Source organism: Triturus cristatus, chromosome 7, assembly GCF_964204655.1.
Source record: "Triturus cristatus chromosome 7, aTriCri1.1, whole genome shotgun sequence".
Taxonomy (NCBI): Eukaryota; Metazoa; Chordata; class Amphibia; order Caudata; family Salamandridae; genus Triturus; species Triturus cristatus.
The window spans coordinates 1,826,730,470-1,826,874,648 of record NC_140590.1 but is presented as its reverse complement, the minus strand read 5'-3'; the positions used below and the strand labels follow the sequence as shown (position 1 = coordinate 1,826,874,648).

Sequence of the window (144,179 nt, the reverse complement as noted above, 5' to 3'; positions counted from 1 at the left end):
AGCCACGTGGCGTTGACTTGAGCTGTATAGAGTTAATGGTAGGTGTGGCGCTCAGCGTGTGCGCAGCTAGCGGTGATGCGTAGTGTGGGCGGGCCGCACTGGGAGGAATGTCTTTTGTCTAATGAATTCTGCCTTAATAAGGCCACATGGCATTGAGTTGTGCTGCACTGAGTTAGTGGTACCTATGGCGCTCAGCGTGTACACAGCCAGCGATGATGCGTGGTGTGGGTGAGCCACACTGGGAGGAATGTCTCTTGCCTACTGGACTGCATCATCTGCAATCGCCACTCCATCCGAATTGTGAGCCCTGCTGTCTGCAGTGTAGTTCGAAGGCAGTAGTCTGTACAGACATAAGTCTGCGGTGCTGTGCCGCTGTGTTCGCAGGGGGCCTGTGTCGAGTGGATGTGGCGGCAGCTATGTGGCAGGGTGACGGCTGATGCTCTGGCAGATGCGTTGGCTTTCACACAAGTGAACCACGCCCAGAGCCCCAGCCTATTTATTCACACTTCTACGCTGGTGTGGCATATGTTGGACCAGCCCACTGCGATTCCACTTACAGGGGAGAATGACACAGCTACATGACCAAGATCTTCCCCACTGCCTGAGGTAACATGGTTGTGTCCACTGTCCACAACACTACAAGCACCAGCAGTATATGTACACATGGAGAGGTTTGTGCTCTGCATAGTCAGGTCTGTCCAGCACATCACGGCTACACTTGGTATTGTAGGCATTATTATTGGTGGGTGACTTGCGTCTTTCACACATGTTTGGTTGCCACATCTCGCAATATTCAGCTATTTTGTGGCTGATGGGCCATGCCATTTTTGGAAGGTCCACTGTCCTGTTGTGCGCTGCCTCATTGGTAGTTGGGGAGGTGGTCTGGGGGCGAGGTCCTGAGGGTAGTGGCAGTGGGTTTTTCGGTCTTTCTTGGGTGTGGGAGGTGCATTATCAGTAGCTCTATGACATGTGTTGCTCTTCAGATGTGATTCTGGACTGTGCTCCCTTTCACACTGTAGGTAGTCATCCTACTTTACACCAGTAAAAGGCAGATGGTACATTCCTACTGCTAACGCAGCTTATCGCCTGTTTTTGGATCGCACCGCAGATTTGGCAGCTCTTTGAAAATATCGGGAAGTGGTGTTTTTGTGGGGTTTTTTGTACAGGAATGCCTACTCTGCATATTGTTTGTGTTAGTTTTTGCTTTCATTTGTGGCGAAAAAAAAGTTGCGGAAGATATTGCTGGAAAACTGGCAATTTCGCCTGTTTTCACCAGGTTGAAAATGGAATGATAATTTAAAATCACTGAAAAAAACATAAATTTAATGAACATTATAATCAGAAATTAGCATTTAAAAAACCTTTGAAATGAACTTAAAAAGCAATAGGTTTCAGGGACACTATAGTTACAAATTATCATTTTAAAAATCTTTGAAATTCACTGAAAAATCCATAGGTTTCAGGGACGTTATAGTTACAAATTAGAATTTAAAAACCTTTGAAACTCACTGAAAAAAACATAGGTTTCAGGGGCGTTATAGTTAGTTGCACATTTCACTCCAAAACCCTAGAAATTCAGACGTTATATTTAGTAGAGCTAACTATTACTCGTGCCCCCGCAATGCACTGCTGATGACGTCACATATTATATCACTCATGACATGGTCAGTGACATTACTAATGACATCACTGATGACATCTCAATATATATATATATATATATATATATACATAAATACACATATTATATATATATGTGTGTATATATATTTATTTTAAAAAGGTTATGTATTTTCCATTTTTTTATAATAAAGGTAGTTTGACTATATATATAAATATATCTGCCATCAGAAACCTTCCCTTTACGAAAGGAACAAGCCCACACAGGTTCGCAGGGGTTTTCTTCTCTTTTAATTCAGTATCACAGGTGCGGCATGACCGGTTTCGGCTCCATTGCCTTTATCAAATGCCTCCATCACTATTTTAACTAACACTGTCCACTTTTAAATGCAGAGTGCCCCGCTTCAATTGGTGCAGACACTCTAGCAGGCAGGAAAAGTCTCCCGAACTCGGTGCTCCGAGCTCTCGCGCTGCAGGTACACGCTCGTAAGTACTCTCCCCAGTGGGCGGTGCCTGCAGCTTCGCCTCAACTGCCTGGATGTCATCGTGGAGAAATTGAGGAAGCCCTGGATCCTTCATTCAGCCACCATTAACCCACAAGATGCCCAAACGCACTGTCCTTAAGTAAGTATATGCGTTGTTCGTGAAGTCACAAATGGATTAAAATCGGCATAATCCTTTGATGGTTGGCGGCGGTTCGGCGTTCACCAAGAACGTTGAGAATGACCAAAGCTTCGCCACTGCTGCCGCCGAACTACTTCAGAAAGGGGGCTTTGAGGTGCGCGTGGCCACACACCAACATATGCCACCAGAAACCTTCCCTTTACGAAAGGAACAAGCCCACACAGGTTTGCAGGGTTTTTTTCTCTTTTAATTCAGTATCACAGGTGCGGCATGATCGGTTTCGGCTCCATTGCCTTTATCAAATGCCTCCATCACTGTTTTAACTAACACTGTCCACTTTTAAATGCAGAGTGCCCCGCTTCAATTGGTGCAGACACTCTAGCAGGCAGGAAATTCTCCCGAACTTGGTGGTCCGAGCTCTCGCGCTGCAGGTACACTCTCGTAAGTACTCTCCCCAGTGGGCGGTGCCTGTAGCTTCGCCTCACCTGCCTAAATGTCATCGTGGAGAAATTGAGGAAGCCCTGCATGCTTCATTCAGCCGCCATTAACCCACAAGATGCCCAAACGCACTGTCCTTAAGTAAGTATATGCGTTGTTCGTGAAGTCACAAATGGATTAAAATCGGCATAATCCTTTGATGGTTGGTGGCGGTTCGGCGTTCCCCAAGAACGTTGAGAATGACCAAAGCTTCGCCACTGCTGCTGCTGAACTACTTCAGAAAGGGGGCTTTGAGGTGCGCGTGGCAACACACCAACATATGCCACCGGAAATCTTCCCTTTACGAAAGGAACAAGCCCACACAGGTTCGCAGGGGCTTTTTCTCTTTTAATTCAGTATCACAGGTGCGGCATGACCGGTTTCAGCTCCATTGCCTTTATCAAATGCCTCCATCACTGTTTTAACTAACACTGTACACTTTTAAATGCAGAGTGCCCCACTTCAATTGGTGCAGGCACTCTAGCAGGCAGGAAAAGTCTCCCGAACTAGGTGCTCCGAGCTCTCGCGCTGCAGGTACACTCTTGTAAGTACTCTCCCCAGTGCGCGGTGCCTGCAGCTTCGCCTCACCTGCCTGGATGTCATCGTGGAGAAATTGAGGAAGCCCTGGATCCTTCATTCAGCTGCCATTAACCCACAAGATGCCCAAACGCACTGTCCTTAACTAAGTATATGCGTTGTTCGTGAAGTCACAAATGGATTAAAATCGGCATAATCCTTTGATTGTTGGCGGCGGTTCAGCTTTCCCCAATAACGTTGAGAATGGCCAAAGCTTCGTCACTGTTGCCACCGAGCTACTTCAGAAAGGGGGCTTTGAAGTGCGCGTGGCCACACACCAACATATGCCACCAGAAACCTTCCCTTTACGAAAGGAACAAGCCCACACAGGTTCGCAGAGGGTTTTTCTCTTTTAATTCAGTATCACAGGTGCGGCATGACCGGTTTTGGCTCCATTGCCTTTATCAAATGCCTCCATCACTGTTTTAACTAACACTGTTCACTTTTAAATGCAGAGTGCCCAGCTTCAATTGGTGCAGACACTCTAGCAGGCAGGAAAAGTCTCCCGAACTCGGTGCTCCGAGCTCTCATATATATATATATATTTATTCACTGAAAAAACCACAGGTTTCAAGGATGTTTTAGTTACGAATTAACATTTAAGAAACCTTGAAAATTCACTGGAAAAAACACAGGTTTCAAGGACATCATAGTTAGGGGTTAGCATTTAAAAAAAACCTTAGGAATTCACTAAAAAAAACTGAGGTTTCAGGGACGTTATAGTTAGAGATTAGCATTTAAAAATCCTTAGAAATTCACTGAAAAAAACAGAGGTTTCAGGTATGTTATAGTTAGGAATCCTTAGAAATTCAATGACAAAACCATAGGTTTCAAAGACATTATAGTTAGGGATTAGCATTTAAAATACCTTAAACATTCATTGAAAAAAAACACAGTTTTCAGGGACATTATAGTTAGGCTGACATTTCACTCGTATATAAACAGAGAAATTAGGCCTTTATAGTTAGCTTTGCTAACTATAACTTGTGCCTCCACAATGCACTGCTGATGACATCAAATGTTACTTCACTGTGACATTGTGCTGAGCATTTCTTTTGTCACTTTTGAAGAAAAGGTATGTCTGTGCTTCAATGCGCATGGTTTTGAAGTGAATATTTGTAATGTGTGTATGAAGGATTAGAAGTATGACATGGTTAGATTGACATTTGTATTCACCAGATGTGCATGTTCTAGTCTTCCTACCTTGACTAAAGCATCAAGTATATTCTGTGGTTTAGAGGAAACATAAGATTCAATTCTTTACTGATTTACGGGAACAGTTCAGACCTGCAATGATTTATTGATGCAAACTCTCTGTTTAGTACTCAGTTGAGCATTACTTGTGTACAGTACATCAAATATAGTGACTTAAAGCACCAAGGCCAGCACAGGTTCCTGGCACATAATGGTGGTCAACACCAATACTACTAAAAAGGATTGTGGTCCTGGGATTGCAAAATACTCCTCCCTGACATTAAAATGGAACAGAGAGTTCACTTCACACACTGTAGAACACGAGTTGGAATTCTACATTGACATAGGATAGCTGCTTGTTCACATTGAAATATGAAAGCTGTGTATTCACATTGAAATGGGATAGCTGCTTGTTCTCATTGATATGGGACTGATGTTTGTGCACATTGATATGGGATAGCTGCTTTCTCACATTGATATGCAATGGCTGCTTGTTCATATTGATATGGGATAGCTGCTTGTTCACATTGATATGGGATAGCTGCTTGTTCACATTGATATGTGATAGCTGCTTGTTCTTATTGATATGTGATAGCTGCTTCTTCGCACTGATATGTGATTGATGCCTTTTCACATTTATATGGGAAATCTTCTTGTTCACATTGATATGCAATGGCTGCTTGTTCATATTGATATGGGATAGCTGCTTGTTCACATTGATATGGGATAGCTGCTTGTTCACATTGATATGGGATAGCTGCTTGTTCACATTGATATGTGATAGATGCTTTTTTTTCACATTGATATGGGAAATCTTCTTGTTCACATTGATATGCAATGGCTGCTTGTTCATATTGATATGGGATAGCTGCTTGTTCACAATGACATGCGATAGCTGTTTGTTTACATTGATATGAAATAGCTGCTTGTTTACATTGATATATGACATTTGCTTTTTCATGTTAATATGATATAGCTGATTGTTGACAATGATAGTTAGAATTCCTGCATAGTCATGTGTGAGAAAAATGTTCCCTTAGTAACTGCACAGTTGGCAGCACAGCCCTCCATATCGGGTGATTTTAGAGGTTTACTTGAACCCCTGAAAAGCCTGAGTTAAAACATCTGCCCATGATAGGTCCTAGATGCTTATGCTGAGTAACTGCACAATGCGGAAGTGAGCATCATCCATAAGATGGAATCAGGGACTTATGTGAGCCACAACAGGGCCAACGTTAGAATAGGACATAGTGTCATGTGATGGAACCTTTTAATCAACAACTGTACACTGTACAGAAGAATATCACTCTATAAGGTGAACGCCACACTTTACGTCAGCTCCTGAAGAGGTTGACGTAGAACTTCTACACGGTTATAAGTGATAGAGAGTTTACTCTGTAACTGGACCAGGTACAGCAGAACCTCCCCTGTAAGCAGTGTGCTCAGATTTACATGAATTGCTTGAGTTCGGAGTTAGAATGTATGTACTGTAATAAGCTGTAGAAGCATGCACCTAGTACCTCGGCTAAGCACATCAGCGCCTCCCATATTTTTGTTTAAAATCTGTTGTATTTTCAGTGAGACAATATATTAATACAATCCACAATGTTTCACAATACTTTAACCCTGACATACACAGTACATTTGAATGGAGGAGAATACAATATTTTTGTCATCGGGAAGAGAAGGGAGCCGTACATATGCGGGATACCCGTTGGCTGCTGGGATGCCATGAAGCACCTGGAGGACCAGCCTTTAAATTCAGAATTAAATAGTTAATGCTTTAAACGAATTGTGAGAACAACATTTATGACAAAAAACAAGCAGATCATTGGGGCATGTCCTCCCCGGCGCGCTTTAGCATTCAATCACTGTGTTTATCATTCTGACAGGAGCAACTCAAGCTAAGGATGTATAGGTGGTGATTGCAGCTGCTACCTAGCAGAGAGAGTTGAGTGGCTGTTCCAGCTATGTAATAATTATGTGTTATGGGCAAGGCAGAGGTGGATGTCCATCAGTGTGTGCCCTGTGCCTTACGACTGCACACCAATGAAGGGGTCACTCCTGTGGAATGCATTCTTGCTGCTTGCTTATTTCAGTGCTGCTGGGGGGTGTTGAGTGGCCGAGGTGTTGGGGTTACTACGAACAACTGGGTGGAGGGCATGCGTGGGCAGAACTCTTATAAACAGCTGGAGTGCAGGTTATATTGCTACAATGGTGTTTGAGGGGTGGGTTGCGTTTTACAGAGGAGATGGAGGTGCCGCACTCTAACTAAGGCAGTATGTGTCTGTGTAGGCGCGGCGCATAGCCATCGTGCATATTGCTAGATGTGTTGGGTTACATGTAAGGGGCTCCATTGCTATTCGCATGCTATAGGGCTGGTGCTGGGCTCTGGGGCCTCATCATAGCTCAAGAGTTCCTATAATATTGTGTCCCAGTTTTCTGCAATTGGAATCTTACAGAGACCCAATGCATCCTCCCTGCGCAGCGCTACGCTCTCCACTGCAGCCCAGATCTGCAGCATGCGCTTTCAGGCTTGCACCACCGGGGGTTCCAACTAGTGCCAACGCTTCGTGATCAGTCTCTTTGCGGTGATCAACCCTAGCGCCAGAAACCAAGAAGTAAATCACAAACATTTACTGTTTGCATACAGGTGCAAGATGCAGGTCTCCCAGGTTAGGGAAATGGTTCTGCCCATTTAGCGTCTTAGTGCCATCACTACCAACTCCCAGTACTCCCCCAGCTTCAGACAGTTCCACAGCATGTGTAGTGAGCCTGCATCAGTGGCTTGACAGCGTGGGCAGGCAGCAGCTGCTCTGATATCATATTTGTTAATTTTGGCTGCCGTGAGGTATGCCCTCTGCGTGATGAAGTACTGTATACGCTGGAACCCCTTTTTTGTGCAGGATGCCTATCGGACCCTCCAGAACCCTGTCCCATTCAGCATCCATGAAAGGGCATTGGAGATCTTCCTCCCAGTGTGCACGTTGGGAGAGTAACTGTGTTGCTGTGTGAGACCGAAGGCCCACCTTGATATGTCAGTAGATATAGCTTCCAGGTGGATACTCTGCTATGCCCTCTCACCAACCTTTCCAGTGTTTTGTAAAGGGCAGGTTGAAGATATACAGGTAAATTGGCAAAATAATATAGTAACCGTGGCAGGAGTATTATCTTCGTTAACGCTACTCAGCCCATGGTGGTTAGGGGGAGTGTTCCCCAGAATGCTATTTGTGATCGGATAGATGTTATTACCCTACCCAGGTTTCCTTCAAGCAAGTCCGCTGGGTGTTGGTACACCCGGATCCCCAGATATCTGAATGTGTGGGCCTTCCATTCAATGCATGTGCCATCAAGCACATATTGCAGGTCAGGGGAGTCTGCGTCAAATGGGTAGAGGCAGGATTTAGATGCATTAACCACCAGCACTGACACCACGGTAAATTCTCATAAGATGTGTTCTACCTCACCTGGCATAGAGTATGTGTCCCTCAAGTATAGAAGGAGGTCATCTGTGTACAACAAGATAATGTGTATGTAGTCCCCCAGGGGTTTCTCCCAGTCTCTATCCCTCACTCGAAACATTACCGCCAGCAATAACAGTAACAGAGATAAACGGCATCCCTGTATGGTACCTTTTCATACTTAGATGGGAGCTGACATATATACGGGCCTGTTTTTACCTTCACCAGCATGTTGATATACAGCAGCCTGACCATTTTGATGAAGGACTCCACCCAGCCCATAAAGTGGCACCACCACAAATAGGAAGTCCCATCCTAGGGTGTCAAATGCCTTTTCCAGATCTAAGATCAGGCATCCCGCATGGGGCCATTGCCACGTACATATTCGGCGACTCTGAAGAATCGGCGAAGGTTTAGAGTATTACTGTGTGTTGGGAGGAACCTGTTTTGGTCGTCGTGCAGGAGTGATTGAACTAGGGGGTCTAGCTGGTCCACTAACAATTTTGCTAGTATTTTATAATCATGTTTAACAGGGCTAGGGGCCTATAAGAGCCTAGACCCAGAGGGTCTCAGGCCGGCTTAAGTAGCTATACCAACCGCGCTTCATTTAGTGAGGGTGGGAGGGAGGAGTCGTCTATTGCGGCTGTATAAACCACTTGAAGATGTGGTGCCAGTATTGTTGCATATGACTCATAGAATTGAGACGGTAACCCGTCCGGGCCCAGGGTTTTGCCAGTTGCTAATGCAGATATGGCATCCCTAATTTCTTCTGGCTCATTTGGGGCACCTAGCACCTCGCACTGCTCCGGTGTGATAGTCAGTAGTTGGATCGCAGAGAGGAACGTGTTCAGTCTGGTGTGGTCGGGTGAGGCTGCGGCTTTATACAGGGCAGCGTAATGTTTGGTCATCACCTCATGGATCTCATGCTGGGTGTATACTGTGGGGCTGCTTGCGGGCGTATGGCATGTATGGGGTGTCTGGGCTGCTCCTGGTGGAGCAGCCAGGCCAACAATGTGCCAGGCCTATCTGACAGTGCATGCGTAAGTGCTGAGTGTGCTTTGTAGTTGAGGCAGTGCAGTCTTTAAATGAGGCTAATGTGTTCGCTCTGCTTCTCGCACAGTTGTTGTGAGTCCCCTGTGCCTAATGCCACTTGGGCGTCACATGGTAGGAGATCCTGCTCTAATTACTCTATCTTTTGGGTGAGTTGTTTGCACATGTTTCCGACCAACCCCATACTGTGCCTTCTGAAGACTACTTGAAATGCCTCAAAAACAACAGAGAGAGCTAGGATGTGTGGACGGCCGTCCTTGTCCCTAGAGTCAATTATAAACCAAATAAGACGGCCACCTCAGATGACTGTCTGACACGATAATGTCTGGCACGTCAATGGTTTTTTAGGAAAACCCTCACTCACCAACCTGGTTGGTGTCATGCTTCATCATCGGGTCCCAGCTGTGTAGCTGAATGCTACTCAGCTGTGCTACGACACCTGTTTACAGTGGAGTAGGTTTGAGGTGTTGGGTGAATGTGATGTAGTGAAAGTGAATCTGAAAATAGCTCCGGAATCTGCCTGTTGAATTTATTCTTGGTGATCCTGGGTATATTTACAAACTAGAGAGTGGATAAACGATACTATGTGTAGCCAATAACTCTCCGATGATGGTCGACATGTTTCAGCCCGCTCAAAAAAATAAATGGGCATTCTTCAGGACCTCTCAATTAACGTGAAAGTGTGTGGTAAAAAATCACCACATGTTAGAGCATTTTCAGTGTTCTCGCTAAGGAACACTATGTATGCCAAAAAGGACTGACTGTAATATGGGTCCTCTCAATGGTTAAAACCTGTAAGACAAAAGGACAAAATCCAATACAGTAAAAGACAAGTCTCAAACATGTAGTCAACTTCAGTCTCCATTGTGATTTCCTGAAAAGGAAAAAGGTGTAGTAACACACAGTGTCAGACATACGTGCTTTACCCATTCATACATATGTCTTGCACCAAAATGTCATGCTTGTATACAAAATGGTGGTCATGCCGTTCTATGCTGTGTAGACGATAAAGCACATCTTTTGCCTTATTATAAGCATAGGTGTTCATATGAACCTGTGGCAGTGATTGGCTGAAAAAGTGTTCGGCTATGTTGCGCTGTGAACATAAACTTATTATCGTTACCAGTGATCATAGAGCTGAATGATTAGTAAAAGTAGTTACATAAATCAGTTTGATCGCTCGCATATCTGATCCTGGGAGGCGGGGGAGGCTTTACATCACCAACTCTGGCGACAGAGAAAAACAAAAAAATGAAGGAACAGAATGACCTGGCTTGTTGATCCGCACAAAAATGGTGTTATGTTTAAGAAAAGAGCAAAAGATGTACCGGCCACGAAAGTGTAGCGCCGGTACCCTGCAGCGTGGAATAGTCTTACTTGAAGTTGTGGTCTCTCCCACCATTCACCTAATCGGTATCCTCAGGAGCAGGCTGGCTACGGAGTGGCCGGTACTCCTTGTTTTAAAATGGGAAGCGCATCGGGAGCTGGCTTCCGGGAACGTGATACTTCATCACGTGGGTGACGAATTGCGAGTAGCGCAGCATCTAAAATGCTGAAAATGTTTTGTAATGGCTCGCTAATGGTGGTGACCGGAAGTAAGAAAAAGCCCAATTTCGCAAAGGTGATAAAACACAGTGTCGATGGCAAAACCACATTGAAGGCAATAGTAGAGCCAAAATTAAAAATGAAAATGAATTCAGAACACACGTGATATGCGCTAAAAGGTACCTAGTGATGGCGATTAATGGAGAGTGTTAGACCTGACATCCTTGGCGTGGGTTTTTCCCCTATCTTTTGCCTCTGTTACCTGGATTTTTGATGCTGTGCTGGATTTCGATATGCTGGTTTAGATGCTTTGGACACTCTGTCACTGCTAATCAGTGCCAGAGTGTAAGTGCTCCCTGTGTAAAATATCGCATTGATTGATTATACCTGATTGGCGCATCTGTATCACCATGAAGTCCCTAGTAAAGTGCACTGTGTGTGCCAGGGCTGGTGATGACGGATGCTACTAGGGGGTCTGCAGCGCTGATTGCGCCACCCACCTGTGTAGCCCTAAAACAGTGTCTCAGGCCTGCCGCCGCAGGCCTGCCTGCAGTCCCCGGACTGCCATGTCCCCCTGGCCAGTGTCCACACTGGCCGGGCCTAACCCTTCCCTTTTCATACACGTCAGTCATCCCTATGGAAGGCCCAAGGTACCCCCCTGGGCAGGGTGCAGTGTATGTAGAAGGTAGAGCATGTACTAGGGCAGGTAACATGTTCTGGTAGTGAACACCGGCCATTTTGTGTGTTCACTACTGCAAGGCTAACTTGTTCCATAGGCTAACATGAGGGAGGCGGGTGCCGATGGCTATCCGCCTATCTTCTCATACGAACAAGATAAGACATGAGTGTTTGATATCCCTGAGCTCAGCATTTGATAACACATCTTTTAGGAGAGATTGTTTTTAAATCCTGAGTTGGAGAACAGTACTTTTTAGAGAGTAGCTGTTCTCTTGTCTGACCCTTCTGTGTGCCTGGGCGCGCTTGTGGATTGACTGTCTGGTTTGAGAGTGACAGGGACTGGGGATCCCCCGGGCGGTTGGCCGAGTCAGCCCTCTGCTGAATGGCGACAATCGCAGGGAGAGTGGAGGGAGGAGATAGCACCTGGGATTGAATAGGGCTGTGCCTGCCTGCCACTCCGCTGGCTCCACCTCCTGCTGGGCGGCTGACGACTCTGCCCCTCACTCTGAAAAGAATGTAGAGACCAGGAAAACAAAGTGCTCCAACAACACCCAGAACTGGATCAGACCGGGCTCAGGACCCACTGGCACAAAGACTTCAAAGACTTTTAGGGGTATAAGTACAAGACCCCTGACAACAGATTTTTAGATTCGACCATCGAGAGGAACCTCTGCTGAAAGACGGACCGCTGAAGGACTAAAGGAAGATTGCCGTGCTGTGTGCTCTAAAGGCTGACCTGTTCTGGCGTACAACTGAAGCTAAGGAGAAGAAGGGGTCCTGCTGTGTGCTGACCCTATCCACTTGACCAAACAAGACTTTGCTGTGTGCTGTGTCTTCAACTGAATCTCCAAGGGCCTGAGAAGAGCTGGCCTCCTGTTTCGCAACCCAGGGATAGAAAGGTTGCCAAGAACTCAAGACTCTGCTGTGTCCCACCTGCGCTGCTGTGTGCCGCAGGGACCGTGGACTGTTCTACCAAGCTCCTCAAACATCTGCCTGTGAGGTGGGCTGGCTGCTCTCTGTCTTGCTAGAGAGTACCACACCGAGCCGGGCCCGACACCGGTTGCCGCATCAAGAAGATCGACGTGCTCATCGGCACGTGCCTTGCCGCGACCCGGAGGCCTGAAGCAGATCGAGAGTCGTAATTCCCTGCTCTACGAAGCCGCGCTGTGAGTGGCTGACTCCGGTGACGTCGACATCGTCACTGAGGGCTCGTCGAGGGAGTTGTGGAATCCTTGCACCGAACAGTCCGAGGAGCGCTTGTATCACGAGCGCAGTGACACCGCCGGAGCAACGTAGCTGCCTAAAACATCGAGAGCCTACAAACTGATTCGTTCTCAGTGAGTATCGAATCACTCGTGAGACTAGAGACTACCGTCTGACGGTCCCGACCAACTAAGAAAGCGACTATTGTGTAAACCTGTGATGCTTGATTTCAACTGCGGAAACTAGATAAAGATATATTATTTTTTGATATAACTCACCTGTGTGGTCTAAGTTTGTGGTGTGCGGAGGAGGGGTCATTGTGGTGTCTACGTGCAAATACCTTACACTTTGCCTTGGGGATAAGCCTGTCTGCTCGAGCCAAGCTACCTAGAGGGTGAGCAGGGGTTATCTACCGTGTGTGTCCCTGTACCCTGACTAGAAGCAAGGGTCCCTATTTGGTCTAAGGTGAATACCTCTGCCAACTAGAGACCCCCAGATCTAACAGAGAGCATATTGTTTAAAGAAAAAATGCTTGATTGGGAAGTCCTTATCCATATACTAGAAAGTAATGCTTGGAGGAGTAATGCTATTGGTGATTACTATATAGCGTATAGATTTAATAAAAATTAGATTTATAAAAATGTCTCCCTCTCTGAGGAGGTGCTATGTGTGGTACCTTCAGTGTCCTCAAAGTATTGTGTGGCAGCGACTTCTAACGAAGCGTGGAATGCAGGGTCCTCCAGTGCTTTCGGCTGAAGGCGCTAGGTGGGAACTGGTGGGGGACCAGCCTCCCAACTCAGCCGCAGTATCAGGGTGTTGTAGACAGAGTGTGTGCAGCCAAGATAGTCAATAGTTTTAATGAGCAGCAGTAGGGAGGAGGAGCTGACAATTCAGTCTAGCCATGGATGCAGGGTATACGCGTGGGTGTCTGGATGCCGAGCGAGCCAAATGTCTATGAAAGACCAGTGCATAAGCCAGTCACATAGGGCCTGAGCGTTGGAAGAGGCAGTGGTATGCAACAGCGGGGGGAAGGAGTGGTCTAAAGAGGTGTTAAGCACTGAGTTAAAGTCCCCTCCCAGCAACCACGGGATCCTGGCCCAAGGCGCAAGTGCACAGGTGACTTTTTGCAGGAAGGCTGGCTGCTCTATGTTTGAAGCATAGATGACCCTATGAGAATGGACTGTTCATTTAGCCTGCCTCGCACTAGACCGTATCACCCCTCCTGATCGGTGGTCACCTCTTCTGCGATAAATGGAGTGCCAGCACTGACCTAAAATAGTGACCCCCTTGCCCGGGTGGAACAATTTGTGCTAAACACTTGTTCGCGACATCCCCTGCGAAGTCTAGTGGCCGCCTGCTGTGTGATATGCATCTCCTGCAGCAGCGCTATGTTAGCATCTCTATGTTGTAAGACAAATATATGGCATAGCACTTGGAGTTTGGATGCCCCTCACATTCCATATAATGACATTAATGTGCATCATACTTGGGTGTATAATGTCCGATGGCGGCACCCCGCCATCTGCTGACACCATGGCCTATTGGCATGAAAAGCATGTGAATGCCCAACCTCATGTGGGGTATAATGTGGGGTAAAGTGCTAGGGAGGGGGTGGGGGAGGGAGAGCAGTAGAACTTGAAAATATTCTGCAGATTGGAGCCACAACAGGGCCTTCCCAAACCATAGTGCAGATATATTTTACGTCAAACAATGTCTGTACAATATGGGGTTACGAGGCACAGTGGTGGCTTCATTGTTGTGTGCTTGTGAATTGATGCTGGTGTGACCCTGCTAGATGTCAGCAGATGTCGAGGAGTCTTACTGCTTGCCAGATGGATGCAACCCAGTGGTGCAGCGTGGCGGGCTGCCATCTGATGCATAGTTCCACCCAGCCCGTATGTGGCCCATCGGACAAGAGTTTTTGGGGGCAACTACTTTTTGCTCCATGGCAGGTAGGGAGGTGTAACAATGACATAGTATCTGTAGAGGCGTAAGGTGCTAAATAATATTGTCAGCAGTTTGTGGTGTCACCTCGGGAGGATGAGGAGAGTCAGGCCCTCCTGACAATGACTGGGGCTACTCATCTTCAGCCATGGATTGGTTGGAGTCGGTGTCCGGGTCCACACTGTGAGATGGGTCACCCAGTGTCGCCGCGGCCTGTTAGGCCCTCCGCCATTCCTCGATAATTTGCTCCAAGTTGGGAGGCGTGATCTGCGAGGTCAGAGACGCTGCTGTCTTGTGTTTGCTATGCTTTTCAAACTCGTTTGGTTTGTCATATCTTCACCGTGGCTCCCGGCTCTGGACGGTTGGCGGATAGCCCTTGCTATTCCATCTAGGACCAAGTGTCTGTGGGAGATTCGAAGAAATGTGTGGTGCTGTCTACCGCCACGTGAAGGCGGGCAGGCAACAGGAGGAAGTGGCACATATTTAGTTCCTGTAGGCATTTCTTTAATGCTTGGAATATGTTTCAGTGCAGTTGGACCAGCGCGGTGTAGTCTGGGAAGAACATTACATGGGCATTGCCTACTTTTATGTCTGAGGTCTTCCAGATCTCCAGCAGGATAGCATCTGGTCCCTGAAATTGAGGAGTCAGATCAAGAAAGGTTTAGGCCATGTTCCGGGGGGGCCTCTGGGCTGGAACTCGATGCGCCCACTCAACAATGAACTGGGGGAGACAGTGTCTGTCTCGGCATAATGGTCCTTATCCACTGCTCTGAGTAGGACACTGGGTTGCTGCCTTATGAATCCTCTGGCAAGCCTTCCACTCACACATTGTTGCGCTGTGAACGGCCCTCCACATTGTCCAGCCACTCCTCGAGTGTCTGGACTCCTGCCGTGAGATCCATCATTTTGGACATGTTCAAGCTAGTGTTCGGGTGCAATTCCATGATGGCCATCTCTTGGGTCTGCACCTTGTCGGCCAGCTTGTTATGATCTGCGTGCAGCAGCATTCAGTCTATAGCTACTTTATCAATTTTCGCTTCAAGGGCAGAGCGGGTTCTTTCCATTGTTGCATCCAACTTCCCTACAGCGCTCAGGACCGTGTACATCTTCTCCGATGGTGATTGGTGTTGGGTCACGGAGGTCTGTGTTGCATGTGGCTGTTGCGGCCCCATCGAGCATGTGGGTACCTGGAGAGACCTTTGGTTCGTGTCTATGCCACTTCAAATCTAGGCAGCATGGGTGGGCAGGGACTTAGCCCTTAAGTCCTGCTGCTGAGGGGTTGGCTCGTAGCCTTCCCCAGCAGTCACAGTTGCTTGCCAGAGAGGGGGAGAAAGCTTCTGGGCCAACCACTGGTCAATTCCTGCTCCTTGCCAAACCTGGGCCCGATATGTCCCCCGGTGCCAGGCCTTTGCGGTCCCCATATATGTGCAGTCTTAGTGGCTCGGTCCACTGTAGGGGGGGTTACCTTCACCGAGTAGTCTATTTGCACTTTCCCCTCAGGCCACCTAGTTAGGTGGGTACAAGTGATCCCTGAAGCTAGCACTGGGCAGCAGACCCCTCACGCTACCTGCCCGCACCGGTACACTTGGTAAACAGCCATTTCTACGAGTTTTTTACTTCGCGATACAATTATATCGCATGCATTACCACGCATGCATTGTACATGGCGAAGTCATTGCTATACATTTTTTTAGAATGCATGGTCATTTACCATGCATGCCTTTACAATGAATTTTGTTGTAAAGGTATCTATAGTAATTGACTATGCGTTCTAAAAAATGGAGACAATCCACGCCATTGTAAGGAAACAGAGGTTGTTCTGTTTCCTCATAACAATGTGCACCACCCCTCTGAAATGATGTGAAGCAGGAACCAGGAGGAGAGAAGAACCACGAGGAGATAGAGGTAAGGGGGATTGGGCATTGGGTGGGGGTTACCTTTTTAGGGTTTAGTGGGGTCAGGGGGTCGTGCTGGGGGTAGTGTTTTAGGGTTTAGGGTAGTGTAGTGGTGTTTGTCTAGTGTAGGGGGTCGTGCTGGAGGTAGTGTTTTAGGGTGTAGGGTAGTGTAGTGGTGTTTGTGTAGTGTAGGGGTTCATGCTGGGGTAGTGTTTTAGGGTTTAGGGTAGTTTTGTGGTATTTGTGTAGTGTAGGGTAGTGTTTTAGGGTTTAGGGTAGTGTAGGGGGGTTGTGCTGTGTAGTGTTTGAGTATAGAGACAGGACTGGGGGTCGGGGGGTTGTGCTGTGGGTAGTGTTTTACGGTATAGGGTAGTGTAGTGGTGTTTGTGCAGTGTAGAGGGCCGTGATGGGAGTAGTGTTTTAGGGTTTAGGGTAGTGTAGTGGTGTTTGTGTAGTGTAAGTGGGCATGCTGGGTGTAGTGTTTTAGGGTTTAAGGTACTGTAGTGGTGTTTGTGTAGTGTAGGGGTCGTGCTGGGGGTAGTGTTTTAGGGTTTAGAGCAGTGTTGTTGTATATGTGTAGTGTTGGGTAGTGCGTTAGGGTTAAGGTTACTGTAGGGGGGTCGTGCTGGGTAGTGTAAATGTAGTGAGAGGACTGTCACTTACCTTAGAAACTTTTACAAGGCATATACCTTTACCACGCATGTTTTTGCATTATAATGGCATGCGTGGTACAGGCATAGTCGGGGTAAAACTTTGCGCTGTAATGGTATCTCGTTGTAATTGACAACATGTACTAATAACCGTGTTGTAATGGTACGCTTTGTATTGGTACGCATTGTAACAAGTGCTATCCGTACACTCCAATGGAAGGGGAAAAGTGAGCGAAGTTGGTGTACATGCTAATGCTGGTTCAAGGCCTGACATGACCCCCGGGTCCCACCGGTGTGGCAAACCATCCTCCCACTCCTCACCTCAGGGGGGGTGCCTGGTCCTCGAGGACTCTTCGGTCAGGCTAGTCTGTTTGGCAGTTTTGGTGGCCACAGTCACAGGGAGAAGATGGAGCGTTTACTTGGGTCCCCACCATGATTAGAGGCCCAGCTCCCCGAGTCCATCCACAGAGGGGTCAGCTCATACACGTATAGGTAGGAGGGTGCCTACCCTGGGAGACGTCCTCTTGCGCTCCACAAGGGCGCCCTGTTGGTGAGGTACAGGAGACTCCAGGTGTCAGTGCAAGGGCTGCGGCTCTAACCGGCTCCACAATTCCCCACAAAGACTGGGTATGCAGGGTCTTTATGATGCAGGCAGTTTCCACTGGGCGCCTCTGAGCAGAGCATGCAGAACGATGGATAGGAGGAGAGACAGGGCAGGATCTGTGCTGATGTTTGACCGCTGGCGGGCCTAGGCCTGGCCTGACCCCCTGGTCCCGCTGGTGCAATGCCCCGCCCCTCCACCCCTTGCCTCTGCTTGAATTTTCAGCCTCTGGGACTCCTCCCAGCCACCTTGAGCCTGCGACTGAGTTGAGGTTGAAGTCTGAGGCCTCTGGGGAGAGGGGCGAAGGTCATACAGGGTTTCTCTGCCTCTCCTCTAGGCCGTCACAGGGTCGGGCCGGCGCAATACTCCTGGCCCCCACTGCAATGTCGCACACCAGGTACAACGCTCATGGCAAATCCCACTTTGGCGTTTCGGCCCTGTGTCACTGGCCGCCTGCCAATAGAGCCCTGCAGGGAGCGATCGTAACGCGCAGGGTGGGTGGCAGCAGCAAGGGGAGGCCACCACACTTCCACGCAGTGTATGAGCTTGCCGCTTGGTATTGTCGCTCTGCAGCTTCCTCGTTGCGTGGCAACAACGTGGATGTGTCCTTTTGGCAGTGTATATGGGAATGCCTGCGTGCTGTTTGTGGATTCTGCCTCTATTAGGGGGATTGAACAGGATAATCAGAGCATTTACAGCAGTGCTGTTATAGTGCACGTCTGCCATCTTGGCCGCCTGGTCACTCCCCCCATCAGCGCCTCCCATATGATATGTGATAGAAGCTTTTACTCTGTAACTGGACAGTGTACAGCAGAGACTCCCCTGTGATATGCGGTGGGAGCTTGCACTATGTAACTATACAGTGTAAAGCAGAGCCTCCATTGTGATATGTGGTGGGATCTTGCACTATGTAACTGGACAGTGTACAGCAGAGCCTCCCTTGTGATATGTGGTGGGAGCTTGCACTATGTAACTGGACAGTGTACAGCAGAGCAACCCTATAAGTTCATACCTTTACTTCAGCCACCACAGAGCATGACTTTGAACTTCTGCAGAGTGACATGTACTGGAATCTTGTATCTGGACAGTGTACAGCAAAGCCTCCCCATGACTTCACACCTTTACTTCAGTCTCGGCGGAGCCTGAGTTAGACCTTCTGCACAGTGACATGTGATGGAAGCTTGTACTCTATACTGGGACAGAGCCTTCCCTATGGGTTCATATCTTTACGTAAGTCACTGCGTAGCTTGACTGAGACCTTCCGCACACTGACATGTGATGGAAGCTTGTGATCTGTACGTGCACAGTGTACACCAGAGCCTCCCTTTGAGTTCAACCCTTTACTGCAGTCGATGTGGAGCCTGACTGAGACCTTCAGCACAGTGAAATGTGATTGAAGCTTGGACTCTGCACCTGGACAGTGTACAGCAGCACCTCCCCTATTATATGTGGTGGAAGCTTGTACTCTGTAAATGGACAGTGTACAGCAGATTCTTTCCTATGTGTTCAAACCTTTACTTCAGTCACTGCGGAGCCTGACTTAGACCTTCTGCACAGTGACATGTGATGGAAGCTTGTACACTGTACCTGGACAGTGTACAGAAGAGACTCCTCTGAGTTCATACCTTTACTTCAATCACTGCGGGGCCTAAATGAGACCTGCACAATGACATGTGATAAAAGCTTGTACTCTGTACCTGGAATTTGTATAGCAGAGCCTTCTCTAATAGTTCCCACCTTTACTTCAGTTGCTGCGGAGCCTGACATAGACCTTCTGCACAGTGATATGTGATGGAAGCTGGTACTCTGTGCCTGGACAGTGTACAGCAGAAACTCCCCTAAGAGTTCACATCTTTACTTCAGTCACTGCGGAGCCTGACTGACACCTTCTGCACTGTGACATGTGATGGAAGCTTGTACTCTGAGCTCGACAGTGTACAGCAGAGCCCACCCGATGATATGTGGTGGGAGCGTGCACTATGTAACTGGACAATGTACAGCAGAGACTCCCCTGTGATATGTGGAGGAAGCTTGTACCCTGTCAGTCGATCAGGTACAGCAGAGCCTCCCCTATGATATGTGGTGGAAGCTTGTACGCTGTACAGAGACAGTGTCAGTGTACAGCAGAGCCAACCTGTTCACACCTTTATTTCAGTCGCCGCAGAGCATGACTTTAAACTTCTGCACAGTGACATGTGATGGAAACTTGTACTCTTTACCTGGACAGAGCCTCCCTTGAGTTCACACCTTTACTTCAGTCACTGCGGAGCCTTACTTAGACCTTCTGCACAGTGACATGTGATGGAAGCTTGTACTCTGTGAATGCACAGTGTACAGTGGAGCCTTCCCTATGTGTTCACATCTTTTCTTCAGTCACTGCGGAGCCCAACTTAGACCCTCTGCCCAGAGACATGGAATGGAAGCTTGTATTCTGTACATGGACAGTGTACATCAGAGCCTCCCTTGACTGCACACCTTTACTTCAGTCTCCGGGGAGCCTGACTGAGACCTTCTGCACAGTGACATGTGATGTAAGCTTGTACTCTGTGCCTGGACAGTGTACAGCAGAGCCTTCCTATGAGTTCACACATTTACTTCAGTCGCTGCGGAGCCTGACTTAGAGCTTCTGCACAGTGACATGTGATGGAAGCTTGTAATCAGTACCTCAACAGTGTACAGCAGAGCGTCCTCTTTGAGTTCACAACTTTACTTTAGTCGCTGCGGAGCCTCACAGTGACATGTGATGGAAGCTTGTACTCTATACTGGGACAGTGCCTTCCCTATGAGTTCACATCTATACTTCAGTCGCCGCAGAGCCTGACTGAGACTTTCTGCAGAGTGACATGTAATGGAAGCTTGTACTCTGTACGGGGACAATGTACAGTGGAGCCTCTCCTATAAGTTGTATGTAGACATTTGCAGGAATTTTTTGCAGTCTGAGTTAGAATGTCTGCACTGTAATATATTATAGAAACATTTACCTAGTAACTTGGCTAGGCACATCAGCACCTCCCCTACGATATGTCGTGGAAGCTTGCACTTTGTAACTGGACAGGGTACAGCAGAACCTCTCATATGATATGTGGTGGAAGCTTGCAGTCTGTAACTGGACAGGGTACAGCAGAACCTCCCCTATGATATGTGGTGGAAGCTTGCAGACTGCAAATGGATCAGGTACAGCAGAGTCTCCCCTGTAAGCTGTGCGAAGAACTTTACATGAACTATTTGAGGTCTGAGATAGAACCTTTGTACTGTAATCTGTTGTGGAGCCATTTCCTTAGAACCTCGGCTAGGCACATCAGTGCCTCTCCATTGACTGCAGATCTTCACTTGAGGCAATGCAGGGCCCAAGTTGCAACTTTTACTCCTTGATGTCTGATTGAAGCTTTTAGTCTGTAACTGGACAGTGAAAGCAGAAGCACCCCCCTCCAACATAAAGAAGGCCTTCATTTTCAGAAGCAGGAACATGGTGATGTGTTTCTGGTACAAATGTTTCTAAGTTCATGTTTGAAAACAATCAAGTGTGACAGGTGCCTCAATACAGTGATATAATCTCATCTACAGAGGTGAAACATCTCCACGTGTTACAGAAATGCACTATTTTGAATTTTGAAGAGACTCTGTCATGATTTTACCTGTTCGTTGAATAATGTCTTTAAAATAAATGTCCAAAAGTAAGGTGGCGCAAGACAGCTTCTTTGCTTCTTACCTCAGTTAAATGTAATTACAGGGTTTTGGTTAATGCGTAATGTTTGTGGTAAATCAAGTAATCAGCAGCCAGGTGCAGCTGCTCACTGGGGGCCACATGTAAAGGTCAGTAGATCTCACGGGCCCGGGCTGTACTTTGAGCATCTCTGAGAGGGCAGGGAACCTCTACAAGGGTGGCTATGACCTGACCAATCAGAAACAGTCATTTTCATGACTATCAGAAGCTCCCATCAGCTTAATGAGACTCATAGAGTAAGTGGGACTGACGGAGGCACGTGGTCAGTTTAACTTGACTCCGTCAGAACCCCTTTCCCCATCACCAACGTCATGGCAGCTTACCTCACGCATTGTCAGATTATACTTTTATATGGCATTTCTTTGCTGTGTTTGAAGTTTTTTGGAACACCCTGTTTGGGGTTCTGCAACAGTCACATAGGATACGCAGACACATTTAAAGCGCCACCCCTGCCGGAGCCTCAGTTCATCATAGGGCCTCTCTGGTACTTCCACACACAACACACCCTTCTCTCCAGTTCTAAATGTTTACGATATTATATTACCTCACCCTGGGGGGGTCGTCGCAGGGGGCTCAAGATGCCAACTACTATGGTAAACATGTGCATACTGCTGATATCGGCAGGCCCCCCCGCTTACCAATAAAGAAGCGCTGCAAAATAATCAGTCCACACAAATGTTGTTGGAAAACAGTGTGCTGCAGGTTTATTTCATTCAAGGAGTATGCCAAGGTGGTGGGTTAACTTACGGGTGCTCCAAGGGCAGGCAGCGGTGACTAACCTAAGCTGTCCTGCCCGCCTGATGAGCCAAACTGCACCGTGGCCAACCCAATTGGTGCTACCATTTATGAGGGGGTTATCCCCCTTAAATACCATGGACCACCAGTCCACAACTTTACTCATGCCTTTTTAGAGGTGGAGCAGGACCAGGCAAGCCCTCGTTTGCTCAGGCTACAATCACCCGAAAGATTAGCGGGGTGCAGTCTCTTTTTAGCCAAGGTTCTGCTGTAAACACTCCTGGGATTTAGGCATAAAGCACCCCTATTGTGCTCCTGAAGGGGTACCCATATGTACCAATCAGCCTCCGCATCGCCCTGTAACTCCTCCGAAGCCCCGGATATGGCTGTCGTCATATCCTGCTCCCCCACCATGGCAGGCTCCATAACTCTTGCAACCTGTGGTTACCACTCCTCCTACTGGACAACTCATTTCTACTTCTGATGTGTGTGTGCCCTGACCCTATCGAAGGTACCATGTGGTGTTTTCACTGAAGATACCACTCCTAATTACCAAGCCCTTCTTGTTCTATTTGATTTTGCATTAGAATCAAACCAAGCCCTCCTGCTTGGTGGGCTTGTTCATTGCGTATTTACCTTGCAGTAGGAAGGTTTGATGGCCTCCACCGAAGTCGGGAATTACTGTTGTCTGTTTAACCACTGCTTCATTTAACCATCCGTAAGAATGTTCACTCGCCTCCCCAAAAGTTTAGAACCGCTGTGCTCTACTCAAACCACAGTTCCGAGTGAAGTCCCTATGGTGCCCTCTGTGCCAATAAGAACCTTCTGGTTAGGGGTTCCCAGGTTGTTTATTTACCCCTCACCACCCAGTCCCTGACTTCAGGATTCGCTGGTAAGCATAGTAGAGATCCCCTCCAAGGCCATCAGTATATTTGTTAACAAGTTATTGTTTGTGGCCAACACCATACCCTTATCTATGCACGCTGACCTCCACATGTATGGGAGTACTCTGCCAGGAAGAATTCTTGCCCCACAGAGAAAACAAAACTACTGCTCTCTTCTCAACCATAGTTCTGTCTGATATAATCCCTTGTGCACTGCTTACAATAAGTACATCTGCATTCGGGATTGACTAAGCCCTTGTATATCCCCTACAAGGTTATTTCCAAAATTGGGGATTAGAAACAGATAAATAAAATATGGACTCCACTGGAGAGGGTCATAAGGCGGAGAACAGGGTGGAGCCTTGTGACCAATGGCACCCCCCCTTGCTTGTGCTAGCATCTAAGGAAAGGCCCTCTCCCCATAGAAATATAAGACATGTATCAAATTTAATCTGATTCATGTCCTTTCGAGGATTCGAGGTGAGCCTCCCCCCAAAACCGGACCAAAAGTAGATATAACCATGGGGGGCTGAGGTCCCTTGAGGGTGCTCCTACTGCTACATTTCAAGTCCTTCTTGCCTGCAGAATCCATCAGTCTGACTGTGATCTTTAGATGCTGTGTCGCCATGCTGGTGTCCCTACCCTAGTGTATGTAGCCAGTAACCAGATTTTCCTAAAATATACCAGGGTGCAGAAAAGATGCCACTGCCAATTTTGTTTCGATTTGTGAGGAAATGGGGTAAACCTTTGAGTAAATTTGCCTGCACCTTCTAAGTTTGAATGCACGATGTTGTCTGCTACTTCAGCATTTGTGCTCTGAACCCTTATTTCTCCACCCAGTTGGAGTCACAGCCCCCACAGAATCCATCAGTCTGACTGCGATCTTCAGATGCTGTGTCGCCATGCTGGTGTCCCCACCCTAGTGTATGTAGCCACTAGCCAGATTTTGCTAAAGGTATACCAGGGTGCAGAAAATATGCACTGCCAATGCTTTTCGATTTGTGAGGACATGGGTCAAACCTGTGAGTAAATTTGCCTGCACCTTCTAAGTTTGAATGCACGATGTTGTCTGCTACTTCAGCATTTGTGCTCTGAACCCTTATTTCTCCACCCAGTTGGAGTCACAGCCCCCACAGAATCCATCAGTCTGACTGCGATCTTCAGATGCTGTGTCGCCATGCTGGTGTCCCCACCCTAGTGTATGTAGCCACTAGCCAGATTTTGCTAAAGGTATACCAGGATGCAGAAAAGATGCCACTGCCAATTTTGTTTCGATTTGTGAGGTAATGGGGTAAACCTGTGAGTAAATTTGCCTGCACCTTCTAAGTCTGAATGCACGATGTGGTCTGCTACTTCACAGCATTTGTGCTCTGAACTCTTATTTCTCCATCCTATTGGAGTCACAGCCCCCACTTTTTGGAATGACCAACTTATGCAACCCACCGGCCTGAATGGTGATGTTATTTATTTTTATTTATAGAATTGTGCTAAATCTCTTGCTTTCTTCACTGCTGAGTGAGCCCAGTACATAAACAGATATTCCTTTACTTTTTCCATTTCTGACTGCAAACTGGAATGAGATTGCAAGCCCAAATCCCGGACAAATAAAATTTAACATATTCTGTCAGGGGCCATGGCCTTGTCTTTGCCCTCTGTGGTGTGATCTGGACTGTATGACAAAGCATCAATGGGGCCTCACATTTATGTGTACCCGTTCATCTTGTGAAACACATCCGCTGTGAAACTAACATGCTCCCTATACATGCTATACATGGTACTTCTTATTAAATCAAAAATGATAATGATAGTGATAAAGTCATTTTATCGACCTCAGGAGGATGAAAGGCTGAATGGTCCTGCCGGGATCTGAACTTGTGACTGTGAGGTGAAACACCTACCATTACATTGGGTGCCCTAGTCCGGTAGCCACTAGACCTTTATCTGCACTCTATACCGGGAACTAATGCTTTTGTATCCCTAAAGCAGGGAAAGGCCACGTGACCAGCGCTCCATCACTACCTAATGATAATTATCTACACTGACAAGTAGAGAAGGAAGTACAGGTGGGTATCGCTTTTGAGCTGAGCTGTATTCTGCCCCTTGCTGCTGGCTCATCTTAGCCTATTTAAGCGCCCCTTGAAAGAGTATGGGAAATTTGATCACACTCTAATCTATCCTTAATAGTTAACACGTGGCTTCTGATGACAAACATTAACTTGTTGTTCTATGTTAGGCTTATCCGTTTTAACTTATTCGCTGCCATACAAAAGGACCTCTCAAACCAGCAGAGTAACCCAATGACTTGTGATCTGCATTGTACACTAACTCAGCAGGCATGTCGATCCACTGCGCTATCATCCATAAGTCTATGTTTCCACTGGGCAAAACCTCTTGATTCTTCGAGGCAGCAATAGCTCCTAACACCATAATATGTTGGTCACAGGACACCCCTGCCCGAAGTCCGCGCCCAGTGCGGCGGCACTGCTCATGGACCTCCCCATTCTCAGAAAATCGCCCAGGGAGTCACGCATTCGTATCAAATTGCTATTGTGGTGCCTGTGCCGGTGTATCAAGGTGGGAGTCTCCCACCTTGTTACTGTGTAGTCTACCAGGCTAAGCACAATGCGTTGCCTTCCTTTTATGGTGGGGAGCAAACCTCCCCGCCAATCTGCTTACTGGGAAGTATGGGCATTGTGCAAAGTTGCTGTACCAACCGGTGTTTCCCTAACACTAACCAAAATTGCCGGAACACAACCACTGGAATTGCCCAATGGGGAACAATGAGGATGGGCGGTCGGTGGGGGCAGGTATAAATACTATTCTCCATCCCACTGAGCACTGGAAATGACACTGCAGAGGCGCCGGACCTAGGAGGGGCTCCCAAGGAGGGGGACCCGGCAACAGGGCGCAGGGATGTGCCTAATGCGGCACTAAGGGGGCTGCCCTCTTACAGGGCCCACTGTGTGTGCCACGGGCAGCCGCAATCAGTCGGGCTACATCAAGGCACTATAAATGTAGTTTGCCCATATTAATGTTGATTTCATACATGTTCTCTAGCGATAAGTTCATACAATTCTGTCCTACCACATGTGCATGGCGTTCGGCCTTCCTCCATCATAAATTGGTCAGGAGCACAGCTTCTTTACCACTCCCACAGGAAGACATAATCTCGCGGAGACACAAAGGTCAGGCACCGGAGTTCACCTCATCAGTTGCTGGATGATGAAGCGGTCACTTCTTCCTCAGTCAGTGGATATATGAGTGTCAGCACAGAAGCGCAGATGCCCCGGGATGGGGTTCAGTTCATCAGTTGCTGGGTGATGGAGGGACCACTTCTGCCTCATGCGATGGACAAGAGAGCGCCAGCTCAGCAGAGCACAGGCCCTGTGTTGGGGTTTAGTTCATCAGTCGCTGGGTGATGGAGGGGTCACTTCTTCCTCAGCCGGTGGACATGAGAGCGCCAGTGCAGCATCTCACAGGCCCTGGTCTGCACTAGAGGTGCCCCAGATTTTAAAAGGCTCATGGTATCCCTGGAGTCCTGCAGGAGGTAGCTCCACAGGCTGCTGCCACAGCAGTGAAGCTTTAATTAATGCACTTGCCTTCTTTGTCATGTTGTGCTAACAGTCTAAACAATAGTAGCTGTTTTACAATCTTCCTGCTAACTCTAATTAAGCACATTTCGCTTGACATTTGCTGTCCTTCTTTTCCTTTGGTTACTCAAACTTCTGCAAGTAACTTTTTTGCCATCATACCAGAGAGAGCTGGTGTGATCATTTGTTTCCCTTTTTTTAAATGAAATACTACTCTTCTTTTCACATAAAGGATCATGTTCAGTTTGCATGCAGTGTCACCATAATTCAGACAAGGATTGGGGAATCCGATAGGTCTGGTTATTTTATAAGTGAAGTACTTGTGGATGGATTGGTGAATTTGTGTGTGTGATTGAGTAAATAGATGTATGAGAGAATGTGTGAGAAGTGAGCAGGTGGATGGAGGAGCAAGTGCAGCTCGGTAGAAGAAGGCCTGGGTGAAATTTTATTTACCCCAGTGCTATTTACATAATTGTGGGAATTTTGCGTAATGCTTGTTATGCAAAAATCCTGGAACTACGCCATTACATCATGTCATGTAATCATGCGCCATTTGTGCTAAAAACTTACAGCGAACATGCAAGTTGTGCAAGTGGCCTTTATTCGCAGTGCTTTTGTTTTTTTCACAATTTTACAGCAAGAAAATAGTGCCACATGACAGATTTGCATTTCCTGTAATCACACATAATTTGGTATATTTTGTCAACATTCTGTTTGCATAATCAAGTGAAAGCAGTTACACCGGAGGCAGTTCCTCCATAAGAGCGTAGGACCGCCTCCCCCCCCCCCCACTGTTGCTCAGAAAGCTGTGAAAATAGATTATATTACCATTTTATTTTTCCAGCTTTCTGCCTGACGGAGTGGGGAGGGCGGGCCGGTGTGTCATTGCTGCTGATTGGCAGCAATGACGAGCGGCTCCTTCAGTATGAATTGCGCAAGTCGGCTTGTCCGGCAACCTTGTTACAGGCAAACAAACATGCATAATTTAACCTCTCTAACTAGCTGGGTTGGAGAGAAGGCACTAGTGCCTTTCCAGCCAATCCAGACGCTTCACTCAAGTTGCTTAACAGCAGTAGCATCTGGATTAGATTATGAGCTGTGGGACCGCGAGCTCGGAGGGTCTGGAGCCGGTTATTGGACGTGCTGCAGGCTAGCGTAAGATTCTTTTCTTTATACATTTTTAAACGTTTATTTATTTGTATGTATTTCTGTATTCTGTTTATGACATATGAATGATTATATGCATGAATGTATGAATGTAATGTGTTGATTAGCGTCATGTGTGTGAACTATAAACAACAGTCGCCCACCATTTTTGCTGGTCACCAACCACCACTGAGTTAGGCAACTTTTGCTCACCCTAGTTAGAATTTGCTTTCTAGTACAGATGCTGGTGACACCTTTAGTTCACATTTGCTAATCGAAATGTTCTTTTCAAATTTCCAAATATGTGGAATTCGAGAAAGTGAAACTTTTTAAGTACATCTCCAGCAGGCCCTGGTATTTAATTTCAGTGTAGATATCTTCAAGGGTTTCCAGTAAAATCCTAAAAAAGCATCTGTTCTTGGGAATGCTCTTGCGGTGGGTCTCCCAGGCTTCTTGTGACATGGATATTCCCAGTACTGTTTTATGTACTGGAGACTTGAAACATCAGTGATCTGCTTGCATTGCATGTATCAGATGAGGATTGCATACAGAGTACAGGAGATGTGAGTAGAAGCAGGAGCTGTTGTATTAAATTGATATTAAATAAGATCAGAACCGGGTAAGTGGTTGGAAATAGTCTCAAATAGTTTCAAATTTCATTTTTTAGCTGATGCAAAAGAGGTGGGCAATTTTGGGAGAACAAAATAGAATTATCTTACAGTATATGAGTGACACGATGAACCCCCTTTTCTATCCTAGTGGGCCAGTGTATGATGTTCCCTTGAATTTGAAGGAATGAGTAATCCCATAGTGAGGAAATGACAGTTAATTTGTGAATGACATCCCCGTCGTAAGCAGAAATGGGACAACACAAGCTGGGTCATTTTCACTACTTTAAGGACTCCCTCCTAAATTGTAACCTGTCATTCAAATGAATAATTAGTAAAGAAGACTCAGAGGAATGTATGTTCTTATGACGCATTCTTTTTCCCAGCAGGGAATCCCAACGCTGTCGTTACAAAGACCGCACACCGTTACTCCGCAAGGCGGAACAACGACTTGCGGAAGGGGGGCACTGGATGTTGGAATAGTATAGTTGTTCCGACTTGCAGAGTAATGGTATGCGGAATCACAACGCGGCCGTTGTAACAACCGTGTTGTGATTCCCTGCGGGGAAAAAGATTTGTGGTAAACATTGTTTTCCGACTCAGAGGGGTGTTCAGTTGTTCATAAGACCACTTAGGAGATTCCTAGTCAAAGGGACTTTGCGACTTTATTACACTGAAGATAATAAACTCTATTTGATAAATTCTAGTAACCGGGAACCCCAGAGCACAAAGAGCTGTAGGAATCCTTATTCAAGTCACTGAGATTGCTAGTTGTTTTTCAAGGCCCCTTAGAACATTCAAAAAGAAATCTTTCCCAATGTTCTAACCATGATGCTAATACAGACTAAATTAACTGCACCTCCACCACGGGGAAGTGGCTTCAGGGGCAATGGAGTTGGGTGCTTCCTTGGGCCTTTCCTGCTCCTCCCGTGCTAGCACCACACAGAGAGGTTTTAAGGAAATGGCAATGTAGGCTTTGGCCCTGGGCCCCTGGCTTTCAGGCGGCCCCTGATCGAGCCAGCTCTGTTCTACACAGTCTTGCCCTGATGACCTTGAATAATTCTTAAACAGATTGTTTTTGTGGTGTAGCGGTCTAGTCTGCGACGCACACTGCGTGTGACGTCAGCGGACATCCGGCAGCGGCCATATTTTCGGATCGGCATTAGCGTGCCGATTTCAAGATAGTACAGAGCTCCGCTCCGGCGCTCCCGTTAGAGTGTATAAATAAACGACGTTTACACATTGCAACGTCTGTGTGTCAATTGCTGTCAGGCTCATGTGGTGAGGAACCGGCATCTTACTATGGCGACAAGGTGGTGAAGGAGTGCCCCACGCTCCATCAAGAACCCACGTGGAGAGCAGAGAGCCCGGCAAGACACCCACGAGAATACACACAAGGGAGCGCGGCAGTGCGGCGGAGGGCGCAAGGTGCAGGGAGCAAGGAGTAAACGAACAGGTCCACCAGCTCCGAGCCTGGTAAGGAGGTGCACAAATATATCGCGCGCCGTCCGAATCGGGGAGAGGGCGCCAAACCAAGACCCAGACAGCGGCGGTGCCCTACAAACTGGAGGAGGCCAGTGAAGACCACACATGGAGTGGGACGTCCAGCCAGGATGACGTATCAAGGGGCAGGCGCGTCCAAGCGGCTAGTACACCTGGCAATTCCACCACAGGGAGATGACGCCCCAGAGACGGTGAGAAGATGAGCTCACAGACGTTCTCGCTGACGAACCCCGTGCCCTTCCTAACAAAAGTCAGGGAACCAGAGATGCCATGGGAGGATTGGAAAAGGTATTTCCTAAATTACCTATCGGCATTAGAAGAGGAGGGCGAGACAGAATTCTCGAGCTCGCGGAAGAAGAAGATTCTCCTCCATCATTTGGGCCCGGCGGGACAAAGGGTGTATGAAGACCTGGTGAAAGAAGTGAGAACGGCGGCAGACGATAATGTGTTCCAACACGCAATAGAGGATCTAGACGCCCACTATCGCCCAGCTGTATGCACAGCGATTGATCGGTACAACTTCTACCATAGGGCACAAAACAAAGGGGAAACGGTCGATGAATACGTGGCGGCCTTACAGAAACTGGCCCTAACGAGCAAATTCAGGACCTTACAAGAGGAACTGATCAGAAACCAGATCATCATGCACACGATAAATACCTCCATCCAAGAGAAGCTGTGGGCGAACGGCGATGCACCGTTGAAGACAGTCGTATCCTTGGTTAAGAAGGCGGAATTGACCAGGAGGTGCGCGGAAGCGGCCAAACGTGAACGCCAACCGGAACAGGCGGTAAGCAAAGTAGAGGATCGGAAAGCCACGGACAGCAAACAACCAGCAGGACAGAAAGGCACTCGAAACTACAAAAGGTTCAACGCCAGGACTACGAGACTAGGCCTGGGCGTAAGCTACGCAAAGTGAAGTTCGCACTACGCGAGCTACGCGTAGCACTTCGCGAACTGCGTAGTACCTTGTTCACACTGTACCAGATGTCGTTTTCAATGATTGCACAGTGCAGACAAGCAACCGGCACTGTGCAATCATTGAAAATGGCATCTTGCACAGTGCGAGCTGTAGTTTTCTGCTGCTCGAGTAGATTTTTACTCGAGCTTCAGCTTTCTCAACGCGAACTGGTAGTTTCTCATCGTGAGCGGTCTCGAGCATACGCGACCACTCGCAATGAGAAACCTGACCTCCTCGCGTTGGGAAAAAAGGACCACAGCACTACGCAACACTATGCTACGCGTGTTCGCACTGTGCTACGTGCAGTTCGCGTAGTGCGAAGTAGCGCGAACTTCGCAAACTACGCGAGTGTAGCGTAGTGCTTTGCCCAGGCTTATACGAGACCCCAAGGACAGCGGCAGTGGAGCACGAATGCCTGCTACAGGTGTGGCAGTGGCACTCACACCGCCAAAGACAAGGGCTGTCCGGCGTTCGGAGCTAAGTGCGCATACTGTGGACTGTTGGGACACTATGAAAAAGTGTGCCGTAGGAAATCCCCGAGGCAAGAAGTGAAGTATGTGGCACAAGAAACATGCAAGGGGGAAGAGGATGAGAACCAGGAGGAAGACGAGATCCTGATAGTGGAAGAACAAATACTGGGCATAGAGAGTTCAGTGGAGAAGAAACCGAAATGCGACATGAGTATTGGCGGAGTAAGAGTCACCATGGTAGCGGACTCGGGATCGCCCTACACGATTATAAGAAGGAAGATATGGGAGGAAGATTTCGCAACGCGAACTAAGCATCATCTGAGGCCCACGGACATTCATCCAGTAACGTTCACCGGGGAACACATACCCATGGTAGGGTATTGACTTTTAACCTTTCAATTCAAGGGCAGAACGTGTGAGGGAAAATTGTATGTGGCAGAGAAAGGTCCATCGGTACTGGGCTGGAAGGACCAGGGTGAGTTGGGGATACAACTGAACCCAGGAGGACGCACGCAAGTTCTCATGACCGAGGAAGGACCAGAATATGAGGCACAGCGGTGGAATGAAGAATTCCCGGAGGTCTTCAAGGACTCCATCGGTTGCCTGGCGAAGTTCACACATAAGATACATCTGAGAGAGGGGGCCCATCCAGTGTCCCACAGAGCACGCAACATCCCATTCCGGACCAGGGAAGCCGTGCAGGAAGAGTTGCAGAGACTGGAGGACAATGGGGTAATAGAAGCGATTGACAATGCGGAGTGGTTGGCACCCTTAGTAGTAGCGCAGAAGCCCAACGGGAAGGTGAGGTTGTGTGTAGACCTAAGGGTGCTTTACAAGAACATAGTGGTGGACAAGTTCCCACTTCCCAGGATCAACGAAATGTTGGCCAAGACCCAAGGAGCACAAAGGTTCTCCACCATAGACTTGACGTCGGCCTACCACCAGATTGCCCTACACCGGTCATGCAACCACCTAACGTCATTCATCACTCCGTTTGGATGTTACAAGTTCCTGAGGGTGCCATTTGGACTCGCCTCAGCGGCAGCAGTCTTCCAAGAACCTATGTACCGGCTGTTCCATAAGAAAGCAGGCATCCAATACTTCCAAGACGACATCTTGGTAATGGGAACATCCAAAGCGGATCACAATAGAAAGTTAGAAGAAGTACTAACCGTGTTAAGGCAGAACGGGCTCACCGCCCAATGGGACAAATGCAAGTTTGGCATGAACAAAGTCACGTATTTAGGGCACGAGATAAGTCAACACAGCATCAAACCCAAAGCGTCCAACGTAGCAGCCATTAAAGACGCTCCCACGCCCACGAACAAGGAGGACGTCCGAACGTTCCTGGGCATGGCAGAGTTTTACAGTAAGTTTGTACCACACTTTGCCTCCAAGACCCACCACATGAGATCACTTCTCACAGACAAAGCCATGTTCCGATGGATGGAAGAACAACAACAGGAATTCGAAGAGAAGAAGAGACACATCAGTGAGGCGGTGCCCATTCAGGGATTTGACCCAACGGCGCTAACCGTATTAACCACAGATGCCAGTGACCAGGGACTAGGTGCAGTGCTCACACAAAGGACCACCGACGGAGTGACCACCACGATAAGTTTTGCGTCCCGAGTGTTATCTCCCAACGAGAGTAAGTTCAGCGTCATTGAGAAAGAAATGCTCGCAGCGGTGTGGGCAATGGAGAGATTTCGGCAATTCCTATGGGGAGGAAGGTTCCTGTTGCGCACGGACCACAAACCGCTGGTGAAGTTCCTTACATCCAGCGGGCACGAACATGCCACTCCAAGAATCGCCAAGATGACACTGAGACTTCTAGACTATGTATACGACGTGGAGAATCTGCCAGGACACAAGAACAAAGTGGCTGACTTCCTGAGCAGAGCAGCATCCAAGGAAGTCACGGCCGCCCAGGACGAAGGTGGATGGGATGACTACGCCGTGGCGTTTACTGGAGATCACGAAAGAGCCATAAATGGACAGGAATGGGAGACGGAATATGGAAAGGATGAGAAAATGAGAGCAGTCAAGGCATAAGTAACCAAGGGATGGCCGGACAAGAGATTACTAGAGGAAGAATTGAAACAGTATTGGAAGGTCCGGGAAGAATTGTCTGTAGGGGACAAACCTTGGTTCTTGCTACGAGGTAGCAAAGTAGTCCCCCCACACACGCTGAGGCAACGCATTGTTTCCATCGCACATGAAGGCCACTTGGGGATAGTGAAAACGAAAGGGAGAGCGAAGGAAGACTACTGGTGGCCGGGGATGGACATCGCAGTGGAACGCCATGTCAGGGCGTGCGAGCAATGTAGCAATGCGGATAAGACCCAAAGATTGTTACGTCCGCCCCTGGGGAGAAATGAATGTCCCGAGAATCCGTGGGAAGAGATTTCAATTGACATCCTGGGGCCGATACAAGACACTAATGGCGTCCAGAAGTACCTCACTGTTGTCATTGACCGTTACTCCAAATGGCCAGAGGTCCATGTGGCTGACAACGCAGAGACCAAAACTATACTAGAATTCCTAACAGACGTCTTTATAAGAGAAGGAATTCCCAAAGGAATTCTAAGTGACAATGGCCCACAATTCACATCAAACAAGTGGGAAACCTTCATGGACAGGAATGGCATCACAGTCTGACACACGCCGATTTATCACCCTGGGGGAAATGGAGCGGCGGAAAGATTCAACCAGGGGATTATGGGGTCGGTGCAGGCAGCGATTAGCCAAGGAGTCAACTGGGAAAAGGAGTTAAAGCGGCTGATGTGGGCTTACCGGATAACACCCACCTCCACGAGTTACAGTCCGTTCCGCGTACTGAGAGGGAGAGAGCCTTTTACAAAGGATAACGTGGCCTGGAAACGGCTCACAGTGCAAAGTCACTGGTCACCAGCGGTTGTACGCAGAAACCTGGAGAGAGCACAGGCAGTGTACACGGAATTTTATGACAAGAGACACAACACCAGGGACATCGCACTCGAGAAGGGTGAGTGGGTGAGAGTCAAAGTACCCACACAAGGGAAGAAAGGAGACAGCAAGTTCACGTCCCCATTCCAAGTGGTAGAGCCATACTCCAGGTCAGCCCTCCTCAGCGACGGGAAGATATGGTCCCAAGACCGCATGGCGAGATGCAAGCTTGCCAATGGGAGGGGGCCTAGTGTAGAGTTGGGCGATACCGGGGCTGCGAATGCCACGCAGGAGGCAGAAAGAGAAAGATCCTGGGAAGCAGAAGGCAGTCCCCGGTCAGGAACCGGGCGCAAAGGAAGAGAGGAAAGCACAGAACAGGTACCCGACACCCAGGAGGAGCCTGAGGCGGCAGAATGGAGAGATGCAGGACTAAGAGGAGAAGGCGAAACAACCTGCCTGGACGGGGTCGACACCACCCCGACCACAGGCGAGAGTAGTAGGAGGACACGATATGGGAGAAGAGTAAGGTTTCCCAGGAGGTTCGAAGAGTTCAGTATGGACAAGTAAGACTGTTCAAGCACAGGGGGGTTATTGTATTTTGAGTGTTTGTGAAGGGGGAGATGTGGTGTAGCAGTCTAGTCTGCGACGCACACTGCGTGTGACGTCAGCGGACATCCGGCAGCGGCCATATTTTCGGATCGGCATTAGCACGCCGATTTCAAGATAGTACGGAGCTCCTCTCCGGCGCTCCCGTTAGAGTGTATAAATAAACGACGTTTACGCATTGCAACGTCTGTGTGTAAATTGCTGTCAGGCTCATGTGGTGAGGAACCGGCATCTTACAGTTTTAAATACTGTTTTCCTTTAAAATATTTTTTATGTGGGTGTTGTGTGAGAGTCTATCACAGATATTATGCAGATAAATGTTGTGTTTATTTTTCATGCAACAGCCATTAAAAGTTTATTTTAGATCAAAACAGGACCTCACATCTTTCCTGCAGCAGATCTTGGTCTGGAGCTCTCGCGCCAGAGGCTATCTGGCCAACATGATGACTGCCACTGCATGGCTGCAGGCCAATGGACCTGGGTGGAGTAGGCACTGGTCGCTCTTGGATTGCAGCAAGCTCAGAGTGTTAACAATTTACAGCAGTGATGGGAAAACTCTGCTCCCTCATTGGGCATCTCACTTACCTCAGATATTGGACCTGGTCCTGCCTGTCAGTCATAAGCTGCGATGAAAAATTACAAATGCGGTGCAGACCAATGGAGCAGGCCTCTGAGGGAGAAGCCACTGATTAAACAGAAGCACACAGGGCTCCTGCTGCAAGAGGACAGAGCTGTACCCACTTCAATACAAACAGTAACTTTGGATGTGGGGGGGGTGGGTACCCCTCATGATGATGAATCCCCTGCTCCCCAAGCTAGAATAATCTTGGACATTCCACCGCCTTGACACTGGTGAGGAAGTGTCATGCCATGCAGAGGAAGTGCATCTTCTGCTTGGTCTCTGCGCATGGAGTGCTTGGTTGATGCGCAGTAGCTAAGGTGAGGCAGAGGCTAATAGAACCAGGAAATGGGCTTCGTAATGGGGACAGTTGGGCCCATGCTGGATCTATAACGCAGGTGTGGTGAGCAGTTACTTTTCATGTTTTGTGCTGAAGGTTTTCAACATGGCAAAGCTGAAGGTGGTGAAAGTGTTGCCCAAAAGGGGTCCCCATCTGACACATACCTTCCTGTGGATACTGGAGCTAGCATTTCTCTCAAAGTGGTTTGTAATATTTTGGAGGGGCATAACAAAACATTTGCAGCAATCTTTCCATATCAAACTTAAAATTAGCACTAGAAAGCAAGATTGAGGTGTTGGTTTTAGAGGTGAGTCTCCTCAAGGCCGAATAATGTAGTTAAAGTAATGGCAAGGGGCACAAGCCGTGCGGCGTTGGACTCTACTGTACAGAAGCTACAGAGCAGCCAGTGTGTAAGGTTTCTTTTAAAACTATGCACTGTGCATATGGACATTCAGATTATATATGACACCACCACAATGACACAGCAACGCTCACTTGAAATACTTAAATGACAGTAAAACAAAAAAGAATCCCCTGATAAAGAAAGAAAACAAAGATATTGACCCTTGGTTTGCTTCACTATGACTTCCACCTTATAGGAGTTGACTAAACTGGTGTGCTCTGTTTTGTGATAGCGAGTACAGAGGGCCTCTTTATGAGATTTTGACGTAAGGCAGCGCCGCAAGGAATCTTGCTGCGTTGCCCTACGTCAAAACAAAAGGGCAGGAATGTGCCGTATCTATGTGATAGGGCACATTCCTGTCAGTTTCCCCAGTGCCAATGCACAATCCGCTGCTATGCGCTAATGCAGGCTCCCTTGCACCATGGGGCAAGGGTGCATGATTTGGGGGGCCATTTAATTTTGTACTCCTTCCTGCATAAAATCAATCAATTCAGGCGATTTCCTTTTTCTGTGTGTGCTGTAGAATGCAGCACATATCGAAAAAGGAAAGCATGAGGAGAAATTAAAACAGTTCTCCTCTTTGCACCTCCCTAACGCCGCCCCCTGAGGTGGCGTTAGGTTCTGAGGCATTCCCAGGTCTATGGTTTCTTGCAAATCTGGGAATGTTTTAGGTTCCATGGATGTTAGGTTGGAACACCCACAGCAACACCCTTGGAATGACACTTTCACACAGTTTTGTGCGTGAAAGAAGCACATATTTATAAGGCCATAAAAAGCGACATAAAGTTGCTTTTTGTGGCCTTATAAATATGCCGAGGCACATTTTGCCATGGGAACGTCAAAAAAAGTGAGGTGCCGTCGGCGCAAAAGATCCGGTAAGGCCTCGTAAATGAGGCCCAAGCTTTTTAACATAGAGTGACAAAGATGCGCCTTCTATTCACCTTCAGGTGCGGCTGCCACAAGGGTGGCGCTGGAAGAAGGACAAGCTAACAGTGGTTCTACTCTGTTGAGTGGTTCAATGGTTTATGGTGGATCATTTAACCCCATCTGAAAGGGATGGGCTAATGCTTTGTGGAGAGTGTTTGGTTTTGGGACACACCTTTGGTAAAAAATAACACTGAAATTTGGGGATTAGCAGCTTATAATGGTAAGGCAGGTCTGATTTATTTTCACAACCCGGGAGCAATTTATCCTAAGGGTGGTATATCAATTAATTATTTACTCTGTGAGGAAATTACTGGACATAGCATAGTTTTTCAGCTGTAAACATAAAGTAGTTGCTACAACAACTCAGCCTGTAAACAACCCACTCCTGACACTGAGAGTCGTCCACCCCTAAAAAATGCGGGACCCTTTCCCATGCACTTTGTGCTATCCTTCCTATCCAGCAAGCTATACCCCACTACGGGAGTCCGCTTCTCCATCCTTGAACCCTGTAGCCACACACTCTTGTGTCTCTGAGTCATTCATCACTAAGAGAGCCAAGCCTTTAATCCTGAGCCTGTGAACTGCCACTAGTGAGCTTGTGTTTTCGACCCCTTCCAGAGGCAGTAACTTGAACCTCTTTCTGAACCTGCAAACTATCCATTCCAAAGCCTTCAGACTCTACTTAGCTTTACTCTCGTGAGTCCTACTCATTTCATATATTGGTTTGTCAGTTTCTGAGCATGAATTAATTATCTTAAAGCCAAAGCACGCTGCCTTTTCTGAGTCTGTGAGTTCCATCTATTTCATACCCTTTGATCCCGATTGTCCATTCCAGAGCCTGACAGCTACATCTATTAGCAAGCCGCTGAGCCTCCTCCATTTCTGAGTGTGTGAGCCGTTAATTGTGGAGTCTGGTTTATACTCTTTAATTCATAAAGTAGAATCTGGTGTCATCAATATAGGAAAGTCTTTTTAATGCATTTCAGACACGCCCTATCCCCACAACTTTCAGCATTGTGTAATGAAATTTTGTAACCAATGTTCACTCAACGTCATTTGAGCCCACTATGTTTGGGAGAAGCTGGTCATGGAAAACAATAAAACGAATTGATGACTGAATTTCACAACAAAGTACACAACTTCATCCAGAATTGTCTATGAGATTGGACTCCTTCCTACTGGTTCACTTTAGTGCCTTCTTTACCTCCTTATTTCTAAGAGTGTATATGACCGGATTCAGCATTGGAATGAGACCCGCATAAAGCAAGGAGAATATCTTCTCTTGCCCTTTGGTGTACACTGAGGTGGGCTTGAGATAGGCACCAAACGCAGTCCCATAAAAGAGGAGGAGCGCGGTGAGGTGAGCGGAGCAGGTTGAGAAGGCTTGACGCCTCCCAGCAGCTGAGCGTATTCCCAGGATGGTGGAAATAATGAAGACATAGGATGTTAAAGTAATGATTGAGGAAGTGACCCCAAAACCGAACCCGACTGTGAAGGTGGCGATGACAATGCTAGTGATGTCACTGCAGATAAGCTGTATGAGTACAGGTACATCACAGAAGAAATGATCAAGATTCTGATGCCCACAGAAAGACATGCTGGACAGTAATAGGGTGTGCGGCATTGCATCCAGTACTCCTATGGTCCAAGAGATAGCTGCCAGCCGAGCACACATCCTCCTGCTCATGACTGCGGCATATCGTAAGGGGTTGCATATGGCAACATATCGATCATAACCCATGGCGGTGAGCAGCATTGCCTCTGTACTCAGAAAGAACAGGAAAAAGTAAATCTGGGTAAAGCAAGAAGCTGAAGAGATTAACTTCTCATCTGTCAAGTGGATGGCAATGGCTTTAGGGAGAGTGACAGAGGTGAGACAGATGTCTAGGAAGGACATGTGGCGCAGGAAATAGTACATAGGCTTGTGAAGATTAGGGCTGAGAAAAATGATGAAGAAAACCATGAAATTCTCCACCACGGAAATGAGGTAAATGAGAAAGAGCAGAAGAACGATGGGCGCCTGCAAGGCTGGATTGTCCGAAAACCCAAGCAAGATGAACCCTGTCACCGAGGAGTTATTTCCAACTTCCATGTCTTCTCCATTCTTTGGCTGTGGGAGAAAAAAGGAGCATTGATTAGAAATAGAAGGAACAGATCACTACTCTGACCAAATTAAATGGCATTTCTGAAACTACATAGGGGCAGATTTACAAGAACTGACACATCTCTGCATTTTAGCAGAAATGCGTCTGTTCAATCGTGTCATGCAAAAAAACCCTTGCGCCAGCATGGATGCATCGTATTTACAATGCGGTGCACTGTGGTGGAAGGATAGACAGATGCATCACAAATCTGTTTGCGTAAAGGTAACGCATTGCTGGAGTCATGTCACAAGTGCGACGCAACTCCAGAAATGCTCAGAAATGCCTATTCCTCCCACCCCCCCTCTCCTTCACAAATGTGTTCCTAGGCAGTCTAACACCAGACTGGGAGGGAGGCCAATCCCAATCCAAATTGCTACTTATTGACTTATTAATAGCCCTACCTTTCCAGCAGATATCAAAGAACTGGAAAGATTCCTCTAAATTGTCTTATTTAGCTGGGTCGTATGCGGTATGTCACAACCATCGCCTCGATACAGCATTTGTCCATCCTATCTCTCTTGCTACAAAACGACTACACCTCTGGGACCCTTTCACACAATATCTAGACGATACTGGGAAGAGAACTTCTTTACCCGATCTCTCACAACAAGAAGTCTCCAAGCCTCCTTGACTTCCTATTGCTCATTTTACAGTTATGCTTAATTTGTCATTTCCTATAATGTCTTTTAAGATTATGTATTATTCACAAGTATTGGTATCTACATTTCATGTGAACCTGTGACTATACTCATATCCTCGTCTATAATTCCTTTTATTATTTTCATGAGTATAGTATATCATTACTACTTTTTATTGCACCTTCTTGCATTTGTGCTTTAACAAATAATTACTTATACAAAGTATTGTTTTTTGTTTGTATGACCATAATAATATTTCTAAATAAACCTCTTCTTGAACTTCAGAAATGCCTATTCCTATTGTGCTGCGTCACTCCTTATGCCTGCCTCAAGTTGGCATAAGGTTTTGACGCAGTGGCATCGTAGAAGTAATGCTGTGAAATCTTGTAGCTTTCACTGCTCACTTTTACGAGGCTTTCTTGCGTCGGAATGCACACCCTGCATACATTATACCTGAAGCAGGTATAATGAGATGAAGTGCTTTAAATGTGATGCATCTCCCTAGATGCATCTCGTTGTAAATGTGTTGCAACGTGGCACATTGTTCACGACGTAACTGCATCACAAAAGTGACACAACGGCAGTGTAAATGTGTCGCAAGGGGCTTGTAAATCTGCCCCTCACTTTTTATTTCTCTGCTCTCTTTCTCAAATGGTAATTTTCCATAATCATTTCACCAGGCTCTTCTACAAACACTGAGACCTCCATCCCCACGGTCCCCATCCACACCTACCGCCTCCTCTCCTGGACCAACATAAACAACAACGACACCATCAAAATCATGAACACCCTCCACTCCGGATCCCCGTCAGACCCATTCCCACACCACATCTTCAACAAAGCCAGTGCTACCATCGCACCCCATCTCCGGAAAGCCATCAACATTTCCTTCGAGACAGCAACCTTCCCGGAGAGCTGGAAGCACGCCGAGATTAACGCCTTACTCAAGAAACCCAAGGCGTACCCAAAGGACCTCAAGATCTTCCGGCCCATCTCCCTGCTTCTGTTCCCAGTGAAGGTCATCGAGAAAATCATCAACTAACAACTGACACGCTACCTCGAGAAGAACAGCCTTCCGGACCCGTCCCAGTCTGGGTTCCGCAGCAACCACAGCACCGAAACTGCCCTCATCGCCTCCACATATGACATCAGGGCCCTGCTAGACAACTGTGAAACCGCTGCCCTCATCCTCCTGGACCTGTCAGCCGCCTTTGACACGGTCTGCCACTGCACACTACGCACACGCCTCCACGACACCGGGATCAAAGAGAAGGCCCTGGACTGGACCACCTCCTTCCTCTCTGGCAGAACACAGAGCGTCTGCCTCCCCCATTCCGCACCGAAGCCACCGAGATCATCTGCTGCGTACCCCAGGGCTCATCCTTCAGCCCAACGCTGTTTAACATCTACATGGCACCGCTCACCCACGTTGCCCGACTGCACGACCTCAACATCATCTCTTACGCCGATGACACCCAGCTGATCCTCTCCCTCACCAAGGACCCCCACACCGCCAAAACCAACCTCCACGAAGGAATGAAAGCCGTCGCCGAGTGGATGAAAAACTGCCGACTGGAGCTGAACTCAGACAAGATGCAAGTCCTCATCCTCAGACCCACCCCCTCGCCCTTGGACAACTTCTGGTGGTCGACCACACTGGGAACAGCTCCAATACCCACAGACCACGCACGCAACCTAGGGGTCATCCTCGACTCCACCCTCTCCATGACAAAGCAGGTCAACGCCGTCTCCTCCTCCTGCTTCAACACCCTCTCCATGCTTCACAAGATCTACAAGTGGATCCTTATATAATAATATGGATATGGATTTTTCCGATCAGTTATGTCCCCTATCTTGGACCCCAACGGTTTCATGTATGAATCACAAGTACATGTATGTTCCCTCCAGTTCCAGTTATGAAGACGCAAACACATGTGCGTCCACCGTCAACATGTCCTCTTTCGGATCCGCCATGAATAGGCTGGATATTCCATTCCTAAGTATGAAAGGCCACCGGCTTTATATGGTTCACTTATGCCATTTTACAGTCCAGGCAAGTAGGCCCTGATTCTGTCATCAAGCTTTTCTTGCCTTCTGCCTCTGAAAGCTCCAGTCTGAGCCTGCATCTGTGACCATGAACTTTGTCTCATTCCCTGCGCAGCTCACGAAGCCTGACATCAGCCTGCTGCCTGCCAAAAACTGTATTTCACCTTCGAAATTATCTGCTCCGCTCCCTGCCCAATGCATTCCTGTCTAGGAGTTTAAGTAAACATTCTTCCAGCTACCGAGCAAAGGCCCGGCTTCTCTGTCTTTATGCAAGTAATTCATAGCCCTATTATTATGGAAGATTTCTGCCCTCGCATCTAGTGTAGACACTTAGACGCTTGTACACGCACTAACAGTCAGTATAGTCAGTATAGAATAAGATTCTACTCTAAGAGACCTTTCTTTTGGATAACATAGTTCTTTAAACATAGGATGTTAGATATGATTTGGGATTAGGTTGACTTGACCCTCCAGACTTCTGTCGCCACATGTAGAGCTAAATGTCAAGTCCCCTTCACCCCCTAGTTGCACGTCAATCACACGTCATGCTGCTGCGCGCGCATTTCTGCCAAGTATTTCTGCTGACATTGCGAAATTCTTTCATGGAACCACCCTATTATGACATCACACCTGATGACGTTCTTAGTTACGCCTAGTTACGCCCACTTTTTGCTACGTATGTATATTTTATCTACACTATCAATTGTTACGCCTCTTGCATTTGCTTCACTGTAATGCCTATTGTATAAAAGTGTTTACTTATCAATAAAGTATGTACTTCACTTCCTGAACCTCCGTGGTGATGGAACTTGGAGTCACCGATTCGAATCGTCCATTGGAATAAAGCCCATTCCGAACCTCTAATACCACGGATTCTGCCTCTTATTTACTGAGCTATTTTTATTATGTTTCTGTATCAAATTAAGTCCCGGTAATTAAATTATTTACCACATGAATGGCGCCCGAACAGGGACACTTTCTCATCTCACGCGCCGGCGGTGCGTTGCAGGCCCGGTCTCCTGCCACAGCTGGACGGACAACAACGCGTACCAGCAGGATTTCCTGTATCTCCCTCCGGTCAAGCGGGGGCGACTGAGGCTGCGATCAACACCCAGACGAGGCGGTGAGAAGTGCGAAGTATCTCAACCAGAGCCTAGCTGAGAGAGCAAGATCCGAGGTATACAGAGGCCCACCAAGTTCCGAAGTTCCGAAGCTCCGAGGTTTCCGATGGTCCGAAGTGTCCGAAGTTTTCGAGTCGAGTCCAGTCCGGTCCAGTTCAGTTCCGTTCCGAGGCCTTCCGTTCCGAGCTACCCGGTGAGTACCGTTACTGGGGAGGCGTTCTGACGTGCACATAGGTTGTGCCGGTCAAGACGGGTTTGGGTACACAAATCCGGTCTGCACTGTTCTAGCAGTGTATCTGTACTGTTTAGCAGTATATCTAGTATATCAAGTATATAAATTCAGAATAATTCAGTTAATGCCCAGTATTATGTTTAGTGATTAAGTTTTCCTTAGATCGTCATCATCATTGTTGCTCAGTTAAATGTTAAATGTTAAATGTGTTAAATACGTTCTGCATATTGTGGTGTGAATGACTGTTCATTATTGTGTTTATTGTATTAAGTTTGTTCAAGATCAAGTATCAGATCAGTTCTCAATATGCCGCTCTTTTCGAAATTAAGACAGATCACAACTAGAAAAGGGGTACTCGAAGAAGCTGTTCCTATTCCTCCTAGGGACACTTCAGGGTACTTCATGTATCATAAACACGGCTTAGACGCTATATTATTTCTTGATTTATGGGTAGACTACACCAAGGAATTACCAGAAAGTCAGAGGTGGCCCGCAGCTGGGACCTGGGATGCAGAGTGCATCATGAAAGTAGAAGAAGAGTTATGGAAAAGGAAAGTCAGACAGTCACAGAAAGACGCCGTTGAGTTGTGGCGTAAAGAATCTCATAGACGTACAGAAAAAGCACTCCGACAGGAAGAGAAAAATAAAGAGAATTCAAATAAAGTCCGAGAAAATCTATTAATTGAAGAAGGTACACGAGTGAAATCAGAACAAGTAGACAGACAAAGAAATGCCCTTATGAATGGTATGTATCCTCTCCTGGCCGAGGGATTACCTAAGGCTACTCCGGAGATACCAAAAGACTTGCCACCCCCATTGTTTCCAATAAAAATGCATCCTAAGGGGCATCCTAGAACCGCAGAAGATGTTTTTCTTTCCTCATACTTAGATGACGCAGCTCCCGAGTATGCTAACCCCGCCCCACATAGACCGCCTGCCAGGGAGGTTCAACGCCAAGATCCTGTATCTGTATCTCTACAGCAACAAATCCTGACACAAGTTCCGGCAAGCACATCTGTTTCCACATCTGTTCCTACAGCTACTTCCATAGCTGTGTCCACACCTATAGTTGCTGTATCGCGTTCAACGAATCCTTTCACGCCCGATACCCCAGATGGGGCTACCGGAGGTGCTACCAACATTTTTTCTATGCCACCCAGAGTAAATAAACTTACCTTTCAAGAGTCAGCACATCCACGTACCCCCAAACTCATAAATGCCCGCACGCTTAAGGAACTTCTTATAGATTGTAGATATGACCCTGTGCCCGGCAAAGAGGACGAAATGATCATGGCATCATTACGTATCAGACGAGCCGCGGTGTATTTAGGGAAGTTACCAGGAATGACTGTGCATCTAGATAATATATACCATTTTGTCCAAACAGGGCGAGATTCTGAATGTATTAACAGAGCTATGGAATACCAGAAAGTGGAAATACAGGGGGAACTGTTACGTTTCCTCATAAATTGTGTGATCCGAAATCAAGACCGACCGGGGGTAGATCCGGAAGCAATGCAAACTCTTACCAGATGGAGCCAGAATATATCAGAAGGGAGACATGATAAGCAAAACTGTATAATAGCCATGTGCCGAAAGATTCGTAGAGAAATAGAACGCCTACACGAAGAGAGATTAGCGGTAGACCAGTTCGAACAAAGCGAGGAGGAAGGATCAGGACTGCCCACAGGACAGTCAGAAACCATAGCCTATGTAGGTAGAGGAAGATCTTGTAATAGTACTAGATGTTTTCCTGACCCAATACGTCCGATATGTCCAGATAATAACAGGAATTTCCAAACACCTATAATAAATATAAGGTCCCCCGAGCATTCGTTCCAAGCCGCTGACAAACTGCTCCGAGAACGAAGGGGTTATCATTTCCTCGATTCTATGGATGAACAAGAATTAGCCAGGTCAGCCGTTCATTGGGTTGACAGTCCCGGAAAATATGGTGATGATACAGTAGCACACACATTTTTGAACCTTTCCCCAGATGAACAGCGTTTAGCTGGGATTTATATGATTCAACAACTCCTTATACTATATAAAAGTCAGCATTCAGATCCTGGTCCCTTACCTGATATATTGACTGAACTACTCACGAATAGATGGAGAGGTTCAGGTGCTAAGTTAATTAGAGAAATACTAGAATCAAGAAAGCAGTACATTCTTTTTGTATGCCCAGAACATGTCTCACTGCCCATCAAGGAAAGAACCACGTATTACATGGACAGACAGAATCCCTTACGAGAAGTACACCCAATAAAAGGCGAGGACAATGAGTTTAAACGTGTATTTGTATATACGCCCATATCAAAAATAGAATTGTTACAAATGAAGAAAGTGGTACCCAGTCATGACAAAGACCCAGCGGGTTTCCACCGAGAAATTAAAGACATGTTACTCATGGGAGAGTATACCTATCCCGACATTATGACAATATTAAAGGTATTGATGCCTGCTGGCATTTATGAAAAACTCAAGGAAAAAGAGTGGGAGGTGGGAGACCAAAAGATAGACTGGTCAGCATTAGAAGCAGAAGAAAAGGCCCGAACTGCAGGAGCAGGGCTTGGGGATAAAACTAAAGCACTACCAGGTTTACTAGTACAGGTACTGCCACGTTTATTAACTACGAAAAAGGAAGACTGGGGTACAATTTCAGCCTGTAAACAAAAGCAAGATGAAGACACTAGTGATTTCTATGCCCGATTTGAAAAATGTTTTGGTATAAATAGTGGCATAAAAGCAAGTAGCGAATCATACCCACATCTGTTTGTGACAAAATTAGTTGAAAACTCCTTACCCCAAGTGAAGAATAGAGTATTAAAATTCGAGAGTACCTGGCAAGGTAACAACCCATCACAAATGTTACAAATGTTACAGTATCATCACAATAGAATTAGAGAGGAACAAGAACATGAACAAAGACGCATGAAAGACACAAAAATGAAAATGCTAGTCTCCCAGACAGTTCCAGCTGAAGGACATAAAAAGGGTACGACACATTCCGGTGATTCAGCAGGACCTGTAAAAGGGACATGCAACTATTGTAAACAACCAGGTCATTATATACACGATTGCCCAGTCCTGAAGCGTAATATCGCCACAGGTATTACAAAAGAAAGACCACGGCCACCTAGACAGGATCAGAATGAACAAGGAGCCCCGCAGCATGCACAGTCCATGCCAGCTCCACAACAGTCTATACAGTTTGTGCCAGCTGCACCAGCGCTGCCTGTTGCTGCCACACAAACCACGACACGACAGCTGTACCAGACCGCACAGTACGACTATCCTGATTATCAACGATACGCATGAACCAGCCTAGAGAGGGAAGTTGACTTACCCCTTATCGAGGTCCCTGTAGACCAAGAAGGACCTTATGTACATAGTGAATTATTAGGCCAAGATAGAAATTTTTACTTGATACAGGGGCAAGTCGAACAACCATAAAACGTAGTGAAGTTCCAGGGGCACCCCTCTCAGGCTCACAGAATATTTCCCTTGGTTTTTCAGGAAAACCTATTGTTAATGAAGTATCACAGCCTCTTCCACTTACGATAGGACCTTTGACCCGAACTACAGATTTATTGCTTACTAAATCATGTCCAGAAAACTTGTTAGGTATAAAAACACTGAAAGCCCTAGGAGCTATAATATGTTGCTCTCCGGAAGGAGTAAGATTGTTTTTACGTGATTTCAAAGGTCACTATGTGTCTAGAGACATGGATCCCCGACTACAGACTTTACCTACACATTTATGGGCACAAGGCCCTACTGATGTCGGTTGCATGAATATTACACCATATCGAGTTACACTAAAGGCAGGAGTGGTACTACCACGAATGCGACAATACAAGTTACCACCAGATGCTGTAGTGGCTTTACTGCAAATCATTGACGAGCTCATTGCCCAAGGAGTGGTTGTGGAAACAGACTCCAATGTATGTAATTCCCCGATAATTCCGATTCTTAAACGAACAGATCCAAAGGCCCCGCCAGTATATCGATTGGTTATTGATCTGCGCGAATTAAACAAATGCATTGTGCCACAATTCCCTGTGGTCCCAGATATCTCGTCATTACTGACAGCTATTGATTCCGAAGCAACATTCTTTACTGTAATTGATCTCAAGAATGCCTTTTTCAGCGTCCCAATAGATCCGGAGAGCCAATACTTGTTCGGATTTAGTTTAAATGGACGTAGCTTTAAATTCACACGCGCACCTCAAGGATTTACAGAAAGCCCCAGCATCTATAGTCAAGCACTGAAAAGAGAACTCGACAGTATCCACATGCCAGTTAACACTGCTCTGCTTCAATATGTCGATGATCTGCTGATCACCGCTAGAAGCGAACGTGAATGTGAGAAAGCATCACTGACAGTTTTACAATTTCTAGCCGAAAAGGGGCACAAGGTGTCCCCTTCTAAGCTGCAATTCTGTGTCCAGCGAGTTGTTTATCTTGGACACTCGCTGTCCAAGGAGGGAAGGCAGCTTACACCCGACCGCATTCAGTTAATAGCTAACATGCCAATACCCAAGACACAAAAGGAGGTGCGGGCTTTCATAGGCCTCACTTCATATTGTAGGCAGTGGATCCCTCAGTATGCATTTCTAGCAAAACCACTCATTCAATTGACAACACAGGAGGCAGCCACATCGACTGTTCTCCCTTGGACTCAGGAACATACACAAGCTTTTGAAAGCCTAAAGAAAGCCTTATGCCAAGCACCCGTTTTAGCAACACCATGTTACAAGAAACAGTTTACACTCTTCGTTACAGAACGCGAAGGTACTGCCTTATCAGTACTCACACAGGAACAAGCAGGATCACGCAAACCATGTGCTTATTTTTCTAGTACATTAGATCCCGTAGCTCAGGCTTTGCCTGCATGCCTAAAATCAGTGGCAGCAACAGCTTTAGCAATCAGACAAAGCGATGCCATAGTGTTAGGACATCCATTGACAGTTCAAGTACCACATGCAGTAGAGGTTCTTGTGAATCGAACGCAAACACAACACTTGACTATAGCGCGACTTACAGGGTATGAATTAACATTGTTTCAGCCCCATATAGAAATCAGACGTTGTAACACATTGAATCCTGCCACACTTTTACCTGTAATCGGAACAGACCCACTAGCTCATGATTGTATTGAAGTTATTACAATCACGACGAAACCCAGACAAGACTTGACAGATGTCCCATTGTCAGAACCAGACCTGACGTTGTATGTAGATGGTTCATGTATGAGAACAAGTACAGGAGAGTTAGTGGCCGCTTACGCAGTCACAACAGACACTGAAATCATTGAAACAAATTGCATAAATACCTTGTCAGCTCAAGCCGCAGAGCTCATCGCTCTGACACAAGCCTGTATTCAAGCCACAAATAAAAAAGTCAACATATACACTGATTCACGTTATGCATTCGGAGTTGTACATGACTTCGGCGTGCTGTGGCGAGAGAGAGGTTATTTAACTTCTCACGGCGCCCACATTCAGCACGGACCCCTCATTCATGCCTTATTAGATGCAATACATCTACCCACTGCAATATCAATTATGAAATGTAAAGCTCATACGAAAGTGACTGATATCATTTCTCAAGGCAATGATCTAGCTGACAGAACAGCTAAACAGACTGCTCAAACTCAAACATCCGACATGACAAAGACAATAGTCCCGACGCCAACACATTGTATGACGGTTAAAGATCCTACTCTTGACGTAATTGACATACAGACACATGCTACACCAGACGAAATAAAGAAATGGACTGAATTAGGAGGGATTCAAACGGATCAAGGATGGATGACGAAGGAAAAATCTGTGTGGTTCCTTCCTGATTCAATGGTCCAAGTCATTATTAACACTGTACATAGCCCAGCGCATCTAGGAGAAAAAGCTATGCTAGACAGCATTCAACACATTTGGTTCAACAAACATTTACGAGCAGTAGCCAAACAAAAAGTTCGTACCTGTATGATCTGTTGTCAGTTCAACCCAGGAAAAAGCATTCCCGTAGAACAGGGTGGATTTCAGCCTCCTGATCACCCTTTTGAAGTCCTCCAGATGGATTATATCCAGATGGAACGATGTCGAGGATTCAAATATGTTCTCGTAGTTGTCTGTGCTCTTTCCCGTTGGACAGAGGCATACCCGGTTTCAGATTACACTGCCCCGACTACTGCCAAACAGTTGGTTCGAGAATTCTTCCCACGATACGGTTTACCACGTGTTGTCTATTCAGATAACGGCCAGCCGTTCTCATCCGAACTAATGAAACACGTCTCACTTTTGTTAGGCTATCAGTGGAAATTCCACTGTGTCCGACACCCCGAGGCAGCAGGTCTCGTAGAAAGACATAATCAGATCCTGAAAATCAGATTGTCCAAAATATGCAGAGAGAAAGGTGTCGACTGGGTAGTAGCATTACCAGTTGCACTCTTTTACATGAGAATGGTAGCACATTCTCGAACAGGGCTATCCCCGTATGAGGTGATCTTTGGCAGACCACCAAATATGTGGGGGACGCCTATACCACGCAAAATAACTGATATTGACTGTAATATGCTGACAGATTACTTGGCTTCCTTGATGTCTGCACTACAATCTTGTCGTTCACAGGTAGCTGCAGCCTTTCCCGACAACACTGAGGTGAAACCCCATGACGTAGTTCCGGGGGACCTGGTCTTAGTGAGGAACTTTGATCGAAAGACTCAGCTGGATCCTAGGTGGAAGTCGCCGCAACTGGTCTTGCTCACCACAAGGACAGCCGTGAAGATCGAAGGCAGGAAAGGCTGGATACATTCAAGTCATATCAAGAAATTTCATGGACTACCATCGGATGTAAATACCACACCTCGTGTGTCTTCACCTATTGACTCAAAACTTCCTTTGGTTGAAATGAGTAATCACGAACAATATAAACTAAAACTCAGGTCTAACCAGTCAGGCAATTTGATTGTTTAAGTCCTCTCCAAGGTGAAGCGGTTGAATTTGTCTCTGACATGTATCCCTTAGACCTGAATAGAGAAAAAACCCGAAAAATATTGAAACAACATGCGTACTGTAAATCACTGCGTAGTCATTGCACAGTGACGTTATTAATTTTGTTTTTCTTAAGTCTTTTAATAATTACTGCAAGTATATTGTTGCACATATATTATCCTATTTCTAGACATGTTTATAATGTTACTGCTGAACGTTCTTTTAGTGAATTACCTCCGCATGAGTTGTCTTATAGATTTGCGCTGCGCAACAATACGTTTATTAGTATGTTACATCATTCCCATCAGGTTAGCAATGCTACAAATTGTTGGATATGTGGCCGACTCCCTCCCTATCAAAATTATAAAGGAATTCTACCTCTCTTTCCATACCCGTTCACACACAACGGCTCCTGTGGAGCATGGTTTAGTTTAATTAATTCCCTAGATTCGAATTCTGCAGTTTATCAAGACAACGGGGTATGGGGAAATTTGAACTTAGTTTTACTTAAAGTCTGCTACCCTAACAAGGAGGGACTTCCCAAGAGAACAGGAACTGATCTAGAAAATGAAGTGTATGGATTAGGTAATTTTACGCTTAATTTTATGATCCTAAATGTCGAATCCGAAGCTACTCCAATTTTGCCCGCTATGTCAATATTTCCAGTAAAAGGTGAATTATGTGTAAGAAAGAATGGTTCTATACATATGGGCCATAGTAGATGCACCACTGTAATAGAATTTAGTGATCAAGGCAAGTCCACATTTAGAGCTTCCCGCCACTCCTATTTCATATGTGGTCAGACGGCATATGTACGTTTGCCTCTAGATTGGGATGGTACCTGCTACATTGGATTCCTTTTGCCACCAGTTTTCCTAGCTCCTCCTGATTATCACAGAAATACTCATTTAGTACACAATAGAGAAAGGAGAGATCTCCCAATAGTCGATTACACTGAAACAGCATGGGAAAAATACACAGATTTCAATAAAGGTCTCTTTCCCTATATAGGTACCGTTACTAATAGCAGGGGTCTTCAAACTGTGGGGCGCGACCCCCAGGGGGGCCGTGGAGTGATGCAAAGGGGGTCGCGCCTTCCCAGTCACACTTCTGCCCAGGCCCAAGGGCTTCAGCCCCCCCCCCCTTCCCCTGTCCTGTGTCTCAGCCCGGCTTCTGCAGTGAAACTTGAGCTGCTGGGGGCTCAGCTGGGCAGTGTCTGGATTCCTATCTCCGGCGTGTTTTTTCTCAGGTCTTTAAAGACCATTTAACATGCCTTTGTAAACTGCTTACAGAGGCTTAGGTTTTTTTGTTGGTTCCAGTACCCCCTGGGTCCCCACTGTGCCTATTCCTTACATTTGGATTTTACATTCACTGCCGTAGTGTGAGAATGCATTTCATGGAAAGGAATACAAAGTTGGCTTCCTGGGGGCGCCGTGTGTGAAAGTTTATTGTGCTTTTGAAGCACCTGCTGCAGCGTTTCTTTCCCCGGCAATTACCAGGCCTCACATAAATGTCAAGATAACTTGTGTGATTAATTATCTTCCTGGAGAGAGATCAGAATGTTGTATAGTTGAGGTTTTGACTTGGGTGATGTTAGTGCAGAGGGTTAATATGCCTGCTGCAAAGAACGTGTACCATTACAGAGTGCGTATGATGTGAAGAGATCAGCAGGTTACTGCTTTCAAAAGAGACATCCTTTTGTTACTTGCAATTTATAACTTGAAGTCCTAATAGAGAATAGTGAGCTATTAACTTTCATCCTAGAACAGCATGCACACTACAAAGAATACATTATTAGACCATTGATTAATGTTGCAAAAAGGGTTAATTTGGCTAGAAATCAATTCTTATTATTAAAGAAAACTCCCAACTATGCTGTTTCTTTTTCGACTCTGAGTTTGTGCTTCTCCACACCAAGCACTCTTGAACTATACTGCCTACCAGTATGGATGACATGTGACTCCTATACTTTTAGTCCTTTGGCTTATGTAACATTTCCTATACACTGATTTACACACTTATGATTGATTGTCTCTGTGTAATGTGTGTGTGATGCAAAGTGCTCGGACACCCTACACTGGTATGAGTGGCACTATATAACTAATTCAATGCATCTGAGAGTGTGGGGTTATGGAGACTTGGTCACTGTTAAAGGGTGCTAGTGAGAGAATCCGTGGTGGGGGTGGTCATTGTGGGGGGCACCAACAAACATGGTCGCACAGGGCACCACCAGCACTAAAGCCGGCCCTGGGAAGTATGCACAGATAAGCGCTGAAAATACCGCTTTAGGTGACTGTTTTTTTTTGTACCGACTGGGCCACCAAAATAATCTGCTGGCAATCCTAACCATAGGACTGGAAGTTTGTTGCAGGATCAGCACCTTATTTATTTCCTTCACCCTCGATCCCCGATTAATGCCGCAATAGTTTAACTTAGATCTTAAAGTCTACGCCCCGTCAATAATATGCTGAGTTACTTCATGGGTCTGGGAATGCACCCTGCATTCAGACAACTCATTCCTCATTCTCGCCCTTCATTGTCACGCTCACCCTGCACTCACAGTGATCACAATGCACTCACACTGATCACCATGCACTTGCACCATTCACCCGCTCACCTTGCACTCACAGCGATCACAATGCACTCACACTGATCACCATGCACTTGCACCATTCACCCGCTCACCTTGCACTCACAGCGATCACAATGCACTCACACTGATCACCATGCACTTGCACCATTCACCCGCTCACCTTGCACTCACAGCGATCACAATGCACTCACACTGATCACCATGCACTTGCACCATTCACCCGCTCACCTTGCACTCACAGCGATCACAATGCACTCACACTGATAACCATGCACTTGCACCATTCACCCGCTCACCTTGCACTCACAGTGATCACAATGCACTCACACTGATCACATGCACTTGCACCATTCACCCGCTCACCTTGCACTCACAGTGATCACTCTGCTCTCAAAATGCACTTGTCCTGCTCACACTATACCTCAACCTGCAGTCACACGAGTACACTACTCATCCTGCACTCATGTGACACTTCACTCACCTGTCCCCCTCACTACTCAATATGCAACTCACTCAAACAAGCCCATCAGTAATCATACATTCATTCATCCCATTCTGAACTTGCATCCGCACCCAAAATGAGAGAGGACAGCAAGGGAGTGAGAGAATTTGATTGAAGAGGTCAGGGATGAGGAGAAATGTGAATTGCCGAAGAGAAGTGTGGACACGCAAGAAGTGAGTGTGATCCAAAGGTGAGGGCATCTGTTAGAACAAAGGGGAAATGTGAAAGAGGAATGGGGGGACTGGAGAGGTGTAAGATACAAATAGACCAAAATTTGAATGAAGAGACGAGGTGAATGAGAAGTGCTGAGGGGCACGGGAGGTGACAGGGCCAGAGAGGCCATGAGATAAATGTGAGAGACTGTTAGAGATGAGGGCAGTGAAAGGACAGAATGGCAAGAGGTGATTAAAGGTGAAGTGAGAGGTTGAATGGGGAGAGTTCAGAAGTTGTAAAAAGGGGTGAAAGAAAATGACCTGCAAAGTGAGAGAGGGATCCGGGGTTAGGAGAGGAGAGAGGGATGGAAGGGAGGGGGTGAGAGGAAAGCTGCATGGGTAAAAGGCTTAACTCTACACAAAACCGCCAGGGTTTTAAGGGACCCCTGCTTCTTCCGGTCAGGGCCAGGTGAGCTTCTAATGTGGCAGCACGTATTGCTGCAGAGTGGAAGGCCCTTCACAAACGTTGACTTGAAATCTTTCTGATGATAATTGCTGTATTTTGGTTATAAATGGGTACTGATTGGGTGAAATCTTTCCTCAGCGTTACTGTGTGTAACAAATATCAAAATAATGAAGCAATGCTATCCCAAAATACGCGGCATCACATAACCTTATTTACATTTTCATCCCACGCAATTTAGTCAACAGGTTTAGACATTTTTGTCAAGAGGGGGTCCTTACGCCTCAAAATGTTGACAGGGGGGTCTCGGCATCCAAAAGTTTGAAGACCTCTGCTAATAGTAAGCTGATACGTAGATTAACTAGAACCCTTGAAGCAGTAGTGAACGAAACTATTTCCGCCTTAGGCAATTTAACAGAAGAGCAGTCTGCTATGCGGATTGTTCTGCTTCAAAATCGTCTTGTCCTTGACGTCATCCTGGCCGATAGGGGCGGAGCTTGTAGGGTCATCGGATCAAGTTGTTGCATTTTCATACCAGAAAATTCGCCATCTGTATATAAAGCCATAACTCGCCTTCATAAGATTGTAAGCCAGATACACCAGAATCCAGGCACCTGGACTTGGTCCGGTTGGTTTTGGAGTGTATTATCTACCTTTGGATGGAAGGTCCTATCCTTCCTAGGTATTGGCCTTCTCATTCAGTTGCTGTCTATGTCTACAATGTGGACCAGCGATCTGTGGTCTGTGTGCCACATCGTGTATTCCACCACCAAGATTTCATTCATCCCAGAAGAAAAAAGAAGAACAAATGATGCTATATGAACAGATCAACGGATTGATGGAGATTGATATCTCTTAACGGGCAAGTAGGGGACAAGGAGGGAATGTGGAAATATGGATTTTTCCGATCAGTTATGTCCCCTATCTTGGACCCCAACGGTTTCATGTATGAATCACAAGTACATGTATGTTCCCTCCAGTTCCAGTTATGAAGACGCAAACACATGTGCATCCACCGTCAACATGTCCTCTTTCGGATCCGCCATGAATAGGCTGGATATTCCATTCCTAAGTATGAAAGGCCACCGGCTTTATATGGTTCACTTATGCCATTTTACAGTCCAGGCAAGTAGGCCCTGATTCTGTCATCAAGCTTTTCTTGCCTTCTGCCTCTGAAAGCTCCAGTCTGAGCCTGCATCTGTGACCATGAACTTTGTCTCATTCCCTGCGCGGCTCACGAAGCCTGACATCAGCCTGCTGCCTGCCAAAAACTGTATTTCACCTTCGAAATTATCTGCTCCGCTCCCTGCCCAATGCATTCCTGTCTAGGAGTTTAAGTAAACATTCTTCCAGCTACCGAGCAAAGGCCCGGCTTCTCTGTCTTTATGCAAGTAATTCATAGCCCTATTATTATGGAAGATTTCTGCCCTCGCATCTAGTGTAGACACTTAGACGCTTGTACACGCACTAACAGTCAGTATAGTCAGTATAGAATAAGATTCTACTCTAAGAGACCTTTCTTTTGGATAACATAGTTCTTTAAACATAGGATGTTAGATATGATTTGGGATTAGGTTGACTTGACCCTCCAGACTTCTGTCGCCACATGTAGAGCTAAATGTCAAGTCCCCTTCACCCCCTAGTTGCACGTCAATCACACGTCATGCTGCTGCGCGCGCATTTCTGCCAAGTATTTCTGCTGACATTGCGAAATTCTTTCATGGAACCACCCTATTATGACATCACACCTGATGACGTTCTTAGTTACGCCTAGTTACGCCCACTTTTTGCTACGTATGTATATTTTATCTACACTATCAATTGTTACGCCTCTTGCATTTGCTTCACTGTAATGCCTATTGTATAAAAGTGTTTACTTATCAATAAAGTATGTACTTCACTTCCTGAACCTCCGTGGTGATGGAACTTGGAGTCACCGATTCGAATCGTCCATTGGAATAAAGCCCATTCCGAACCTCTAATACCACGGATTCTGCCTCTTATTTACTGAGCTATTTTTATTATGTTTCTGTATCAAATTAAGTCCCGGTAATTAAATTATTTACCACAGGACTATGGAAATGCCCTCTACGCAGGAACCTCGGCCAAACTCCTGAAACGACTTCAACGCATTCAGAACGTTTCTGTATGCCTGATCCTCGACATCCCTCACTGCAGACACATCACACCCCACCTGAGAGACCTGCACTGGCTCCCCGTCAATGAGAGGATAACCTTCACGCTCCTCACTCACGCACACAAGGCACTCCACAACACCGGACCAGCATACCTCAACAGATGACTCAGCTTCTACACCCCCACCCGCCAGCTTCGCTCCGCCAACCTCGCCCTCGCCACAGTCCCCTGCATCCGAAGAGTGTGCTTCAGAGGCAGATCGTTCTCCCACCTCACCGCCAAGACCTGGAACACCCTCCCCTTCCACCTACGGCAGACCCAAGACCTGCTGACCTTCAGATGATTCCTCAAGACCTGGCTCTTAGAGCAGTAGCAGCATTTGCCCCCCCCCCAGCGCCTTGAGACCCTCATGGGTAAGTAGTGCGCTTTACAAATGCTTTGATTGATTGATTGATTGATTGATACAGCAGCTACGTCTACAAAGAAGCCGTGTCTACTTGACCAGCACTGTCTTGGCCTTCAATGTTTTTGACACACACTTAACGTCCTTCTTAAATCCACCATTTTGTCCCCAAAATCACGAAGCCTGTCTTTTGGGAAGAAGTTTCAATTGTAGAATAATTCATATACTCGGTGTTCAATGGTCATTTTGATTCTAAAAATACAATACCTCAGAAAGTAACTAGCATTTTTGTTTTAAAGAAGGAGTTTTAGTATTGGGGTATCCACATGGTGCACTCACAAGAGCTGGTGCATGAAATTTTGGGACGCACACCATGAACAGACATACATTACATTGTACCACCTCTTCCAACCTAGCAAACCTGCTTGACTCATAAAGGCCCTTGCGACTCAGCCGTCATGCTTTCGAACATTATGTGCAGGAGAACTGCCACTCCCTATATAAATGTTTAAATAAGTGTGTATTGTAAAAACATTTCTGTTCTTAGTTTTCAACATCAATATTTGTGAATGACTTTGTAAAGTAAAGACTCCCACTGCAATGTAAGTGGAAAAGTGTCTTTAATTCAGTTGTAAAGGGGATCACGTCCTGCACCTCCTACTCCTGGGACTTATGGAAACAACTACCAGTCAACACCACTGACTAGGACCCAGGGAGAGGAGAACCAGAAGGCAGAACTACAGATAAATGAATATCATGTGAGAACATACAGGTAAGTACAAATACACATGAGCACAAACATCTTATATACAATACCTCATCTTCCCCTTCCTAAAGAATTAACAACAAACCTACTGACATTAACTCCTAAATGTTTGTTTCTTATTAATGTAAAGAATAATATTTGAATCTTACAGGCATAGAGACTCTGTAAGTAGACCTATCACTGTAATCATGCAACCTTTGATCATCTTGATAGTTAGAAGAAGATTGAACATTAGAATTACTACTGCAAAAGTCATCAAAAATGAAGACGTATCTTCCTAAAAGTGTGGCTCTGAGATAGCCTTTGTCAAGAATCCTGGCACTTGTAAATTAGTGGTAGTAATCATATCCTCATCACATTCTTTATCCACTGAAAATCTCTACATTGAGCACCGGCATTAATATTGGAGTTTCCATTTTTTGTTGATTTCAGAATGCTACTAGCTTGTTCCTGACACAACTTACCTAAACACTTCATACACCACCTTCCCTTTCCATCTAGTAGAACCAAACCCTTGGACAGGTTGATAGCCTGTACTAGAGGTGTATACATTGATACTCCCACTTTGAACCCTATTAGGTTTTCTGATTAAAACTCAATTTCCAATGTTCAAATTCACATATTTGCATTGCATTGTCATCAAATTTGGATGTATTTAACATTTGTTGATGAGAAACGTGATTTAAAACATTTTTTGTTTACTTCACACATGCATTTGTCATCCTTTTAAGCAATGACTGGACCCGATCTCCCTCCTTCATAACAACTTACATGAAGATACCCCTGTTGTATTGCTGTGGGGTGATCAAATACAACCATAAGTTTTGCTTCAAAAATTCTTTCACAGATGTGCCAACATCTACCGCTGTATGTACACCCATTGTTAAACATCTATTTATGTACTCAACCAGATCATTTGAAGCTGGAGAATAACACCACTCATAAATGTTTAGTGTGATGAGAAGAAATACAATCTTTAATTGTGAGGTTTTTGCCATCTGTAACCAACTCCTTGGTGGTCCATCATTTACAAATATACCAAACAAATATTTGATCACAGCAGTGGTATTAGGTGAAGAAGTAAATTCAAGATAGACCCATTTTTAAAAGTAGTCAATTAAGACAAATATGTACCTCTTATCACTAGGTATCATATGAACAAGGCTTCCAAAATCCAATATTAGTTTACAACAAACATCATCAGGTAAAGAAACCAAGGGGCAGGTTTACCAATATTTAATGAAACACCATGCAACAATACATATTGTTGTGCTGATTTGCGTGAATGTGAGAGACAAGAAATGTCACATATCTACTATGATATGGCGCATTTCTTCTGTCTCCTAGCACTGGAGCACTTACTTCTGGCCAGCACCAGTGCAGGGAACCTTGCACTAGGGTGAAAGGGTGCCTGCATTACGAGCAGGATTGTCTTTAAGCAGGAATGGAAAACCTCCTGCACAATTCTGGTGAATGCAGCATGCCTACGAAAAGGAGAAATGCAGAGAAATAATAATATATTTTCTCGTTAAAACAGAAAATCTGTGCACACGTATAAAGCGTCAGCAGTATAAAATACTGTAAGTAAATGAAAAGGAAGAAGTCAATTGAACAAGAAATCAGTAAATAGTGATACGTTGACGAGTATTTTCTTCCTTGGTAGATTTATTTGGTGACAAAATGCCCAGCCAACACGTGTTTCGTCAGGGAGTTTACCCTACGACTTCTTCAGGACTACAAGATGTGCAATGGCAAAGTATTAGCACACAATACCAAAAAGGTCTTGTAGCTTGAAGGTGATACAATATAACCAAGACATTAGCAGGGGCAAGTGCACCCAACATTCATAAACTATCAATTATATCGAAGGATAGAAGAAAGGGGGAGGGGGCACCCACAAGGTGACAATATGTAGATAACACCATAGTGCGTGATGTCGCAAATGTTGCACGTGTGCGTCAGTAGAAAAGCATAATGTAGGGGAGACATTATGATCATAAAAACGTAAGATTCCATTAGACAGATAAACTACTTAAGGTGTGACATGACATATTCCAGAATTCCGGTTGATGTTATACTCCCAGCTTGTGGCGTACTCGCTTGGCCCACCACTGAATTTGTGCTGGTAAGTTCTGATTGATCAGTTTTCACCACCTACGCCGCTTAGCTCACGGATTTACTGATCCATTATATTTTTTGCGTCGTCTTTTCTCTTATCTGTTATCACCAGTTCCCATTTGACACCCGTTCGCTCCCAAACCTTGTAGCTTATTGCTACCACCAATGCAATTTTGATATCCTGTGTTGATTTTATCGCTTTACTAAAGCTTACTTACCTATTAACAACTTTTAAATGCTTACTGTTACACCGCTCTAACTCTGAGCCGTGTTATTAACCTTCACGTTCTTTACATGCATTTCAGACGCTGTCCTGATTTCACTGCCTACCTTTTGACTTACGTTTGAACACTGCCTCTTTTTCAAATCTGACGCTCCATCACTAACTTGGGTTTTCTCAGTGTTAGCGTTCTACTATTTTTAGGCACGTACCGCATATGTTTTTTGGCCTACACGTTTTACTAGTTCACGTCACTCCATAGGTCACGGTGTACCGGACCACTATTACTAATGGTGCTGTTGCTCTCTATTATGTAGCAACCTCGCTTCCGTGTTCATTGTGCGGTTTGCTGTAGTTTCTTCTATTTTCACCTGTTTACCAATTGGTACTCCCTACTTACCATCCTACATTTTTTGACCTGCAGTGATTGGACTGTGGTACTTACCATACCTTACACGTTGCCCCTCCTGGGACTGATTTTCCCTGTTTTAGCCGGGACGGAATTATCACCGGCGGAGTGGTGAGCTTGCTATACTTTTGTCTTGTACACCACTTTCTGACTTTACCCATGTGCGACGTGTGCACTGATCTCCTTTTATTCCCCTCCATTTACAGACACACCATTCTGCCTTTCCTTGCCCATTAGGTAAGAATTTTCTCATCCTACCTTTCGTTCTCTTCACTGTTCTTACTTTTCACCCCGACAAAACACGTGTCGCTATTTGACATATGTTTCTCCTAAATCTTGGTTTTCGTTTACTGTCTCCCCTCTCCATGTCACTTATTAAATTGTATTGTATGTACTATTTCTTAAATATGTCATGTAACACCTTAAGTAGTTTATCTGTCTAATAGAATCTTACGTTTTTATGATCATTATGTCTCCCCTACATTATGCTTTTCTACTGACGCACATGCACAACATTGGCGACATCACGCACTATGTTGTTGTCTACATATTGTCACCTTGTGGGTGCCCCCTCCCCCTTTCTTCTATCCTTCGATATAATGGATAGTTTATGAATGTTGGGTGCACTTGCCCCTGCTAATGTCTTGGTTATACTGTATCGCCTTCAAGCTACATGACCTTTTGGTATTGTGTGCTAATACTTTGCTATTGTACATCTTGTAGCCCTGAAGAAGTCGTAGGGTAAACTCCCTGACGAAATACGTGTTGGCTGGGCATTTGTTCACAGAATAAATCTACCAAGGAAGAAAATACTCGTCAACGTATTACTGTTTACTGATTTCTTGTTCAATTGACTTCTCTGTTCATTTACTTACAGTATTTTATACTGCTGACGCTTTATAAGTGTGCACAGATTTTCTGTTTTGCTGTACTTGACTTCGGTCTGCTTAGGGGGTTTAGGGTTATCCCCTCATCTGTAGCACTGTATATATTCTACCTGACACTGACGTTCACACGCAGAGGCGCCATCACACACCGCATACTAGAAACCCCACGCAAGATTGTATATTTTCTCGTTACTCCAAGGTCACAGAGGTGCACCATTGTGGTGCAATCCCAGGTTTACAGAACTTTATAAATCTGTGAATCTATGGATGGCCCGCAAAAGTACTGCTTCTTACATGTTCTATCCACACCAAGATGTACCTTATAAGCAGAATTTATTTAAATTTAACAAAGTGATAGAGGTGGAACACGTACCTCATTATCCATCAAAATTCTGTTGAAATGGGTAAATATGTGGTCAAAGAATACCATGATATGTGCAGGCCTGACAGCAGCAATACCAATAAATTCAGTTTCAATGAGTGCCTTCACCTGAGCCCACACAACCGGGCTGATAACGACAATATTGATATCATTGTATGGCATAATCCATGTACGAATGACAATGTTGTTACCAGTAAAAGCAATGATAATGTATGCCATGATCTAGGAATGTATAACTATGTTCATATCTGTAAAAACAATATCATTGTATGCTATGACAAATGTACATGAAGTATTTAGAATGACACCAGTGACTGCCATATTATTTTCAGGAGTTCAAGTGAACTCGCACCACTGCTGTTGGATTTACTCAAGGTGACTTCCCCATCAACCCTGAGTCTGAGATATGTGGTCAAGCAGGCCCTGCGAACCACACCCACGCCTATCAAATAACAGGTCACAGGTGGGGTCTCTATTAACCCAAAGACAAATGCATGCCCAGGGAAAACCCTGACTGATCCCACAGATAAATAGCTGCACCACAAACAGCGGCGATTGGGCTCAATAGAACACATTCGGCCAAAGGCTTGTGTTCCCCCAAAATACCACTAAGCTAGATGCAACATATAGTTAAACACACTCAGACAATCAGGACACGACATGCACACCACATGTAGTCATCTTGCAATCCTCATGCCGAATACCTGGACACATATGCACTGACCCTTGGTTCGAGAAAGGTCTGTGTCCTTATCAGATATCCAAACTTGTTAATTTACGAATTAGATGCTTTTCAAGAATGCAGAAATTGTTTTATTGTACCTCACAAGATGTAAATTATACCAGCCAAAATGTGTACACCGAGAGGCTTTCCTCAGACTCATTATGTCGAGACTGCCCGCTGCTTTAGCTAAACCAACTTTTTCCTACTTTGACAAATGCATCTTGTCTTTTCATTTCTTTAAGATAAATTCATATCCGAGCAACAATTCCTTCTGCTATAGACAGCTCACTGCTAACTTATGCAAAAGGTTTCAAAGTCGACTCTAGTGCTTTTTCCTTTGGCCATCCTTTAGCAACAAAGTTATTCACAGCCTGCAAAACAGGGGGGCTCATTTATGAAAAGTGACGAATTCCTGCGTGAAAACAGCGATGCAAAAAGTGACGCACCTACGGCATAACAGTGACGTAAGGGCTCATAAATAAGCCCCAGAATCTTCTGCCACTGCTTCCATCCAATGTTGAGACAGTTGCTCTAGATTACAAAATGTCTTCAACAAATGCCACAGCAGACTCTACCTCCTTCAATCAATCACATAGATCTACCATCTTTAAAGGCATTATTGATACACAATGTGCCGTAATAATGATTCCACATGGAATATATTTGATTCCATCAAATAATCTGACTAATAGTCTGACTAACGGGGCCAACGCTTTTCCTGAAACGCTTGCCAAATAACAAATAAATGAAAGGTCTGTGATCTGTAAATTGAGAACCCCATGAAGCTAACTCTTTTGTTTTCAAACATTTTACTGCCAAACAACAAGCTAACTCTTCTTGTTCAATGGTACCATAGTTTGTTTTCTGGGGGTTTATGAGAGGCAAAAGCTTAAGTCAAGTATTTATGATCAATCCACGTAATTAAACCACACCAAAACCTGCCATTCTAGGATCAACTCTTAAGAATTATTTTTCCTGCTCTAAAAGGTGAAAGTGCCTTTGGCGCAGAAAAATTCAAGTGCTTGATGGTTTCAAAAGCTCAATTGACTGTATTAGCCCAGTCAAACTACACAGCTCTGTATGTGCACAGTGTACACCAGAGCCTCCTCCAAGTTCACACCTTTACTTTAATCGCCTGACTTAGACCTTCTGCACAATGACATGTGATGGAAGCGTGTATTCTATACTGGGACAGAGCCGTCTCTATGAGTTCACACCTTTACTTCAGTCACTGCGGAGCCTGACTGAGACCTTCTGCACAGTGACATGTGATAGAAGCTTGTACTCTGTGCCTTGAGAGTGTACAGCAGAGCTTTCCCTAAGAGTTCCCACCTTTACTTCAGTCTCGGGGGAGCCTGACTTAGACCTTTTGCACAGTGACATGTGATGGAAGCTTGTACTCTGTTGATGGACAGTGTATAGCAGAGCCTCCGCTAAGAGTTCACACTTTTTCTTCAGTCTTGGCGGATCCTCACTGAGACCTTCTGCACAGTGACGTGTGATGGAAGCTTGTACTTTGTACTTGCACAGTGAACAGCAGAGCCTCCCCTAAGAGTTCACACCTTTACTTCAATCTCAGCGGATCCTGACTGAGACCTTCTGCACAGTGACATGTGATGAAATCTTGTACTCTGTACCTGGACAGTGTACAGCAGAGCCTCAACTGAGTTCACACCTTTACTTCAGTTACCGCGGAGCCTGACTTAGACCTTCTGCACAGTGACATGAGATGGAAGCTTGTACTCTGTACCTGGACAGTGTACTGCAGATCCTTCCCTATGTGTTCACATCTTTACTTCATTCGCCACAGAGCCTGACTTATACCTTCTGCACAGTGACATGTGATGGAAGCTTGTACTCAGTACCTGGAGAGTGTACAGCAGAGCCTCCCCATGAGTTCACTCCTTTACTCAGAAGCCTCAGAGCATGACTGAGACCTTCTGCACAGTGTCATGTGATGGAATACTGTATTCAGTAAATGGACAGTGTAGAGCAGAGCCTCCCCTATGATATGTAGTGGAAGCTTGTATTCAGAACTTGGACAGTGTACAGCAGAGCCTCCCCAGGAGCTTGCACCTTTGCTTCAGTTGCCACAGGGCCTGACTTGGAGCTTCTGCACAGAGACATGGGATGGAAGCTTGTACTCTGTATGTGCACAGAGTACACAAGAACCTCCCTTGACTTCACACCTTTACTTCAGTCACAGCGGAGCCTGACTTAGACCTTGTGCACAGTGACATGTGATGGAAGTTTGTACTCTATGCATTGACAGTGTACAGCAGAGCCTTCCTATGATTTCACACATTTACTCCAGTCACCGCGGATCCTGACTTAGACCTTCTGCACAGTGACATGTGATGGAAGCTTGTACTCTGTACAAGCACAGTGTACAGTGGAGCCTTCCCTATGTGTTCACATCTTTACTTCAGTCACTGCGGAGCCTGACTTAGACCTTCTGCACAGAGACATGGGATGGAAGCTTATACTCTGTACATGGACAGTGTATACCAGAGCCTCCCTTGACTTCACACCTTTACTTCAGTCTCGCGGAAGCCTGACTTAGACCTTCTGCACAAGAGATGGAATGGAAGCTTGTACTCTGTACGTGAACAGTGTACACCAGAGCCTCCCTTGACGTCACACCTTTACTTCAGTCTCGGGGGAGCCTGACTTAGACCTTCTGAACAGTGACATATGATGGAAGCTTGTACTCTATACTGGAACAGAGCCTTCCCTATGAGTTCATACCTTTACTTCAGTCACTGTGGAGCCTGACTGGGACCTTCTGCACAGTGACATGTGATAGAAGCTTTTACTCTGTACTTGGATAGTGTACAACAGAGCCTACCTATAAGCTCACACCTTTAATTTAGTCGCCGCGGAGCCTGACTTAGACCTTCTGCACAGTGACATGTGATGGAAGCTTGTACTTTTTACGTTCACAGTGTACAGTGGAGCCTTTCCTATGTGTTCACATCTTTACTTCAGTCACTACGGAGCCTGACTTAGACCTTCTGCACAGAGACATGGGATGGAAGCTTATACTCTGTACATGGACAGTGTACACCTGAGTCTCCCTTGACTTCACACCTTTACTTCAGTCTCGGTCGAGCCTGACTTAGACCTTCTGCACAGTGACATGTGATGTAAGCTTGTACTCTGTGCCGTGACAGTGTGCAGCAGAGCCTTCCCATGAGTTCACACATTTACTTCAGTCGCTGCGGTGCCTGACTTAGACCTTCTGCACAGTGACATGTGATGGAATCTTGAGAGCCTTCCCTATGAGTTCACACCTTTACTTCAGTCATCGTGGAGCCTGACTTAGACCTTCCGCACAGTGACATGTGATGGAAGCTTGTAATCAGTACCTGGACAGTGTACAGCAGAGCCTCCCCTTTGAGTTCACACCTTTGCTTTAGTTGCTGCAGAGCCTCACAGTGATGTGTGATGGAAGCTTGTACTCTAAACTGGGTAGAGCCTTCCGTATGAGTTCTCATCTTTACTTCAGTTGCCGCAGAGCCTGACTGAGACCTTCTACAAAGTGACATGTAATGGAAGCTTGTACTTTGTACGGGGACAGTGTACAGTGAACTTTTTGCAGTCTGAGTTTGAATGTTTGCACTGTAATATGCTATCGAACCATTTACCTAGTAACTTGGCTAGGCACATCAGCGCCTCCCCTACGACATGTGATTGAAGATTTTACTCTGTAACTGGACAGTGTACAGCAGAGCCTGAAATAGTATATGTAGTGAAAGCTTGCTCTCTGTAACTGGACAGGTTACAGCAGAGCAAGAGCCTCAACTATGATATGTGGTGGAAGCTTGCACTCTGTAACTGGACAGGGTAAAGCAGATCCTCCACTATGATATGTGGTGGAAGCTTGCACTCTGTAACTGGATCAGGTACAGCAGAGTAGAACTTTACATGAACTATTTGAGGTTTGAGATAGAACATCTATACCGTAATCTGTTGTTGAGCCATTCCCTTAGTACTTCGGCTATGCACATCAGCGCCTCTCCTATGAGTGCAGATCTTCCCTTGAAGCAATGCAGGGCCCAAGTTTCAACTTTTACACCTTGATGTCTGATTGAAGCTTTTAGTCTGTAACTGGACAGTGAAAGCAGAAACACCCCCCCAAACATGAAGAAGGCCTTCATTTTCAGCAGCAGGGTTTTGGTGACGTGTTTCTGGCACAAATGTTTCTAAGTTCATGTTTGAAAACAATCATGTGTGACACGTTACTCAATATAGTGATATAATCTCATCTACGGAGGTGAAACATCTCCATATGTTACAGAAATGCACTATTTTGATTTTTTAAGAGACTATGTCATGATTTTACATGTTCGTTGAATAATGTCTTTAAAATAAATGTCCAAAAGTAAGGTGGCGCAAGACAGCTTCTTTGCTTCTTACCTCAGTTAAATGTAAATACAGGGTGTTGGTTAATGCGTTATGTTTGTGGTCGGTCAGGTAATCAGCAGCCGGGTGCAGCTGCTCACTGAGGGCCGCATGTAAAGGTCAGGGGATCTCAGGGGGCCCGGTGTGTACTTTCAGCATCTCTGAGAGTGCAGGGAACCTCTGCAAGGGTGGCTATGAACTGACCAATCAGAAACAGTCATTTTCATGGCTATCAGAAGCTCCCATCAGCCTAATGAGACTCATAGAGTAAGTGGGACTGACGGAGGCACGTGGTCAGTTTAACTTGACTCCGTCAGAACCCCTTCCCCCATCACCATCGTCATGGTAGGTTACATCATGCGTTGTAGATTATACTTTTATATGGCGTCTCTTTGCTGTGTTTGATGTGCTCTGGAACACCCTGTTTGGGGTTCTGCAACGGTCACATAGGATATGCAGACACATTTAAAGCACCACCCCTGCCGGAGCCTCCATGCTAGCACAGTTCATCATAGCGCCTCTCTGGTACTTACACACACAACACACCCTTCTCTCCAGTTCTAAATGTTTACGATATTAAATTACCTCACCCTGAGGGGGTCATCGCAGGGGGCTCAAGCTGCCAACTACTACCGTTAAGCATGTGCATACTACAGATATCAGCACCACCCGCTTACCAATAAAGAAGCGCTGCAAAATAATCAGTCCACACAAATGTTGTTGGAAAACAGTGTGCTGCAGGTTTATTTCATACAAGGAGTATGCCAAAGTGGTGGATTAACTTACGGGTGATCCAAGGGCATGCAGTGGTGACTAACCTAAGCTGTCCTGCCCTCCTAAGGAGCCAAACTGCACCATGGCCAACCCAATTGGTGCCACCATTTATGTGGGGATTATCCCCCTTAAATACCATGGACCACTAGTCCACAACTTTGCTCATGCCTTTTTAGGGGTGGAGCATGATCAGGCAAGCCTCCGGTTGCTCAGGCTGTAACCACCCAAAGGACTAGCTGGGTGCCGTCTCTTTTCAACCAGGGTCCTGCAGTAAAGACTCCTGGGATTTTGGCATAAGGCACCCCTATTGTGCTCCAGAAGGGGTACCCATATGTACCAATCAACCTCCTCACCACCCTGTAACTCCGTCAAAGCCCCGGATATGGCTGCTGTCATATGGTGGTGTTTTCACTGAAGATGCCACGCCTAATTTCCAAGCCCTTCTTGTTCCATTTGATTTTGCATTAGAATAGATCCAATCCCACCTTCTTGGTGGGCTTGTTCATTGCTTATTCACCTTGCAGTAGGAAGGTTCGATGGCCTCCACCGAAGTTGGGAACTACTGTTCTATGTTTAATCACAGCTTCATTTAACCATGCGTAAGAATGTTCACTGGCCTTCCCAGAAGTTGAGAACCGCTGTGCTCCACTTAAACCACAGTACTGAGTGATGTCCCTATGGTGCCCTCTGTGCCAAGAAGGGCCTTCTGGTTAGGGGTTGCCAGGTCATGTATTTACCCCTCCCCGCCCAGTCCCTGACTTCAGGATTCGCTGGTAAGCATAGTGGAGTTCCCCTCCAAGGCCATCAGTATATGTGTTAACAAGTTATTGTTTGTGGCCAACACCATACCCTTATCTCTGCATGCTGATCTCCACATCTATTGGAGTACTCTGCCAGGAAGAATTCTTGCCCCACAGAGAAAGCAAAACTACTGCTCTCTTTGTAACTATAGTTGTGTCTGAAATAATCCCTTGCGCATTGCGTGCAATATCTGCATTTGCATTCGGGATTGACAAAGCCCTTGTATACTACACCTACAAGGTTATTTCTAAAATTGGGGTTAGAAATGGATAACTGTGTGCCGCACCAACACGTGAAATATGGACTCCCCTGGAGAGGGTCATAAGGCGGAGAACAGGGTGGAGCCTTGTGACTAATGGTACCCCCCCCCCTTGCTTGTCCTAGCATCTAAGGCATGGCCCTATCCCTTTAGTAATATAAGACATGTATCGAATTTAAGCTGATTCATGTCCTTTCGAGGATGCCAGCAGAGCCTCCCCCCTAAACCAGACTAAAGGTAGATCTAATCATGGGGGGCTGCGGTCCCCTGAGGGTGCTCCTACATCCTGCTGCATTTCAAGTCCTTCTTGCCTATAGAATCCATCAGTCTGACTGTAAACTTCAGATGCTGTGTCTCCATGCTGGCTTCCCCACCCTAGTGTATGTAGCCACTAGCCAGATTTTGCTAAATGTATACCAGGGTGCTGAAAAGATGCCACTGCCAATGCTTTTCGATTTGTGAGGACATGAGGTAAACCTATGAGCAAATTTGCCTACACCTCCTAAGTTTGAATGCAAGATGTGGTCTGCTACTTGTCACCCTATTGGAGTCACAACACCTACTTTTTGGAATGACCAACTTATGCAACCCACCAGGCTGAATGGCGTTGCTTTTTATTTATAATATTATAATTTTTTGCTTAATTGCAAGATCCCGTTACCCAACTCTCATGTTTACTGAGTGAACATCTTTTATAGAAATGGTCAAAGGATAACCTTTTTAAAACTCACTCTTATTTGCAGGTTCCTGCAAATATACCCTTCTGCCCATATATGGGCAAATGTAACTCCTACAGCATTGCGTATCCCACCAACCTACCCTCCAATGCGATAAGGGGGAGGGGCCGGCACTGCCATATTCTGCTTCATTTCATGTCCATACATGCATGCCAGCCACTCACCGTCTGATTGCGATATTTAGATTCTGTGTCACCATGCTGATGTTCCCACCCTAGCTAAAGTCATGCACTTCCAAACTTCTGCTAATGTATACCAGGAAGCAGACAAGTAGGTGGGAACAGGAGGAGAAAAATATCTACAAATTCCTGCCCTTTCTTGAATAATGGGAATGCCAAATGTTCTTTAATCCATTGTAGCCTTTTTGTGCTCTAACCCAGTGTTTCTTCAACTTTTGGAACTGCAGCACCCTTGTTAGATGACAACTTCTACAGCCCGCCTGGCTACCATGGCTATGGGGCAGGTAATTTTAGCTTAACTGAAGCAATCTGTAACATGCCCTCGTTTAGAGAGTGTACATACCTTGTTGAATTGACCAGACATGTGCACAGGCAGCTTAATTGATAAACTATGGCGAACAAATTAATGGTGTCAAATCTGGTTTCAGTGAATGTTTGTCTATTGTGCATCTGCCACTGAGTACCTTGATTTGTTTTGGCTGTGTTAAAATTGTTGCTTGTGTCACACTTCAGGATTATAGAACAGCGCTAAATCTCTTGCTTTCTTCACTGCTGAGTGAGCCCAGTACATTCACAGATATTCCTTTACTTTTTCCATTTCTGACTGCAAACTGCAATGAGATTGCAAGCCCCAATCCCGGACAAATAAAATTGAACATATTCTGTCAGGGGCCATGGCCTTGTCTTTGTCCTCTGTGGTGTGATCTGGACTGTATGACAAAGCATCAATGGGGCCTCACGTTCACGTATACCCGTTCATCTTGTGATACACATCCGCTGTGAAACTTATATGCTCCCTATCCATGGTACTTCATATTAAATCAATAATGATAATGATAGTGATAAAATCATTTAATCAACTTCATGAGGATGAAAGGCTGAAGGGGCCTGCCGGGATCTGAACCTGTGACTATGAGGTCAAACACAGACCATTGCATTGGGTGCCCTAGTCCGGTAGCCACTAGACCTTTGTCTGCACTCTCTACTGGGAACTAATGCCTACCGAATGATAATTATCTGCACTGGCACGTTGAGAAGGAAGTACAGGTGGGTATCGCTTTTGTCTGAGCTGTGTGCTGCCCCTTGCCGCTTGGTCATCCTACCCTATTAAAGCGCCCTTTGAAAGACTAGGGGACATTTCATCACACTCTAATCTATCCTTAGCAGTTTCCACGTGGCTCCTGATGACAACAATTAACTTGTTGTTCTATGTTAGGCTTATGGATTTTAACTTATTCGCTGCCATACAAAAGGACCTCTCAAACCAGCAGAGTAACCCAATGACTTGTGATCTGCATTGTACACAAACTCAGCAGGCATGTGGATCCACAGCGCTATCATCCGTGAATCTAAGTTTCCACTGGGCAAAACTTCTGATCCTTCAAGACAGCAATAGCTCCTAACACCATAATATGTTGGTCACAGGACACCCCTGCCCGAAGTCCGTGTCCAGTGCGGCGGCATAGATCATGACCCTCTCCATTCTCATAATACCGCCCAGGGAGTCACACATTCATATCAAATTGCTATTGTGGTGACTGTGCCGGTGTATCAAGGTGGGAGTCTTCCACCTTGTGACTGTGTAGTGTATCAGGCTAAGAGCAAGGCTTTGCCTTCCTTTCATGGTGGGGAGCAAACCTCCCCACCAATACACTTGCTGGGAAGTACGGGCACTGCGCAAAATCGCTGTACCAATCGGTGTTACTCTAGCACCAACCAAAATTGCCGGAACACAACCACTGGAACTGCCCTAAGGGGAACAAAGAGGATGGGCGGTGGGTGGGGGCAGGTATAAATACTATTCCCCTTCCCACTGCGCACTGGAAATGACACTGTAGAGGCACCGGACCTAGGAGGGACTCCCACGGAGGGGGTCCCAGCAACAGTGTGAAAGGATGTGCCTAATGCGGCACTAAGGGGGCTGCCCTCTTACATGGCAAACTGTGTGTGTCAAAGGCAGCCGCAAACTTTCGGGCTACATCAATGCACTATAAATGTAGTTTGCCCATATTAATGTTGATTTCATACATGTTCTCTAGCAATAAGTTAATAAAATTCTGTCCTACCACATGTGCATGGCGTTCAGCCTTCCTCCATCATAAATTGGTCAGGAGCACAGCTTCTTTACCCCTCCCACAGGAAGACATAATCTCGCGGAGACACAAAGGTCAGGCACTGGAGTTCACTTCATCAGTTGCTGGATGATGAAGTGGTCACTTCTTCCTCAGTCAGTGGACATGAGAGTGTCAGCACAGAAGATGCCCCGGGATGGGATTCAGTTCATCAGTTGCTGGATGATGGAGGGACCACTTCTGCTTCATGCGATGGACAAGAGAGCTCCATCTCAGCAGAGCGCAGGCCCTGGGCTGGGGTTTAGTTCATCAGTCGCTGGGTGATGGAGGGGTCACTTCTTCCTCAGCCGGTGGACATGAGAGTGCCAGTGCAGCAGCGCACAGGCCCTGGCCCTGCACTAGAGGTGCCCCAGGTTTTAAAGGCTCATGGTATCCCTGGAGCCCTGCAGAAGGTAGCTCCCCAGGCTGCTGCCACAGCTGTGAAGCGTTAATTAATGCACTTGCTTTCTTTGTCATGTTGTGCTAATAGTCTAAACAATAGTAGCTGTTTTACATTCTCCCTTCCAACTCTAATTGCGCACATTTCGCTTGACATTTGCTTCTTCTTCTTTGGTTACTCCACAAACTTCTGCCAGTAACTTTTTGTGCCATCACACCAGATAGAGCTGGTGTGATCATTGCTTTCCCTTTTTTAATGAAATACTACTCTTCCTTTCACATAAAGGATTATGTTCAGTTTACCTGCAGATTCACCATAATTCAGACAAGGATTCGAAAATCCAATAGGTCTGGTTAAGTGAAGCCCTTGTGGATGGATTCGTGGATTTGTGTGTGTGATTGGGTTAATAGATGTATGAGAGAATGTGTGAGGAGTGAGCAGGAGGATGGAGCAGCGAGTGCAGCTAGGTAGAAGAAGGACCGGGTAAAATTTAATTTGCCCCAGTGTCATTTGCATAATTGTGGGGATTTTGCATAATGCTTGTTATGCAAAAATACTGAAACTATGCCAGTACATCATATAATGTAATCATGTGCTATTTGTGCTAAAACTTACAGCGAACATGCAAGTTGTGGCAAAACGTCACAGCACATGCACAGAAACAACAGTGGCGGTTATTCGCAGTGCTTTTGTTTCTTAACACTTTTACAGCACGAAAATAGTGCCAAATGACAGATTTGCATTTCCTGTAATCACACATAATTTGGTATATTTTGCCAACATTCTGTTTGCATAATCAAGTGAAAGCAGTTACATCAGAGGCAGTTCCTGCATAGGAGCTGAGGACCGCCCCCCTCCCCCACTGTTGCTCAGAAAGCTGGGAAAATGGATTTTATTACCATTTTATTTTTCCAGCTTTCTGCCGAACGGAGAGGGGAGGGCGGGCTGGTGTGTCATTGCTGCTGATTGGCAGCAACGACGAGTGGCTCCTTCAGTATGACTTGCGCATGTCGGCTTGTCCAGCAACCTTGCTACAGGCCAACAAACATGCATAATTCAACCTCTCTAAACCAGCTGTCTTGGACAGCTGGGTTGGAGAGAAGGCACCGGCCCCCAGTGCCTTTCCAGCCAATCCAGACGCTTCACTCAAGCTGCTTAACAGATTGAGAGCTGCATCTGGATTGGATAAGGAGCTGTGGGACCTCGCGCCTGAAGGAGTCTGGAGCCGCTTATTGGACGTGTTGCACGCTAGGGTGAGATTCTTTTCTTTTTTAATTTTTAAACGTTTCTTTATATGTATATATTTTTGTATTCTGTTAAGGAGGTATAAATGAATGAATGTATGAATGTAATGTGTTGATTAGCATCATGTGTGTGAATTATATACAACAGCCGCCACACAATTTTTGCCTCCCTAGTTAGAAGGTGCTTTGTAGTACAGCTACTGGTGACATTTGCAGTTCACACTTGCTAATAATGGCAATTTTCTTTTCAAATTTTCAAATGTATGGAATTCGAGAAAGTGAAACGTTTTAAGAAGTACATCTCCAACAGGCCCTGGTATTTCATTTCAGTGCAGATATCTTCAAGGGTTTCCAGTGCATCCTATAAAAGCCTCTGTTCTTGGGGATGCTCTTGGATGGGTCTCCCAGGCTTTTTCTGACATGGATATTCCCAGTACTGTTTTATGTCCTGGAGACTGACACATCAGTGCTCTGCTTGGATTGCAGGTTTCAGATGAGGATTACATACAGAGTACAGGAGATGTGAATAGACGCAAGAGCTGTTTTATTGAATTGATATTAAATAAGATCAGAACCGGTTGAGTGGTTTGAAAAAGTCTCAACTAGTTTCATATTTAATTTTCTGGCTGATCAAAAAGAGTTGACAATTTTGGGAGAACAAAATAGAATTATCTTACAGTACATGACTGACAAGATGAACCCCCTTTTCTATCCTAGTAGGTCAAAGTAGGGGTGTTCCCTGGAATCTGAGGGAATGAGTAATCCCATAGTGAGGAAATGACAGAGAATTTGTGAGTGACATCCCCATCTTAAGCAGAAATGGGACAACACAAGCTGGGTCATTTTTGGGTCGAGCATTCAAGGCCTCTTGTAAATACTTTAGTATATACTTTATATACTTATATCTGTATGCACTTTGTGGGCTCTGGAGATCAGCCCTAGGACTTGTATGCTTACGCTAAGGGACTTTTTTTTCAGTTCAACTGCCTCTATTTAACTGTCTTAATAGAAAACGAACAGCAGAGGTCAGTAAAATACCAGAATTGCTTTCTGCTTAGGGACTTTCTTTTTTTAAATTTTTCGGCAACTGCCTCTATTTAAGTTTCTTGATAGAAAACGACCAGCAGAGGTCAGTAAAATACCAGAATCACTTTAGCATTCTCTAGATTCCAGTCCATAGAAATTGTCTTCCATGAGCACCCGTTGACAATAATATTTTTTTCAAATATGTATTTTCAGTGATATGACCACCGAAGGCCCTGATTTTATATTAAAAACAGAGCTTTGGACTATACCATTTCCCGCTGAAAGGCAATATTTCTCTCCATGTGTTCCCATACCGTGCCTTTGGTGCTTACTTTCCCTCCATTTTAAAGAACAGTAGAAGTTTCAGCACCCAGGCTAATGTGCTGCATAGCTAAATACATATAAGGTGCAAAAGGCGAGACCGATTGCATTGCAAATGCTTGTTACTTATATAAGGAGTCCCTCCTAGATTGTAACCTGTTATTCAAATAAATAGTTAATAAAGAAGACTCAGAGGGGTGTTCAGTTTTTTATGAGACCAATTAGGAGATTCCTAGTCAAAGGGACTTTGTTACTTTATTACACTGAAGAGAATAAACTATGTTTGATAAATTCTAGTAACTAGCGACCCCAGAGCACTCCGAGCTGTGAGAATCTGTATTCAAATCATTGAGATTGCTAATTTGTTACAAAATTCAAAAAGGAATTTTTCCCAATGTTCATACCAGGAGGCTCCTACAAACTGTAACTTACCTGCACCTCCACCACGGGGGAGTGGCTTCGAGGTCAATGGAGTTGGACGCTTTCTCAAGCCTTTCCGGCTCAACCCGAGCTAAGTGTTGATTCTCCAGCACCTCAGCTCATCAGCTTTGGAAATACTGAAGGTGCTGCCTTCCTAGTGTTTCCGCAAAGTCTACCCCACGCAATGGCAGCGCACTCTTCTTTTTTGCAGCAGATTTGCGTCTGAGGTACGTGCAACTGAGAGTAACTAGGTAGGGAGACGGTTGACACAGCACGGCTGCTGGCGATTGGACCCAGGAGGAGAAGCCGCTGGTCACCCCTGAATGCAGCAGGCTCAGAGTGTGAACAGTTTTTGGCGGTGATTGCAAAACTCTGCTCCTGCATCGGGTATCTCACCCACCTCAGATTTGGGCCTGAACCTGCATGCCAGGGATCAGCTGCGCTGAAAAATGGCAACTGTGGTGGGGACCATGAGGGGAAGCCGATGATTGAACAGAAGCCCGACAGAGAAGGGGTAGCTGCCACAGCAGTTCAGCCCTAAACCCAACATTAATATAAACACTAAGGCCTCATTTATGAGGAATTGGCTGGGGCAGGGCTGCAAGTCTTCTTGTTGTTCTGCCCTATGCCAATATGAAAGGGCAGGAATGCACCATATTTATGAAATGCAGTATATTCATGTCCTTTCCCCCTGCACTGGTGCACAATTTTCCTAGCGCTAACATAGGCACCCTTGTACCATGGTGACTCAGACAGGCATTTCTGTCTTCTGCCGCACACTTGGAAAGAGGAAAAAACAAGGACAAAATTAAATATTTTCTCTTGTTACGCCTGCTCTGGGGAGGAGTAATGTTTTGGCGCTGTCCCATGTTTACATGATTAAGTAAATCTGGGACAGCGTCAAAATCCATGGGTGCTGCATTGGAAAACCCACCATAACGCCCACAGAACTCCTCCTTGACACACAGTAAGGCATGGCAGTGACTTGCACGGCTTTGACTCATTGCATATCTATGAGGCCATCTGAAGCAGTGCAGAGTGGCTTTGTGTTGCCTGACAAATATGATTAAGAAGCCTGCCCCAGCAAAGCGTAAAAAAAAGAGAAACGAAGGCTGCACAAGCCTCTTGTAAATTAGGCCTGAGGGCCTTGTTTACAATGACTGGGCGTAGGACAACGCTGCAAGTCTTTTTGCTGTGCTGCACTGTGCCAAATTGAAAGGGCAGAAATGCACCGTATTTAGGACATATAGTGCATTCCTTTCCTTTCAGCCAGAGCCGGCGCACAAGTTGGTGCCTAGCACCAATACGGGCACCCTTGCACCATGATACAAGGGTGTCTGTGTTGTTGCCAGGATTTGTTTTGTGCAGGAAGGGACAGCTTCCTGCACAAAAACAATTCAAGGTGGTGTTTTCTCTCTCTATTAGTGCTGGAGGATGCAGCACATGTAGAAAGAGGAAAACATGAGGAGAAATAAACACATTGCCCCTTGTTACACCTGCCTTGGGGAGACATACAGTTTTGATGCATTCCCAGGTTTAAAGATCCTTGCAAATCCGGGAATGTATCAAAATCCATGGGTGTTCCGTGGGACCACCCACTGAAACGCCCATGGAACACTTCGCTGATGCAGTTTAATGCAACACAGTATCTGGCGCTGCGTTGCCCTACAACATATCTATGAGGCCATGAAAAGCCATACAAAGTGGCTTTGCAAGGCTTCTTAGGTATGGCTCTGCAAGCTGTGCTTCTGGAGCGTCATAAAAAGTCACACTTCCACAGCACGATGGGCTTGTAAATAAGCCATCGACTTTGGATCTGGAGTAGGACGTGACCCCTAATAGTGATCAGTCGCATGGTCTCCAAAGCTTGAGGAATCTTGGTTTGCCTTGAAGATTGAGCCTGATGGACATGGCTCTGCCACAAGACTGGTGAGGAAGTTCATCTTCTGCTTGTGCTCAGTGCATGGAGCATTTGGTCGATGCTTAGCAGTAGCTAGGGTGAGACAGAGCCTGATAGAACTGGTACACGCGTAATGTAACGGTGACATCTCCTATAGTGCCGCTGTAGGAGCAGTTACTTTCTGTGTTTTGTGCTGAAGGTCTTCAACATGGTGAAGTTGAAGGTGGTGAAAGCATTGGCTGATAGGGGTCCCCATCGGACAAATACTTTTTTTGTGCGTACTGGAGCTAGTATTCCTCTCAAAGTGATTGATAATATTTTAGAGGGCATAACAAAAAAATATCAATTATCAAACTCAAAATTAGCACTAGAAAGCAAGATTGATGAGATGGCTTTAAATGTGACGCTCTTCAAATCCAATCAGAAGAAGCTATCGGAAAGAGTATTGGCTAGTGACTCAAGCCTTGTGGCATTGCACCCTACTGTACAGGAGCTACAGACTCAGGTTAAATCACTATATAAAATACATGTGGTGCTGCAATATAGACCTGAGAATGCAGTGGGAAGGCCCCTCTGGAGTAATGTTCTCCTGGTTGGTATGCCAGAGACCCAAGAGGAGACTGCCCCTGTGTAGTCTGTGGAACAATGATTGCTGCTACATGTGTATGAGGACACTGCCACAAGGTTCTTTGTCTTTGAATGTGGCCACAGGGTCCCGGGGGGAGGCCAGTCCCTGGTTACTCACCCAGGCTGATGATAGCGAAAATACTAAATTACAAAGATCATGATCATATTCTGGTAGCTGCATCAGAACACGGACCCTGGGATGGGTAGAATGCAAAGGTCCATATTTTCCCAGATTTCACAGCTGTGGTCCAATGGCATTGATGTGCCTATATGGGCATTAACCATCACCTGGAAAGCCACATCATCAAATTGGCACTGCTGTACCCTACCAGGCTGAATATAGAGCCCAAAGCAAAACACATCTTTTGAGTCACCGTAAGTGACTTGGGGCTGGCTGTAGGAGGAGTGACTTGCAAAGCTAGAGACGGCAGATCGCCTTAGAATTTCTAGACACCATTGAGATAAACAATCTCTGTAGTTATCCTCAGTCAGATGCTCTAACTTTTGTATTCCAACTGGGAGCAGTTGCACTAAGGGTTGATGGGCGTAGGTATGGTGAGTGGTGAGGTTGTTCCCAAAACCTACACTGGGGGTATGTTTGTGTTGTTTGCCAAGCTAACCATCTATAAGTCACATATTGGGTTGTCAGACCAAAAGTTACATGATAACGCTGCTCAGGAATCTAGTCCGATCACAGTGGGACAGGACAGTGGTTTACATAACTTCTCCAATATTGTCATGATGTCAGAATAGCATTGTGTTACCTGGAATGTCCGGGGTTTGGTCACTCCTGTGGTGAAGTGAAACAGAATCTTGGCATGTCTGAGGATGAGAGCAAAGGTAGCGTTCCTCCCGGAAACTCAATTGATGGCCATTGAACTAGTAAAGTCACATAAGAAATGGAGGGGTCAGTTGTATTGTGCAACAGACTCAGTTTTTGGTAGGAGGCCATTGATATGGATTTCGTACGAGGTTCCTTATGTGGTAGACATAGTGCATGTTGACAAAGAGGGCAGATTTGTGGTAGTGGAGGAAAGACCAGAGGGTTTTTGTTTAACATTGGCCAGTATCTATGTTTCAATGTTGCCCTGCTGCGATTTTTGAAAGACTTGGACCCGCTTCTCCTTAATGCAAAAGACATGCACTGCTTAGAAGGGGATGATTATATGATAAAGGATTTTTTTAAGGATAGATCTCACCTTTCACTGCAGGGATCAACATGTGTCACACACGTGAAGGGCTTTGCCACCTGGAGGAGGCAAGGGGGCCCGGCATTGGGTTGGAGGGATGCACACGTATTAGAGTATTCCTTTCATTCTTCAATTCATAAGATACCTACAAAATGGACATGTTTATGTTAAGTTTGGGGTAAGAGATGAGTTAGTAGAGACACAATATTTAGTCTGCACCATATCGGATCAAAATTCGGTATGTTATTGTTGGGATTGGTCTTGGTTAGGTTGCCAATTCCTACAAGGCACCTTTGGGTTGAGGCATTGTTGGACTCTATGTTTTGAACGGAGCTTTGGGATTGCATAGATCAAAATTTCAGAGAAAACAAGGGCACAGCTTCAGGCCTTTTGATTGAGTGGGAAGCTTTGAAGTTAGTTGTTAGCGGGCTATGTATAAAGTCAACGTTTGGGGTTAAGAAAGGATTGAATCAGTAAATAGTGGAAAAGGTAGAGGTTCTCAAGTGAATTGAAGAGTTGTCAGTAAGGTTGCTGCTCTTGAAACCTGGTTAAAGGCCTTAAAGGAGTTGATGAACTTGAACACGTGACTAGGTCAGGTACAAAATAGAGATCATATTAACAAGCAGCTTCTGAGGGGGGCTAGGTGCTGTAGCTTATTGGCTTGTTCGATACAATTGGACGGGGGCCAAAAACACACCAGCGCTATTCATTGGATGGGGAAATTGTTACACTGGAAACTGAGATACATGCTGTATTTTCCTAGAATTTTGAAACATTTTATGCAGTTCTGTCCCAGCTGGATGTTGGAGGTGTAGGGGGGTTTTAGGATGAGGATATTCTGCTGTGCCTTAACACAGTGCAGAGGGAGGGTCTTATTGCATATTTAATCAAAGAAAAAGTCAACATTGCGCAAGATCAGTTGGCAAAGAGTAAGACACCATAACACTGATGGAATCCCAATGGAATATTATTTTGTGTATAGTTAGCCCTATACAAAAACTTGTTTGGCCTCTTTTGTCGGGTTACCTGTTTACTCAGAATAGAGGTGTACTGACAGAATCTACTAGCACTGTCATGATGGTTGTGTTCTTGAAAACAGATAGGGGCGAGGTTGAGGTTGCAACTAATAGGCCCTTCATATCTTGAACTCAAAGTAAACATTTCTAAGTAAGGTTCTGGTGAAGCACTTGACTCCTCTGATGAATGGGTTGGTACATTCATAAATCTGTGGTGGCTTTTCTGGACCCTGGAAAGAATGCCAGAATAGCCCTTTTGTCTTTGTCGCCTCCTAGGTCTTTGATATCCTGCGGTGGGTTTTCCATTAAAGTACCTACATAAGATGGAGGTTGGGACTTGCTTTCTCAAATTGATTTTGCAGAGGTGTCCAGACTCAGGGGAATTGGAAAAAGTCATTGTTATACCGTGTATGCCACTGCTCACATTGTTTGGTTAGTGCTGTCATGTAATCACATTAGGCCAGGGCGAGAAAACCCCCATTTTACATTTTGATGTTTTAAGCCTGACATCTTTCTTGAACATTGACATTTGACACACATTTACTTGTGTGCCTGAATTGGATATCATTCTCAGATTTGGCTTTGCTTACATTCACATTATTTCATAGGCATTTTATCAATAGAGGGTCTTCGACTTTATTTACAAGGTCTAAGTTCACTACGCAAAAGGTTGTTATTTGTTATTGTACCTTTGGCAATGGCTCTGTGGACATAGAATCAATAATGGCAGCCTGACTGGATCCTCGGTATGGTAACATGGGTGAAGTCTATTATTATTAAACTACATCCCTCCTTCTTTTAGTTAGAGGAGCATTTTGCTGACAGTGTCAATGTTTCTCCATGCTGGAATACCAGCCCAGCTGATTCATGTTTACCTCCTAAGAGGGATGGTGCCCAGCTGTCCACCAAGACGGGCTCCATGATGACACTTAACCACAGGTAATAGGGGTGTTGTATCACCCTGCAGGGATTGTGGCAGATTCACCCATCCTAGGTACACTAGGATAAGGAGCGCTAGGTAAGAGCACAAAATAAATGGTATTTATATGCAAGCATACAATCGATGTAACAGCACAATGGTTGAACTGTTTATATTTTTGACCATTCTCATAATACTGAACACACTGTTTTGTTTCCTTCTACTGATAATTGCAGGACATGTATTTTACATAAGGACCAATTTGCTACAACAAACATTAAAATGCCAATCTGAGTATTTCTTGTGTCTCTCTTAGGGCATGCATGAGTCGCCAAATGAAAGGTTTCTAGATCTGTTTCTGTGAATTCCTTAGGGAGTCTGGGTTGTCATGTTCTGAGGTTGTAAATTTCACCTGTTAACTTGTTAGTTAAGGGGTACAAATGATGCACTGTGAGCTAGCCTGAACTAAGGCCAACATATCCAGATGTTGTGCGTGGACTCAGTCTCCGCTCAGTTTTGACAATTGTGTTGTCCAACAAATGCACTGTTTACTTAAAATGCAGAAACCGTACAACAAGGGTCTGGCGCTCCCTTGCAATTGGTAGTCTTGCTGTGCTTGCTGTACTTGTACCAGGCAGTTCCAAAGTCCAGAGTCTGAACTTTTTCATGGAACTGAACAGACCGTATTCACATTTAGTGTGGAGTGGCACCAGATTTTAGCAAAGAGCTTGTGTTCCAAATAAAGTTTTCAGAACAATGGTTTTGGGTCAGTGTTATCAAAGTTGAATAATGAGGGTCAGTATGGTATATTGAATTGTTGCCATGCATTCTCACCTTGGTAGCCAGTTCCCTGCACTCAGAGTGTGAGCGTGATGACATTGAATGAATGTTTATGTATGCTTTGGAGATCAGTTCGAGAGAGTGGGATGAGCAGCAGGAGGATGCTTCTGGTGGGGTTGTGCTTTTACCATCTTACTACTTGTAACCTATGACGTATCCTCTACAATAAATTCTACCATTATTTTCTACTTTACTGGCTACATGACTCTGCCTACGAGTATCTATCTTCATTATTACACTGGCGATGATTGGAGAAAGAACCTGGTTGTGGAAGAAACTTGAAGAGAAACTAAGAGTAGAGGAAGTACTGAGAAGACAAGGAGTAAAATAAGTTGAAGCTCGAACTGAAGAGAAATGTCCTGGATGCCCCACCAGTGTCTGTAACTTTTGGGAGCCTGCATTCAACTTAAGTCTGAAGGCTGTTTTGGATCAGCATTTCCACCTACTTAAATGGAGTTGGCTTATACTGCATTTACAGTTGTATGTTGAGTGAACCAGCGACTACAGCACGTAGTCAACTAAGGTGTAGAGGATGTTTAACCTGTTTAAATCTAAGCCTGCAGTCAACTCATGATTAAGCACACTGGAGCTGCTCATGTTTGCTGATTAATGTGATTATGAGCATTGCATTTTGGGAGTGAACTGGCAGCGGGACATACATACTGGTGATGACATTGACGTTCTATTTACAGGATCATCCATCTTAAATTTTGCTGGGGAACTGTTCGGAAGATCCCGTGGCTCACATTTCTTTTGCCCTGAACAGGAGCTCTTGGGTAGTGATGCTCCTCTTTGTATGTCTCCACGCATTGGCTGGAAGGAACCATACAGCTCATTGGACGGAGCAGCTAATGTTCTCATTGGCTGTAAAGTAGGAACCAGGAAGTATGTTAAGCTTCTTCAGCGTTGTTGGCTGCTCTTTTAAATTAAAGCAATTTTGGGACCATATCAAGTACGCTAAGTACGGTCTCAATTGATAAATGCATCAGGTAGTGGAGCGAGGTGAGAAACAAGGGTCGCGTTTGTGCTAACTTTTAAACAGCTGACTGTCCAGCATCATTTAGAATGACGCATGCTGGAGTTAATGCTGGTGCTGTGTAGTTTGCTGCAATTTTGGGTGAGAGGTTGCTCACCTGAGACTTTTGATCTTTTCTTTGAATTTGTCACAATGCCATATTGAATTTGTTGATGCCAGTATATGTCTGCTGCTGTTCTTTATTTGGTACCCAAGATTTATTTTAATTTATGCAATGCTTATTTACTGCCATAAAGTATGTTCTATGCTGATCTTCATTTACTGCATGCGTAGATTTTTGGAATCAGTATATGTCTGATGATTTGATTTGGTTTGTGAATTTTATTCTTAATTTACCTACTTTTTGCTGTCATTACCATGCGTACTTAGCAAATCTGTGCACTAAGGAGTAAACCCCTGTGTGATGCAATTGTCTTAGGTGGTATAGGGAGTGAGTGTTGCACCTTGTGCCAACGTAACTTACTGTTACTTATCGTGGGGGTTATGTTTAGTGCCAACGCATTCATATCAGCTACTTGTGATGGGGCATGTTAATTGCAGCCCAACATTACTTACAGTTACTTCTGATGGGGCAGGGAAGCTGCAACGCAAACACTATGTTAGTTTTACCCAAACACTACTTACAGTTGCCAATGATGGGGCATGTGTCTTATGCCCAAACCATACTTACAGTTACTTGTGATGGGCGTTGTATCTGGAAGTGGGAGAGAATGCACCTGTGGCCATGCTTTGTTACATGCGAGTGCCATTAATTCTATGCAAAGTTGGAGGAATGCTGGAGGATAGGCTCTATCATTTAACCTGTAAAGGAATACATTTACAGTGTGGATTATATTCCTCTGAATTATCTTCCTTTGGATTTACTTCTTTTAGTCTTGACCAGTCCACCACATATTTCGCAACAAGGATGTTTTTTCCCTCTTTTTTGAGCAACGGATGCCCACCTTCAACAGAGTTCCAGGGCATAGCAGGACATTGCTGTGTTTGCTTCGTTTTGAAGATTTTAGGTAATTTTGAAATTTTGGCATATATGTTTATGGCAGTCATTTGAATTTCTTTTGTCATGCTGGAGGGGTAGCAGAAGTGTGCAGCAGCCTCCACATTTTCTTGACATGCCTGGAAAACTCAAGTTATAATGTAAACATGGGATGAGAGATTTTAAACATTACATAGTGGCTATAGATGGAGTGGGCTATAGGCCTGCAAGGAAATGGCTATTTTGTACAATTGTCTGGGTACTGAAGGGCAGAAGTCTTTTGACAACCTACCCGAAGTTCAAGAATCTGGGGAGTATGCTGGTGATTCATGGAACATGTGTATAGAGGCTGAAAAGAGACTAGTGTGGTACTTTACTGAGGAAACTAGTGTTGTTTTAGGGTGATTTAACTTGTATTCTAGGAAGCAGTCTTATGAGTAGAGCATAGATCACTACGTTGCTGATCTCTGGATACCAGCAAGCACGTGGTATTTTGAGAATGCAATAGATCAATACCTATGGGATTAAATAGTTTTGAATTGCTATTCTAATAAGGTGCAGGAGCATTTACTTTGTTGTACTATTCCCACTTTGGAGGAAACAGTCGAAATAGCTAAGGGCATTGAGCGATCCGCTTTTTCAGTAAATGTATTGGCTATTAAGTCTGGTGTGGTGTCTGGAGTTGTGGAATACACAAATGTGAATACTGTAAAGAATGTTGAGACTGGCAAGGTCAATAAATCAAACATGTGTTACAGTTGTGGGTCATATAGTCAGATGGGTAATAGTCTTGCCCTGCACATGGGTAGAAGTGCAGTAAATGCAGAACAATTGTTCTTTTTATGAAACTTTGCAAAAGTACCAGTGCTGTTAAGATCAATTGTTTGCCTGATGTCATTCAGCAGTACTTACCTGAAGAGGAAGAGATGATTACTACTGTGACTATTTTTACCTTAGATGTAAAACGGGGGGGACGCCATCTTGGTGGTATTCCTGGCCCGCACTAGCGTTTACACTCCATGCCAGCACTTAAGCAGTCGCTGACTCGGGCGCGCCACTACAGTCTCCTGAGGCTTGAGCCGGGAGGTAGAGCTTGACGCTTGACACTTGCTGCTATTTCCGTCTTTTTAAATTGTTTTAAAACTGTTTTACTCGTATTTTATTGTTGGGGGTTTTACCAGCTTTAATATTTCTTGTAACTCAGTCCGCTGGTGCGGCGCTTTGCATTGCTTACCTGCACTTCATTGGGGGCATTAGCACTCATCAGATCGGCACTCCTGCTTCCCGTGTGGAGGCTGGGGGGACGCCATCTTGGTGGTACTCCTGGCCCGCACTAGCGTTTACACTCCATGCCAGCACTTAAGCAGTCGCTGACTCGGGCGCGCCAAAGGCGCGCCAAAGGCGCACCTAAGGCAAGCCCGTCTGCGCCCGTCCGTGCCAGTACGCCGCCAGCCGCCAGTCACTCTGCTGGATGCATGCCGGGTACGCTTAGGTATACTAGGGACTTCCTGCTATCAGCTAGATATAATTTTCCCCTGTGCAGTATAGATCACCGTATAGCTCCAGAGGGACCTTTCTGCTGTAACAGATGCAGGTTTAATTCCTACCCCTCACTTCCACCCGCTGCTCATACTCCTACCAAAATCCCTTTTAAAATATTCCACCTGAACGCGCGCTCTCTAGTGAAACACCACAACGAAATTTATGATCTCATTGAGGCAGAATCTCCTGACGTCTTCTTCATTACGGAGACATGGCTTACGGCTGATACGGTGGTTGAACCTGGGCTTGCTCTTCCTCCAGGTTTTAATATCCACACCATTAATAGAGAAACCAGAGGCGGTGGTCTGGCGGTCATCTTTAAGTCTCCTCTTCATTGCACATGCGTTCGCGAAGACATTGCTGGCTCCGGGTGTGCACGCTTTTCCATCTCTCTTAATGCCAACTTCACTTTCTCTGGCCTCTTGGTCTATCATCCTCCTGGCCCCTCCTCTGAATTTAAAGTGGGCTAAGATGCAGGCCTGGCGGGTTCCGCCGAGACTCCTGGAGGCCATCATCAACCTGTACTCTAACACCTGGGTGCAAATTAAGAAAGGAGACGGGTTAAGGGTCACCGGTAAGATTGCAACACTGAACGGGCTAAAACAAGGTTGCGTCTTAGCGCCCTGCTTGTTTAATATCTACACGTCAGATCTCGACAAATGCATTCAGTTAATTCCAGCTGACCCTCCAAAACTGGGCAAAATCCCAATGCCATGCCTTCAGTATGCAGACGACATAGTACTACTAGCACAAACACCAGCTGGCCTGCAGAAACTGATCACGGGACTAGGAGCCTATACAACCTCCAACCAACTTACGATCAACCATCAAAAGACAAAAGTAATGCGTTTTTCAAAACATAACAAAACCTCATCCAGGTACTCCTTTTCCTGGAAATTGGGCTACCAACGATTGGCCTGCGTAACTTCCTATAAATATCTACGCATTCTGCTAGATAGCAAGTTAAACTTCAAACAACACATGGAACAAGGAAGTATAAGAGCAAAACAACTGCTGTTCGCCTTTAAAGTCTTGAAAAAAAAGCTCACAGGTTGTTCTACCAGCCACCTGCTTCAAGTGATCGCTGCAAAATTTTTGCCCTCCATCTCGTACGGTTCAGAAATCCTGAACACCAAAGATGCAACTACCCTAAATACAGTACAATCCGTATTCTACAAAAGATTGTATACAATTCCGCTACACATCTCACAAGACTAAATCCGTCTAGAATTTGGATTAAAAAACCAGAGCATGGCCAGACAAGGTGATTTAGTGAAGTACTATTGGAGGATTAGGGAGGCAGAAGATAATACCCTAGCTCATCGTTGTTGGGTTGAGATCGAAAGTCAAGCTAGACAAGCCAACTCGACGACGAGAACACTGCAGGAATCCTTGTCGGCGTTACAGCTAGAGGAGGTCTGGTCAATACCAGTAACGTATTCTGGATTTAAAAATGCGGTAAATTCCGCAATCAAGAGGAACTCCCTACTAACTGACAAAAAATCTTTTTCCAAAAAATATCACGCCTGGCCGGGATTCAGACATACCAGAGGCTAAAACCGCAACGGTATCTGACTGAACATATTTCTTACTATAAAAAGCATTACTTGATGTTACTACGACTGGGTTCATTCCCCTCAAAAGATTTAACCCTGCAATGGAAATACGTATGGCCATCGAAGGAATGTCGCCTTTGCTGTCAAGGGGAGGAGTCACTATTACACTTATTATGCATATGCCCTATTTTATTGAAAACACGTAAATCTATTCTTCGGGAGATTTTAAAGAAAGAACAGATCAGAACATGTAAGAGTTGCGGTCATCAGGTGTCTTGGATGGTTCTCAATTCCACTCTCCTGCAGCGCTATAAAATTTTGGAAAGCAGCAGCAAAAGAATTGGACAACATTTCTTCATGATAAGCAAACATATAACTCATGAGTGATGTCACTGACCATGTCATGAGTGACATAATAAGTGACGTCATCAGCAGTGCATTGCGGGCGCGCGAGTTATAGTTAGCTGAACTAACTATAACGGGGGAATTTCAATGGTTTTGTACGAGTGAAAAGTCCAGCTAACTATAACGCCCCTGAAACCTATGGTTTTTTCAGTGAATTTCTAAGGTTTTTTAAATGCTAATTTCTAACTATGCCTACAGAGATAGGACATGTGAAGAAAGAAGAAAAAACGCACAGAAAGAAAAAAAGAAATGCAGAAAGAAACAACAGAAGTCCTCAAAGACGAAGAAAAGTGCAGGAAGAAGGATAACGTGCAGAAAGAACAAACAGAAGAGCAGAAAGAAGCCTTGTTGCAAAATCATCCTGTACCCTCAACATTTTCAGACAGATACTGGTGGTAACTGAGTCTGACTAACCAGTCCTAGAGCCAGTGCTATATTAAAAGACACCCAGAATACAGTGAAAACACCTACATACACTAGGGAACACTATGCGTTGGGGTCCCCCTGTGATTAGCATGCCCTCCTCTGTAAGCCCCTAGTATATAATAGGGCAGGGGATTAAAACTACCTCTTAAAACGCGCCACAGGGCGCGTTTGCACAAGTCACCTCAGGCCCCGTCCCCTCCCTTCCCCACTGTGTAAACACGCCCTGTGGCCGTTTTAAGTCGGGAGATTAAGTCCCCATGAATCCTGAGGGTCCCTAGGGTCCAACTAGACCACTAGGTACCTCCAGTAAGCGCCACAGAGCTGCGTTGCAGAGAGATGTAAAAAGGGGCACGGCCTAGACCACCCCTCTGCAACGCAGCGCAGTGGCGCTTACTGGAAGCACCTGGTGGGCTAGTTGGCCCCCAGGGTTCCTCAGGATTGAAGGGGAATTATTTCCCCAACTTAAAACGCGCCACAGGGCGTGTTTGCACACGTTAACGTCCCCTCCCTTCACCACTGTGTAAACACGCCCTGTGGCCATTTTTAGTTGGGAGATTAAGTTCATTTGAATCCTGAGGGTCCCTAGGGTCCAATTAGCCCACTAGGAATTAATTCCCCAACTTACAACTGGCCAGGGGGTGCGTTTGCAGAGTGCTGCAAGGAGGGGGCGTGGCCTCCAGCCCGATGCCTGTCTTTTATTTATTTAATTTTTTTAAGAAGGAGGGCTGTGTGGCCCCCCTTCTTTTTCTAATTTATTGGCCCTGGGGACCCCATGCCCCAGGGCCTGCACCCTAATTTTTTTTGTTGAAAAAAATAAATTTGGAAGGGGGCCGCGTGGCTCCCCTCCCAAGGCCTTAATCGGCCCCGGGGACACCAACCCCCGGGTCATGGCCTTTTTTTATCCAATTCTTTAGGAGGGGGGCTGCGTTGCCCCCCTCCTCAGGCCACTTATGGCCCCGGGGACCCCTTCCCAGGGGCCGGCCTTTGTTTTGTAATATTTTTTAAAAATATATATTTATAGAAACACCTAGGACATGCTGGACACACCGTATGTACCTATCACCATGATGATTTGCGTGATATTCATTAAAAGGTGACTATGCATACAATGAATCCACGTGGAATGTATTTATACCGCTAGTGAAGCTCTGAGGTGTCTGACGCCCTACCGTGCCTAATCCCGGCGCCCCCGCCGGTGGGTACTCTCCAAGTAGACACCCTTGTCGTTTATTTATAGAAACATGGGTAGTTATTGACGGGCACATTTCATACACACGCACACCAAGCCATTCAAAGGGGATTCAACAAAAATTCGACCAAACTATGCAAGAAACCCCCCTCACGGTCAATAAAACACACATCCATCGCCGGATGTGTAATACTTTTTATTTTACTCTCTGGAAAGGAGACGAACCTCACTTGAGAGTCATAGCGTGTGTCAGAACTCCAAAGTTACAGATAAGTTTAATAGCGCATCGAAAGGTCAAAGCCTTCACTCCCCGTGCTATGGAAGATACATGGATGGAGCTAACTCGGAAATGGCACCTAAAATGCCACGGAACCGAGTAGCTGTTAGCGTTCTAGTGTCTAGTAGAGAACGCGCTGGAATTCCAGGTGAGGCTCGCGCTGCTTGTGAACTGCGCACTTCACCGAGAATTCCAGGGAGTCAGGAGCGTACTTCAGAGTGCGATAGCGAAAAAGTCATAGAGTTTGGTTTTTTTGAGAGAATATCATTATCAGGGCAGAGAAAGGCATTCGGGAGCCTGCTGGTTACGAGTTCGCGAACCCGAGTTCAAAGAAGTTTAGCGGTTGTGAGGAGAGCGGCAGGTCTCTGTGTTGTGAGGCATTAGTACCGCGTGGAGAGAGAGAGAGACGAAGCAGCGTCGCACCGAAGCATCTGAAAAAGAAGAAGAAAACGAAGCTAAGTTATCAAAAGCGTAATTTTACAATCTGTGAATAGAAATACATTTGCTGATAACAAAATAAGTAAACGAACTTACTGTGAAGAAAAAATGGCATTTCTGTAACCCAGCACAGAAATCAAGTGCTAAATCGGCAAGACCTGTAACAATGAAGTAGTTGTTAGAATTACAGGTTAGAGCAACATAAGCAAGGTGTAAATAGTTAAAACAAGAGAACAATGCTTACCAGAGAGATAAAAGACATCAGTTGGTAGATGGGAAACCAAGAGCAATAAGATAAAACCTAAAAGGAAAAGAAGAGAAAATACATTATAAACAGATGATTAATTACCAATAGGAAAAGACCTTAAACACAGTAAGTAGAATTCTAATTGAATACAATAATACAGAGTCAAGGAGAGAGTAGAGGTCCTTAACAAATAAATGTAAATAAATTGCAGGTGTGCTAAAAAGAAAGAAACTGCAAATAGAGGCTGACAGCAAGGAAGATTAAAATAGAAGAGAGTAACGGAAAATAGAGAAGTAAGTAAACATACACAGGGAGAAGCACGAAGAGGATAAGCCTTAGGTTGAAGTTGTGTTTCTATTGCAGATGAAGAATTCAGTTAAGGAATAAAAGAGCACACACAGAAAAGACTACATAGAAATAGAAGAGGAGCTGTGTTCTGGGATTAGCAGGGTAAGGAAGCGAGATAACAGGGTTTAAAGAATTAAGACAGGTTTAAGGACAAAAGGGTTTATGATAACATAAACTCTTGTCTACAGGTTTACCTCATCAACAACAGAAGTCTGCAGGATGGACTACTGAAGAAACCAGCCAGAACAGTCTCTTCTCTCTTTTGTTATTTTATCCACTTTTCCCCCTTCCCCCATGAAAGCCTCTCTAGCGACTTGTTACAATAAGCTCTAGGTTGCTGTCGGGGTGGATTCGGGAGCTAGCATCTCTGTTCCTGTGTAGTAGCGTACAGTAACTTAAATCTGACAGAGTGAAGTGCCCAAGTTGCATTTTACACACGAACAGAGATGGCTGAGGGAATAGACTTACAAGGGTTAGGAACCATATTAGATACCATACAAAAAGAGTTAAGTGCAGTCCGAGAGGAAAACCAGAGCCTTAGAGTAGAGGTAGTAAACTCTAGAAAAGAGACCGCAGAATTGGCGCAAAGGTTCAGACAACCTTTTGGTTCTGGGTCGGACGCTCAAGCCTCATTACCAGAAGGGACTAATAGGATGACTACTCAGGTGATTCACTCTCTCTCACCCATCATTCCATTAGCGGCACCAGAGCGTTTTAGTGGGGATCCACAGAAGGCTCAAATATTCATTACGCAGTGTTCGTTACATTTCATGTGCCGCCCTTCCATTTTTCCTGATGCTCAATCTCGAGTAGCCTTTGTGTTGTCATACTTAAGTGGGGATGCAGCGTCCTGGTCTTTGCCTCTGATTTCGAAGGACGATCCCATATTGCGGAATTATGAGAACTTCAAAGAAGAGTTTCTTCGAATATTTGACAGAAGGCGGATATCCCAAGCCGTAGACAATGAGCTACTTGACCTGAAAAAGGGGAATCGCGATGTGGTCTCTTATTTGGCTCAATTCAATAAACTAGTGGTGGAAACCAACTGGCCTGAGAGTAAGAGAGCGGCGGTGTTCTATTGTGGTTTAAAGGATGAGTTAAAAGATGCATTGGCTGGAATACCCAATAGACCCACAGAAATCTCAGCATTGGTAGACTTGGTGTTGGAAATCGATTTCCGTCAAGGGGAAAGAAAAGGTGAAAAAAGAAAAAAATTTCAAGTCTGTGGTTCCAAGATTTGATTGAGTCAGGTCGGAAGGAGGACAAGGTTATGAAGGTCAGCAGAGCATAGAACCTATGCAGATTGGTACTATACAGGGTCCTCTTTCCAAAGAAGAGAAGGAAAAAAGAAGAGCCAGCAATCTTTGTATGTACTGTGGATTGGGAGGCCATTTTGTGCGTGCTTGTCCAAAGAAACCCAAGGGAAGTGTCAAGCCGAAGGAAAACTAAAGGCACCATCTGTTGGAGGAGTTGAACAGGTGGATGCGATTTTAGATCAGACTCCAAAAGAACATAGAGTGGCCAATACTCTACAGCCTGCAGCGCCACATCTCATTTTATCGATGGAAATCAGATTCCGATAGGTGACGCTGATTGGAGTCTCAGTGATGATCGACTCGGGAGCCACCGGAAATTTTTGTGACTTAAGGTTTGCAAGCAAGGTGAGAATCGAGGCCATCAAAAAGTCAAAAAGTGAGCCCGTTAGAGCTGTGGATGGAACCAATCTGTCCTCAGGTCCAATAGTCAGCCACACGGAACTAATACATCTGATCTCGAATGACGGGCATGAGGAGAAGATCCAGTTTAACTTGATGGATGCCCCCCAATTCCAATTGATCCTTGGACTTCCCTGGCTTACTGAACATAACCCAACAATCAACTGGAGTGCCAGAGCCATTAAGATGGAATCAGATTATTGTTTAGGAAATTGTTTTGGAGGTCAGCAAATGGAGCAAGAGGTTAATCCTGCACATTCGTTGTGTCAGACTGGGGAATCAATTTGTGTAATCCATGTACAAGACATACCAGAGGAATATCAAGATTTTGAAGATGTATTCAACGAAGTGGAAGCTGAACAATTACCACCACACAGACCTTATGATTGTAAAATAGAGATTGAACCAGGTTCAAATCTACCTTGTAGTCATGTGTATGCCCTTATGGAAAAAGAACACCGTCACCTAAGGGAATATTTGGATAAGTATCTAGCAAACGGCTTCATTCGTCCCTTGCAGTCCCCAGTCTCCTCGCCCCTATTTTTTGTGCCGAAGAAAGAAGGGGATTTGAGGGCTTGCATCGACTACAGAGCCATCAATAAGATTACAAAGAAAAACCGTTATCCATTGCCATTGATATCTGTTTTGTTAGATCAAGTGAAAGGAGCAACAATTTACACGAAGTTGGATTTGAGAGGAGCGTATCATCTGGTAAGAATGAAGGAGGGCGATGAGTGGAAGACAGCTTTCAGAACGAGATTCGGCCTATTTGAATATCAGGTTATGCCCTATGGGCTATGTAACGCTCCAGCAGCCTTCCAACACTTCATTAACGATGTATTGAAGGAATTCATCGACCAGTGTGTGATAGTGTACATTGATGACATCCTTATCTACTCTGAGGACAAGGAAAAACATCAGGATCAGATTAGAGGGGTTTAACAGAAGTTGAGAGAAAACAGACTGTTTGTAAAACTAGAGAAGTGTGCTTTCAGTGTCTCCCAGGTTGAATTTTTGGGTTTTGTAATTTCACCAACAGGCATTCTTATGGACCGCAAAAAGATCGAAGCAGTAATAAACTGGAAGTCCCCCGAGAGCGTAAAAGAAGTACAAAGCTTTATTGGCTTTGCCAATTTTTACCGGAGATTCATTAGTGAGTTTTCACATAAGATTTTACCACTCACCCGTCTATTAAAGAAAGGGCTCAAATTTGAATGGACAACTGAAGCTGAAGAAGCTTTCCGATCTCTAAAAGAAAGTTTTACGTCAACCCCAATTCTGCAGCATGCGGATCCGACTGAACCTTTTTATGTGGAGACTGATGCCTCAGACCAGGCCGTGGGAGGAGTTTTGTCTCAACGAAGTAAGCTAACGGGGCAGTTGCATCCAGTCGCCTATAGGTCAAGAAAATTAACCCCGGCAGAAATAAACTATACAATCACAGAGAAGGAGCTATTGGCCATAAAAGACGCATTCAAGGATTGGAGGCATCACTTAATGGGGGCACAGCATCAAGTTACAGTATACAAACTTAAAATTTCTGAAGACGGCCAGAACCCTAACACCAAGACAATTGCGATGGTCGCTATACTTTGCTGAATATGATTTCGTCATCACTTATCGGCCAGGAGCCCAGAACGGGAAAGCAGATGCCTTGTCCAGGATTGACACGGAAAATCAAAAGACACCTCTAGGAAATCAATCCATAATCCCAAGTGAAAAAATTGTTGGAGCAATTACTTCAATTGATCTAGAACATGGCATCACAGACGCAATGGATGAAAAGACCTTGGAAGAGTGGGTGAAGAAGGAAGGAAGGGAAGTCCGTAATCAGTTGCCCTACTACCAAGGAGCCCTGTATATTCTCACCAAAGAGTTGCAGCAACAGATCATCAAGGAATGCCATGATGCGAAGTTGGCAGGACATAAGGGGGAGGCAAAGACCAGAGAACTGATCCAGCGACACTATTGGTGGACTGAAATGTCGAAGAGCATAGAGCAGTATGTCAAGACTTGCGAGATTTGCGCTCAGGGAAAATCCGAAAGGCAGGCCCCAAAAGGTTTACTTCTGCCTTAACCCACACCACCTTATCTTTGGCACACCATTACATTAGACCTCATTACTGACTTACCCCTTAGTCAGGGCTTCAATACCATCTTAGTAGTGGTAGATTCTCTTTCTAAAATGGCTCATTTCACAGCTCTGAAGGGAGTGCCAACGGCTAAGCAGTTGGCGACTCATTTTAGTGCTCAAATAGTGAAAATACATGGGATCCCTAAATTAGTAATCACTGATAGAGGTCCACAGTTTATTTCCCACTTTTGGAAATCTTTCATGGAAGGTTTGGGTACAGAAGTCCGTTTTTCCACCAGTCATCACCCAGAAACTGACGGTCAAACCGAAAGGGTGAATCAAGAACTTGAACAGTATTTAAGATTGTTTCTTTTGAAACAAGAAGGAAATTGGTCGGACTATTTATGGGCTGCAGAGTTTGCCCATAATAATGCAAAATGCAAAAAAAAATTCCACCGGGTTTTCCCCCTTCTTTATGAATTATGGAAGACATCCAAACTCAATCCTCAGGCAAACAGAAATCTCAGTTCCAGCGGTGGAGGAGATCGTAACACAGTTAGAAAAGGTGCATAAGACTGCAATTGAAAATGTTAAACTAGCTAAAGAAAAGTATAAGACTTATGCCGACAGAAAGAGACGAGTAGGCCCTCCATTGGAAATAGGAGATAAGGTTTGGTTAAGTACCAAGAATTTGAGACTAAAAGGAAATCGGAAGTTCCAACCGAGATTTATTGGTCCATATCTGGTAGAGGAGAAAATAAACCCGGTGGCTTACCGAATTCAATTACCACCAAAGTTGAAAATACACCCAGTTTTCCACATATCTCTGTTAAAGAAGGCTCCAGAAAACTTACGAAAAGACCTGCCACCAAAGCCTCTTCAACTAGAGACTGGTACAGAATTTGAGGTCAAAGAAATTCTAGACTCCAAAATGCAAAAAGGGGAGCTATACTATTTGGTGGACTGGTAGTGTTATGGGCCTGAGGAAAGATCTTGGGAACGAGATGAAGATGTCCATGCTCCAAGATTAGTTAAGGCCTTTCACCGACGATTTCCAACTAAACCCCAGAGGAGAGAACCTACCTTGTTGGAGGGTACTGTCAGAACTCCAAAGTTACAGATAAGTTTAATAGCACATTGAAAGGTCAAAGCCTTCACTCCCCGTGCTATGGAAGATACATGGATGGAGCTAACTCGGAAATGGCACCTAAAAAGGCCACCGGAACCGAGTAGCTGTTAGCGTTCTAGTGTCTAGTAGAGAACGCGCTGGAATTCCAGGTGAGGCTCGTGCTGCTTGTGAACTGCGCACTTCACTGAGAATTCCAGGGAGTCAGGAGCGTACTTCAGAGTGCGATAGCGAAAAAGTCATAGTGTTTTATTTTTGTTGAGAGAATATCATTATCAGGGCAGAGAAAGGCATTCGGGAGCCTGCTGGTTACGAGTTCGAGCACCCGAGTTCAAAGAAGTTTAGCGGTTGTGAGGAGAGCGGCAGATCCCCGTGTTGTGAGGCATTAGTACCGTGTGGAGAGAGAGAGACGAAGCAGCGTCGCACCGAAGCATCTGAAAAAGAAGAAGAAAATGAAGCTAAGTTATCAAAAGTGTAATTTTACAATCTGTGAATAGAAATACATTTGCTGATAACAAAATAAGTAAACAAACTTACTGTGAAGAAAAAACGGCATTTCTGTAACCCAGCAAGACCTGTAACAATGAAGTGGTTGTTAGAATTACAGGTTAGAGCAACATAAGCAAGGTGTAAATAGTTAAAACAAGAGAACAATACTTACCAGAGAGATAAAAGACGTCAGTTGGTAGCTGGGAAACCGAGAGCAATAAGATAAAACCTAAAAGGAAAAGAAGAGAAAATACATTATAAACAGATGATTAATTACCAATAGGAAAAGACCTTAAACACAGTAAGTAGAATTCTAATTGAATACAATAATACAGAGTCAAGGGGAGAGTAGAGGTCCTTAACAAATAAATGTAAATATATTGCAGGTGTGCTAAAAAGAAAGAAACTGCAAATAGAGGCTGACAGCAAGGAATATTAAAATAGAAGAGAGTAACGGAAAATAGAGAAGTAAGTAAACATACACAGGGAGAAGCACGAAGAGGATAAGCCTTAGGTTGAAGTTGTGTTTCTATTGCAGATAAAGAATTCAGTTAAGGAATAAAAGAGCAAACACAGAAAAGACTACATAGAAATAGAAGAGGAGCTGTGTTCTGGGATTAGCAGGGTAAGGAAGTGAGATAACAGGGTTTAAAGAATTAAGACAGGTTTCAGGACAAAAGGGTTTATGATAACATTAACTCTTGTCTACAGGTTTACCTCATCAACAACAGAAGTCTGCAGGATGGACTACTGAAGAAACCAGCCAGAACAGTCTCTTCTCTCTTTTGTTATTTTATCCACGTTTCCCCCTTCCCCCATGAAAGCCTCTCCAGAGACTTGTTACAATAAGCTCTAGGTTGCTGTCGGGGTGGATTCGGGAGCTAGCATCTCTGTTCCTGTGTAGTAGCGTACAGTAACTTAAATCTGACAACGTGCTCCTGGCTGAGCCCAATGCTGTGTTACACCCACCAGTGCCTGACGAGTGCCACACACCTCTGTGTTGTATTCCACCAGCTAGTGCGTATGCTATGACACTCTCGAGCCCATGTGCACTGTAACACCACCCAGTGAATATGTCATGCCACACTTGCCTTCGCACGGGTTATATTGCCCCATCTAACATGCCTTCCTCGATGCCTATGTTATAACGCACAGCGCTATGCCATACATATTACAATCTGGGATCCATATCTTTGTCACAGTGCATATGCAATGTTACACTCCCCAGCATATTTTATATTACAGCTTTAGAGACTAGTTAGGTTACACAACACTCCCCTGTGCATATTACACTCCAAGGCACATATCGCATAGCACGCGCTAGCGCCTGCGCTATCTCGCGCTCTCCAATGAATCTGTCATTGCGCGCAATGTATTGCATATTATATTTCTCGCCCGGTTCATCTTATATCACACTTTTTGGTGCATAGTTTATACCATATACTATATCTAGTTTTCATTTTCAATCGTGCTCTCAGGACTATGTTCTATATAACACTGCGTCCACCTACCCTTTTCACGGGCATTACATTTTGCGATGGGAGGTGGAGGGGCAGGGGGTGTTTCTGCCAAGTGAGCCCGAAGTCACTGTCACAAACGTCCTCTTCTTCCTGAATAAAAGTGAGATTATGCTGCATATTTGTTCATATTTTAAGTAGTTCGCACAGACACACATTTTAGAAACAATAAAGTTCATATACCCACCTTCTCTGAACAGTTAGCTTGCTGCCCCATCCACCTCCTCCCTATACTCTGTTGTCTGAATCCATGGACTAGCCTCCTCCCTCCTGCCATGCATGATGTGCTGCCACTGCCCTCCATTTAGCATGATGTACCAGTCCACTCCTCCTGCCCTCCATTGCCCAATTCTATGCCCCATCATTGACCTCCTGCTTAGCCTCTGTGCTTAGCTTGCTGCCCCTATTCTCCTTTCCCCTGCCCTCTGATGTCTTTGTGCATGCCCCTGCACCCTCCATCTTGCCCATCATAGCCATTGTGCTGCCACCAACCCTCCCGCTTGCCATTAATGGTCTTCTGTGCTGCTATGGCCGCTCCCACTTTCCCTGTGTGGTCAGCTAGCTGCCCCTGACCCCCTCCCACCTTCCCTCCATGGTCTGTGTGTATACCATCATAGTCTCACTGTTGCTCTCCATGGTTTGTCTTGTTTCTAGTGCCCATCCTGCCTGACCTCCATGGTCATCTTGCTGCTCCTGCCCTGCCCCCTTGCCCCCAGCCCTCTGTTTCCATGTGCAGACCCCTATTCCCTCCCTCCTGGCTTGTCTGTTCCATTGTAATGCCCCTGGTCCATCCCTCCTTCCCTTTATGGTCTGTTATCTTGCAGCTTTCTCTACTGTCTGTCCATTATGGTCTGCTAGCTACCATTGCCTCTTTCCCCTCTGTTCTCTGTTGTCCATGTGCATGGTCCTGTCCCCTCCCTATTGCTTTCTATGGATTGTTGTGCTGCACTCCCGTCCCACATGCCCTGTGTGGTGTATTGTGCTGATGCAAGTCCTGATGCCTGCCCTGTAGGGTCAGTTTGGTGCACCTCTCCATGTCCCTCCTGTCCTCTGTTATCCGAGTCCATGTCCCTACCCCAATTCCTCCTGCCTTCCATGATCCAATGTACCATACTTGCGAACATTTTGAACTTGGTAAGAGGGAGATTTTGAAAAAAAACCTGGGGTATTGATTTTCCCCTTTGAGTTACATTGAAAAAGAGGAGATTGTAGACAGGAGACAGATCAAATAAAGCCAATTTGAGCTTAAAAACATTGGGCGTTTCCTGGCTGAATTGGGTCTGCTGGCATGGATCGTTGTACTGCCACTGCCTCTTCCTTCTGCCCACAATGGTCTATTATATTGCAACAGCCTCTCTTACCAGTTCTGTATTGTTGGTTTGTTGCCCCTGCCCCCTTTCCACTGCCCTCCATAGTCTGTTGTGCTGCCACTGCCCTTCCTGACTGCCCAGTGTGGCAAATTGTTGCCTCTGCATCCTCCTACCTGCCTTCAATTTTCAGAGTCCGTGCCCCTGGCCTCTGCCTCTCAAGAGTATCCTAATGAACAACTAGATTGCTAACATTCTAGATTTATTACAAAAGTGTGGAACTCCTGACGTCATCTTGATGTAGTCAAAACTGTAATACCTAGAGCATTTCCTTTAGAAATTATATATGTGAGAGGGTCTTATTTGCATCAAAATTATGGTTAGTGCTCTAAAAAACTAAAATGAGGACATATTTTCTGAGTTTTCAAATAGCTACAAAGCACTTTTAAATTATTTGTTATCTTTATGTTTTTTTATCCAGTTGACCACTTGATTAAATGTTGCACCTAGGGGAGAGGATGTGGTGTTACTTCCAGAGCTGCAGACTTTGCAACTGGGGAACCAGGTTGGAGTTTCTGCTTCAGCTCAACATTCTGTGATTCTAGTCAAATCACTTAATCTCCCCATGTCTACAACCAAAATGAATTTGATCTTGTGTGATGTAACCAATGCGCATGTAAAGCACTCCAATACCTGACAAGTCTGCACTATATAAAACTGCAAAAACACAACAAATAAGTGTTTTGCACACTTCTGTCATTGGGCTACATGTGGGCTACTTCTGGGTGATATTTGTGCTGCATTAGGGCTATTTTATCTCTGGTGGCCATCTTTGGAGATTTATTTGTTATGAAGTTTCCTAATTTCTTCATTTGCTGCAGTCTCTTCAGTAGGAAATGCTTTCAGATTTTTACTTTGATTCTATCAAGAAGGTATACAGATATGTCACACATTTGCCATCAATTCTGAATGTTAGCACTCTAGTTGCTCATTAGATCACTGTAGTAAAGCTACTGCTCACCACGGAAGTCTGCTGCTGGTATTAAAAGTGCATGTTTCAGTCTGCATGTCAGAATTTATTAATGAAATAGAAGAGGATTTGAGAAGTCACCCAAATGTGCCCTAATTTTTCTTTCTTCAGCACTAATCCTAATTTCTATGGCAAAATGAACCCCCTCATTGTGTTCCTTTTTAAATTAAATGTTTTAAGTGTTACCACTTTATTCCAATCAAGATGGCTTCAGGTGTGCCATACTTTTGTCATAAGTAATACTGTTAGCGCTCTAGTTGTTCTTTAGAACACTCTGGGACATTCTATCATTGGGCTATACTTGGGCTACATCTGGGTGAAATTTGTGCTACATTTGGGCTCTTTTGTCTCTGGTGGCCATCTTTGAGACTTATTTGTTCTGAAGTTTCCTAATTTTCTCATTCATGATGGTTTCCTCAGTAGGAAATACTTTCAGGTTTTTTACTTTGATTCCATCAAGAAGGCATTCAAATGTGTCACACATTTGCCATAAATTTGGAATGTTAGCACTCTAGTTGCTTATTAGATTACCGTAGTAAAGCTACTGTTCACCAGGGAAGTCTGCTGCTGGTATTGAAAGTGCATGTTTCAGTCTGCATGTCAGAATTTTTTTAATGAAATAGAAGAGGATTTGAGAAGTCACTCAAAATGTGCCCTAATTTTTCTTTTTTCAGCACTAATCATAATTTATATGGCAAAATGTACCCCTTCATTGTGTTCCTTTTAAATTAAACTACTCACTCTCTACTACTCACTCGCTACTACTATCTACTACTCATTCTCTACTACTCTCTACTACTATTCTTTACTACTCACTCTCTACTACTCTCTACTACTTTCCCTCTACTACTCCCTCTCTACTACTCTCTACTACTCACTCTCTACTACTCTCTCTCTACTACTCTCTACTACTCACTCTTTACTACTCACTCTCTACTACTCTACTACTCTCTACTACTCTCTCTACTACTCACTCTCTACTACTCACTCTCTACTAATCACTCTCTACTACTCTCTCTACTATTTACTCTCTACTACTCTCTACTACTCACTCTACTACTCTCTTCTACTCTCTACCACTCACTCTCTACTACTCACTCTCTACTACTCTCTACTACTCTCTCTCTACTAATCACTCTCTACTACTCTCTACTACTCTCTCTCTACTACTCACTCTCTACTACTCTCTACTACTCTCTACTACTCACTCTCTATTACCCACTCTCTGCTACTCTCTACTAATCACTCTTTACAACTCTCTACTACTCACTCTCTACTACTCACTCTCTCTTACTCACTCTACTACTCCCTACTAGTCACTCTGTGCTACTCTCTATACTACTCACTCTCTAGTCTCTATTACTCATCCTCTACACTCTACCTCTCTACCTCTCTGCACCTCTCTCTACCTCTCTCTCTACTACTCTCTACCTCTCTACCTCTACCGCTCTACCTCCACATCTCTACCTCTACACCTCTACCTCTCTACCTCTCTCTACACGCACACATATGCACATATATATATATACGCATATATATGCATATGCATTTATATATATATGTATGTGTATTATCTACTGGCGGTCGGCAGTAGATAGTTATAGTTAGGACCGTGTTTCCATAGGAAATCTCAAAATTCTATTTTGAATAACTTTGGCGCCGGTTGACGAATCCTCGCGAAATTTTCAAAACTAATGGGGCGCCCCGTCAGCTCCTACCCTGAAAGTCTCGGGGGGATTCGTCAAGCGGGGGCTGAGAAAAAAGGAGGGTCGCAAAACGTGTTTTGCCCATGCATTTTCCCATAGGACCTTGAGTCGAAGGTACAGCCCGAACGGCTGAACAGAATTACTTGAAATTTGGGAAGGAGGTAGTCCTCAGGTCAGGCATGTGCCTTTTGCATATATGGTGTCAATCTGTTCAGTAGTTCCTGAGAAAATTGCAGTTAAAGTACATAAATATCTATAGCCGCCCACCGTGCGCGCAGCGTGCACGCACGGTGCGCGCACCCTAACGTGCGCGAGCGTAATTCTGATTGGTGGTTACATGTCAGTCAACGTTCGAATCGGTCAAAATCAGGAAGTGTCGGCTGCCATTTTGTTTGTTTTGAGTGCAAGAGTGAAAAAGGAAGGTGGTGAACGTGAAAAGGGGGCAGGGTAGAGAGTTCCTGACCCCCTAGCCGTTGTCAGGGGGTCCCTGAAGGACCACGAAGGCAGAAAAAAACATTTGATTATTTTTTTTAAATCGCGGGGTGCGCGCACGGTGAAAAACCATTAAAAAAAGAAAATGTAATACGTAGTTTATTGTAAAATAAATATATAAAAAATATAATAATAAATACATAACTTAGCATTTAAAAAACCGTACAAATTCACAGAAAAAAGCATAGGTTTCACACACGTTATAGTTAGGAATTAGCATTTAAAAAACCTTGCAAATTCACTAAAAAAACCATAGGTTTCACACATGTTATAGTTAGGTGGACATTTCACTCATAAAAAGCCAATGAAATTCCCCTGTTATAGTTAGTTCAGATAACTATAATAGATAGTTATAGTTAGGACCGAGTTCCCATAGGAAATCTGAAAATTCTATTTTGAATAACTTTGGCGCCGGTTGACGAATCCTCGTGAAATTTTCAAAACTAACGGGGCGCTCCGCTCAGCTCCTACTCTGAAAGTCTCGGGGTGATTCGTCAAGCGGGGGCTGAGAAAAAAGAGGGGTCCCAAAACGCGTTTTCCCCATGCATTTTCCCATAGGACCTTTAGTCGAAGGTACAGCCCGAACGGCTGAACAGAATTGCTTGAAATTTGGGAAGGAGGTAGTCCTCAGGTCAGGCATGTGCCTTTTGCATATATGGTGTCAATCTGTTCAGTACTTCCTGAGAAAATTGCAGTTAAAAGTACATATATATCTATATGCACGCACGGTGCGTGCACGGTGCGCACACCAAATGTCCGCGAGCGGAATTCTGATTGGTGGTTAGATGTCAGTCAACATTCGAATCGGTCGAAATCAGGAAGTGTCGGGTGCCATTTTGTGTGTGACAGTGAAAAAGAAAGGTGGAGAACGTGAAAAGGGGGCAGGGTAGAGAGTTCCTGACCCCTTAGCCTTTGTCAGGGGGTCCCTGAAGGACCCCGAAGGGTGAAAAAAACATTTTATTTTTTTTCAAAAAATCGCGGGGTGTGCGCACGGTGCGCGCACGGTGCGCGCACCGTGAAAAACCCTTAAAAAAAAATACATTTTAAACTGTTTATAAGTTTATAGAAGATATTAACTATGCTGTTCAACTTTATCCAAATGCAAAATAAAAGAGCTGAGCCATTCCATATTAAAGGTTACAGTCAATCTATAACTATAAATATAGGTAGTTTATTGTAAAATAAATATATAAAAAAATATAATAATAGATACATAAATTAGCATTTAAAAAACCTTACAAATTCACTAAAAAAACATAGGTTTCACACACGTTATAGTTAGAAATTAGCATTTAAAAAACCTTGCAAATTCACTGAAAAAACCATAGGTTTCACCCATGTTATAGTTAGCTGGACATTTCACTGGTAAAAAAACCTTTGAAATTCCCCCGTTATAGTTAGTTCAGCTAACTATAACTCGCGCGACCGCAATCCACTGCTGATGACGTCACATATTACATCACTCATGACATGGTCAGTGACATCACTCATGAAATCACTGATGACATCTCAAATTACATCACTGATGACATCACTGATGACATCATCCAGTGAATATGTGTCTTTCTGAAAAATAAATATTTTTTATATATGTATATCTAAAGGTTAATGGTAGAATAAATGGGTAAATAAGTGTCTAAATGGGTGTTTTTTTTGGTAAAATTAATTGTATAACTGACTTATTAACAGTATCTTAGTGAATACAGTGATGTAATATGTGATGTCATCAGCAGTGGATTGCGGTCGCGCGAGTTATAGTTAGCTGAACTAACTATAATGGGGGAATTTCAATGGTTTTTTACGAGTGAAATGTCCAGCTAACTATAACATGTGTGAAACCTATGATTTTTTCATTGACTATATATATATCTATATATACATATATATATATATATATATATATATATATATTACCTACTGGCAGTCGCCAGTAGGTAGTTATAGTTAGGACCTATTTTCCATAGGAAATCCGCAACATTCTATTTGGAAAAACGTTGGCGTTGATTGACGAATCGTCGCTAAATTTTCCAAACTTTTAGCCAGCTCCGGTCTGCTCCTATCCTGAAAATTTCACGGTGATTCATCAAGCGGGGGCCGAGAAAAAAGTGGGGTCCCAAAACGCATTTTCCCCATGCATTTTTCCATAGGACCTGTTGACGCAGCTACAGCCCGAACTGCTGAACAGAATTACACCAAATTTGGCAAAGAGGTAGTCCTCAGTTCAGACTTGTGCCTTTTGCTTAAATGGTGTAAATCCGTTCAGTAGTTCCTGAGAAAATTAGAGTTAAAAAGATAGATATATCTAGGCGGAGCCTAACCACACATCTCATCGTGAGATCTGATTGGCTCTCAGTACTTCATCCAAGAAGTGTTGGCAGCCATCTTGGGACCAATATACATGATAGCACCTTATTAAAAAGCATTGCAGTTAATTTGAAGGTTTTAAGACTTTAGTTACATTATAAATCATTTGTTGATGGTACCATACTCATTTTAGGAATTGTGGTGTGTTCTAAGGTGATTTTACCATGTGAAAAACCTTCTGCTGTGATATCATGAATCATGTTTGAGAGAAAACTATTTTCTCATGCTTTTCCCACAGAGGTTTGGAAGGTGATCTATAAGATAAATTGAGAGCATATTTTCTGTAAATTCACATTATCTTTCTCAGTCATGTGAGAATGAAGTCTGACATTCTCAGTAAAACATGTACATCCAACAAGGGCAGACTCTGTCAGTTGACTCCGTTGTGTTCTACTGCACCTTCCCAGAGTGTTCTAAAGAACAACTAGAGCCCTAACAGTCCTACTTATGACAAACGTATTGCACACCTGAAGCCATCTTGATTGGAAAAAAGTGGTAACTCTTAAAACATTTAATTTAAAAAGGAACAAAATGAGGGGGTTCATTTTGCCATAGAAAGTATGATTAGTGCTGCAGAAAGAAAAATTTGGGCACATTTTGAGTGACTTCTCAAATCCTCTTCTATTTCATTAAAAAATTCTGACATGCAGACTGAAACATGCACTTTCAATACCAGCAGCAGACTTCCCTGGTGACCAGTAGCTTTTATTACAGTGATCTAATAAGCAACTACAGTGCTAACATTCTGAATTTATGGCAAATGTGTAAGACATCTAAATGCCTTCTTGATGGAACCAAAATAAAAAACTGAAAGTATTTCCTACTGAGGAGACTGCAGTAAATGAGGAAATTAGGAAACTTCAGAACAAATAAATCTCCTAAAATGGCCACCAGAGACAAAAGAGCCCAAATGTAGCCCAAATATCACCCAGATGTAGCCTAAGTATAGCCCAATGACAGAATGTCCCAGAGTGTTCTTAAGAACAACTAGAGCGCTTACTGTCGTACTTATGACAAAAGTATGGCACACCTGAAGCCATCTTGATTGGAATAAACTGGTAACACTTAAAACATTTAATTTAAAAAGGAACACAATGAGGGGATTCATTTTGCCATAGAAATTATGATTAGTGCTGAAGAAAGAAAAATTAGGGCACATTTTGAGTGACTTCTCAAATCCTCTTCTATTTCATTAAAAAATTCTGATATGCAGACTGAAACATGCACTTTTAATACCAGCAGCAGACTTCCGTGGTGAGCAGTAGCTTTACTACAGTGATCTAATGAGCAACTAGAGTGCTAACATTCAGAATTTATGGCAAATGTGTGACATATCTGAATACCTTCTTGATGGAATCAAAGTAAAAAACTGAAAGCATTTCCTACTGAGGAGACTGCAGTAAATGAGGAAATTAGGAAACTTTATAACAAATAAATCTCCCAAGATGGCTACTAGAGACAAAAGAGCCCAAATGCAGCACAAATATCACCCAGATGTAGACCACACGTAGCCCGATGACAGAAGTGTGCAAAACACTTTTTTGTGTATTTGCAGTTTTATATAGTGCAGACTTGTCAGGTATTGGAGTGCTTTACATGAGCACAGGATCAAATTCATTTTGGTTGTAGACATGGGGAGATTAAGTGATTTTACCAGAATCACAGAATGTTGAACTGAAGCAGAAACTCCAACTAGGTTCCCCAGTTGCAAGGTCTGCAGCTCTGGAAGTAACACCACATCCTCTCCCCTAGGTGCAACATTTAATCAACTGGTCAACTGGATAAAAAAACATAAAGATTACAAATAATTTAAAAGTTCTTTGTCACTATTTGAAAACTCAGAAAAGATGTCCTCATTTTAGTTTTTTAGAGCACTAACCATAATTTTGATGCAAATAAGACCCTCTCATATATGTAATTTCTAAAGGAAATGCTCTAGGTATTACAGTTTTGATTACATCAAGATGACGTCAGGTGTTCCACACTTTTGTAATAAACATATAGAATGTTAGCAATCTAGTTGTTCATTGGGATACTGTTGAGAGGCAGAGGCCAGGGGCACGGACTCTGAAAATTGAAGGCAGGTAGGAGAGTGCAGAGGCAACAATTTGACCACACTGGGCAGGCAGGAAGGGGAGTGGCAGCACAACAGATTATGGAGGGCAGTGGAAAGGGGGGGCAGGTGCAACAAACCAATAATACAAGACTGGCAAGAGAGGCTGTGGCAATATAATAGACCATTGTGGGCAGAAGGAAGAGGCAGTGGTTGTACAACCATACATGCCAACAGTCCAGTTTCAGCCAGGAAACGTCCAATGTTTTTAAGCTCAAATGGGCTTTATTTGATTTGTCTCCTGTCTACAATCTCCTTTTTTTCAATGTAACTCAAAGGGGAAAATCAATACCCCAGTCTTTTTTCAAAATCTCCCTCTTACCAAGTTCAAAATGTTCGCAAGTATGGTACATTGGATTCATGGTAGGCAGGAGGAATTGGGGTAGGGACATGGACTCGGATAACAGAGGACAGGAGGGACATGGAGAGGTACACCAAACTGACCCTACAGGGCAGGCATCAGGGTTTGCAGCAGCACAATGCACCACACAGGGCGGACGGGAGTGCAGCACAACAATCCATAGAAAGCAATAGGGAGGGGACAGGACCATGCACATGGACAACAGAGAACAGAGGGGAAAGAGGCAATGGCAGCTAGCTGACCATAATGGACAGACAGGAGAGAAAGCTGCAGCATAACAGACCATAATGGGCAGGAGGGATGGATCAGGGGCATTACAATGGAACAGAAAAGCCAGGAGGGAGGGAATAGGGATCTGCACATGGAAACAGAGGGCTGGGGGAAAGGGGGCAGGGCAGGAGCAGCAAGAGGACCATGGAGATCAGGCAGGATGGGCACTAGAAACAAGACACACCATGAAGAGCAACAATGAGACTATGATGGCATACACTCAGACCATGGAGGGAAGGTGGGAGGGGGTCAGGGGCAGCTAGCTGACCACACAGGGAAGGTAGGAGGGGCCATGGCAGCACAGAAGACCATGCATGGCAAGCGGGAGAGTTAGTGGCAGCAGGATGGCTATGATGGGCAAGAAGGAGGGTGCAGGGGCATGCACAAAGGACCATGGAGGATAGAAGGGAGGGTCAGGACCTGGGCACAGACAAGAGAGTTCAGGGGAAGGGGCCTCACAACAGACTGCACCGGGCAGGCAGGAGGAGCAGTTGCAGCACAACAGACCAGGGAGGGCAGAAGGGTGTGGCAGTAAAATGGACCATGGAGGATAGGAGGAAGAAGATAGGGGCATGGCATGTGGACAGGCAGGGTGGAGGTGGCAGGGACAGGTTACAGTCATCTGACAATGCAAGGCAGGTGGGAGGGGAGTGGCAGCTCAACAGAACACTCAGAGTAGATAGGAGTGGCAGGTCCATGGAACATGGTGGGAAAAAAGAATGGAGCAGGGGCATGCACAAAGATATCGGAGGGCAAGGGGAAGGAGAATAGGGGCAGCAAGCTAAGCACAGAGTTTAAGCAGGAGGTCAATGATGGGGCATACATCATGCTAAATGGAGGGCAGTGGCAGCACATCAGTCCATGCATGGCAGGAGGGAGGAGGCTAGTCCATGGATTCAGACAACAGAGGATAGGGAGGAGGTGGATGGGGCAGCAAGCCAACTGTTCAGAGAAGGTGGGTATTAGGAACTTTATTTTTTTTAAATGTGCGTCTGTGCGAACTACTTCAAATGTGAACAAGTATGCAGCATAATCTCACTTTTATTAAGGAAGAAGAGGATGTTTGTGACTGTGACTCCGGGCTCACTTGGCAGAAACACCCCCTGACCCTCCACCCCCCATCGCAAAATGTAATGCCCGTGAAATTGGTAGGTGGATGCAGTGTTATATAGAATATAGTCCTGAGAGCACGATTGAAAATGAAAACTAGATATAGTATATGGTATAAACTATGCACCAAAAAGTGTGATATAAGATGAACCGGGGTGTGAAATATATTGTGCAATACATTGTGCACAATGACAGATTCATTGGAGAGCGCGAGATAGCACAGGCACTAGTGCGTGCTATGCGATATGCGCCTTTGAGTGTAATATGCACAGGGCAGTGTTGTGTAACCTAACTAGTCTCTAAAGTTGTAATATAAAATATGTGCTGGGGAGTGTAACGTTGCATATGCACTGTGACAAAGATATGGATCCCAGATTGTAATATGTATGGCATAGTGCTGTGCGTTATAACATAGGCAGCGAGGAAGGCACGTTAGATGGGGCAATATAACCCGTGCGAAGGCAAGTGTGGCATGACATATTCACGGGGTGGTGTTACAGTGCACATGGGCTAGAGAGTGTCATAGCATACGCACTAGCTGGTGGAATACAACACAGAGGTGTGTGGCACTCGTCAGGCACTGGTGGGTGTAACACAGCATTGGGTTCAGCCAGGAGCACGCTGTGACTCTCAAGAGAGGTTCGTCTCCTTTGCAGAGAGTAAAATAAAAAGTATTACACATCCGGCGGTGGATGTGTGTTTTATTAACCGTGAGGGGTTTTCTTGCATAGTTTGGTCGAATTTTTGTCAAATCCCCTTTGAATGGCTTGGTGTGCGTGTGTATTAAATGTGCCCTTCAATAGCTACCTATGTTTGAATAAATAAACGACAAGGGTGTCTACTTGGAGAGTACCCACCGGCGGGGGTGCCGGGATTAGGCACGGTAGGGCGTCAGACACATCAGAGCTTCACTAGCGGTGTAAATACATTCCACGTGGATTCATTGTATGCATAGTCGCCTTTTAATGAATATCACGCAAATCGTCATGGTGATAGGTACATACGGTTTGTCCAGCATGTCCTAGGTGTTTCTATAAATATATATTTTTTAAAAATAATAAAAAACAAAGGCTGACCCCGGGGGATGGGGTCCCTGGGGCCATAAGTGGCCTGAGGAGAGGGGCAACGCAGCCCCCCTCCTAAAGATTTTTTTTTTTAAAAAGGCCATGACCCGGGGGTTGGGGTCCCCGGGGCCGATCAAGGCCTTGGGAGGGCCAAATTATTTTTTTTCAACAAAAAAAAATTAGGGTGCAGGCCCTTGGGGATGGGGTCCCCAGGGTCAATACATTAGAAAAAGAAGGGGGGCCACACAGCCCTTCTTCTTAAAAAAATAAAATAAATAAAAGACCGGCATCGCGCCGGAGGCCACGTCCCCTCCTTGCAGCACTCTGCAAACGCACCCCCTGGCCAGTTGTAAGTTGGGGAATTAATTTCCCTTCAATACTGAGGGTCCCTGAGGGCCAACTAGCCCAACAGGTATCTCCAGTGTGCGCCAGGGAGCTGCGTTGCAGACAGGTGTTCTGAGGCCACGCCCCATTTTACACCTCTATGCAACGCAGCTCTGTGGCGCTTACTGGAGGTACCTCGTGGGCTAGTTTGACCCTAGGGACCCTTAGGATTCAAGGGGACTTAATCTCTCAACTTAGAACGGCCACAGGGCGCGTTTACAGTACACAGTGGTGAAGGGAGGGGACAGGGCCTGAGGTGACGTGTGCAAACACGCTCTGTGGCGCGTTTTAAGTTGGGGAAATAATTCCCTTTCAATCCTGAGGGACCCTGGGGGCCAACTAGCCCACCAGGTAATTCCAGTAAGCGCCACTGCTCTGCATTGCAGAGAGGTGGTGCAGGCCATGCCCCTTTTTACACCTCTCTGCAATGGTGCTTACTGGACGTACCTAGTGGGCTATTTTGCCCCTAGGGACCCTCAGGATTCAAGGGGACTTAATCTCCCAACTGAAAAAACGGCCACAGGGCGTGTTTACACAGTGGGGAAGGGAGGGGATGGGGCCTGAGGTGATGTGTGCAAACACGCCCTATGGCGCGTTTTAAGTTGGGGAAATAATTCCCCTTCAATCCTGAGGGCCCCTGGGGGCTAACTAGCCCACCAGGTGCTTCCAGTAAGCACCACTGAGCTGCGTTGCAGAGAGGTGGTCTAGGCCGTGCCCCTTTTTACTTCTCTCTGCAATGCAGCTCTGTGGCGCTTACTAGAGGTACCTAGTGGTCTAGTTGGACCCTAGGGACCCTCAGGATTCAAGGGGACTTAATCTCCCAACTTAAAACGGCCACAGGGCGTGTTTACACAGTGGGGAAGGGAGGGGACGGGCCTGAGGTGACGTGTGCAAACACGCCCTGTGGCACGTTTTAAGAGGTAGTTTTAATCCCCTGCCCTATTAAATACTAGGGGCTTACAGAGGAGGACATGCTAATCACAGGGGGACCCCAACGCATAGTGTTCCCTAGTGTATGTAGGTGTTTTCACTGTATTCTGAGTGTCTTTTAACATAGCACTGGCTCTAGGACTGGTTAGTCAGACTCAGTTACCACCAGTATCCGTCTGAAAAAGTTGAGGGTACAGGATGATTTTGCAACAAGGCTTCTTTCTGCTCTTCTGTTTGTTCTTTCTGCACGTTATCCTTCTTCCTGCACTTTTCTTCGTCTTTGAGGACTTCTGTTGCTTCTTTCTGCATTTCTTTTTGTTCTTTCTGTGCGTTTTTTCTTCTTTCTTCACATGTCCTATCTCTGTAGGCATATTTAGAAATTAGCATTTAAAAAACCTTTGAAATTCACTGAAAAAACCATAGGTGTCAGACACGTTATAGTTAGGAATTTGCATTTAAAAAACCTTAGAAATTCACTGAAAAAACCATAGGTTTCAGGGGCGTTATAGTTAGCTGGACTTTTCACTCGAACACAACCATTGAAATTCCCCCGTTATAGTTAGTTCAGCTAACTATAACTCGCGCGCCCGCAATGCACTGCTGATGATGTCACATATTACATCACTCATGACATGGTCAGTGACATCACTCATGACATCACTCATGACATCTCAACTGACATCACTGATGACATCACTGATGACATCATCCTTGTGATAGAGTGGCAGACCTCCTCTCCCCCTAATATAACCTTTGATACACACATTCAAAAATAGAAACTAAAATTTTCAAAACAATGGACATACCAATACCAGTTACAACAACCTTTTCAGTAATTCTAAGATCCACATACACATCCACTCATTCACCAACAGTCCTATACAGTCACTCATACATGTACTCACTCATCATATGTACTCATACACCTATACATCCTGTTACACAACGCCACTCATCCATAGAGTTACTCGCACACATAGTCACTCATGCTAATAAAGAATCAAACATCCATTTACTTGCATATACAGTTATACACACACCACCACACTTACTTCTACAGAAACTTACACATACTTAGTCTTTTAAACAATCACTTATAGAAACACATACTTATTCATACAGGAACTCTTTCAATCTCTCACTCTCACATATACTCACTTATATACACCAACAGTCCATATTCTAGTTTAAAACATATGTAGTTACTCATAAAGACACTATTGAGACAGTCATTCACTCACTAACACACCGTGCACACACTCATCCACCCATACAGTCCTGCACACATGCTGTCTTCAACACATACAAACAGTGAGTCACTCATTCATGCACCTATTCACTACGTAATACCCCCCACCGAACCATACAGACACTCAGACACTCATACTGATACTCAAAAAAACAACTAATAACCTATATAGACACTCATGTAGCTGCTCACCAACCCATGCAGCCACTTATACACAAAGTGAGAGACTGATACAGATATTTACATATTTAAACATTACTCACTAAGCCATGTATTCACTAAGATACACTTAATCAGTCAGTTATACAATCAATTTTTCAAAAACAAATCATCCATTTAGACACTTATATACCCATTTATTCTTCCATCGACCTTGAGATATACATATATAAAACATATGTAATTTTCAGAAAAACACACATTCACTGGATGATGTCATCAGTGATGTCATTTGAGATGTCATCAGTGATGTCATGAGTGATGTCACTGACCATGTCACGAATGATGTAATATGTGACGTCATCAGCAGTGCATTGCGGGCGCGCGAGTTATAGTTAGCTGAACTATTTATAACGGGGGAATTTCAATGGTTGTGTACGAGTGAAAAGTCCAGCTAACTATAACGCCCCTGAAACCTATGGTTTTTTCAGTGAATATATATATATATATATATATTCCACATCTGATCCAATCTGAATAAAGAGAAGATTTTAAAAGCATCTTTGGCCATTCAATCATACTTCCTGGTTATTCAAATATACAGTTGTTGTGTGGTGCACCCGATGAACTTTGTTTATCTCCACAGTGAACTCAACTTTCGCCTGTAAGACCAAAACAACCCCTGCTCTACAGAACTCCTCAAAAACGTGAGCAACATCAGACTCATCCAACTCGTCTCAGATCCACCGTCTTCACCAGAAGTGACTCCACCACACTGCTCACATGGACCAGCTACTCCATATTACACTTATAGAACACCACACCGCAGGTCAACACCCATATCAGGTTCAGCACTCCAAGACAAAATCATGGAAGCAGGTTGGCTCCACTCCCTCAGTCAGGATCACTGTAGTCCCACAGACAACATTGACAAGGAATCAACAACTTCAACAACTGGATCAAAAACTGCACGGACTCCCTTCAAGCATAGTAGATCAAACAAGCAGACCAGCTGGTATACATAAGACTTCTGAGACATCAAACAATACTGTAAACAGTTTGAAACGAATTAGAGAGACAGCCAAGTCACCACTGACAGAACTTCCTACAAGGCTGCGCCCAGATGCTATTACCAGTAAATAAGAGGCACCAAGAAAAAAACACTAGTGGCTCGCATCGAAGGAAGATTCAACAGATGCAAGGACATCTTGATTTATCAAGGATTTCGCCTCACCTTCAGCCACTGTCAACATTGCTACCTACCAACAACTCTGCAACAATCTATCCATCTTCTTCCACAGCAAAATTGCAAAAATCAACAGCAACTTCGCACACCAACCCAACCCCAGAGAATTTATTGCTAACCTACCCACCACCAACCACGACACCCACCTGACAAAATGGACAACCCTGACCAAAATGAACACCGCAGCAATCATGCCGACCATCCACTCAGGACCCCCAACAGACTCTTACCCCACCACATGTACAACCTGGGAACATCACCAATCAGCACCACTCTGATCCACATGATCAACACCTCCATCACATCTGCCAGTTTCCCGGATGAACGGTAATGAAAATCATCACCCTCCTCAAGAAGTCCAGAGCCGATGAATCAACTGAGCAACTTCCCGCCCATCTGTGTGCTCCCCTACCCAGCCAAAATGATTGAGAAGGCTATCAACTAGCAATTCACAACCCACCTCGAACTTCACCATCTTCTAGACAACACTCAATCAGAATTCAGAAAGAACCATAGGACCAAAATAGCACTCATTGCAGCCACTAACAGCAATTGAATCATTTGAGATGGAGGAGAAAAAGTAGACCTCATCCTACTCGGCCTCTCCTCTGTCCTTGACACTGTCTTCCATAAGGACCTTATAAGAAGATTCCACAAGACTGGCATCCAAGGATGCACTCTCTAATTGATCTCTTCCTTCCTCACGAGCCCAAAGGGTCATAGGGTCAGGATGCCACCCTTCACAGACCAGGGATCGTCCCTGAGCACCACCCTTTTCAACATATAAATGACACCACTTACCAACATCATCTAATACATGACATCACCATCAACTCCTATGCTGATGACACCCAACTCATCCTCTCCCTGATGGACAAGTCAATCACCACCAGAACCAACTTCACCAACTACTTGACCATGGTAGCAGACTGGATGTAAACCAACTGCCTGAAGCTCAACTCTGACAAAATAGGTGTACTGTACTGGTCTTTGACAACAAGACCTATCCAAACAATTCCACCTGGTGGCCGTTGGAGCTAGGACCAACACCACACCCACAGAACATGCAATTTAGGGATCTTACTAGCACCTCCTGTTTCTACATCCCACACATGCTGCTGAAGATCTACAAATGGTTGCCTTAGAACACCAGACTGACCATCACACTATCACATCTCCAGCAGGCTGGACTGTGGCAACACTCTCTATTCTACAATCTGCAGCCAACTCCTAACAATCCAGAACACCACTGCTAGACTCATAATCAACCTCCCATCCAGTACTCACATCACACTGTTCACAAGTACAGCCAATACAAACTTCTCAAGGTCACATACAAAGCCCTACAGAACACAGGACCAGAATACCTGAGCAGCTGCCTACACTTCCACCAACCCCCCAGACACCTGCACTCATTCCCCACATCATCAAAAGCAAAACTAGAGGTTGTTCATTCTCCTACATTCCACCCAAGACATGGAAGAACCTTCCTGAACACATCAGAGCCTCCTCCTCTGAAACTGAAGACCTGGCTCTTTGTGTAAGCACCTTGGGGACCACAAACCTGCCCAAGCTCTTGGATGTCCTCTTGGGTGATTAGTGTGGTATTCAATTGTATACCATGCAAGTATGGGTACCCACAAATTCAGAGATGTACCAATAACCACTGCTCCTGAACTCCATATCTGGTGTCCATTTCGAAAATACACAGGTTTCCTTGATACCCTTTTTTTCACTCTTTATATTATGTTATTTGAATTGCCCTGTATCCTTAACACAATGAAAAATCATTGTAAGGCGCTGTTCAGTATTTGGCTTTGGGTACCTTATGTTCTTGAAAAACCTAAAAACCCTATATATCTCTGCAATCAGAAAATTCTAGAGGATATAATGGTATATTGCTTGTGTAAAGTGCCCATTTTGACAAGAAGTTACAAATGAAAATTTAGCACAAATAAATGTTTTTTCTTTCTCATTTTCATTTTTTTTTTACATTTCAACAGATAGTTTCTTTGGGAAAACCTTCAGGGATGTACACAAATGACCCCTTGACAAATTTGATATATTGTCTACTTTTCTGAAATCTATAGCTATTCAGAATTACCCATGAGTTTCACAGCAGTTTCTACCACAAACTGGAAGTAGGTTGAAGGCACTTAAATTCGGAGAAATTAGCTACCTCTTTAAAAAATGCCATAGGTGTGGAAAAAAAGGGTTTTTTGAAATAGCTCTTCATGTTCCTCAAAGCCTTCATGCTAGCGACTTTAGCACAGCTAACCTTTTGTTGATGCCAATTTTTAGAGGGAAAAACAGGGGCTTTTTTGCGGAGCACATTTGTCCTATTTTTCCCCCAAAAAACAAAAAAATATTTTCTTAGTCTCCTCCAGGGGAATCCACAAACCCTGGGTACCTTTCTAATCCCCAGGATGGTGGAAAAAAGAATGCAAATTTGGTGTGGATACCTCGTGTAATTAAAGTTATGGAGGCCTAAGAGCAAACTACCCTAAACATCCAAAAAGGGGCTTAGAATTCTAGGAGAAAAGGTCTAACACTTCTTTGTTTACTTCACACATGCATTAGTCATCTTTTTCAAGCAATGATTTGACCCAATCTCGACAAAGTTTTGGTTATGGATCCCTCCCTCATAGCTACACCTGCTGTTGGGAAACATCGTTTACATCGCATTCAGTACACCGTGATGCTGTTACATCGTGGTCGTTACAAGGAACGCATTTAACCACGCGATGCCATTACAATGCAAGTCTTTACATCGACTTGCACTAGATGGCGTGCTAAAATTACAAATAGTGTAGTTTACTATCCAAACACCTTCCCTACTGTTAAGTGGACTGGAGTTGGAATAGTAAATTACGCTTTTCTAATGTTAGCACGCCATCTAGCGCAAGTCGATGTAAAGGCTTGCGTTGTAATGGCATAGCGTAGTAACATCGCAGTCTTTGTAACGACCGCGATGTAACTGCACGCGTTGTAATGACTCGCGCTGTTACGTCATTCATCCCTGCTGTTTTGTGTGGTGTGATCAAATATGACCATATTTGTTGCTTCAATAACTATCCCACAGGTGCTCCAACAGCTACCACCATTTGTACACCCTCTTTGAAGAATCTATTTATTCACTCAACCAAAGCATTTTAAGTTAGAGAATATAACACCACCCATAAATGTTTAATGAGATAAAAATAATCAATCAATCAAACAACTTTATTCGGTTTCAGCATATAAAACCATAGTTTCATAAAATAATGACACAATTAAGCAACATTCAGTTGCATTCTACAAGAGTCCACATTGGTTTAAAACCTAAGGTGCAGAGTTAATTATGTATACCCTTGACCCTCAGCTAATAAATGTTTAACAGATTAAAAGACTGGGTCCCAATGCCTTTTCTAGAGTATATATATCGATAGGGTTGATGTAGACCCAGACCAATACTGACATTTTAATCAAAGCAAGCCCTGGCCTTCATAGCAGATTTTAGGTAGCTGACAAAAAAAAATGCATTCATCATGCAACAGTTGTAAAATGAGAGCTGGACGGGCCTGTATAAATTAATCCTCTTTAAAATCGGGACAATAAAAGTTTTCCGGGGACTTCATAAAATGTACAGAGTAATGTGATGTGTAGCAGATCCTGTAGAGACTTACCATCACAGCCACAGGCTACTAACAACTGGACTCTGCTGCAACCCCTAGGTATGGCCAATAAAAAATGGAAAACATCCAGGCAAAACCTGGTTAATAAAAACTGTTCATAAATACAAAAAAAACAGGAGATAGGGCTCAGCTAATGGAGCTGTTTTCAACATTAAAAATTTACGGATGCTAGGTTTCCTCAATTTTAGCTCTTCCCTCTCAAGTTTCCTTAGACTGCTAAAAGACTCCCTTATTATCCCAACATCCTTTTTAGTTACTAGTTCAGGGTTAGTGTACAGTTCAGCTCTTCCTAACCTTACAAAACTGCTCTTGATATATCTGAGCCATGGTATGTGGAGGGCATGATCAAGGGTCATACACTCTTTTTTAATCAGGTGACTCAGCAGGGATCCCTCACTCAATCAGGTTTTCATCCAGAAGGTTAAGGGGTAAAGGGCCAATGTGTCAATTAAATAGGGCACCCCCAGTTCTTCATGTACCACTATATTAGAAGTGCCGCAAGGAATGCATTCTCAACTATTTGTAGATCATCTGTGACAACATGCCCCCATATTTCGCTACCATAAGAGGCTGTGGGGACACTCTTGGCCTGGTAGATCTTTAAAAGTGCTGCAATGGGTACGAAAAAACATCAGTGTGGGGTACTTTGACAGAACCATCCCTAAATTGAAAGGATTTTTTTGGGTGAGTGCCCACCTGCATAACATAATAATTAGAGTAATTTATGGATAGATCCCAGTCCGACATAAAGGGGGAAAATGCATTAAGCAGGGTTTGTAGCCCCCTAGCAGTCCTGGATATAAGGACCACATCATCCGCGTATAGAAGGACTGGGAAACCACTCCTGCCAACCTGCGGATAATCTACCCCCGTTAACAATAGGGCTTTATCTAAATCGTTAATGTATAAATTAAACAAGAAGGGTGCTAAGATCTCCTTATGTCAAAATTGCGTGATACTCCTAAAACCTAACTCCTATCCTGCGAAAATCTGACGTGGGCCCTGGTTTTACAATGAAGATCTTCTAAAAAATAAAAGATGTTCCTGTCTACCCTGATATCTATCATGGACTGCCATAGTTTGGTCCTGTTCACACTATCAAACGCGGAAGACAGATCCATGAATGCTAAATAAATAGTGCCTGGACGGGCAACCGTATATTTGTTAAGAATCATGGTCAGGTTAAGGCACTAGGCCACCGTGGCTCGACCTGGGCGAAACCCATACTGAACTTCTGATAACATGTCTTGTTCCACTGCCCAGCTGGTTAACCTATCTAGAAGAGAACGGCCCACAACCTTAACCACCGAGTCCAATAATGACAGTGTGTACTGTCGCGAGCACCCTTTTTAAAAACTGGCACTATGGTCGAGGTAGCCCAGGACTCAGGGCATCCTGTCCTTGCCACAGCATTGGCTACTGCAGCCAGGACCGGAGCCCAAAAAGTTGGATCTGATTTGAAGAGATCCAGAGGAATACCGTCGGGTCCTGGGGCTTTATTACTTCTCAACCCGACAATGCCCTCCTTGATCTCTTCTCTAATAAAGGCCAAATCAAAGGTGACTGCCTCAAAGTTTGGCAGGTGGTTATGCTCCATGGGGCTCTCAAACATAGATTCAAAATGGAGCACCCACTCATCCTCTGTTATATGTGCACCTACTGCACTGCCTTCATCATGATTTATAAAGGGACTATTAATGATGCTCCAAAATCTAGAGCTATTCCTCAGCATACTAGCCTCAATTAACCGTTTCCAAGGTTCTTCCTTCAAAGTGGTCTTACGTCTGGCCTGTGCCAATTTGTAGTCTCTACGACATGATCTGACCAGGGTCTGATTTCTTGGATTACTGCTTAAGGCTTCCCACAGCTTTCTGGCTGCCTGAGAACGAGAGAAATCAAACCATCTAGGGGTCTGAATAGCTGGGCATCAGGCCAGGATACTTAGGAGATAACTTACTATAAACAAGATGGTATTAAAGGCACTGAGAGCCTACCCCAGCTCACTGGCACATACATCTTTTACTGACTTGTAAAACACGTCTGGGGAGATCTGCAACCACTTTAATCGCCTTCTACCATCTGTAGATCTCAATGACCCCGTTTGCCCAGCTCCTCTTTTGGGCAACAGTAGGGGTAAACGGAGTTCCACAAGCAGGGGACTAAGATCACTAAGGGCGCTTGCTTGTATCTTGAATCCTGAAAATAAAGCTCATGCAGACGAAGAAATTAGTATGAAATCGATGAGTGAGCCACCACCTCCCACTTTGAATGAGGGAACGACAACCTTACTGCAGGGGTCACATAATGAGAAAAGAGATATTAAGTCAAATTCGTAGAGGAGATTGTTCAAACTATCCCCCTGTGAGGAGTGTTCAAAATGAAATCCCCTCACACGTGGACACCCTAGATCAACTAACGTGACTGCCCTGGGGTCTCCACATGAGTGGATGTTGAAGTCCCCAGCAATCATGAGGTTTAGGAAAACAGCATTATAGTGTTGCCTTATAAAGTAACCTATCATGGTGGTATTACACCCACCCATGGAACATGAATGCGAATTATAAAAATTGATAAGACCCAATTTCTTCGACTCCTTTCTTAGTACCAAAGACTGTATACACGAACTCAGAGTGGGCAGGACTTCTATCTTACATTCCACCGCTAGGGAAATATAAATTGCAAGACCACCCTTTGGTCTGCCAGTCGGAGAGGTGGAAGCTAGGACGAAGAAGGACTTATACCCTTAAAAAAAAAAGTTACAATCCACCAGCCGTGTTTCCTGCAAGCATATCACACAAAATTGCTTCACAGATGCAATCCACAATGGGTCAGAAAACTTGTTGGCAAGTCCTGTGACATTCCAGGATATAAAATCATTATCACGTTTCCCCTGACACCCTTAACTTTGCCGTGAAGAATCCCACTGGTCATTGGATTTCACTGAGTCTGTGGGAGGGGGGCCACCAAGTCAATCACAGTCATCCATCCCAGCCAAGGAGGTAAAGCGGTTTGACAGTTCCAGAGCGGGTGGGCCAAAATCTTGTTATCCTAAAGGTAACTGGTTCAGGTGGACCTTAGTGGAAGGCATATTTGAGTGAATACACCTGGTGGATTGATCTAATGGCAATGGTCTGTTAAATGAAGACATGTTAATGTTATTCACAAGGTTGAATCCTGGTGACTTTGGTTTATAAAAGAAGCCAAGGGGTAAAGCCATGATGGTCGACTTATGGCCAAAAGGAGCAGAGTGCAAGTCTGTGACTAGAATCCTTTCCTCAATATTAGGCCTGTTAAAATTTATGATGACACAGTCACCCTTGCAGGATTTGAAAGAACTGCCGATCCAGTTGACCCTTCGCACCATGTTTATATTTTTTTCCACCCTCAATCCTAAGGTGGTGTTGTGCGATAACCAATGTAAGACGTTGTTCTTTAATTGGAAAAAGTCCTCCTTGGTGCCCTGGGGGAGAGTTGGCGCATTCCCCAGTATCACAACATAGGGAGTTGATTCAGCTGGCAAGTGAATAACCGAAAAATTCTGACCAGGGGCCTCAACTCCTGCCTGTAAAAGCCACTCAGGTAGACGATTCTCTGAGGCTGAATAAATCCGACTGGCCAACCTATCCCCATAACAGTTGTTAACACCCTGAGTGAACACTGGGTGACTTACGGGTACCTGTCCCCCTAGGAGATGTAATTGTCCCCTGATATTTGCGGGTGGGTCTATTGGGATAGAATTATCCGAGGTTAGAGAAACCAGTGGGGGACCTGGCTCTGGATTTGAAACTGCCCCTCTTGTTGGTACATAGGGCTTAAATTCAGCTATGCCCTTTTCAATTAAGTTCAAGTATTGGATTAAAGAATCTAGTTTGGAGTCCAATAGGGTCTTCATAGACTCCTGAAAAGCTTCTAATGCGCCCATCAAATATGCCATGTTTGAGTAGTTGACTCATGAGATATCAGGTTTGGTCTTGATCTTTTGGCCTTACCCCCCGTAGTTTGGGTTTTTCTTTTTTTGCCTGTCCCTGAGCTGCCCAGGACAGCCACTATTGAACTCCCTCGTGTTAAAGGACCACCGATTTTTAAATTTTCCGGGTGATTGCTGGAATTGACTGCTGCATGCTCTAGATTTGAAAATGTTTTGTCATCCCCCTGGTTTGGTAATTATAATGTCCGGAGAAAGAGATAGCTGCTGAGCTGTTGGATGGCTGTTTTTCCCTCAACACTAGCCAAAGACGATTGTGTATCTCCGCGCATGAGGGAGGGAGCTATGACAGGGGACCTGGAAAGGAATCGGTTAACCAACTCAATCTCCTTATCCAAAACTGCTGCGGCTCGCTGGAGATATGAGTCCATGGTTACCACTGGAGCTGTGGTACCAGCCGGGACCCTCCCAGGGGCTAGGGTCGCCTTGCGCCTCACCATAATAAGACAAGGTTAATGCGCTTATTAACAGATCTCTAGCCCGGAAGCTGGTGATTTATATATGTGATTCACTTGTGTAACTTATTTAAATTGAGTTAAATTAAAAGGATATCACCAGAATATCAAAATTCCCAGACCCACAGCTTGTGGACACCCTATGGCGTGCTTGATACAATATCAGTACAGTCCAAGATGGGACAAATGTCCTTCCTACCTACTCCTAATATGCTGCAACTGCCACAGACGAACAGACTGTGAGATGCTCAGTAGCATTGAATCAGAGCGCACAGGCGTTGTCGGGGAGGGATGTTAATAAATGTCCAAAGATGAACCAAGGGGGTAGGCCTAGACCAGCCTCCCAGCGTAAAATATCATCATACACGGCACTGAGCCGCTAATGGTGCTGAGAATCAAAGTCCTGTCCTGGCCCCCGCACTCCGTGTCGATATGGCGGCAACAAGTGGATTCAAAGCAGAACGGGCGTCCTCAGCCGGTTTTGAAGCACCTCCATGCGTGAAACACCATTGTACGTGCAGTGAGCCGCTAAGGGTGCTGGGAATTGAAGTCCTGTCCAGGCCCATGCCCTCGGTGGTGATTTGGCAGCAACAACAACTGGATTCAAAGTAGAATGGACATCCTGCTCTGCGGGAGCCCTCAGTGGGTTTTGAACCACCTCCAGGCCTGAAATATCATCGTACGCGGCAGTCAGCCTCTAAGGGTGCTGGGAACTGAAGTCCTGTTCGGGCCCCCGCATTGATTTGGCGGCAACAACAAGTGGATTCAAAGTAGAACAGGTGTAAAAATAAATAAAAGGCTTCATTTGTGATGGAGTGAAATGTGTGCTGTCTGTAACTAACTCCTTTTGCAGTGCCTCAATTGCAAATATACCAATTCAGAAACTCAAATATTTGATCACTGAAGTAATAATGGGCACAGATGCAAATTGAAATTGACACATTTTGAAAGTATATCCAACACCAGTTTACACCAAATATCATCTGGTGAAGGAACAAAGTGTATATGAGTATGACTTGTCCTCCAATGTTTGTTTGAAAGTAAATATGTTTGACAGGAAGCTGTCCACTTATTTACCGGTGAGTCTAAGGGTGGCCATCAAACATGCTGCTGAAGATTCTTACATGTTCCACCGACACCAAGATGTCCCTCATGAGCAGCCTGTATTACAAATGTATGCAGTGATACTGGTGAAACATATACTTCTTTACGCATCAATATTCCCCTACAGATAGCTCACAGCTACCTTGTGCAAAAGGTTTCAAAGTGGAGTCTAATGCTCTTTCATTTGGCCATCCTTTAGCACCAAAGTTTTTCACAGCCTGCAAAACAGAATATTTTTCAATTGCTTGCATCAAATCCTAGCTGAGGCAATTCCTATGGATTCCTGAATGTCCTCAATCACACTGCACACAGCACACTCTACCTTATCCAAACAATCGTCTTGATCCACCAACTCTAGGGGTATTCTTGATAAACAATATGCCCTGGTATTTTAATAAATTAAATCCCTGTTGACTCAACAACAATCTGACTAACCTCGCCGAAGCTTTCCCTGAATCATTGCCATATAACATATGAATTAAATGTTTGTGATCTATAAATACATCATATTGAGAACTCATTCAAAATGTTTGACATTTTTCAATAGCCCAACAACAAGCTAATACTTCCCGTTCAATGGTACTATAGTTTTTTTTATGGTGGTTTAAGACAACTAAAGGCGAAAGCTACAGCTTGTACTTCATGATCAATCCACTTTGATAAAACCGCATTCAAACCTTCCGCTCTAGCATCAGCTGTGAAGAAACATTTTTTTCCTGCTATAAAAGGTGAAAGTCATGTTGCAGAAATAATCAAGTGGTTAATGATATCAAGAGCTTCATTAACTGTATCACTCCAGTCAAACATCCCAGCTATTTTTAAAAGGTTGTTCAGTAATCAAACCACAGAGGCATACACTTGAATAAATCAAGAGCAATAATCACTCAAGCCTAGAAAAGATTTCAATGTATCTTTGTCTTTGGGGGGGACTTACTTCCTGTATAGCTTGTATGAGTAGAAATTTAGGTTTGATACCTCTTGGTGTTATGCGCTGACCTAAATACATGGACATCATTTAGGGGTCACCAGGGGGGCGCAGTTTCACCCCCCACCTTGCCCCTTGCTACCACTTGCTACCCCTGGCACTACCCTTGTGACCCCTGGGCTAGGGGAGCGCATTAGCTATTCAATACAAACAGATCTTGCAGCCCTGTGTATGTTAGCACCGTGTTTTATGAAAGCAGCCCCTCTTGTGCTCATTAAAAGTTTATATAAAACTATATCTGCGTCCAGCAAACAACAGTGGCACTAGCAGAAAAACACCAGGCAGGGAAATACAATAAACATGCTTTTAATTTTTACCTATATTTATTATCATAGCCTAATTCAAAAGAAAAGCAGCATTTTTGGGCCCACTAAGCATTTAAGGTGTAAAGTCATGCACACAGATCATATGAGAACATTTCTTTCAATTCTCTCCCCAAATATTTTGCTCACCCGGTTCTTTACTGGCGCAGGTGCATTTGTTAAAAAATTGCACCAGTCTAGGAAGGCTCTGCCAGTGGGCGTGTGCTGCCGTCTTCCGGGGGTCATGTAACCCAGTTTACTGAAGGAAGACCCACCCAGATGAAAGGCTGTACTGTGCCTCTGGACAGCCCAGAGAGAGTCATATAAGGGATAACACGGAACCAGCTGTGCTCCAGTCCACCCAGTGTCTTCGCAGTGTGCTCCCAGCTGCTGCTCAGTGAGAGAATGGCCACAGCCTTGAACTGGAACCCAGGTGAATAGAGGACCATATTAGGAAGGGTCAATCTGAGGTCTACAAAACATAAGTAGCTGTTAGCCTTCTGTGGTCTGGAACCTCAGTGGTTTAATCTTGTACGGCATAAATTACAGCTACACACTTGGATCATGCCAGGGTGTTATATGGCCATTAGGGTCAATGTCGACATTGCTAAGTTATCTTGAGCTCTGCTGCCATGATGCTGCTTTTGCACACGATACTACATGACTTTATTTTGCAAGACTGTTTGTGCCTTTCACATGAGAACCATCTGCTTTCTGCGTTCTCTGCCTGTTCCTCGAGTTTTGTCTGAACAGGATGTGCAAGGTCAATATACATTGCCCCTTGTAATTCTGTTCTGGTCAGTTCCTAGCACCTAGACAAAACATGCTAAACACAGCTGCACTGCTGGAAACTCGTGCTTTAATATTACAAGGATGCATGTTGTTCAAACACACACTTGGAGAGGGACTTTTCCAAGGAGAAGAGCTATGCTATTCTTATGATGTAAAACTTACATCTAGGCACGAAGGTATGAGGTCTGCTGACAAAGCCCAGAGATCTTCTTTTATATAATAAACTTCACCTTACCAAGTGGAGGGTGTTTAGGCCTTATAGTCCTTTTTCCACTATCTGTATATGATGACATCTCCTTTATATTCTATGGAATTGTAACAATGCTAACTGTGTTAGGTTTATGCATTTTACTGCTGGTAGTGCATTATAGAGCACAATAGTTAAAATAAAGAGTTTGAACTATAACCGTGACTCTGACAATTCTTATTGTGGACGAGTATGTGTTAGTGAGCTAAAGGGTATGTCTTGCTACCGCGTTTCCTGAGAGAGTTAGGAGTGTTGTGTTCTGGGTTGTCTAATTATTTGTAGCTTCGTGAATATGTAGGAGAACGAATGAGACACTGAAGCTAGTCTGTTTTGGGATTTTGGGTACTGTGGTGGTAGGAAGGTATAACCCCTATACACCTCGGTCCTGTCTTCCTGCGCATAGTTCTGTGTATGTGCAGAATCCCCGCAACATGGCGCCGCCAATGTTTGGTCTGGTTCTTATCTGCGAGACTCCTGCGTAGTGCTTATGCTTGTCCAGAAAAACCTCACTTCTGTTTCCAGAGATGGTTGTGACAGTGTAGCCTCCTATATTGTGATTTATCATAAGTTTTTCAGGCTTGAATTTGAAAAGGTCTCCCTCTTTCTTATTAACCTGTTATTGCGCTCCCACGCATAGGTTGTTATTCTCTACTACTGATTATGGTGGTTGCCATTGCTCCTCCTAATTGTGCACCAGTCAAAGCTTATTTGACTCAATATGGAGTCCCTGATGCAGGTGTTGCTCTTATTTTTGTTGTGGAAGTGGATGCAGCGTTCGGCTTAGAGGTATTTTATTCGTGGGTCACCTTTCTGCCAGTCGATGAAACCTATAATTTATTTCACAACTATACTGCCCTCCGCGGTACCCCGGGAATATAGACCTTATAGATCATTTGAAGTTCCGTTAACGGTTTGTCAACACCAAATATGGTTTAATGGCACCCTTCCTCACCCTCTTATGCCGGTCCGTTTAGGCCCCTTATCAATAGATTGGGCCACATGGCTCATTTTGGCAGGTTATACCCCACACCCAAATTATTTTAATGATACAGTTTCAGAGCTACACGTATTGCATACTGCGTTAATACGTATACATAAAGCTGTTATTCAGTTCATGTCGCGCAACTTCCAGGTGGGACCACCTGTCGTTGCTGCTCAACCACCTGCACCTGGTGTTGTAATCATCAGTCCCTTAATGATTAATTATGTGATGGGCAAGCATTCGCAAAATAAGTGTGAACTTCCTTATTGGCTTGCTGAAAAGTTTGGACAACTGGACGCTGTTTCTCCAAATAACACGCTTGTGGAGAAATACAGGATATTGACCATGAGTCTGCCTAAAGGCCTACTTCCCGAATTAGCTGATTGTAACACTTTGGGTAGAGTGTTTGCAGCGGTGTATTCGATGTGTTTCAGCACCCCCTCATTGACCGTTCTCCCTTCCCAGATAAAACGTGTTCAAGATGAACATGGGGTCGAGGCGGCCCTGGAGTTGGGAATGAGACTAGTGGGAGCGTTCGACATTGTTTGCGATTTGATCCTTGCTAATGTTAAGGGTGATGCTGTGAGCTTACAAGTGGCGCAATGCTTGGAGGCTTTGGCTGACGTGGACAAACAGCACAAATTCCCAAAGATTATTGCCAAAGATTATAAAACCTTAGGGCACAATAGTCTGGGAATTAAGACTTTTACCCAACCACAAACTCAGGCTCAAACTCAACAAAAAGCCCAGACAGATAAAGATGGGCGCCCGTTCTTTCCTAAAAGGAACTGGAAACATAAAAAACAGGGGCAGCAACAACAGAGGCAGGGTTCGCGTGCTGGTTCACCGACACCTTAGTCTTCTGAGCGTACTTATGAATTGCGCGACCACGCAAAAATTGAGACTCCTGATAGAGTTTAAGTCGGTGTCCCGTGCTCTCCTCGTTATTTACAGGACACATTGAACTCTCAAGTCGGTGGTGGGGAACGCCAGGATCGTGGCAAAGGTCCGACCACACAACAAGTTTGACGTCAAAGCTAAACAAGATGATCTGCCTCGTTTTAGACCCCCGTATCAGAAGAAAAAAGTTGCTGCTTTAACAGCGAAGTATGGCTCAGCTGGTGAAAAAACGGCTTTTAGATTGGACATGGGCGGTGACTCAGCTCGACAGCGCAGCGGAGGTTACCATAGTGCGGAAGGCACTGCGTCCCTTTCTGGAGGCGAGAGCAACTGATACATTCATTACAGTAGAAACAGCAGATACACGAGTTGCTCCCCCCACGGATGGACTCTATGAAATTGTCTTTCAAATTGAAGGAGCTATACAGCGTACACGCACAGCGATTTTCTGGGATAATCTCACCTCTTCATATGACCTTTCGTTGGCCCAGGCAGATTGGCCTCCACCATTTGTGCTAGCCACTTCGTGGTACTTCCAAGTTTTTCATTTTAGGTCCCTGAGGAACATGCAAAGGCTTACGCATTTGAATGGGCTTTGGCCCTTGCCCTGGCGGTGTACCATAATCAGGTGGGCTGGGATAGAGAGTCATTGGCACATGAGATACCATTACGGTCTATGCCACAGCCACAGCCACAATATATATAAAAGTAAGTAAGTGACATATTTATAAGGCGTCTTGGCGCTAGGAGTGACGTGTTGCAATTGCCCAGGCTCGACCGAAGTTTATTGAGGGGGGAAAAGCCAGGTCTTGACCATTTTCCAAAAGAGAAGCCTGTTGGACTGTAGCCTAATAATAATCGGTAGCTTGCTCCACAATTTGGTTGCCAGATGAGATAGGGTTTTGCCTCCCCATCTGACTTTTTGAGTCTTGGGAACCTGAGCTAGTCCTGTATTGGCTGATCTAAGATTCCGCCACGGGGAATACTGCAAGATAGTTTCTGCATATCCATGGCTTCCCCACCATACAGCGCCTATTGTACCAGACAAAGGGCTTTCAATTCTACACGCTGTTGAATTGCGAGCCAATGAACCTGCCAAATGCTAGAGGAAATGGAGTGATATTTAGGGATAATAAGTAGTACTCGCGCTTTAGCATTCTGCAATAACTCCAGTTTGGCAATCAATTCCCAAAATAATGCATTGCTGTAGTCAATTTGTGAGAGGATAAAAGCTCCTATTACCGTTTTCCTGAGGCCCAATGGAATAAAAGGCAAGATCTTACGCAGAATTTTCAATAGAAAGAAGCAAGAGGAGGTCAGGTCTGACTCTGTAGAGTGGCGAGGTCTGAAGCCATGCTGGGTGGAATCTAGAAGAATATTGCAATCTAAGTAGTCGGTTAGTTCCATGTTAATTGATTTTTCTAAGATTTTAGCCAGTATTGGTAGACACAATATTGGACGATGGTGTTCAAGATAGGTCTAATGCATGCTTTTATTCAGGACTGGGGGAAAGTCCCAGAACTGATAACCTTATTTAAGAGAGGGGCTAAATGTGATTTTTCCAGAGACCATGTGCAGAAAGGCAGGAGGACATGGATCAGTAGGAGAACCTGACTTGGCCAGTATTAATAGATTATTAACTTTCTCTATCGTTAGAGTAGATAACTGTAACTGTTTTAAAAAGCTTCTTAGAGGAGTTTTTGGCCGCATCTATTTTTGTTGTGAAAAAATCAGTTTTAGATTTTTTGATTGCTTCCTTGTATTCCTCCAGGACTAGATTGTAGGCCACTTTGTGTTCCTTACTGTAATCTACCCTCCATAATCGTTCAAATCTCTGTCATCTGGATTTGATGTGTCTGAGATCTGCATTATACTAAGGTGTAGACGCATGGCTCCTTCGTGATTTCTTTATTATTTCCAGACCCAGCTGGTCTACTGATGACCTGATCCTGTCATCAAATTTGTTAGCTGCCAGATTGATGTCAGAGACATCCATGTGGGGGTTCCTCGCAAGGACTTCTTCTAATAATCTTTTCTGTATTATATGCCAGGGATGGGATTTAACAGGAGGTGATCTATACAAGTGGGACCTGGTTTTTTTCGGGATTAGTGCCTTAAAATGTACTGCTTTATGATCTGTCTATGGTAGGGGAAGAATGTTAACCAACGCAATGTTAGGATTATTAGTAAAAATGCCATCCAAAGTATGGCCAGCCTTATGCGTGGATTCAGAAACAATTTGGGTCAAACCGTAGCCTGCAAGATTGTCTAGCAACATGGCAGAGTCTGCATTGTTATTAGCTTCTAGGTGGAATTAAACCCCCCCAGAATTGTAAAGGTAGGAGATTCTAAACAGGATTCTAAAAGAGTCTGGAGCGAGTGGGTAAAAGTGAATTTTACACCCGGTGGTCGGTAAAGAAGTAGACTCAGGAAGGTCAGAGAGTTGTTAATTTTGATATAACAAATCAAGACCTCCACGTCCAATTGTTCAAGAGTAGAATAGCATAGAGTGGAATAACATAGAGTAGATTAGAGGAGAGTGGAGTGACGTACAATGGAGTGGTTTAGACTGGAGTAGTGTACAGTGGAGTGGAGTATAGTAGAAAAGCATATAATGGAGTGGCATAGTGTGGAGTGCTGTCCAATGGATTAGCATAGAATTGAGTGGTGTAGAGTGGAGTTGTGCACACTGGAGCGGCATAGAGTGGAAAAATGTATAGTAGAGTGGCCTGTAGTGGAATAACATAGAGTGGAGTGGAGTACAATAGAGTGTTGTATACAAAAATAGCGCCTAGCTCAATAGCGTACAGCTGAGCACAGTGAAGTGTTATAGACTAGCGTGGCATACACTGGAATGGGGTAGAGTGAAATAATGTACAGTGGAGTGGTGTGCACTGGAGTGGCATCCAATGAAATAGCGTAGACAGGAGTGGGGTACAGTGGAGCGGCATACACTGGAGTGGAGTAGAGTGAAGTAACATGCAGTAGAGTGGCATACGGTGGAATAGGATAGAGTGGAGTGGCATACCGTGGAATGGCATAGAGTAGAGAATAGCAGAGTGGCATATGTTCTAGTGATGTACACTGAAAAGGCATAAAGTGGAGTTGCATACAGTGTAATAGCGTAGAGTGAACTGGTGTAGAGTGCATTTGTGAATGGTGTAATAGCATAGAGTGAAGTTGCGTTCAGCGGAGTGTTGTACAGTGGAGTGGCATAAAGCGTTATAGTCTGTCGAGGAGTGGCATACAGGGTGGTGGCGTATAATGAAGTGGCATAGATTGGAGTGGCACACATTGGCATGGGGTAGGGTGCAATAGCATACAGTGAAGTGGCATATATTTGAGTCCAATGGAATAGTGTAGAATGAATTGGAATAGAGTTGGGTGCCATACACATAGAGTGGAGTACAGTACAGTGGAGTGGCATACAGTGGCATAGCATAGAGTGTCATACAGTGGTATGATGTACACTTAAGAGGCATAGAGTGGAGTTGCATAGAGTGTAATAGCGTAGAGTGGACTGTCGTAGAGTGGAGTTGTGGAGAGTGTAATAGCATAGAGGTGAGTGGCGTAGAGTGGAGTGTTGTGCAGTAGAGTGGCGTAGAGTGTAATAGTGTATAGTGGTGTATTGTACAGGGGAGTGGCATAGATTGGAGTGTTATACAGTGGAATAGATTGCAGTAGAATGAATTTCAGTGTTTTTAAAAAAGTTTTTTTAAAGACAACATTAACGTTTGAACTAAAAAAAACACAGAAATTCACTTGACTGTATGCTATTCCACTGTATACCACTCCCGTCTATGCCACTGCACTGTACGCCACTCCAGTGTATGCCACTCCACTACACATTATTGACAAATTCACTTAACTTTAATATTACTTTAACTTTTTTTTCAATGAATTTCCAAGGTGTTTTTTTCTTTTTAAAAGAGATCTTTTTATCAAACCTAACTATAATGGTACTTTACCTTTGGATTTTTAAGTAAATTTCTAGTTTGTTTTTAACCTAAAGTGATACTTAATTGCCAGACTTAAATGCAACCCCCCCACCGGGCACAGCCTTTAGCCGTGTGTGGCAAGCACCACTGCACATGGCTTTTGGCAGTGTGCAGTGGGGTGTTTGCCAAAGGATCTGGCCCTGGTGCCCCCATCCCTCAGTATCATTCATTTTTTAACTGAAGCGGAGTTGGGCCTTGCGGTCCCCCTCCCCAAGCCTTGATTGGCCCTGTGTACCCCATCACTCAAGGATGTATATATATCTGTAAAAGGAGAGGGGTCCACGCAGCCCCTTCCCCAGCCTCATAAGGACCCAATCCCCAGGGCTGTGCATTTTTTTCCCAAGTAGCTCTTTATTAACATTTAAACAGATATACAAATGTCATCACCACTGCAATAATGACTGACACGATGCAACAACATATAGGTTAATCGCTTTGAGGATTTAGGTAATGCAGAACTGCGCACACCCTTGGAAGCCTTGTTAGCATCTCATTTCAGAGTACCAGTATTCAATAAACTATAGCATAAACAAGCTTGCATACTGTAAGCACCAATACATTTCCCACTCCTACCTCCAGGCCTCCAACAGAGTATGATGGAGGAGGGCCGCAACCCTCTTACCACTTATTTAAATAAAGGGGAGGAGGCCGTGTGGCACCCCCCTCCCCATGACTTGTTAGGCCATGGGGTCTCCATCCCACAGGGCCGCTCTTTAAAATAAACGGGAGGGGGTTTGCATGTCCCTTCTGCCTTGGCCACTCAGCCCCCCTTGCAAGGCTTATTTTAGCCCCAGGACCCTATCCCCCAGGACCCTGAGTTATCCTTAGGGGAGGGGTCACATGACCTCCCTTCCGGGGCTGATTTTAGCCATGGAGACCCTGATCCTCGCTTGATTTAAGAATACTCCCTCCAAGCTAAACAAAAAAACACAGGCTTCCTTGTTTGTGCTGGTGCAGACAGGGAAGCCACTATGTTACGGGGGTGGGCTTCCGGGACCTAGCATCTGAGCCAATCCTGTGGGATGGGGTCTCCAGTGCCATTAATGGCTCTAGGAGGAACCCCATGCCCCACATTCTTTTCTTAAATTTTGTCCTGATCCCTTAGGGACCAGTTGGTCAAAAGCGAACTAACCCCTATAAAACCTAGGGGAACATGGTTAAATCACAAGGAAGGCTTCACTAAAAGTGTACACTGTGAAGCATGCCAGCAAGGAGAAAATGGAACTCATATAAAAACACTGTTTAACTCTATCATACAAATAAGGGGCAGGTTCACTGCTAAAAAACAGTTTGTAGTTTACATCCCAAAGTGTCCATGCCCCAAAGTCTATATTGGAAGTACCACATTACCTGCCCCAAAACTAATATTAGTACACATGAGGGCCATTACCAACATGGATAGTTCGCATTCAGTTGCAAGACATTTTGAAAGATACTACAACAGTGATGCCACATTGATGAAATACAGTTTCATTGCACAGATTCCTACTGGTCACAGAGGTGGAGTTCGAGAAACAAAACTCAGGCAACTAGAAACATGATTCATATTAGACATGGATAGTGCACAGCCCTGCAATGAACTTAGTCCCCTGTTCATTTTACCCTGTGCATTCCGCATCAGTTTTTAAGAATACTCATTTTAGTTTATAAGAGAGCACTTTAGGGGTGGGTGTGTTGATTGAACCTTTTTTATTAAATTAACAGTTCAGCATTTGAAGCGCTGATTTGAATGAGGTATAGTTTCCATTAAAATATACATCTGTGCATTAGTTTATGAGTTAAGTAAATTGTGATTTTGCTAGAATTAATGGCTTATTACAGTTTGATATACTTTTGCACAAAAGGTCGTTTGACAGTGTGTGGTATTAATCTGTGTTTCCCTCCGTGTGTTATAATAACACACTGGGGCCTCATCAGTCTAATTGGTATTGCAGTCCACTGGGGCAGTATCATAATAATGTCCTGAAAATGATGACAACTTGGTTAGAAGGTTGTTCTTATCTTCTTCAATTGTAAGCTATAGGATGAGAAATACTAAATAAAATATAGCTGTTTAAAAAATGTAAGGTATATCGTTTTACTGCAAACCATTTGCTAAAGAATATGCAAATTAGAATCAATTTGCTATAATTCTTTTCTAATTTTGGATAATGTGTTATGTTGCAGTAACTTTTAATGCAAAGAAATACACATTTTTTTTTATTATCCAATTCATACGCATGTGTCGTAATGCAGAGGTCATTGACCTTAATGTATTACTTGAATGTTACAAGATGGCACTCACATTTTGCAGTGAATTTGTGATAGTTCATTGTGTTTACACAATGCACTCTGAGATTGATTGTTTGTAGTCATGTTGTCAAAACAAAATGGCTCTTGATCGTGACCAGGGTTGTGACTGGCAACCAAAATGTATCAATTGTCCTTGTGCCTTAAATACATTTTCACTTGATAAAATCAGCCTGAAGTGCCACCTTTCTGTTTGTATGGGAAGACTAGACATATGGAGGTTACAGCGTGTTTGCCGAAGTGCTGGCTCAGGAGGTACCCCAGATGATCAGATAGCACGCCTGCATTCACATTATATACATATAAAACCTAGTGGGGGTCTTCGATAGGTATTGTTAGGACCTACTTACCATAGGAAATGCATTTATTATTTTGCTAATAACTTTGGCGCCCTTTGACAAATCTTGACGAACATTTCAAAACTAGTTTGCCACTCACTTCAGTTGATGTTTGGAAAGTTTTGGGGTGATTCGTCAAGCGAGGGCAGAGAAAAAGGGGGGTCCCAAAATGCATTTTTCCCAATGTATTTTCCAATAGGGTTTTTAGACACAAGTGCAACCTGAACCACAAGATGGAATTACACCACATTTGGCAGAAAACTAGATCTTGGTCCAGAAAGAGCACTTTTTGTAATTTGGTGTAAATCCTTTCAGCACTTTTGGAGTTATTAAAGAAAAAAGATGTATGCATAGGTAGGGATGCAAGGGTCAACAGATCAGACAGATCTCAAAACTAGATCTGATTGGCTGCTACCAGTTCAACCAGTAAGTGGTGGCAGCCATCCTGGGACTGGTACTCAGATGAATACCAAGAAAAAACATTCAAAAAGACAATGGGAGGACTACACTGACCCCCTAGGCCTCTTGGTGGGATCCCACAAGTACCTCGCCGGGGGCTTAATGGTTTTATTTTTTTTAAGTTTCCTGTGAAACCGCAGAGGATATATTGCGTGGTTTCGAGCACTTGTGTTTTACTAACCCCCCAGGCGGGCAAAGCCACGATTGGAATCAATCATTAAATATATAGTGGAATGGGCTGCACAGCCCCACTTCCCAGGCAAATTTAGGCCCAAGAGACCATATACCCCCGGGGCCCAACCTTTGAAACAATTGGGAGAGGACTGCAGCTCCCTTCCTGGGCTGATATGACCCCATCCCCATCAGATTCATTGTTGGGTTGTAGGGTGGTCCTAATACGATTTGCACAGCTTAAGGCTGTTAGAAATATGATGTTTCCTTCGTCCGTGAAGTGGACTCCATCATTTCTGTAGATGTAATCCACATCAAAGCGTAAAATGTTGTTATGGATGGAGCCCATTCTATGGTCTCTGAGGTAAGCAGAAACAGCTTTATTGAGATTCTTCCTAGCTTTCTCAAACTGTGGACAGAATTGATTTGAACACTTGTACAAAGATATCCTTCATTAGCATTTCTAGAGCTATCCCAGTCAAAGTGTCTAGGTGATTGCCACCACAGTGCACAATCATGGGGTCAGGGGATTGGAGATGCAAAAAGGTTTTAACCAAAGGCATCAATTGGTGCCACTTTCATCCTGTCTGGCAATTCATTTAATATCCAAATTTTCCAAAGCTAGCTCTTTGTCAATATCTCTGTGTTCGGCATACTTTTTGCACCAGAAAACATAGCTGTGCACTACAATCCATACTGTAAGCATCGTGAAGGGATGTCTGGAAGGAATGAAAAATTCTCTGTCGCTCAAATAGTCAGTTGGTAGAATGAGAGGTATCTAAAAAGGTGCAGAAGATGCTATTTTTGAAAAAAGCCAATAAGTGATTGGCATTTCATTAACATTGTGCATGAGATGAGAAACAGACTATTGAAAGATAGATTGGCTATCTTTCAATAGTCTGTTTCTCATATTCACGAAAAAAGTCTAATAGAAACCAAGCACGAATAACATAAGAAGACTTTGATGATTTATCCAGACTCATTTTGACATATTAAGAGGGCACAATCCTCCATCCCTCTATATACCTATTTTCACAATGGCTCTTGGGTGTAGCCATTTACGAGGAATGTGCCACCTATAAACCATGGGCATTTAAAGCTGTAGCACCAGAAATCCAAAGACTTCCACCCACACAGCTACTCATACCTATGTGGTGGAGTGCCTTGTGGGTATGCCCTAAGAGCTTGAAACGTGCTCTTTGGCGCATGGGCAGCCAGTGAAGTTGTTTTAGGCAGTCTGTCGCTGAGCTATATTTGCCTTTGTTACACACCAATTTGGCCACAGCATTTTGCACCACCTGTAGGCATTTGAAGTGGTAGTCTGGCATTCCCATAAAGAGAGCATTTCCGTAGTCTAGTCTGCTAACCAGCAGGGCCTGTGTGACTGTCCTTCTGCATTTTAGGGGGATCCAGGGAAAGAGCCTTTTTAGAAGCTTCAGTGTGGCGAAGCTTTTTCTACAAAGCGTTCGTACATGGTCTTGCATAGATAATTTGTTGTCGACTATCACTCCCAGGTTTTTGCTCATTGCTTGGGTGCTGGGGCTTCTCCAAGTGAGTTGTGGACAACAGGATGCATCCCATGCGTGGTTAGCTCCACCGAGGAGCAGGATTTTGGATTTATCTGCATTGAGTTTTAAACAATAGTCTGACATCCAGTTAGCCATTTCCGTGAGACAGCTATTGAGTTTTCTTTTGGTGTCCTCGTGCCCATCTCCAATGGCTATTGTTAGTTATATGTCATCCGCATAGGAGCACACACCAAAACCCCACTTTGTCCCAAGTTTTCCCAAGGGTGAGACATAGGCATTAAATAGAGTTGGGCTAAGGGATGCTCCCTGTGGGACATCACAACTTAATGTTTTTGGGCTTCATGAGAAGGCACCCAGTTGCACGGTTTGAGTTCTGTTGCTCAGAAACGAACAGAGCTATTGAAAGGCCTTTGCATGTATCCCTTTTCCATGCAGGTTTTCTAGTAGGAGGTGGTGGCAGACCATGTCGAATGCCGTCGACAGGTCTAACAGGATCAGGGCCACAGACTTTCCCTGGTCCAGTAATGTTCTTACGTTATCCAAAACAGACAGAAGAGTTGCCTCTGTGCTGTTGGCGGCCCTGAAGCCCATTTGGGAGGGGTCAAGCAGGTCATTGTCCTCTAAATAGTTAGACAGCTGTCTATTGATCAGCTTCTCGATTATCTTGGAGAGGTATGGAAGTTGGGAAATTGGTCTATAATTGCCTGGATTGGTCACATCTGAGCCCGCCTTCTTCAGTAGGGGGGTTACTATGGCCCGTTTCCAGATCTCAGGGAAGACTGCCATTTCTAGAGATTTGTTAAATAGCTGCGTAAAGAATGGGGTAAGGGTGGGTATGATCTGCCTAAAAATATAGTGTGGACAAGGATCAAGAGGCGAGCCTGATTTGACTTCTCCCATAGTCTTGGCGACTTCCACTTCTGTGAATGGGGTGAAGCTGCCTAGTTGTGCATGAGCTTCGGAGTGATGGTCCGTCCTTTCCCAATTAGTGGGGTCTGCTGGGGCATTAATATTGAATGTTGAGTAGATAGTGCTTATTTTCTCTGTGAAAAAGTTACTGATCGTTTCACAGCTTTCTGCTGAGGGATGCAGAGTTTGGGACATGCAGGTCAGTTTGCATAACTCTCGCCTGATTTTATATAGCTCTATTGCTAAATTGCTGTTTTCGTTTATTCTTTGCGCAAAATATGTCCTTTTAGCTTTTTTAATTGTATGATTATAATTCTTAAGCTCGGTTTTGTAAGATTGTTTATCAATGTCTGATCTAGACATTCTCCAATTATGTTCCAAAGTTTTGCTCTTCTTTTTTAGTGCCTAAAGTTCTGGTGTGTACCACCTTTCTGATATACTTCTTTTCATGGATTTAGATTTAAGTTTGGGAGCACAAAGGTTCAGTGTGTTGTTGATCTCGCTCTTGAGATTTGCTGCGCTCCTGTCAGTGGGAAGGGTTCCTAAATCTTCGAGATTGTCAGTTGGCCAATGGAGCGAAAATGAGTCGTGGGTGACTAGTTTCCAGGCTCTGTATGTTCCGTTCGTGGGTATGGGGGCACTAGTAGGTTGGTTAAATGAGAAAGTAATTAAAGAGTGGTCCGTCCAGGTGACGGGTTTTATTTCCTCAATCGTAGCGGTCTCAATATTGTTAAACAGTAAATCCAATGTGTGGCCTGTGTTGTGTGTGGGACCCTGGATCCATTGTTTAAGTTGGAGGATCTGTATGTCGTTGTTCAGGTGTGTAGCCACCGAGTTGTCTAGTTTTTCAAAGTGCACATTGAAATCTCCAACTACCATAATGTTATTGTATTTTAGGCAGGTGGGGAATAGCTGTGTGAGCAGCATGGTGCTGAGTTCTGCTTGGTAACCAGGGGATTATAAATCACGGCTCCACCTAGCAGAATGTGGTTTCCTCTAGTAACTTGAAATGGTAGTCGTTTGTGGTCTCCGAGCTGGGCTACTGTGATAGGTAGACAATTAAGGTCGTCTTTAAATATGATGGCACTTGCCTGTCTTGTCTTAATATTATATATTTAGGGGGTAGGGCGTTTGCAATATTCGGGCAGTTATTTCCGTCTAGCCAGGTTTCGGTAATAAAGATTAGGTCGGGTCTATCTCCTTGATAATGTCCCAGATCTCAAAGAAGTGCTTGGGGACCGATCTGGCATTGAGGTGTAGACATTTGAGTTTTGACTGGTCACTCATTCCTTTGGCCGCTCAATCCATGCTAGGCTGCAGCATTTTCATGTTATGCATGAATATGGCCCTCAAGTATGTTCTGGAGATACTTTAATGCACATTGCATTTGTGACGGGGGCGTATTTGTTTAGTGCCATAAGAGCGTTTCTAGAATAGGCGAGAGGGCTCTGAGGTCTGTGTTGTGAGGAGCAGGGGTCCTGGCCCCTGGTCCTGGCCGGGCGCAGATGGGCTTGCCTTAGGTGCGCCAGTGGCACTCCTGCTGCGCACATGCTGGCACATCTGTCTATGAAGAGGGGCAGGTGGAAGGACTACTCCACCCCCTCTTTGACCGGAAGTGCCTTGCGAGTGGTTTGCAGCTGCAAGCCACGTCCTCCACACAAACAGCGATCAGCTGCGGGGACCAAGGCGGGAAACAGGACCAAAAGCAAAATGTGCAAGTAAGAAAGTGCAATTCTTTTTAAAAAGTCAGTAAAATGCGCTACAATTCTTCTTTAAAAAGTCAGTGAAGCGTGCTAGAAAGAGTAAAACAGTTTTAGCCTAATGGTAGTTTCTTTTAAATATGTTGCCACTAGTAAAAGGTATAGACACATGCATGCATCCTTTCAGAAATATAATGAGAGTTCCAACAGATACTTGCGAAGGGATGCTGCTTTATATTTCTCTAGGGCAGACACTCTAAGAAGTTGCAGAATGGTGAAGCTGCAGCTCAAAATGAGGTTTAATACATGTTGGCAGAGGAATTAGTGTTTAGGCTCCTTTGTATGAGTCTGTGGAAAGGTACTCTTGAACTACACCACATAATTTTTGTTGTGTACTTGAAATGGGAAGCGCAGTTTGTGATGTTTTAAGGTCTGCATGGTCTTGTGACTATGGTAGGTCTGTTGTTGCACATGTATTCTCCTACGTGTTATACATATGAAGATGCTAGATTTATAAAACACAAGTATACATGTATTTGTATGTTTCTTTTAGATATGATGCCAGTAGGAAAATGTACAGACACTTGCATGCATTCTTTTAGGAATATAGGGACCGTCCCAACATAATCATGTGAAGGCTTGCTGCTTTATATTTGACTAGGTCCAACACCTTAAGTAGTAGTAGAATGGTGAAGTTGCAGCTCAAAAGTGAGGTTTAGGACATGTTGGCAGAGGAATTAGTGATTAGGCTAGTTTGTATGAGTCTGTGGAAAGGTACGCTTGAAATACACCACATAATTTTAGGTGTCTACTTCAAATGAGATGTGCAGCTTCTGAAGTTTTAAGGTCCGCATGGTCTGGTGACTGAGGTATGTCTGTACTTGCACATGTATTCTCATACGTGTTAGGCATCTAAATATGCTGGATGTACAAAACACATACATCTATTTGTATGTTTCTTTTATATGTGATGGCACTAGGAAAAGTTACAGACAAATGTATGTGTGCTTTCGGGAATATGGTGAGATTTACAACAGAGAAATACAAAGGGTTGCTGCTTTATAGTTGGGTAAGCCCAACACCATGACTACTTACAGAATAGTGAATAGAACTATTTGCATGTTTCTCTTATGTGTGTTAGCAGCGGATAACTGTAGAGATTCATGTATGAGTGGTGAGACTTATAATAGTAATATTGCAAAGGTTGCTGATTTGCATTTCAGGAGTTTTCTTGGTTCTTTCTGCAATTTTCTTCACTGTTTGTTCACCTCTATTACTTCTTTGTATATTTATGTGCACCCTTCTTTCTGCACCTTTCTTATCTCAGTAGCTTTTTTCTGAACTTCTCTTGATTTTTTCAATACCTTTTTTTATTTGTTATAAAGAGAATAGTAATGAAATTGTACTTAATTGTTTACTAGTTGCTATTAATGTCGAAATGTAATGAATTTAAAATAATTAATTGATGTAAGAAACTACTGAATCTGTTCTTTCTTTTTTAGAAAATTATTTTGTTCTGATTCTTACTCAGTATAAAGTCTATTCTGGTAAGCGTACTAAACAATTTCTTAAAACAGTTGCAGAGAGATTAAATAAAGACAATAATAATTAAAGGAAAAATAATTTTTTACAACAAAGCACAAGGAAATGAACACTTGTAATAGAAAACAACATTCATGTTTGGAAAAACAATACATGTCAATAAATGAAAAAAAAATTAAAATAAATATAAGGAGATATGTTTTGAAGTAGTTTTTCAAAATGTATTAAAAGATTGTAAACAGTATAAAAGAAGATCAGCATCGTATAAGAAGCAAAACATTGAAAGTGTAGTAGATACTGCTTTTGAATTGAAACAAAAATGTATTATATTAATATTGAAGTGAATGAAAACCTTGAATAAAACAATGCACTTTATGAAGGAGAAAAGCAAAGTGAAAAAGACTGGTTAATCAAAGTAACTTTTCTAAAACGTTTATTGATGAATGGAAGCACACTTCTAGTACTGAGCCTTTCTTTAATGAAGAAAGCTATGTTCAACAGAACCCATTAGTTCATGCAGTTAATAATAGTGGTCACTGTTATGAGATGAAAGATGGTTGTCCTATTCCGAAAGAAAAAACTTGCTCCTAGTAATGTAGAAGAAGTAATAGCTGAAGGGATGCATACACAAGCTGTGGTATATAAGTGGGATTTTAGAAGTATTTGCAGTATTCAAAAGGAAACTATTGACATATTACGAATTCTTGGATATGCCCAAACAACACTTAAACAGAAGATTAAGATGTTACAAGGATTAGATCCATGTAAAATAAGAAAATATATACTAACTTGCAGGGTCATTCTCCGGCTTGTGTTTCAAGAAAAGTGTGTCAAAGTACTTTTCATCATTTTGGAATGTTAGCAGTACACCACTCAGAAATGTGGAAGTTAGTAAGGAAGCTCTACTATGTAAAAAGTTCTGCATTATGTTTAAGTGAAATGAACACAGCTCTTTTGCAGGGTTCAGTATCAGATGTAAAAAAAAGTTTGTGATGATATACAGTTTTGTTTCTTTGGTTCACAAGAGGAGTGTAGAAAGTTTAATACAGTTTCATCTGAAGCACCAAACTAAGTGGCTCATTACGATGGCGGGCAGACATCAGTCCGCCCGCCATCGTTCCGGTGCTGGGACCGCCCGCTAGATGTGCGGCAGTCCCACCACACATATTTGGATGTGCCCGCCATACTTGCAGGTGCATCCTTTGCTTTTAACATTGCCTACGGTGCTGCTGGCTATAGCATTGTATGCAATGTTAAAAGTGCTTGCCTGCCGCTTTGTGCATGGAAATGCAGGGGGTACCATGGGTACCCCCACACACAGAGGGGGCCCAAAACGGGCCCCCGAATCCAGCCACCACCTGTCGTTTTGCAGCTGGAGTACAAAATGCCAGCTAGAGCTGTAGACAACAAATTAAAGTTGGTAGCTATTTCTCCAGAACTGGCAGATTTGAATGCATATGAGTCTATTGTTATTCAATCTGTGCACCCATTTCAGGCATGAAGCCTAAAACAGGTAAGCTGCCTCCAAAATATTTACAAAGAGGTCTGAAAGAAAGAGTTGTATACTTACCTTTAGATTTAAAGAAAAATATTGAAACTGTTGGTAAAGACAGGGAGGAAAATGAGCCTGTAGTTATTCTAGTTAATGGTGTACCAACAAAGAGTCGAAAAATATGGCAAAAGTTTGTCGATGTTAGCAAACTTCAAAAGGGTACATTGTATCTGGTACAGGATAATATTTATTATAATAACGTAAATGTTGATGAACAGGAAATATCCTTAGAAGATGAAACAGTAATTTCAAGTGACCAAATGGAAAAAGTGGACAAGTCTTGGAGTGAAGAGATTTATGAACATTACACTATACATCCTCTACATTCAAAAGAAGTGATAGGAAACAATATTGAATTATTTAAAATGAAGAAAGCAAAGGAAGCTCCCAAGTGTGCATGGGAAAAAAGTTTAAAAGCTTGTTGTTTTCCAGAGCTGTTCCCCTCTGGGGAAGGTGGACGATTTGAGGGGCGAGCTGTACAGATTACAGCTTCAGAATACCGGTCGACAAGATTGAACTCTGAAGATCCAACATTTCAACAGTGTATTCCATATATATTTCATCTTCTGTTTGAAAGTGGTTTGTCTGCTCTTTCATATGTAGTGAACCACATATTAAAAACAGGAGTTCATCTTCCACATGTTTCTGCAAAGGAAATCATGGAAAAAGTTCAACAAAGAGATGAACATTTAGAATCTCAGTTAATTTATTTGATGGCATGTCAATGAGGTACCAATGAGTATTGGTATCGTCATCACAGAAAACTTAAATGTATGTTAGGAAACGTAAGTACTCTTACACAGTTTGTAACACCTAGCTGTGCTGAATATGCGTGGGACAATCTACTTGAATTTCTACGAGACTAAAATTCAAATGTTAAAAACATTGAATTGAAGACAGCTGGAGAACTGTGTTCCTGGGATCCTGTAAATGTGTGCAGATATTTTAACCATAGGTTTCAAGCTATGATGTCATTTATCTGCAATAACAATGTTCCACCTCTTGGAGAGATAACAGATTTCTTTGGAGAAAGGAGTGCTCCTCATATACACATACTATTCTAGATCAAGAATGCTCATAAATTTGGAACTGATACTGATGAAAGTGTTTTTTCTTTAATCAAATAGTATGTTACCTGTGCCATTCCAAGAGAAGGAGGAGAAAAAACCTTGAGACAATAAGTTTTATATTTTCAAAGTCATCGAAAATACTGTTGACGAAAATACAAGTCTAATGGGAATTTTATGCAAAATATTGTTTTGGATTCCCACGTCCAATAATTTCTGAAGGAAGAGTAGATATTTTTATGTCAGCAGTAAGACATACCATAACTCGGAAAACTCCCAAGAATACTTACAACTTGAGAAGAACAGAAGCTTCAAAGTACTTTAATGGCTACAATCCAGTGAATTTGAAAATGTGAAATGGAAACATGGATATTCAATATGTTGCAGATAGTTAAATTGCTGTTGCTCACTATGTTACATCATATATAACCAAATCTGAAAAGACAGAGGTGAAAGAAATGTGGGTAGAACGTTCACAAGAAAGAAAAGAGTCTTAGTAAGAAATTGTACAGCTTCAGCTTGAAAATACTTTCCCATCGAGAGATTGGATCCTATGAATGTTCGGATTGCTTGAGCTCTACGAGTTTATATTCAAAGTCAAGAGGAATTATTTGGGTAAGTCTAGGTCTTGCTGCCACACGGAATAGAGTATTCAAAACATTAAAAGAAATTGAATACTTAGCAGTGAATAAACCAGAAAATATTGATATTGTTAAAACTAATATGTTGGATACATACTATCCCAAAAGGAGTACACATATCAAAAATCTATGTCTGCATGAAATACCTCAACATTACAGCTTTCAAAGAAAAGTTAAAGAAAAGATAAAAGAAGAAAAATATGCAGTAATTGGATGTGATGAATGTTTGGTAAAACATGTCCAAGGTAATCTTATTAACCACAGAAAACTCAGCTGCGAAAGTCCTGATTGGAGAGAATTTTTCTATTTAGCCCTTCTATAAATGTTTAAGCCTTGGCTTAGTGAAACGGATTTACTTGGACATTTTGACTGCTATGAAAATTCCTTGAATGTATGTAAAGATAGCATTCAATGCACAATTGTCCCTACATATCTACAATTGTTAAATGAAGAGTTGAACAAGAAAGTACTATTGCAGCTGAAATAGCTGTAGACAGTTCTGAAGACAGTCAAAGTTCTGTTCTACTAAGTCAAGATTCACTGGGACAACCAATTATCGAAAATAAAGCAGCAAATGGCCATGGATGATGTTGAAACTGCAATGCAACAAGCACAACAATATATTAATCTGCTGGAAAACTTAGAAGAACAACTAAATATTCAACGGAAATAAATATATCTACAAGTGAAAGAACACATACAACATGGTTTGCCACATGAAAAAAAGAATGCCAATGTTCACCATTTAAACCTATTCTAATGTACATCAGCAGCCAAGCTGGAACAGGAAAAAGTTTCTTAATTCATGTTTTGACCAGTTATCTAGAGAAACTACTGAATCACATTTATCTTGTATTGTAACAGCTCCAACTGGATTAGCAGCAAACAACATTAAAGTGATTACTTTAAATCGATTACTTATTCTGCCTGTTGAACATGATAATATTTTGGAATATCAAAAACTATCTGGAGAAGCTTGTTCTGAAGTCTCAAGAGTACTGAAGAAAATGAAACTGTTAATCATTGATGAGGTGACCATGGTCTCAAACTTAATGCCTGCCTTTGTACATTTAAAATGTAACAGATGTTCTGTTTGGAGGAAAACATTTCATTGTTTTTGGAGATCTAATACAACTTCCTCCTGTGAAAGGGCTACCTGTTTTTAAAACACTTGTCAGTGAAGACACTAGGAAATCTTTGGGAAGTATTGGAAATGTGAACACTTGGTTACATTTTGAATATAAAGAACTTATTAAGACTATGCGACAAGATACTGATGAAAATTAAGGAACTATTTTTCAAGATATAAGAATTGGTGTATTGACGAAACATTGTAAACAAGCTTTAGATAGTCAGCTACTAAGTAACTTGTTTACAACTGGAAACACAGTGGCTGAAATAATCTATAATAAGCTTGGAGAAAACAAGTCTAAAGTTTGCTTAATGCCTACACTGCAAGAGTGTTCTACATTTAATCAAGAACTTTTGAAACTGGAAAAACAGAAAATAGTGAACATTGACACTTTTGATAACATTGAACACCAGGAAGTGACTATTCTTCTGACAGACAAACTACAGGCTAAATTGAATTCTTTTGGAAAAGTCTGTATCCAAAACTGCAAACTTAGAAAAGACTTTACATGTATGTATAAACTGTTGTATAATTATCCAGCGTAATTTTAATGCAGGAGATGGTTTAGTAAATGGAGCAATGGGAAAAGTGATTGATTTTGTGAAATTTCAGAACAGAGATGGAATAGAATTTTTGATAAAAACATTTGATCAGATTAAAGAGGTAAGACAAATTGAGCGTTGTGTTGTACGTTTTTTACTTGTAAAAGATTTGTTTGTCTGCAGAAAACAGTTTCCTCTGTCCTTAGCATATGCAGTAACTATTCATAAATCTTAAGGTTTAAGTATAGACAGTGCTTTTGTAAATGTCGGAAGTACAGTGTTTAAAGAGGGAATGGCATATGTTGCATTATCTCGAATAAGAATATTGTTTGGTTTGTATTTGATAGATTTCAATGAGAAAACGGCTAGTGCTGATGCAAATTGTGAAAAGAGTATAATCGTTTAAGAAGAGTTTATGCTCCTGATTTAGGCGAATATCCCATATATGAGTAATATATAGTCTGTCCAAAATGGAAATATGTCAAAGATGGAATTGAGGTTCAAAAAAAGAAAACAAATGAAGAGAAACTTGAAGGCATATAGAAAAATATAATGGAAACTGTTTATGAGATTGAAGGATACCAGTTGGAAAATAGTTCAGGTATCAACTGCTATGCTAATGTGATTCTGAATGTTGTGTTTTATCTAGAAGATCTTCATTATGAAATCATGAA

General features: G+C 44.2%; 1 protein-coding gene across 1 annotated transcript; it reads right to left on the bottom strand.

Moving 5' to 3' along the window:
* Positions 1 to 38,145: 38,145 nt before the first annotated feature.
* LOC146813308 (olfactory receptor 8D2-like) lies at positions 38,146 to 123,164 on the bottom strand. Its single transcript, XM_085615373.1, has 4 exons — positions 122,991 to 123,164; positions 95,081 to 95,137; positions 89,154 to 89,210; positions 38,146 to 39,072 (listed from the first exon to the last, which is right to left on the bottom strand). The coding sequence occupies exons 1-4, from the start codon at positions 123,162 to 123,164 to the stop codon at positions 38,146 to 38,148; spliced, it is 1,215 nt and encodes a 404-aa protein (XP_085471499.1).
* Positions 123,165 to 144,179: the final 21,015 nt, after the last annotated feature.

Excerpts from the sequence above, each read along its gene's own strand:
- LOC146813308 (XM_085615373.1), bottom strand. The coding sequence starts at position 123,164 with ATGGTCCTCTATTCACCTGGGTTCCAGTTCAAGGCTGTGGCCATTCTC. Across the intron at positions 95,138-122,990 it reads CAGTACAGCCTTTCATCTGG|GTTTTATCTTATTGCTCTCG; the intron begins GTGGGTCTTCCT and ends TTTTCCTTTTAG. Across the intron at positions 39,073-89,153 it reads TGATGTCTTTTATCTCTCTG|CCAAAGAATGGAGAAGACAT; the intron begins GTAAGCATTGTT and ends TTTCTCCCACAG.